The sequence below is a fragment of the Pogona vitticeps genome, chromosome 1, assembly GCF_051106095.1.
Source record: "Pogona vitticeps strain Pit_001003342236 chromosome 1, PviZW2.1, whole genome shotgun sequence".
NCBI classification, from domain to species: Eukaryota; Metazoa; Chordata; class Lepidosauria; order Squamata; family Agamidae; genus Pogona; species Pogona vitticeps.
The window spans coordinates 276,585,582-276,701,652 of record NC_135783.1 but is presented as its reverse complement, the minus strand read 5'-3'; the positions used below and the strand labels follow the sequence as shown (position 1 = coordinate 276,701,652).

At 41.2% G+C, this 116,071-nt stretch overlaps 1 protein-coding gene across 1 annotated transcript; it reads left to right on the top strand.

Moving 5' to 3' along the window:
* The first annotated feature begins 23,737 nt into the window (after nucleotides 1-23,737).
* Nucleotides 23,738-96,773, top strand: SLC17A6 (solute carrier family 17 member 6). The gene is made up of 12 exons (XM_020805580.3): nucleotides 23,738-24,907; nucleotides 28,213-28,465; nucleotides 30,751-30,869; nucleotides 73,388-73,502; nucleotides 75,988-76,075; nucleotides 77,326-77,412; nucleotides 82,931-83,073; nucleotides 83,657-83,806; nucleotides 86,604-86,736; nucleotides 92,611-92,721; nucleotides 92,849-92,976; nucleotides 94,426-96,773. Exons 1-12 carry the CDS (start codon nucleotides 24,822-24,824, stop codon nucleotides 94,759-94,761), a joined length of 1,749 nt encoding a protein of 582 aa, XP_020661239.1. The 5' UTR covers nucleotides 23,738-24,821; the 3' UTR covers nucleotides 94,762-96,773.
* The last annotated feature ends 19,298 nt before the right edge of the window (nucleotides 96,774-116,071 follow it).

The following is a 116,071-nucleotide window of genomic DNA, read 5'->3' as shown; positions in this document are numbered from 1 at the left end:
TGTTTATTCCTCCATGGCATTTGAATGGCTTTACTAACAAAGGGGAGATGGAGAGGGAAAGATAGTCTGATAAAGCATTTTTACTGGACCTGTTTCACCCTTCTAGTTGCAACTCTCAGGAAGCAGCGGTAACCTCTCAGGCTTCAAGCTGTTCTATGTGCCTGTACGTGTGAAATAGAGATGGAGGTGAGCAAGGGGACAGGATGGGATGAAAAGAAAGACTGAGTAAAACACACACACACACAGCTAAGTAAGGTCTTAAATTTATTTATTTATTGTTGCAACTTGATCTTGGCACACTGAATAAAATTCCAGGAAACAATACCCTACTCTGTCTACATATATTTTCAATGTCATAGCATACTTCCTGTCTTTTAAAAAACAACCATTACTTATGCTGAATACAATGTACAGCTGGTTACATTTACAAGTGATGCTCATTCTCCTTGCTTTAAGGCATCTTCCAGTAACTGGCTTAAGTTCTTCTGAAGATGTACCTAAGGAATTTTATAAGTGCCTAAGGGAAAGGAGTTGTATCCAGTCGTGGTCCTCCTCTTGGAAGAGTGTAACCCAGTATAAGTAGCTGACCTCAGTCCATTCCTGTGGGGGGCCCCTCCCCAAGGTTGCTAAGCTATTTTCTGTTCTTCAGTGTAGAGCACACTCTCCTGCATATGACGCAGCTGCTTCTGAGGGGAGGAGTGGCTACCCATTCTTCCTCTCTCTCATAGAGATAGAGCGCTAACTTCAAAGCCTTTCTTTGGCCAATCCTAATTGGCATTATATAACTGTGCCCTATCAGTATACTATCAACAATCTGTAAGGTTAATAAAAGGGAGTCCTCCTGGGGGCATTGCCCTAGAGGTGTATGGAGAGGTGTGTGTGGAGGACTCTGTTGGCAGACATCTCTGTGTGTGACTGACTTCTTTGCTCTCTGCTTTCTGTATTGGGTGATCACCTAAACTATCAGCCTTCTCATTCCGTGATCACTACAACTTCCCCAATTACAGCCTTTCTCCAAGCATCCCAACAGCCCACCTTTTCTCAGTAGCCTGAGAAAGAGGCATGAGATGAGATGAGAAACAGAGAGGTTTGAATGCTATTCAAGTGACCACCCAACTGAGTTACCAGGTCTCAGGGCACTGGTGGATTTTATGGAGGGGGCGTTGTATGCTGCTCAAGATCTCCATGTGGAGAAACAAATCTTCCATAACCCCCACTGGCAGTGTATGGCTGTGGGAATGTGGCTGACCAGGGTAGCAGAACAATGGCAGAATGGCAGCAGCAGCTATAGGTGCTGGACACATTTTTCCACTTGCCCAGCTGCTCAAAAAAATAGGTTTTGTGCCCTGGCTCTGGGTTGCCATATTAGTTGCTTAGCTGTGTTTTATTTGGATTCTGGATCCATTTCCTCAGGTTTCCTTTGTGTCTGTTTCCACAATCACTTGGCTCAGAAACAGTTACGTTCTCCCTCCTAACACATGCCTTGCCCACCAATGTAAGATCACAAGGGACTGCCTTTTACTGTCAACTTTCTGAAGTCTCATCGAATAGAATGTGGCTGACCAGGGTAGCAGAACAATGGAAAGCATGCAAATATAACACATCTAATACTGCAAAATCAAGTTTATTGCTTAAAAGTGACTGACATGTAGTCTGTTAATGTCTTTGGGCTCCTTCAGTTGGAAATTTCTCTTAGAAGAGGTTCAAGTGAGCTTGGTTCATGACCAGGATAGGGAGGTGTCCACACCTGAAATTTTGGGGTGAGGCACACCTTATTCATGAACCACTCCGGTCTCCAATCTGACATACTGGCACCTATACTGATTGGTCAGGAGTAAATTAGGCTGGATACACTTCTAACAAAAAATAAAATAAAATCTGAAGATAGCTTTCTTCAAGTTCCTAAAGAATGTATTTTGAGACACACTGCTGACCTGGTAACCCTACTATGCAACATTCCTGGCTGTTTCATTCATATTGTAAAGTTCGACACCATCACAGCCTGTCCTAATTCAGAGGTGTGGGGACAAAAAGAGGTGAGTGAATATGCACTGTCTTGAGTACCATCTGTAACGAATCTAAGCTGTCTCACATATGTACTAGTTAGGCAAGGTTAGTAAAGAGAATGCAGCATGCAAAAGGGCTCCATCCAACATCCTGATGTGTATATTCTGGAATTCACTGCATATAGTCTTCATGCCAACATATGATTTTTCTGAAGTTTACAAATTTCAGCAGCATGCAGTGCATTTGTGTGCATGCAGCTGTGTGGTGGTGAATTTGAAAGTGCAGGTGCTCATCATGACAATCTCCATAGTCAACCTCCTAATCATAAAGATAATCCCCAAACACAGAATACTGGATTGATCCATATCGATCAACGAGCAGCAAGCTTTTGTAAAGTGAATAGTTCTTATTTGTCTGTTCAAGACTAAGCCACAGTCAACTATCTTGTATTGCAAGGATAGGACCTTAAAAACCCCATAAGCCAAGCCTGATCCCCTGTGGCTGTGCTGGGGAGGCCATAACACAGTGAATCCACGGGGGAAACCCCACTACCTCTGCTTTCTTTTCCCAAGTGTGTTGGGAGGTTTACTTTCCTGACGCAAGTGCTACACCCACAGAGCTATATCCACTGTGATTGCAAAAAGGTACATTTTGAGAGAATTTGCCACTTGTAATACTAGTTGTGCAATTTATGCCATCAGATGCCCCTGCATCTGATGGCATAACATACATATAGGGGAGCATGTCAGCAACATTAGGAAAAAAAGATCAGGAACCCTCTGTTCAGTCATTTTGTGGAACACATCTGTTTTTTAGATGCTGTCCACAGAAGGCTATAAGAAAGAGGGGAAATTACTGAACGTTGAGACTGGGGACACTGGCTCTTTGGAGGTCTGAATGAGGAAATAAGAGTGTCCCTCTTCTTTAGCAATGGTGCTCCTTGCATACCCTCCATGCAAGACCATCAGTTTGTGGACTAAGGAGAGCAACCATGCACAACAGCTGCAGCAGGATAATATCCATAAATACGGGGATCTTCTTTCCATTATATTATCAGGGGTTTAGCGTAGTTGTGAAAAAAACTGAGAAGGATATTTGCAAAGTATCACAAATTAGTGATATGTATCAAATAAGATGGCTTCATTTGTTAATTAGGTGTGATCAGTAGTAGTAGTAGTAGTAGTAGTAGTAGTAGTAGTAGTAGTAGTAGTAGTAGTGTGTCATCAAGTCAATTCTGACTTATGTCATCCATTTTCAGGGTTTTGTAGAGCGAGAATATTCAGAAATTGTTTACCATCCCCTTCTGCTGGGGGCATCCTGGGACTGTGCAGCTTGCCTGAGGTTTCACAGTCTGGCTGTTTCCTCAGGAGACATAGTGAGGAATTCAAATGCCGACCTTGGCTCCACAGCCAGATACCTAAACCACTGAGCTACCCAGCCGGCATAGTGATCAATAATATGCTTTATTTATGAATGCTCTCATTGTGAACAATGTACATTAAAGTTTTAGATGGTTGAATGTAATGTAATGGAAAAATGGAAAAAAAAATAAGTTAGAGGAGTTGAATGTGATCATCATAATGCCCACTTAGTATGTTGTCCCTCTTTGTTGTCTTTATATAACACCTGAAGAAGGACACGAATTGTTCTGCCATCATTCTTTGAGGTAGATTTTAAAGTGAAATAAATCTACATTTTTATACATCTTGAGATTTTAGTCTTCCTTTGTTTCAGTCAAGCAGCAGCTGATGAAATCTGGGAGAAATGCCAGCCTAATTATTACTTTTGGGAAACCAAAATAGAGTCACATGTGCACCTGGCCTAATCAGACACTCTTCCTTCTTCTCTCCTACATACTCCTAACAGGCACAAGGACATCAGAGTAGCGGCATTACTCACACATCTGTCATTTCAGGAAGTTGGCCAGTCATTCTGGTAAATGAGTAATTAGCACTATAAAGAGCTTTACTGGATCAGCACATCACATGTAAGGGAAATAGAACATACATCTGGCCAGGTAGGAACATTGGAGTAGGGGTATGCTTTTGCCAGATTATTAAAAGCTAATTTTGACATTTGCACTTGATAAAATAATAGTTTTGACCTTAAAATTCTGTAATATAGCTATACTTGAATGTAACTTCTAGCCCAGAAGATGTTGTTAGTGAAAAGAAATTGATGTCCTTTGACTATAATCCTATAGCCACTTATCTGGCAACAAGCCCTGATGAACTTGATGTGACTTACATCTGAGTAATCCTGTACAAGGTTGTCCTGTTTGTCATTTTCAGTCATTTCTTCCTTGCTATGGATTTGTCTTCTTCTTTTTTTTAAAAAAAATCTTATTTTAAAAAATCTTACAATTCTTTACCAAGTTCTATTGACTATATTTAGGGGTAGTTGAATCACACATGCAGGTGCATAATTTGTTCTTAAAGTCTCTGGTGCCTGTTGGTTGAATGTGTGAACCTGCTTCCTAGAGAAAGTATTTTGAAGTTTCCTTGTTGAATAATTTGAAAGTTTGATATGCAAACTTTCATTCACAGAAGAATGAACATCCACAGTGAATGAACATGAATGTGTTAAATGGCATTCCATGATAGGGAACTAAATCCAAAATCGGTGTGTTAAGATCAAAGCCAGTCTTTCTTACAGGTCCAGAGGGGCAGGGATTCTTTTGAACCCCATTATTTCCATTCCTATCTTGGCTAGACCTCTGTGGAAGTCCCGTTATTCTCCTTGACATCATCCAGAAGACTCTAATCCCTGGGACTTTTCTCTTCATCCTGGTGCCAAATGTTTCCACCATCTGGAGCCTTATTTTCCAGATGAAGTGCTGGAACTGGACCACTGTTCTATCCCACAACCCGGTGTTTGTCAATTGCATGTGGATCTCTGCCTTTCCCTTCCTGTTCTTTTGTCACCTTGGCCACTTTTGGAAACTGATCTGGACTGCCTATTCTCTGTCCTATTACTGCAGCATGTACTTGGTCATTTGTCTGAGCATGGGCTGCTGCTTGACCATTGTCCGTGCTCTGAGGTCCATCTGGATATTAAACAGGAAACTGCCTAGTAATTTCTTGTGCTGTTTCAACAGTGACTGGGTTGTTTAGCCTACCTATCATTTATATTGCTGGCATCCAGGCGTGCCTAAAAAAACAAAACCATTAACTCCCTCTATGTGTTTCTCAACTTATCTTACATAACCTCTCTCTCGGTTAGCTGTTCAGTTACAGGCTACTTGCTGCCTTCCAGTGCCATTTCTTATTGCAATTGTAGCAGCGTCAGCAAACTCCAAGACGCTGGCCTCCAACACTTCCAGAATAAAGAGGCATTCGCCAAGCTCATTTACTTAGCACTAGTCATTAGAGATGAGGGTATTTGTATATGAATATGAATACCCCCACACAGGTGGTGATAATGAGGATCTGGCCATGCACTCACAATTCCACGGCTGCCATGAACTCCGGAATCCTTTCTATCATTTTGCTGCTTGCAATCGGCCCACCACTCCTGGGAGGAGGTGGGATGACAAGCTCTCTGTCAAGTCAAAGAGTGGCTCACAGATTGCAAGTTCCGGAGTGATGGGAAAGATCCCAGAGCTTGCGGCAGTGGCAGAATTGTGAGTGGGGCGTCTGGCCCCATGGGACTGGACCCTTGTTATCACCATTTGTGTGGGGGTATCTGTATTCATATACAAACATCCCTATCTCTACTAGTCACTTTTGCTTTGCTGTACAGTGGTGCCTTGAGTTATAAACTTAACCCATTCCAGAAGATGGTCATAACTCAGATTGGTTGTAACTCAAAGCACCATTTCCCATAGGAATACACTGAAAAGAGATTAATCCATTTCGGACGACCCCGCCCCAACTAAAACACGCACTAAAAAACACACAGCAAGAGCCATCAAAGCACAGAAACATACCCCCCCCCCCCAATCAAACAAACCCATTCCAGCAGGGACTAAAAAACACACTGCAAGAACCATCAAAAGTGCGATTAATCTGTGCCAGCCAACCCCCCCACTAAAAACACACTAAAAACACACTACAAGACCCATCACAGCATAGAAACATAACCCCACCACCCAGCCCAAACCCACACTGCAGAACCCACCCAGAACAGGCAGTTTTTAAAAAGCAAAAACCAATACTTTACCAGCCAGTCTGAAGCCTCCTCCGAACACACACTCTCTAACCACTATGATGAAAGAGCTACAAAGAAGCAGCCTTTTTGCCAAATTTCCCTGCCTTTTTACTTGTCATAACTCAAAGCTGAAGTAAGCATTCTGCAATTGACATGGGTTTTATAGGCCTCTGGGAACCAAAGCCCTCCTGTACTGAAGGAATCATAGAACTTGGAAATGTTTCTTTTTGTTTGAAAAATACATGGCCATATTTGGTTGGGAGAATCTGAGAAATGTTGTCTAAAAAAAAGGAACCAAACTCTGGAATATCATACAACTCAGTGTGTGGATTGCAGCTAATAATAAAAATGGAAGGGGGAAAAAAAAGGAAAATGTTGTTCTGTCTGTATAAGCCTCCAGCCCCAAATGGAGAACACACAATGTTCTTTCAAAGTCCAATCAGTTGCAAAATGGATTTGTTCTTCTGTATCAATGACTGGAGAACATTTAGTCTTCTACATGTTATAGATTAATTTTCATAACAACTACATATCATCAAGTCATTTCCACCCAAAGTTGTAGCTGAAACCTTGTAGTGGAGGAGGGGAAAGTGATTCTCAGTCCCAGAAGACTGTGGGTGAGTACGTCTTAAATGTGAAATCTAGGTAGTCCTTTGTTCATGATGGGTTGTGAATTCAGTTCAGCATTTGGGATTTGTTCGAATATGATGCACAGTCCTATTGAAAAAAAAACCTATTCATGTGGACATTCCATATTTGTCACTGACTTTACTGAACTCTCAATCTTAGTGTATAATATAGCATTCTTTTCATTGTATTATCTTGTAAACTGCTATATTGTGCTTTGTGAGGAACAGTGTTCTATCCATAATATTAATCACCATAATTAAAAAATGGTAATACAGCCTTCCCCAACCTGGCATAATCGAGGTATGTAGGACTATAACTCTCATGTCGTTTGGAGTGGCAGGCATATAATTCACCATGCCTGGAGGACAACAGGTTGGAGAAATGTCTGTGGTTTATCTTCCTCCAATAAAATTACTGTATTTTTCTGTGTATAAGATGATACTATTGTCCAAAATCTTTGGACTAAAAATTCTTACACAGAAGTAAGCTGAGGAGAGAACAAAACAGGCCATACCTTGTCTCTGCAAACAAACTGCATCCAATCACAAGACTTAGCTTCCTACAGTCAGGAGACTTAGCTTCTTCCAATCATGAGCCTTATGTAACTGATGTCAGCTGATGCTGTATAAACAAATTGGAACACACCTCATTGGAGGTGAAGCCTGTAGGCAGTGCTCAGATTCAAAGGGGACTCGTAATGTCCAAGCGTTCTGAGCCCAGAGGCTGAATACTCAAAGCTATGTTTTCTTAATTTTGGGTTAGAAAAGTGGAGGGGCATCTTATACATGGAGGCGTTTTATAGACAGAAAAATATGGTAATGTGAGATTACACACTGAAAATGCATTCTGATGTGAGCATATCACATATGATTATCTATTTCCCTCCCCTGCCTCCCAAATGTCTTGTGCTGCTCTTCAGCCTGCCTTTTCTTTTCTCATATGCAACTGTTGGACACAGTTTGCATTTAGTAAACAGAGCTGATGAGTTCTCCCCCACTACAAGACAAAAGCCTATCTCACAGCCATAAATACTGCACTCCCAAGCCAACTACACCAGAGTACAGGTTGCTGTCCTCTGAAGATGCCGGCCACAGAGACTGGCGAAACGTCAGGAAGAACAACCTTCAGAACATGGCCAAAGAGCCCGAAAAACCCAGAACAACCATTTCAAACCTTTTTTTAATGAGCCTTGGGCTATAATCTTGTGTATCTTTACCTTAGTGTTATTCAAGAAATTCACAGGATTGGACTGTCAGATCTTGGTACATCTCCAACTGAGTTGTGACATCATTCCCAGACATGACATCCTTCTCGCTCTCAGGTTCCTTGTGAATTCCTTTTGCTTTGTCCGCAGGGAGAGGGGGAAGCTACTAAATTAGGAGTAGCATTACAAATACTGAGCACTTCCAATCTTGAGCAAGGATCAGTAAGATCTGGATAAAGACTATAGACCAGGAAATGGACATCTAAATCTTCCCCATAGTTTTCTCCTCTGACTCACTAATGGTTCTCAGATTATTGAATGCCAACACTCTGCAGCACACTCCTCCAGCATCCTGGAAGGTCTTCCATTTTGCATGAAATACATGAAAAAGCCCTGCTTGTAAACAAATGCACATATTTGTTTTCTCCATAGAAAAATCCTATGTGTTCTTATGGTTATGGATTAGGGATGGAGGTGGACTTGTCTGCATTTCAAACCTTTGTCAAATTTCCCATAAAGTTTCATATTAAAATCAGGGGTGTTGTAAGGTGAGCTCCAATATATTATGACATGAGAATGACTCTTCTGACATACCTTTTGGAATTGGGTAATCCATCTTGTACTACCTCCTTATATTAAGCAGAAGGAGCAACAGCATGCCAATGGATGAATATAATTAGAAGCTGTCCAGTCTCACTGCTCAACATGTGCTATGGATTTGAATCAGCGGTGTATTGCCTTTCCTGAACTCAGTGGAAATCCATTGTGAAATAATAATCAGGGATGGATGTTTGCCAGTCTCTGTTCTTTTAGTTCTTAAAATGCAAGAATTTGTTTCCTTCCTTTCAGTCGTCTATCTGGCAGTGCTGCAGGATTAGTTTAGGAAAGCTTATCCGACTGGCAGGAGGAGAGGAAGTAACATTTCATGTCAGTTGGGATGCCATTGCAGATTTCAGCATGAGGAGGCAAAGATATTTCTATAGTAGGAGAAAGGTAGAGACAGAACAAAATTCTTGGCAAGAAATGAGGTTTGCTCTTGCACTAGATTTATGACAAGGTGGACTATTTTTCAGTGGGCTGGGAAAACTTACTTCTTGGACTACAAGTCTCAGAATCAATGTCCCCTAGTGGATCCTGGGATTTAGAGTCCTTGTTATATCCCATAGTATAACCTAGAATGTAACACACAGAAATCATGCAGCCACATCCTCCCCTCTGTCATGCACCTGGAAAGATGTTATTCCTCTCACCAGTGAGTTACACACATCCTAGGTAGTGGTGGGCACTTCTTTACCTTCATCCTCAAACTAACCATGTCTTTCTTAATGTTAGTAGTCTAGGCATTAGCTCCAAGACAACTAGCCAAAACTTTTCCAGAGTATTTGGGGTTGCCCCCTCAGCTATGCCACACAGCTAGTGCCTCCTTGTCCCAGCCACAATCTATATTATAGTTGAAGTGCAGTAGTAAGTTGCAAGTAGAGTACACCCCTTGAATGAATGGAATTCACAGAGATGTTGACTGATCAACAGCCCATGGATTAAATGAGCCTACCCTAATTGTGACTTACTACTGGATTTCAGCCAATCTGTGTAAATTCTTGGGTGAAAACTCCGTCTTCTTCCTCTTCTAGTTCTGCATAGCCTGAGTAAATGTGGCCATTATAGTCCCCTTTTCATAACTGATAAATATCCTAAAAGTTACCCTAAGTGAGTTTTAGTCTTGAGCCAAGAGATACAGCCTCAATTCCCTAACAAAAAATGCTTCTACATCCTGAAAAATAAAAAATGAGAAGCTTTTTCTTGCTTTCTCTTCCCCAAGAACAAACAAAACTGAGTTTATTTGAGTTATACAGATTCCTTGAAGGAAGGGAAAGAAATTTCTTAAATATTGAAGATGGACAATTATAATATGTATAAAATATATTGTATATTCTTCTACAGTTTTAACACACACTTCCCCATAAACATAAGCCTTGTGGTGCTGTGGTAAAACTGCAATACTGCAACCAAGACTCTGCTCATGATCTAAGTTTAATCCCCATGGGCTCAGGTAGCTGGTTCAAGGTTGACTCAGCCTCCCATCCTTCTGATGTCAGCAAAATGAGCACCCAGCTGACTGCAGGAGCAATGTGTAGCTTGAATAGTTGAACTGTAAACTGTCCAAAGATTGTTTTAAGTGTTATGGGGTGGTATATAAGCAGCACTCTTTGCTTTTTTGCTTTGTTATCCTATGTTCAAAACAGAACATCAGCTGTTTCCACAGATTCCATACACTACACTCTCTGCAAGACTATGTTTTCCTTTCCGCCCCAAGAAAGACTCATTCTCTGCCTAACTTTAACTTTGTATAACACCCCTTCACCTCCCAAGTACACTGTTCAATCAGTATTCAGGCCTGCATCCAACATTCCATCACCCTTAGCTAATCATTCTAACACCCAGCTTTTATATGAAAGATTGCTTTTATGTTTTTATATGAGAGTGTTAGATTGAGAGCAAAACTTGCAAAACAAAGCATCTTGTTGTTTTGTAAGCTTTACTGTCAGTCTCTATCTATCTATCCATCTATCCATCCATCCAGCCAGCCAGCCAGCCAGCCAGCCAGCCAGCCAGCCAGCCAGCCAGCCAACCCACCCCAGCCAGCCAGCCAGCCAGCCAGCCAGCCAGCCAGCCAGCCTTTCTGCTCAAAAAGGATCCAAAGTGGCTTACATCATTAAGATATTAAAAAATATTTAAAAGCTAAAACAGTAAGCATATTCATATGTAAAGGTTTAAGAATGAATATTATATTAAAAACAGTAAGTAAAATCAGTATTAAAACTCATTTAAACCAACAGAGGAAAACAGTTCATTTAAAAACCTCTCTCAGACTACCAGTCAATAAGAAAAAGCCTGCCTGCAAAGAAAGGTCTTTGCCTGCTTGCAGAAGGACAATGAAGATGGAGCCAGTCTAGCTTCCTGGGCAGGGACGGGGGATTTCCAGAGTCTGGGAGCAGCAAGAGAGAAAGCCCTCTCCTGTGGGGACACAGGAGAGGGCCTGTGAGGGTGGTGAGATTGAGAGAAAAGCCTGTCCTAGTGATCTTAAAGCTTGGGAAGGCTCATAGAGGAAGATGCGGTCTTTTGGATGGCTTGGACCCAGGCCATTTAGGACTTCATAGGTTAAAACCAGCACTTTGAATTGTGCCTGGAAATGGATTGGCAGCAAGTGGAACTGCTGTGACAGGGTAGTTATATGTTCGATGCAACCAGCCCCAGTCAGCAATGTGGCTGTGGCATTTTGGACCCTCTAAAGGTTCTGAACAATCTCTCAGTGGAAGATGAGTAGGAATGATTGTAGGTGATCTCAGTCATGAGGCAGGGGATATGTTCTCATCTCCATTCCCATGAGATACCTCTACATTCTGTGACTTAGTGAAGTCAGGTAACAGCCAGGTAACAGAAAGCAAGGGGAATTGGGAGACGTTTTTCTACTATATATAGCTAGCATTTGACATTTAGGGCAGTGAGCTTCTTTACAATGCCACCCTCCTTAAGGGACAGGGACCTCTCTGTTGACTCACCTGGTTGCCAAACAAGCAACAGGAGATGAGAAAGGAAGGCTTCAAGAATTTCTGACAAACCTTTATTTCTTAACTAGTGAAAAGAAGCATCCAGGGGTGTTTCTTTCAAGGAGCTGGAAATAAAATCCTCCTCAAATCGTTCCTTGACCCTTTCCTCCTTGCCTGCAAAGAAGAAAGGACTTGTTCTTTTTAGGTTCCCCCTTCCTGAAATAAAAACTATGATCTCTTTGTTCCACAATGTGAGAGAGGACGTCCTTAAATTATTTTTAGCGGTCTCCCTCCCTCCCTTCTTCCCCTCTTATTTTCATCGTCTCTCATTTTTCATTTAATGTTTTTAATGCATTTTGCATTTATAAATAATATACAATATGCTCTTATTTTGTCTTTGTAAATATTCAGTTCTTTCAAAAACATCAGTTTTATGAATGTGCTTCTGTATCTGTTTTTCAATAAGTTTTGAGTACTGGATACAGAGGTACAATATTCCACATTAATAAACCAGGGGGGTTGGAGTGGGGGGATGATTTTCAATGGATTTTTTCAATGGAAGTTAAAGTATACATAAATTTCACACACATTCCAACAGCAGTAGAATTACCCAGTGGTAGAGGATCCCAGAAGATGATCACTTGAGCTGTATATGGTCACTGGGATGTGGCTGTACTCCCTCTGTGGCAAAATATTTTGAAAGCTATTTTGGACTCAATGAAATGATGAAGCAAATTTGTGAGTAGGTACAATACATACAATGGAGGAACGTACACACTCTTTAGCCCCTCGGTTAAATTATTATCACCATGCCTACTCTGCAGAATGCAGACTAAAAACTATCTTCCAATCTCCAAAACCCTTGATCTACAAACATGTTGCCCACATATTTTCCAAAAGATGTCTGCTTGTCTTTTGAAAAAACAAAAAGGGAGGTTAGGAGTTAGCAAAGACTGTCACTGGGAACCAAGGTCAACACTACTTGTATTATGTAAAAGACAGTGAAGAAAGACTTCAAAATCGTAGCCCCAATGCCCCTTGCCAAGCTTCCCCACATTTGGCACAGAGCAAGAGCAGACTATCTGCTATGCCTGGGCCAAATTTGATGCTGCTCAGAAGTTCAGTTTCAGAGTTATAATTTTTTTGTTTCGGCTGTTTCCATTTTTAGAATTGCCTTGTAGAATGTTGATTTGCTCTGCTGCCCAATAACACAGTTGCACTTTCATGCAGCTATAATAAATAGTATGCTATTCCTGTTACCTTAATAAATGTGATCATTTCTTTCTTTCTTTGCATTTAATTGCAGTTCTACAAAGTCTCTTGCTAGAACTCCTGTGATGTAATGCTCCATCAAGTTGATTCTAACTTATAGTGACCTAGTAAGATTTCTGACATTTATGGGGTGGTTTTACCACTGCCTACTCCCCCAATCAGTTCCTATGGTTGACCAGCTCCCTTGAGTTTCTCCAACCACCACACCACACTGGCAATAAGAACGACTGTACCAAAGGACAAAGTATACATATATAAATAAATTTAGATCACTGACACCTATAATAGGTGATGGCAGCTGAAGAACAATGGATTTCCTTCTACAACACTCAAATCAGTTTGTGACACTGAAGGTTGCCCTTTTTGTAGTGAAAGGGGCTACTTTCAAGGAAATGGAAAGAAACAAAGGCTGATTAAATGAGCCATACAATAGTTCTTTTTCCCAGCCAGGTTTTATTGGACTTACAGAAGTTTATTTGATTAAAATTAATTGATTGATTAACTAAAACAGGGTAATTTACAAGTCTTAATTGTATCTGAAGCAATCTGAAGACTTATTCAATAAAGTATTTAAACTGGGGCAGATTTGACGCAACCATTCCTTAGCCAGCATTTCCTTTAAAAACATAGTGAGATGTGTACTACTAGGAGGAAAGCCATGGTTCCATGTTGGGATGAGGCAACAAACATATAGCAGCTTATTTCTTTATAGCCACAACAAAGATGGGCCCTTACCCTCTTGAAACAATTTGTTTTTCAAATAAATCTTGGTAAAATGCTATCCAGAAAATGAGTTGACATGGCTGTTGATTCTCTGAATGCTAAAGACTTAAAAGAAGCCCAGCCCTGTTGGGTAGCTATTTGTGAGATACTAGGATCAGATGAAGATGGGGGGGGGTGTTATAGATTGGGAGGCAAAGAAGACCTCCACTGGTAAGGGTAAGATGGCTACATGCACCCCAAAAGTCTCTGTGGTGCCCAGAGAAAGCTCCATCAGAGTAAACTTACTACATTCCTGAAAGCAGAAGGCAGCAAATAAACTCAGAAGGGAAATCCCAGGATTAGATGGATTGATTTTGAATTGAGTCCAAAGCCCATCCATTAATCCTCCCCCACAACCTCGAAACTGAAACTCAACTGAAACGCTTGCCTACATCTTGCTCAGGCTAGTTTTGATACTTTACATTAAAATGGCTGAAGCAATGCACACAGTGAAAATATTTTAAACGTTACCCTCCATGTGTTCCAGAATGGCAGTAAAAGGTTTTCCCATAACTTCCATAATGGGAAAGTAAAATATCAACTGGCTGTCATCTTTCAGGATAGGTGAAAAATATGACTCTGCAACAGGAGAGAAGGAAGTGACCTTGGACAGTAAATGAGTGATTTATAAGAAAGAGATGGGCCCGCTGAGCAAAAATGTCAGAGCCAGAAAAGGTGAGTAATAGCATTGGACTCCCTGGGACATAAGGTTTGACAGCTGATGTGAAGGTAACTATGTATAATTTATTATATGCGTTGGCGGTGGGACCAGAAAAGTACAGACAACAATTAGTATTGTTGTCACAAATACTACACAATGTAAACCAGACCACGTTGCTGAGCAAATCTGCATATCGAAGAATAACAAGCAAGTGGAAGGAAATTGGAACTATGTTCCATAAATATCAACTGCCTTTCTTCCCGCTTTTTGTATGAAAGGTCAAGAGACAGAGAGTTCAATTCAATGACCATATTAGTGGAGATTCTACATCCCACACCCCTTTATACCATTCTAACATCTGCACTGGAGTGTTTCCAAGTGTCTTGGAGCTGTAGGAGGAAAAGGAATGGCCCTTTCCTGGCTCTGTTGATGGAAACAGTTGTATTAGTGGAATGACAACACTGGATGCCATTTAATGGGGGAAGGGGATAATCGCCTATTCCCCTCACCCCTATGACTTTTCCCTTTTATGATATTCTGATAATTGTTATATTATTCTCTCTTTATAAATCCACTGAAATAACACTGAAACTAGTACTTAGGTGGCATCTAAACCCAGTAAAAATGTGCAGGAGATTCATTCATCATATGTGGCTAGAATGCCATGAGGCTAAAAAATACTGGGAAGATATACTTTATGTGATAAAAGGTATCCCAGGCCAAACACTGTGCAGACACTGATCTTGTATTATTTTATTTAGTCATTGGTACAAATGAACATCTGTTACATAAACATGTAATCTCATTCATGTTCGCATTAGCTAGAGAATGGATACAACTCAAGACTGGACAGTACTGAAGAATTCAAAACAGATGTGGATAAAGAGACTATAGGAGGTAGGGATTTCATATACAGTATGTCTCATATAAGTCATCACTACATGAAGAATGTTGAAATATTTCTTTTCTTGGTTAATTTCTTGAAATCCCTACCTCCTATAGTCTCTTTATCCAAATCTGTTTTGATTTCTTCTATGAGACATATACTGTATATGTGTGTATATATGTCTCATAGAAGAATATATATATAAAAATCATATTAACACACAGTTTTGCCTAACAAAATCCTCCAAGGCAGGCTTCAGCAGTATGTGGGCCAAGAACTCCCAGAAGTACAAGCTGGTTTTCGAAGGGGCAGAGGAACTAGAGACCAAATTGCTAACATGCACTGGATTATGGACAAAGCCAGAGAGTTCCAAAAAAAAAAAAAAAATCTACTTCTGCTTCATTGACTATGCAAAAGCCTTTGACTGTGTGGACCACAAAAAAACTATGGCAAGTTCTTAAAGAAAAGGGAGTGCCCGACCACCTTATCCATCTCCTGAGAAACCTACTATACATGGGACAGGAAACAACAGTTAGAACTGGATATGAAACAACTGATTGGTTCAAAATTGGGAAAGGAGTACAACAAGCCTGTATATTGTCTCCCTGCTTATTTAACTTATATGCAGAATACTGTACATCATGCAAAAGGCTGAACTGGAGGAATCCCAAGCTAGAATTAAGATGGCTGATAGAAATATAAACAACCTCAGATATGCAGATGATACCACTCTGATGGCAGAAAGTGAGGAGGAATTTAAAAACCTCTTAATGAGAGTGGAAGAGGAGAGTGCCAAAAATGGTCTGAAGCTCAACATCAAAAAAACAAAAACAAAAAAACCCTAAGATCATGGCCACTGGTCCCATCACCTCCTGGCAAATACAAGGGGAAGATATGGAGGCAGTGACAGATTTTACCTTCTTGGGCTCCATGATCACTGCATATGGTGACAGCAGCCCCAAAATTAAAAGACGCCTGCTTCTTGGGAGGAAAGCGATGAGAAACCTAGACAGTGTCTTAAAAAGCAGAGACATCAGCTTGCCGACAAAGGTCCACATAGTCAAAGCTATGGCTTTTCCAGTAACAATGTATGGAAGTGAGAGCTGGACCATAAAGAAGGCTGACCGCTGAAGAATTGTGGTGCTGGAGGAGACTCTTGAGAGTCTCCTGGACTGCAAGGAGAACAAACCTATCCATTTTGCAGGAATTCAACCCTGAGTGCTCACTGGAAGGACAGATCCTGAAGCTGAGGCTCCAATACTTTGGCCATCTCATGAGAAGCAAAGACTCTGTAGAAAAGGCCCTGATGTTAGGAAAGTGTGAAGGCAAGAGGAGAAGGGGATGACAGAGGATGAGATGGTTTGACAGGGTCATTGAAGCTACCAACATGAATTTGACCCAACTGCGGGAGGCAGTGGAAGACAGGAAGGCCTGGCGTGCTCTGGTCCATGGGGTAACGAAGAGTCAGACATGACTAAACAACTAAACAACAGCAAAGGCAGTGTTGGATAAAGGCTGTGATGTCGTCTGGAAGGATCTGCTGGATGAGTGTCAAGAGTGTCATTTATCAATACTTTCGTGAACAGGGAGACTACGTCAAAGCTGATCCGACTGTCCCTGGAGTTGAGTTTTAGGGTACTGATCTTGTTTATGAAATGTCCTGAGTCTTTGATGTAGGATGAGGTTTGCCCAATGTGGGTTTGTAGGAGGGTGGCTAGGTATTTTGTTATTTCATATGTCAAGGAGCCAATGGCACTTACAATGGGCCTGAGTGGGATTGAGTCTTTGTGGATTTTTGGGAGTCTGTATAGAATACAATCTTATATGTATTTACTCAGAAATAAATCCCATTGAGTTCAGTGGGCTTCCTTCTCTCCTGAAATGTGTGTACCAGATTTCACCCTAAAACAAAGAGAAAGACTAGGAACAAGAAGTACTTTTTTGGATGCTGACTACTACTGCTTCCTTCTAATAGAACCCTGCTCCCCACCCCAATATAAATTTTAGAATCCAGAACTATTTCAAGTTTGGATGCCTTTAATGGTTCAGTAAAGTTTTGCAAATTGGAAATGAAAAGGTGGAATAATCGCGTATGTAATAAAATCTTGCATCAGACTGTATGCAACACCAAATAGTTTTATTTCCCTAAAATTCCTGTCTGATTTTGAACTACAATATGCAGAAATTGGAAGGCTTTGGGTAGTAACATATCTATGTTTTACAGTATTCTGTTCTTTAGTTATTATGATGTGTTGTTATATCTGTGATTATGATAATCATTAATTTGAACAACCTAGCTCAAACAACATATCTGAAGTTCACAAGTAAGGATCTGATTATTGGTGGCATATAGTAAGGCTAGGCAAACTTTGGCCAGATTATGGTACCCCAGAGTAATTCCCAGTCTATTGAAGAATGAGCAAGCAATGAGTACTTGCCTACTTCATTCTCCCATTTCTACATGTGGAGAACAAGAGCTAATTCATATGTATGGCACTTGATGCTTTTAGATAACTTTCTATTCCACCTGAACTTGCAGACAGTGTCCAATAAAGTGCAAAGAGATGCAGAAAGAAAAGCTTTCTCCACCTTTATATTTTATCTTCAGTGCCAGTAGGAGAAACCTACGCTGCTTTATTTCTGTATGGTGGCCTCTTATATTTCAGAGATGGTGTTGTAGCAAGGCACTTCCAACTTACAAGAAATTATTGACCTCCAATGGTGAATTAATGATCTCTTTAAAATGCTATCTTTAACAGTGCTGCTCAGGCCTTGCTAATTAAAAGCTGTGCCTTCCTTTATTGAATCAATACATCTGAAGTCTTCTTGGGCTCTTCAGCTTTTCCTAGCTACAAATTTTAGGAATAGAGTCAGCTTAAATCACCAGATCTGGAAAGTCAACAGCATTTCTCATTGATCTGAGGTAGAAGTGCGTGAAAGTTTTCCAACCTATTTTGTTCCTAAATAAATAAGGGCTTAGATATTAGAACCAACCTGCCTTGTAAACACTTCATTCTCATGGCTATGATATGATATATATGTTTCAGGCTCTTAATTAAAAACAATAACAGAACCATTCCTGTGAATGAAGAGAAACACATATAGCTGTGATGCAGGACTAATTCATTAAAAGCCCATGCAACAGTCATAGAAACATAGAATCATAGAAAAGTAAAGTTGGAAGGGGCCTACAAGACCATCAAGTCCAACCCCCTGCTCATGCAGGAATACAATCAAAGCTTATCTGCCAGGTGATTAAGTTTTTCTTGAATGCCTCCAGTGCTGGAGTTTTTCCTGATATTCAATCTTCAGTCCATTGTTGCATGTCCTGCACACATTCACCCACAATCACATACATCCTCAATCTTAACTGTTTAGCAATATTTCACAAAGTCTACTATACTAAGGAGAGCTGGGAAACAAAGAAAAAGAAGTATGTTCCAGAATGCAAAACAAACTATCTAAACAGCAACACAGATATTTTACTTTGCCCTACAAGCTATGTGCTCCCAAAGGCATCTGGTGGGGCCACTGTGAGATACAGGAAGCTGGACTAGATTGGATCTTGGCCTGATCCAGCAGGGCTCTTCTTATGTTCTGTGAAATGGATGACAAAATGTCTGCAAGAGGATATGAATCTCAAAGGCTGTAGTCCCTGTTAGCTTCTGTGCCCAGTTCAAGGTGACCTACAAAGCCCTTAATGGTTTATGACCTTGATATATGTCAGAATGTCTTCAAAACAGCTCCCCATTTTCAGGCTCCTCCCAAACCACAGTGTTAACGGTGGCCACTCTGAGAGAAGCCAAAAAAGACAGCAATGAGAAATTGGCCTTCTCAGTGGTGGCCACTACTCTGTGGAATAGTTGTCCATCTGAGCTGCACCAGGCTCTGTCCCTTCTGACTTTTAGGAAACTACTAAAGACAGAACTTTATAGAGTAACCTTCAAAAACATATCCCTGCTTTTGCAGACTTTTACTTTTTTAATTTAGGGATTTTTTTAAAAAAAAACTGAATTGGTACTCATCATATTGTTTGGGTTTGTATGTGGGTGGTGTTTGGAGAGGTTGGGGGGTTCACTGTTCTATTTTGTAAACTATCCAGAGTAGTGGCTGTCACTAAGTGGGGATGGTACACAAGACTGACTGACAGTCTTCTTCTAGGGAAATCTTGGATTTTATTGTCTCCCAGTTTCTCCTCTGGTACCATCTATCCTGTCATTTTAGATTTCCTCTTCTCTGAATTTCAATTTTTTGCACTTTTTAAACCCTTCAAATGATTAGTGGAATACAAAAGATCCATTTCAGCATTGCTCCCCCTCAGAGATGAACAGTAGCCCCTTGCTCCTCCCAACTATCATCACAGAATCACAAAAACACCCCTGATGTTGTATGTTGCTCCACATTTGTCCAAAGAAAGTACACATCCTCAGTATCAAGTTTGCTAGGTTACAATGTGACAGAGTAGCGGTAGTACAGGTACACACCAGGATGTGATAACCAAAAAAATCTTTCCTGAGATGATGGATGCACCAAGACCAGAGTAGTGTTGATAGCAGAGATTGTATTATTTACAGAATATACAGGTATATTTACAGCTAGGTCTTTGTTCTCAGTCCCAAAGTAATTCACAATAGTTTCCACAGAGTTTAGTGCATATATCAGTTTCAATGTCCAGTGAATAAGTTCAGTAGTCGTATACCATACGTTCCATCCAGGTAGCCAGAGTTCCTCTTCAATTCCAAGCTCATAGACACGGCTTCCTCCAGGATTCTCCAGCACAGGAACAAAACAACTCTTCTCCACGAATACACCAACCAGCATCACCACCAACAACCCACAGATTGTGTGTGCTTGCTCTGCTAGTTTTATCCTAGTATTGACCAATTCTAGGATTACATTCACAGCTGTTCCCATTACCTCAACTGTGTATATTCAAGCTTTGCTTCACTTTTACAATACTGTTCCTGACAATACTTATTGTCATGTACAAAACTTGATTTAGCAATTCTATCAGGTTTAGCCCAAACCTGTCACAGTGCTACCAAGGCGTGAAGGTTGTTGTTGTTTTTTAACATATGAATCTCAGGTCATGTACATGAATTTGAAAAGTATTCATGTTAAATTTGGGGTGCTAGGAATAAATGTTTCTCCTTAGAAAAATACAGTAGCAAAGACCACAAATACGTTGTCTTAAAACCTCAAGTCCCAACTGAGTTTATGGCAAATCATATACATTGGTAGAATGTAGCTTTTTGGACTGTGACCACACCCAGGGACAGGAACCATAAGCACTGATAACCATGTTGGCAGATAGTCCCCACAAGTCCTCCATAAAGGCCCTGTCATTTCACAGTCTGTGTCCTACTTCACAGTGTTGTGGCCTTTTTTTTAACAGCTCTTATTTTTTAAAAGAGTAACTTAGAAATAATTAGCAGGGAAACGTTGTCACCTCTATCCCTGCAGAGGTAAAATCAGATGTCAGGTTTCTGCAAGTTGAAATGCTATTATAAGAACCAGATCAGGAATTGTGGGAATTCTAAATGATGATTACTAGCTAGACTAATTGTGATTTCCAGTTCTTGGATAGAGTGACAGACTAGGACTCTAGAGAACAAGGTCTGAATCCCCACTCAGATGTGGAAACTCTCTGGGGGAGTAGAACTGGTAAAACCACTCCTTAAATATCTCACTTGCCTTGGAAGCCCTATTTAGGGTTGCTATAAGTTGGTTCCAACTTGACAGCACATAATACATGCAGAGAGAGAGAGAGAGAGAGAGAGAGATTAACCAAGGGAAAGATCCCTTCCCAGCCCTTGAAGAGCTAGTCATTTAGTCTCTGTGGGGTGATCCTAGACATGTCTACTCAGAAGTAAGGTTTACTGATTTCAATGGGAACTTATTCCAAGGAATGTGTGCATTTTCTGTGTTTATTCTTAAATTGGTAGAAATTCCTTTGATGTGAAAACACAAATGCAATGAGCCATATAATCAGAAGAATATATCAGAACACTTCCTGAATCTCATAGCAAAATAAATCTATATTCTTGCTAAGAATTGCAATTTTGCCTCATTCTGTCTGCTGTCAGAATTAGGGGTGAACTTGCAGCTTGTTCTGCTGAAAAGTGACACCATGAATAGGATGGACTGCAGCATTTTTCAGCATGATGATTGTCCCTCCGTTACCCAATCATTCAGCAGTAACTCAGAGATTTCCCTGGAAACTGCATTCCTGTTGGTTGCTTTTCAAGCAGCCATGACTCCTGAAAACTGGGGAAGAGAGATCGTACTTACCAGTCATTATCTTCTGTCCTGATCCAAAGCTGTTATTGCAGCAGAGACCCCCCCCCTGTTCTTCTCCCCCTCAGCAGTAATTTTGGGGAAAGATACTGTAATATGAAAAAAAATACAACCATTCTATTAAGAGGCATGGAATGTTTCAATCCTGTTTCTGTTACTGGTGAAATTCGGTGTTGAGATGGTAAAAGATTAACCTACCAATAACTGAAACAGGACTGAGGCTCCCAACTGTGTTTAACTGAGTGACAGCCTCCCCATCAGCACCATTGGCATGGCCACTTTTCCAAACTGTGTATAATTTCTGTAGGTTAGACAACTGCTGAATCAAGCACAGAAATATGCCTGGTGACATCACCTACAATCACACATTTTTGGAGCATCCTATTATTTTTTTAATTACTAGAAATCAAAGGTATATAATGATATTCTTCCTCATTCTCTAATATCTTCTTCTTGGCTTTTAATAAACATTTTAATATGAGCAGCCTACCTTTGTTATTCTGAAAAAAGAATATATAGTCTGCAGGTGTAATTCTATGCATCTCTCTCTCTCTCTCTCTCTCTCTCTCAACAGTTATTGCACCAACAGCAATGACAAGTTTGTATGCAAGATATCTCTTAGGATATTTCTTAATCAGTTACAATTATTTGACTACTTGAAAGAAAGTTCACAGTTACCTTGCAGCCAATAAAGAAGTCATCAAACATTATAGAAAAACATTTGAAGCTTGAGACTCAAAAGGGGTTGCATCTTACATATTGTTGACTACTGTAAAGTGTTTTTCGCACAGTGTTATCTAATAAAAAATCCATCCTTTTTAAATAGAATAAATGCCCTAGTAACAGGCAAATGTATGTAGACTAATAGTTAAAACCATTCAACGATTAACAAACATTGTGTTACAAGTTAATTCCACATTGAGGCTATCCTCTCAGGGTTTTCAAAATATAAAAGTACTCAGAAGTGGTGTACTTGTCTTTTCTCCTAGTGGTGTTCTGGGACTGTGCAGCTTGTCCAGGGATATACAGGTGGCAGGACGTGTAACCCCCAACAGTAACACACACTCCAGGTAATCTTGGATGTTCCTTGTCCCAGGAGACCTGAATTCCCAGGCCTCGCTCCACATTCTAAATGTGCTTAACTGGGTGACAGCCTTAAAATGTTGAGTGAAACAGAATTATTTATTTCCATATTCTGGTTTCCCCCCTAAATGCTATATTCACAAGTGAGATTTCAGAAATCAAATGAAGGTATAATGCCTGCAGATGAATAAGGCTAACATAATTATCAGCTTAAAGTGATCATAAAGCACTATAGTTTTATTTGCTACACTCTTTTTGTTAGATACATATTTTGTATTTACATTTTAATGGCACTGTGTCATTTGACATAGAAAAAATATCATGAGTGGTCAATAAGATTCTAAATTAATGGAAATATTATCAAATGTCATTGTCCTTCCACCAGAGGGCATTGTTAGTGAAATCTTCTAATCATATGAAACACAATGTATTTAGAACATAGCAACAGGGATACAGTACATTCTTCCTGAGTAAGTATGTCTGCTGGTTTTGCTGTGAATAAAATCCTTGTATTTGTGATATTCATAAAGAGCAAGGACATGTCTACAAAGGTTATAGAAAGAGTTATCAAAATACATTAGGGAAGAACATTTTATATATGTATATAATATAAAGAAGGTGCTTTGAAGGTACTCTGCTTCCAGCATCCTTCAGATTTTTTGACTCTACCTTTCATCTGACCAAATGACAAACCATCTCAGCTTTGCTGCTGTAAATAATATTGCTCAACTGTATTCTGAGCTTCAGAAGCCATAGTCATTTGAGAATAGATTAATGTATAAGGTATTAATCAGCTCTATGTGTTCAAGAAACAATGATGCACCAAAGACTGGTGTATAATTATGCCATATAAACCTTGTGAGGTACAGTATATCCAATTTGATCTGCAAGCACTTCTACCATACAGTGACACTGCCTGTCTTCCATCTACCCACAACTGTGTTAGAGGGTCTACAACCAACACAGTGAGTGGAAATCATTTCCACTAACAGTATTCTTATTTGAAAGACACCCAATACTGTATATTCTTGGATGATGCCCAGTAGAGTATATTATTCTGTCCATATGGTAAATGTTCATTTCTACTTTAGGTTAGAGAAATAAATACAAATTACATGATAAAAGTTAAAGGACCAATCATCTCTGTATCACAGGTTGTTAACTATTGGATGATTGGCTGTACTTTTCCCTGGTTGGAAGTATTTAATTAATACTTCTCTACTGCAGCAACGGTTGCTGAAATGCACTGTGGAGACTGCACTGTGCAACTGGGTCAGCCTATGCGTCAGGAAACGGAGTCAGACGTGGGAATCCAAAAGTTAATTGCCATCAGTTTGTAAACCCCCATTTTCTTAGAGAACGACACTGCTTTCTGGAAAACCTGGAGCTGGAGAGACCTTGACTCGGCTCCTCTTTGGTTTCCATGGCACCCACTTTTCATTGACTTCATCGTAATGAGTCCGCCCAATTCCCCAAGAACGTTGCGGGTGGAAAACGCTTCCTCTTGCACTCTCCATAGTGCTGAAAACAATCCGGCTCGCATGTTGTTCCTGGGGAGCTGTCTGTGGTGCTGAAGTCTCCCCGAAGGCGAGGGAGAGAAGACGTAGACAGAAACTGCTAAATCGCGCTCCGTGTGACACCCCACCCCACTTTCCTTTGAATTATTCTGTCCAGCACTGGAGCAGGTGTCTGGTACAATGCACACAAATTTTGAAAAAACAGCATTGTTATTCCTGAGTTCGTAGTACAAGTCTCAGGGAACTGGTATGAGCCGGACACTGGGAAGGTTTGTATGCATCCTGTTTTGAAACCTGCTGCATTTGGCGTCTCTCTACTTCTACATATACCAAAACGCAAGGAGATAATCAACAGCTCGCCAGGATTTTATTAATGCTTTGGACATTCAATCGAGATTGTTCTCTTTGCCACTGGTAGCTCTTTCTCCACTTTTCGCTAGCGGACCCCTGCCTCCAAGAAGACCTTCTAGTTGGGCCTCACAACTTCTGAGCAGTTAAGAAATCCGTGGGCTGCAGGTAGACACTCAGACGTCTCCTTTTTCTGCCTTGAGCTCTTCCTCCTCCACTCCTACAGTCACACACATATACACGTACACAGAGTCCACTGCTTTCCTCACCACTCTCGCACACACTCCCTCTTTCTTTCTTCCTCTCTCTCACACACGCACGCGCACCTTCTAGATGCACACCACCTAAAGCCATTTTATGGGGGGAAAGTTAGACATGGAACCAATATGAGCCATCACCAGCGTTTGTAAGGGTGCCCTCGTCAACGGAGTGAACGCCTCTTAAATCCTTTGCAAGAATGGAGTCGGTGAAACAAAAGGTTCTGACCCCGGGCAAGGAGGGGCTGAAAAATCTCGCAGGGAAATCGCTTGGTCAACTCTACAGGTAAGAAATGGCGGTCTACCAAAGACATTTTAAAAAAGGAATAGCACGAAGTTTTGTAAACGGAGACTCCTGACTGTTACTTCTATTAAGAGGATCATTTCATATGCAGATTTAGCTAAAGAGCTGATTCTTTGGTTTTTTGCTAACCAGGGCTGTAACTTTAATAGAATGATATAAAATTATTTGGCTCTCCTGTATTTTCATCATCTGCAAAATACCTTTATAAAAGAGTGCTGTTCCTTTCAGTAGTATTTGCATCCCTGTGAAAATTAAGCCCTCTGTAATTTTTATTCGTGTCTTTGCGCGGGTGCCTGCATGTGCTTAGAGCTACAAATCGAGAACACTACAAACAATGATCTTGTGTTGCAAAAAGAGAGTCTTTTGGTTGCATTTCCCCCCCCCCTTTATCATGAATGTGTAGGAAAGTTTCCTCTCTTAAAAAACCAACAGGCACAGTTTTTCGGAGCCCGAGTCCCCGGTTCCCCAGCGCGCTCGCCCTTCAGATGAAGAAAAACATGGAGATGCATAAATAATTGATCATCTAATGTCTTCTCTCTGGCTCTTTGGAAGACACGCAGAGGGGGGAGGCTAAAGGCAAGAAACTTGAAGTTCAGGGTTTGTTCTCTGGAAGAGGTCGTTGTGTCCGAATGCAACACTACAGAGCTAAGCGTAAGGTCTGGGAAATGCTCCTGGAAACACTTGAATTCCATTCTAGAGAATCCCAACGGAATGCGAAAACCGTGGAACCTTTCCTGTGACTTAAACTAGGCTCAAAATCAAAAGCCGCCGTCAGTGCAAATAATGGCATCTTAAAAAGAAAAGAAAAAACTAATATTATATCGACATTATTTCAACCTGGCTTCTTAATTATTATTTTTTAAATAATCCTAATTTCTATCTCCCCCTGAGCTCAGTCGGACTTCCAAGGTCACCTTTCGCTTTAAATGAGGAAAGCTACCTTTGCAGCACTCCAGTTCTTTACTACAATATTTGAAAAGACTACATTCTCCGTCTTTGCACAGCAACCAGGAAATCGGGGTTCCAATGAAGTATAAATCCCAAAGCCATGCGGCCATGTCTGTTACAAGGATTGGATCTAACTTGCCACCTCCCGGCCCGCCAAATCCCTCCCATCCTGCGCATCCTCCTAAATGTTGCTTTCAGTCGACAGGAGTGGGTGGCGGATGTGTGTGTGTGTGGGGGGGGAGAGAACGAAATTTGACGAAAGTGCACTGTTAATTTGTTTTACAAATGAAGGCCCCTGTTTCCTTCCTGAAGAAAAATGTACACGTGTCGACCAAACTATGGTAGGATCTCTGCACTTCCGTGCTTTTTAAAAACCAAAAATTGCATTCGCGTGTCAGGTCAATTCGGAGAATGTTTAAATTCCCGTGAAACTTGGAAAGAGGTCTTCGACGGAGGAGAGGACTCGTCATAACGTCTCCTTAACTTTACATTACAAAAAAGGAGGGGGGGGGTTATTCAATCCTTCTTTAACGGGTTTCGTGGGCAAGGAGAACTGAGCCTTAGAACAGCTGTGTCACTGAAAAAGAGCCACGTAACTATAAAATATTGTGAATTATTTCTGATATTGCCTGGGTGAGATTGGCACTGGGTGGGTCACCCGACGTTTTGTTCTGTCATCGAAGTTAAGAACTGAATTGTTCGCCCTGAGATTTCTGGTGTGGCTTCCAAAGGAAAACTGACATCTCCAAGTTAGTTAGTAAAGGAATTTATGAGTCGGGCGGCTGCTGTTAATCCTGAAATGCCTATCGAATTCCCGCGACGGAGAGAACAGCATTAAACGAGCATTTGCAGACCGTCCTCATCGAGACGGTCCTTCTTTATCTTTGCTCACCTGTTCAAAACTGCAGAAAGGAGGGAGGGGTTCCAAGGAAGGAGAGTTCCGCTATGCAGACCCTGGGTGGAGAAGGAGGGGAAAAGCCTTAGTCAAATGTCCAGGTCTACCTTGCAGAAGAGGGAAAGGCGAGAATAAATTTAGGTCACACAGATGAAGGGCATCCCAGGAACAGAGAAACAGAGGCGCATTTGGATCAATAAGACTTCAATCCACGATGTTAATATAACGCAGCAGCCATTGAGTATAAACCCATCCATATTGTGTTAAGGATTGGTTATAGACAGAATGAGAGAGAGAGGAAGGGTTTTCTCTGCCCTCAGTGCCTGTCTCTTTGCCCACGCCCTCGTTCACGGAGATGAGTGAAGCCTTGATATGGGTGGCAGTGAGCAACACAGAGAGAAAAGGAAAGCCATTAAGGCTTCAGTCCTATACACGCGTAAGCTGGGGAGAAGTCTCCTTTTGTGTGTGTGTGGGGGGGGGACGAGGGACTTACTTCCGAGTAGTGATCTTCCGAACCTTTGAAAAGCTCAGCACATTTTAAACCGGAAAACATTCTCCTGACAATAAGACGCCGCTGAAACGCAAGACTCGTTTGGTGGCCCGAAGAAGACAGCCATTTTGAGCCTTGAAACAGAACCAGATGATGCCTGTTGGTCTTGGAAAATGCACGATTCTTCTCTTCCATCGCGCCGTATTGCGAGGCATGGGGCCGGAACACTTCTCTCTGGTCTATGTCATGAAACCGTCAAAGCCGACCTCAACCTCAAGTCACCCCGTCTGCTGCTGATTGTGTGTCTCCCGGCATCTCTCCTCCTTGCGGTTAGCAGCCAACATGGCGACTCTGCAGTCCTAGAAGGACTTGGTGTGCCTCATACGCATTTAAGCACACATGGAAGGAAGGAAGGAAGGAAGGAAGGAAGGAAGGAAGGAAGGAAGGAAGGAAGGAAGGCGTCTGGGCGGCAGCTCCTTGAATCCGTTCGGGAAACCCAACTCTCCTACAGCGGTGTAATTTTAAGAGAGAGAGAAAAAAAGGGGGAATGGAAGTTCTCTGGCGTGCCTATACCACACCTTATCTATCTCGTGAGTGTGGGCCTTGACAGTGGTTATCAGTGGAGAGGCAGAGGCATTTTATACATGTCCTTTATTCGTTCCCATGTTCCAGAGGCTTAGCTGGAATCCTTGATTCAGATTCAGCCCTATGTTCACCGGCCATGTCTTTAAAACCCCCACCCACGCATCCATTCCTGCTAGCGAATTACGATCACTGTAATTACAGTATGACAGGATAGGGCGAGTGTTCTTCGTGTGTGTGTGTGTGTGTGTGTGTGTGTGTGTGTGTGTGTGTGTGTGTGTGTGTGTTTGTGTGTGTGTGTGTGTGTGTGTGTGTGTGTGTGTGTGTCCCCTTGGGAGTCCTTTGACCGCGATTTCCGCTTTGTTTGGGCAGAGTCCTCGAGAAGAGGCAGAAGACCGGGGACAACATCGAGCTGACGGAAGATGGGAAACCCTTGGAAGTGCCGGCGAAGAAAGGGCCCCTGTGCGACTGCACCTGCTTCGGGCTGCCCCGGAGGTACATCATTGCCATCATGAGTGGACTGGGCTTCTGCATTTCCTTCGGCATCCGGTGTAACCTGGGAGTCGCCATCGTGGACATGGTCAATAACAGCACAATCCACCGGGGAGGGAAAGTCATCAAAGAGGTGAGGCAGGGCTGGCGAGGACCCTCCTCCCCTCCCCTCCCCTCCCTTCATGTCCTTCTCAGTGCACAACCACAGCGAGAATGACTTCCAAATGCCCTTCAGGTTTCAAAATATTCATTTTGTAAAAGAAGCAGAGTCTAAATATGGCCAGTATGTTAGCCTCTGGTTTCCATATCTCACGAAAGAGGGTCATGATCGGGATAGAAAAGAAGCGATCACAAGGGCGTCACAATAGTGACAAACACCACCACCACAACGATGTAGGCTCGACTTCCTTCCCCATCCGGGCCTTCCTGTTTCCTTTACTCGCATTAGGAGAATCTTAACTTCTTTCTGGACATTTCCTCCCTATTTTTACTTTTTACTCTTTCCACGCAGTAGTGTCCTGTTTTCGCCCGCCCCCCCCCCCCCCGTTTCCAGCTTCTTCTTTCTTCCAAAGAGTTTCAGCCAGCCGGCCCATTTCTCCTTCCCTCGTATTAGTTTCGTAACAACCCTGGAAAGTACGTAGGTTAGGTCAAGCGCCAGTGAAAGGGCCTAAAGTGGGGAAAAAGGGATTTGAATCGAGGTCCCCTCAATCCGAAGTCAAACACAGACAGATCGCACACTCATACAGATAACATCTCAAGCACAGCAGTTAAGTCACCCCGGTTGTATTTCAGAAGGCAACAGCTCCCCTCCCCCGAGAAATGAATGGGACTTAAATCCCACCCTCAAATAGCGGACTTTGAAGCAAATTCCATTGATCTGATCTGGACGTAGACTCCAGTAACGTGTGTTCAGCAGGACAGCAAACTCGATCGATGGGAATCCAGGCGATCCCACTGTGTGTGACGCTGAGAGCAACCCCAAAGACGCCCCTATTAGGAACTCCGTGCACCAAAGCAAGAAGCTGCTTATTAAAGTGGCAATGTCTGAAAACCCGGCCCTTCCTAAAATCGATCAGTCACAAATATTCCCTCGCTATTTGAGGCCTCCATTGCTTATCAATAAATGGTGATTATTGCACCCAGGAGCAAAACCCCGAAAAGGACGGAGAAGGTTTTCTTTAGCTCTTTGGTTGGGCGAATTAACGAGACGCTGCTGAGGTTTCCAGATCAGGAGTGCCGCTTTAGGCCAGCAACACCGTCAATAAAATAAAATAAAACAAAACAAACCGTGATGATGGTGCAGAATATCGCAATGACCAGACAGGCGGGGTATAAATGAAATAAATAAATTTTTAAAAATTAAGAATAGAAGGCAAATGAGGTAAATGTCGATCAAGAAACCCCAAAGCTGATGAGTGAGGATGAAGGGGAATAAATGGGCATACTGTAGTTTCTTTTCTTTGCTATCTGCCGAGCCTAATGAATGAGCCATCTCCAAAATGTCCTGTCCTCAGTTGCCCTGCTCAACTCTTGTAGACTCAAGCTTGTGGCTTCCTTTAGGCAGTGAATCCATCTGCACATAGTACATTTCTAGAAATAGTTTTGTATAGTGTTTTTTCCAAAAAGATATTTATGCCCGACGAAATACCCAAAGACGTGGAAGGGTTTATAAATAAACCCCACGCTTCCAACAAACAATCCAAGCAAACAACCCGACAACCATTCATTTCGAGAACTACATTTGAATTCAGAACCAAATCTTAGAAGCCATCGGTGAAGTCTTTTCTTCTTTCCACAGGGAAAGCAATTTGGGTTCTGATGGGTTCTACACGAATCCGGAGAATTTTCTTTAAGATATATTTTTGGCCTAAGCCAAGAGATACCCTAGGAATCTGGCTGGTTCTTTTGTCGTCCTTTTCTAGACGAAAGATGATAGAAGAATGGTTATCGCTGCTATTAAAATCCTGGATTATCGTAACCTTCAGACTGTAATAACCACAATCGTAGTATATTATTATATTTTTTAAATATGGTAACACACTCACACCCCTCAAACATCCTGGCCCTAAATGTACTCCCATTTCTGCTACAACCTGTCCTTTAAAATGATGATGAAGATGATGATGTAGGATAATCGCTAGACTCAGCGAGCTAAATTGAAAACCACATTCAATTTGAATTTCTGTGCAGGGCGTGAATGATAATGCGGGAAAGCTCACCCTGAAAGGAATCTAAATGTCTTCAAGGTGCCCCAAGACCCCTGGTTCGGTTCTGTTTTGTTTTTATACCTACTCACCCCGGCCAAGCTTTTTCAGCACCATCTTTTCTGAATTGCTTTCATCCAACCTATATTTACAAGAAGCTTTTCTTTCCTTTCCCCCACCCTCCTTTTCTTCCTCTGCCTGGTGGTTTCGGAAGAAAGCGAAGTTCAGCTGGGATCCGGAAACCGTCGGCATGATCCACGGCTCATTTTTCTGGGGTTATATAATCACACAGATCCCCGGGGGCTACATTTCGTCCCGGCTGGCCGCCAACAGGTAAGGACCCCCCCTAGCCTCTCCTCTCCTTGGGCGCCGTAGAAGGGAACCGAGAGCAAGAGGTCCGCTCTCCCGCCATCTGACAGGGTCTGGGGTACATCTGGGATTTCTAAACTGGCCGCAGGAAAGGAGCCAGCCTTGATTCTTCGGAAAACATGGGGGTTCATAGCACCGGGGCCGGCTCTACCGTTAGATCTTGGGCTCGGGACACTTGTGTTCGGAGCACAGGGCTCTGTGACCCTCAAAGCTAACCTGCAGCCTTGGTGGAAGAAGCTTTGCCACTATCAGTGTTGCAGAAAATACTGCAGCCAGATTTTGCCTGTAGAATTAGGGGCGGAGGGTACTGTTTTCCTGGCCTCAGGCAGCAACGGGTCTTGGGACGGCCTCGGGCCTCCCTGCATAACCCACAGAAATCCTGTTCCCTAGCAGACCAAGTCTGCACGAAGGGGGAAGGGCTAACCCGTCTTCGGAGTACGAGGGCTGTCCGTTGCGGTGGACAGACCATAATACTCGGGCATTGGGAGCCAATACTTGCAGGTGGCGCGACAGAAGGTTTGCTTGGGATTAACGTAGAAAGGGAATTCTTTCGTTGGAAGACATCGCCCGCATCCCAGACAACCTCCGCTTCGCGTTCTTCACGTTTCTCTCCCGCTCCGCCTCCCTCGCGGGCGTTGGCTTCTTGTTTCCCCTGCGTAACTGACGCGCATTCAGGTGGCCAGATGCAACAGCGGGCAAGGCTTCTGCGCCATGGATCAGACTGGCAGAGGAGGGCATCTCCGCTACAGCTGCCGAAATTCTTCTCCCCGCATGAGCGGAGGAGACCCCTAGTCTCTGGCCAGATGAAATTAACTGTGGGCTGGAATAAAACCTTTTTTCTCAAGTGACTCCTCGAAAGCAGATCCCATGGAAATTTATGCAGATCTCAGTTCCATGTACTCCAATAAATTTTCCAAATCGGAGTGACTAGGACTCCAGCCTCAGTACTTGACTTGGGACGTCAGCGTCATTTGAGATCATTAGTCTTAATTTCAGTCACCGTTTAATTTATTGTATGGTATTTTAGCTTTGATCTTGTCCTTTTTTCACATAATAGGCAAGGCTCATCACAACGAAGATAGTCAAACTGGTTTTAAATGCCACAGAATTCCTTTTAGGGGGAGTATTTTGATCGCTGAAATAACGCGGGTGCATACGGACACACACACACACACACACACACACACACACACACACACACACACACACACACACACACACACACACACACACACACACAGATACGGCTTTGAAAAAATGTTTGGGTTTAAGGAAGCTGAACATGTATTGTCAAAAATTCTGACTGCTGCTAATTAACGTAGTAATAGAAATGAGCATTTTATTGTTTTGTTGCTTAATAATAATAATAATAATAATAATAATAATAATAATAATAATAATAATAATAACTAGTAGTCTATATGTCTGTAGGGTCACACACATGGCAGAGCTAACAAAATAGAAGAATCTTTTCTGACGTGCTTATGCCGACAACTGCTTTGATTTCCAAATAAGGTCTCTCTCTCTCTCTCTCTCTCTCTCTCTCTCTCTCTCACACACACACACACACACACACACACACACACACACACACACACACACACACACACACACACACACAGAGAGAGATGAAAACCCCTCTCTAAATTTTGCGTCCCACTTGAGTGTGCGTGTGAATCAATACTGGTGCTGAGCTCGGGTGTATTTCGGTGTTCCTTTGCTAGTTTGCTTGCTGACCGTTCGAACCCACTCCGTCTGGTTTGTTGGATGCCTTGTTCGTTCATAGCGGGAAAGGTCCTTTCCCGTTTTTGCAGAGGTTCTCTCAGGAGGGGTTTTTGAAAATTCCCGACGCAGGACCGAGTATTTCTTATTAATTAGTATTCCCGCTTTTAAACCAACAACAAAGAGAGTTTCTCCATCTCTCCGAGTGAAAGCGGTTGTGTTGTTATTAATGGACTCCCGGATGGAGTGTGAAAGAGGCGCCTTCTGCGTGGAACAGGAGGGAAAGGAAAGTGGCTTCCGAGAGCTTTGCACAATGCGAGGGGTGCAGATGGCGCCGGGTCTTAAGGCTCCGTTTCTATGGTGTCTGGCAAGGAGGGTCCAGGCACCCGGGGGGGCGACTGTACCTGTTAATTAGATCCTCGAAGTGGTGCCGGCCGCGGGAGGCACTTGGAGAGGCTCTCCTTGGCGTGCTGCTGACACCGCCCCCCCTCCCCGTCATCGTTAAGGAGGAGAGGGGAAAAGGTCCTGGAGCCGAGCGGAACGCAGCTCTCCCTCCCTTCCTCCCCCCGCTCTCTGTTTCTCTCTCTGTTTCTCTCTCTCTTTTCTCTGCCAAAAGAAGCGTGAGGCTGCCATCAGGAAAGCGGGAAACGCCATGAGAACTGTGCTTAGAGGGGTTGGGTCGGGGCTGGCTGCTGTAAAGCGCAGCGTCTCTCTGCCGAGGCCTGCCCAGGCTCTCTGGAGAGCCGAGAGAGCTCCATTAGAGAGGGAAATAATCGATCAGCAAAGGCAGCCACGACGCCGAAGGTCCGCAGATTCACACAACTCTGTGCCTCTTGTCCCGCTCTCTTTCTCTAATTGGCGCCCCTCGGGAGCTCTGCTTGTTTTGTTTCCCCTTAATTTAGAAGACGCTGAGGACTCCTGTTTCGCAGCTGCCGTGAAACCATTTTTTCAGTCGGCTCTTTGCAGGCGCTATCCAAGGTGCTGAAGGACTCGCCCCATCTGGGTTCAGCACCTTAGGTGAAACTCCTGCAACAGCCGCCTAGAGTGGTCCTGAGTTGACTAGATAGGCGGGATATAAAACAAACAAACAAACAAACAAACAAACAAACAAACAAACAAACATGTCAACTAAAACTCGGCCTGGATCCACAGCAGTTGGGGAACGGGTGGTCCCCTTCGCCTATCAGGCTCTGGATCCGGACTGTCTGTGCACTAAACAACCACCTACACCAAACCAAGGCACGGAAAAACAGTCCTCATATAGGCAGGAAGAAAGATGTGAACGAATGCACACAAATCTCAAGCGCTTACCCAGAGGCTTAATTTTACACTAGCCTACCGTCTTTCTTGGCGAAAGGGTGGGTGCGTGGAATAAACCTGGCAATCATTTCTTCAATTGGCTGAGCAAAACTCTTGCATTCGGTCTTTGACTTGAAACGAAGGAGAGAGGGACTTTGTTTCCCTGATTCCTTCCTGATTTCTCCTCGCGGAAACTGCAGCTCAAAAAAAAAAAAAAAGGGTGGGGGTGGGGAGGGAAGACGTGTCAAGGGGAAGGAGAAGAAAATGGACTTGGAGATTAAGAACTGCGGTAGAGGCAGGCGGTTAGTTTTCAGGACACAGCCTTAATACCAACGTCGGTCTTCGCAGCTTAACCCGAATCCTACTCAAATTAAAAAAAAATGTCTATCTCCACCTGCACATCGGGATGTGAGTCCACCTATTCTCAGACAAACCTACTTCTGCGTAGATCTGTATCGGGCTAGGTCTTCTGACATCAATCAACGAAGACAAGTGAGGCACCCCAGCAATTGTAGTATGCACTACCTACAGAGCAAAATGTTGCAAAGTCAAGGCTGCTGCTCAGCATATAGAGCAGATGGGAGCAATAACCCATTGCATTCAGGAACAGACGTGTATAGGAACTTGTAGCTCGTCTGGATTCACAGAGTTACAGCGGAATACATCGATCTCGCAACGCAAAAGGTAGCGCAGGATAGTTTTCAGTCTTCCTTGCCGTACCATGTGGAGTGCCGCCTCGTCTGTCCTGCAGCTAGTTAAAAGGATAACACTTCAGCCCCATAGTTTCAGTTTAGGTGGATAGAATTCCAGTCATAGTGCTGGAAACACGTAATTGTCAGTGGGGGAAGTAACAACATAAATAATCTGGAAAAGGAAAGGACGGATGCTAGAAAGATGGAAAGGGGGAGCTTTACGGTCCCAACAGAAAGATTTCCTGAGCGAAGAGGTTAAGATTAGATTTTGCAGCTCTTAAATATGAGAGGTCTCTGGCTAGGGTTGGGAGGGAATAGGCTGCCCTATTCTCAGCCTCAGTCAACAACAAAAACTTACTGGTAGACTTACTGCTGCCGACCTGATTAGTGCTAACAGCTTCCATCATCCCCGATCCTTGGCCATGCTGGCTTGTGGTGACATGGATTAAAGTCCATCAACATCTGGGTGGCCAGAGATCTGGCCCCTGAAAAAACAAATAGGGAATCTACAAGTCTGAATTTCATATGTGCTAAGAGAAAGAAGGGGTTGATATTTTGATTATCGGCACATTGGGCGCGTAGGCTTTCAAACAGTTCTGTCCAATGCCTCTTTTATATTCGAGAATACTATACATGGGGTTGATGAATGGGGAATCGAGTTCCGAAAGCCGGAGGTGGGGGTGGGGAACAGGGTTTAGGGGGCCTTTCTGATCCATTAAGGTCCACCCACCGCATGCTGTCACTCCCCTACTAAGAAACGCTTCACCTTCGCATTGGCTCGCCACATCATCATAACAGGTTACAGAGGATGCCCGGGGCACCTGAAAGGCTAACGCATTTAAAACGGTAGGGATTTTCCAGGAGAAGGTCGAACGGGTTAAATGACATAGTGTCGAAACTACATTTATATCCCGCTTGATCTCACTCCTTCCGTTTTTATATTCACAACAGTCCTGTGAGGTAGAGAAGCCGAGAGGTGACTCCTTCGCCAAGGTTATCGAGTGACCTTTATAGCGGAGGTGGGACTTAGATTCCGAGCTCTCCCGTCCCGGTACAGCGACTGCTACATTTGGGCTGGCTTTTCTGTTTCTTGGCACTCATAGGGAGGGAACCACACCTCCTGATACAACTCAGCACCGGCTGAGCATATGCTTCCTAGGCAACAGAGCCAGGTTCGATACTCTCTTTCTCCAATCCAAAGGACCCGGTGGCAGCTGCAGAGACCCAGAGAGGAGACCCCACTGCCTTGGACAGACGAGTGGACTTGACCTGGCATGACCTAGTGAGCAGTCTCTCTCCCTGTTTATCAACGCTGATGAATTAAAGAATGCAGGAATCGGTGGGACCCTACTGTCTCTGACAACCAGGCAACCTCCGTATTTGTTTTAACTACAACTGCCACCCTCTCCAAACCTTTCGAGGACACTCGCTTAAGAAAGGCAATATATTCCTACACCCTAATCTTGAGGGAACGTGGGGAAGGATCTGAAGGACATGGGAGTGGTTCCGTTTCCTCCTTATGCTCCCCCTCCCGTTCTTTTCAGAGCCATACCATTGAACGCCTATTTTATTCTCTTGTGCAAAGGGAGGATGTGGGGCCGGAAAGAGGGCACAAGGGGCCGCTCGTGTCCCCAAAATTCCCGTCCAGAAGGTGAAACATACCAGGGGCACAAAAGGGGCCCCTCAGCCGCGCAAGTCAGGCAGCCTCCTGGGCTTGCCAGTCCTCCTTCTCGCCCTGAAACGTGCGGGTCAATCGGGGCTCCAGCGGAATAACCGGAAGGCAAAGCGGAGGTGGGGAGAGGCGCTCGTCTCCCCCCATCCCATCCCCGGTAGCTCCGCAATGCTCCTCCGGAGTGGCGGAGAACGCGTGGCTGACGCCCGGGGCGCAGGGGCGCGAAGGACTTGTTGATCGTGGGAAGACTGCATCGCCTCGCCGGCCCAACCCAGGCATCGGCCGCCTGATCGCAGCCATTTTCCTCGCATGCATGGCCCTCCCCACACAACCGGGAGAGAGGGCGGATGAGAGGCGCCGGGTCACCCGCGTCCTCAGGCACCCGTCGGAGAGCACGGCTCTCACGGCCGCTCAGTCGCGAGTTCAACGGAAAACAGTGAACCCACATCTGGTTAGGCTGGACGTGACGTGGTGGGTGGGTTGCTTTTCCGCCGCCCCTCCTTGGCTGCCATCATGTTTTCTGTCGGGCGAGAGCCAGCGGCACCATTTGCTGCTCGCTTCCTCTCTTCTGTCTGGTGGAAAGCCGGGCAAAATAGCACCGTTTTGTTCCCCTTCATAAAGCAGTAGTATTTGGATGGGATCGCTTTGCAAATGATAGACCGGGGACAGCGTTCGTAACCAGTGTTCTCTTCTCAGATCTCTCTAAACCTGGTTAGGAACGCCATCGGTCAATCAAGCCATTCACTCATTATTGATTCATTGTCCTGTTTGTTTTTTAAACAACTGAATTGATCGACTGATGGAAGTGGATACTATCATAACACGGTTGATATTAGGATTTTGAAATAACGTCTATAACTTCATAATATCCTCATGTTCAATTGAATTAAAAACTGAGAAAATATCCAGCAGTATGAAGATTTCCAATCAAAAGATTTCTAATCTAAGGCTGAAATCCTGTTGCTTAGTGTAGTAAAGAGCAACTAGAATAAACCCATTGAATTGTCTGTAAATCCCACTAATTCAGTGGGTCTACTCTAAGTGTGACCTACTACACTAAGCAACAGGATCTCAGTCCATATGTTTCAAAAGTGAAAAGACAAGTGAAAAAAAATCAAACTATGCATATATAAATTATTTGTCCCTCTATTGTAAAAATGAACAGTTAATCGCAAGGGGCAGCTGCAATTAAAGCCTGATTAAAAATTCAAATGTTACTTTATGATTAATTAATAAATCAATCACACCAAATTAAATCAATTATGTCATTAATGAAATGTTGTCATGCACACAATAATGGTCTTATGACTCAGATTTAGTGAAAGGGCACGTACCGTCATGCAGAGGAAAACCTATGATATTCATGTCTATGGATTTGTCAGATTTGGTACTGAGACTTCTCTATCAAAAAATAGACCACCCTTGTATTGCTGATTATTCTTTTATCATGGCTGAAATAAAACATGTGAATGTAGCAATGATTATAAACACAGAATGGATCATGATTTTAACTATTGACAACAGTATAGTAATGTTTATATTCCACATTAAATTATACATTAAATCTATCATTCTCACCCTCTCTTAAATACAATACTTGAAATAAGTGATGCTGATGATGTCATTGACCTTCATCTTACCAATGTCGTGCATCCATAGAGTTACCACTCATGTGTATGTTCCCATTTAATTGAAAAGAGAAAATCAGCTTGCCTGCATGGATGGATGTGTGCCGAAATCTGTTACCACATAATGAAATATGTGGACAAACTATCATGGGAAGGACAGCATGGAAGCACTGCAGTAAGCCACTGCATTGGTTATGTGACTAAACTGCTCCTGAAAATCCTATTAAAAAGGGATGGGAGACTTATTGAACATCCACATGTTCTTGGGCTCCAACTTCCACCATCCCTCATCCTTGGTCTAAGGCTGCCTAAGGCTGATGGGCATGTAGACCAAAAATAACTGGAGAACCACTGATACTCCAGTTCTTCCTTGGGATATATCTTCCATGAATGTTTCTGTGAAAGAGAAAATAACAGTATCAAAGGGAACTGCACTGTCATCCATAAATGTGTTGGATTCACATACAATAGAAAGTGAAAATGGTTGTTGTGGGTTTTTCGGGCTTCTTGGCCGTGTTCTGAAGGTTGTACTTCCTAACGTTTCACCAGTCTCTGTGGCCGGCATCTTCAGAGGACAGCACTCTGTGCTCTGTGAAAACTTTGCTGAAACATCCGTTAGGGAAATAATGGTCCCAAACTCAGTTAAAACTGGAGTATTCTTGTTTGCTGTCACAGGTAAAAACAAAACTTCATAGAAGATTTCACTATGATTGGTATGAAAATGTAGAATTGTTGGACTGAATACTTGCAGGAGTTCCTATGGGGGGGGATTTATTTCTTCATGTGTTGCATTTATATTGTGTCTTTTTTCCATCAAAATATACATGGTTTTTTGGGGGGCTGTCTCCTATCTAAGCACTAAGCCTACTTAGGCTTGGCATGTATTTTTAGATTTACCCTGGATTAACCTATAAAAATCCTAACATCGCTGGACTGCAGGCTGAAAATGACATTATTTTTCCCCTTCTGGTTCAGGTTCTTGTTCCTGCATGATCAGTAGCTTCTGAATTATAGGAATAGTGTAACTGCCAAAAACTGTGATATGCTTTGCATTTCTTATACTTTGGGAAAAGTTTGTGTACCTAAATTCAAAATATACATTGCCTCTGATTTGAGTTCATGTTTCTGTTGGATTCTGAGCTGAATAGATTGTGGAATTTATTTATGTAATATTTATTTATTTTTTTAAAAAATTATCCTGCCTTTCTCCTTAAAAAGGACCCAAGGTGGCTGTTATGGAAGACCATAACAGTGTATGAAAGGGCTCCCAAATCTGTGGGGTCTTGCTAGATTGTTTTTTTTTTTTTAATGTACAAGATGGTGGTTTTGATGCACTAGGGCAGTGGTTCTTAACCTTTGTTACTCGGATGCTTTTGAACTGCAACTCCCAGAAACCCCAGTCAGGACAGCTGGTGGTGAAGGCTTCTGGGAGTTGCAGTCCAAAACTCCTGAGTAACCCAAGGTTAAGAACCAGTGCACTAGGGTAGCACAAGGGCTGGTTCTACTGTCAGACAAGGTGAGGCACCTGCCTCAGGCAGCAAGTACAGGGAGGAGGGGATGGAATGCTATCCTGTCTATTGCCTTGGACAGAAAAATGTCTTCAGCCCAGTCATATAGGTAGTACATCCTGAAGTACAATGCTCAGTCATGAGAGTCTCTTTAGCTGGTGCTACCCAACAGGAGAGTCCAAAACTTGCAGATTCATATCTGCAAACCAACCGTAGCAGTTTTCATCTAGTCCAGGAGGTTTTTATAAACCTATTGGGTCTGAACTACCCACTCAAAACCAAACCAACCCTAAATACTTTGCCTTACAACTGGGGTAGTTAACAACAACATGTTTTTCTGTAAATATCCATTTTCCTTCCTGCTTCTTTGAGGACTGCAACTGTGCTCAGAGATTATGGGTATGCCCGATGCTATTTTTCCTATTGTTTAAAAAGAAAACCACTTCCAAGAATGCTTGATTCCAATAATACCACTGACTGGACCAACCCTAATTCTTAAATTATTATTAAGTAGTTCCACGAATAACACTATTTGATTGCATGTCACATACACAAAAATATACCAAGACCAGGTATTTGCCTATTTGTTATGCATGGCGCTTTGTGAGCTTCTCTCATCTTTTTGGATGAGCCCAGCATAGGAATATGGAAGGTTACTGATTTTCATTGGGTATGTTTTGAGATACAATATTTAGAATGCAACCTTCTTGTTTTAAATAAAGCACTTGGAAACCTAAATAATGACCATGAATTAATCTTATTTCCAAACATGGTTCCCTTTTCTGGGAAATAAGAAGTGTAGGCTTAGTCAATGTATTATTCTTAAATGTGTTTATTTATGTCAACATTTTTGTTTAACCTTTCTCCTACTTATATACAAAATAAACAGGACGGTTTGGTCAAGGGTTTGCAGATAGAAATGGAAAGATCAGGGCACAATTATTGATGCAGAAGATAGGGTTTTTGTATAGCACAAAGCTTAAGCAAAACAACATCTCCCTATATAGTGTCTAAAAATGGAGCAGTTTCCTGTGTTTGCATATTCTCATCTCCCATAAGGTGCATAAAGAAATGAGATTGGATTAGTATCTTGGTAACATTACTGTGAATACACAAAGGGGAGAAAATAGGGACAATTCTTGTTCTCTATGCAGTTGCAAGAGTAAAATTTAGTAGGTTCCACCCTTTCCTTTCAGAGAAATTCTCAGTGAGAAACCCAAATCCATTTCCCAGTAATCAAACATTAAGAAACCCACAGCAGATTGCTATAGGGTTTTGTTTGGGGGGGGCGGGGGTTAGTTATTTGACCTAGAAAAAATTGAGTCCTTTACTCTCAAGCAAGAAGTTTCCAAAAATTTGATGATCTAGTTAATTATGTCCCCCTAGTTAAACTAAATTTGGGAGGACCCAATGGCTTCTCTGCAATGGTCTGACAAAGAAATGCTAGACCTGAAACATAACAATATGGAAGATGCTGTATGTTATATGTGTATCAACAGCCAAGAAAACATGTCTGTGAACATCCCAGCAACTTGCCCAGCAAATTCCTTCAAATATTTGTGCACTTTGGATAACATGCACAATACCATAAGAAACTATTTGTTGTAATTTGTTTTTTACAATTTCCATCACAATAATCAATATAACAATGGATTTTCAAGGCTATCTATTTGATCCAGAGGAAGGCAAAATTACAGATCATAATTACATACTGTCAATTCTTACTTTATGGTGATATTTGCCATGGTCCCGTCTTCTGATGGCTACCTAGGACTTTAGGACTGTGGAGCTTGCCCAAGGCTACATGGGCTGGCTGTTCTCAGAAGAGACATAGTGAGGAATTGAATCCCTGACCCTTGACTCCACAGCAAGGTATTCCAATGCACAGAGTTATCCAAAGGCAAATAAGTAAGGTAGAATAATGATTGTGTGCTGTCAAGTCAATTCTAACTTATGGCAAATATTTTCAGGGTTACCTTTCCTTTATTCATAATATTCATATCCCACACTTGTCTGAAGATGCTAGGACAGTATACATGGGGCTGTTCTCCCAACAAGCCCACAAAATCTGGTAGACTGAAACAATGTTCTTTTTCCAAGAGCGTAGCAAATGAATAGAGGTTTCTATAGTCCAAGTAATTTGAACAATTTGATCATATACCAAGTTGGATTGTACTTCCAGTCAACTCTGGGGGCTTAACATTCCCCAACTACCCAATGGGTGAGGAATTTGAGCAGAATGTAGATCATTACATTTGTAGCTTTCTGCTGCCCTTAAATTTATTTGGATAGAGGCCTGTGTCTTTGAGAGTGTTATGATGGAAATAATTGTATTACGAATCAGAGAATTTCACTGTTTTCCTCCTTTGCTCCCCTCCCCTTTCCACACTTTTCTGGAGGTGCTGTAGAGCAACTTTGTGTGGGGAGTATCCTATGAACCAAGTTCAAGAATAGGAAAACTGGATTTATTTATTTATTTACATTTATGTCCAGATCAACTTGTAGCTAGTTGAGGGGCACATCTGTAAGGTTCTGAATTCATCATGACATAAACCTTATCTGTCTGATTTTAAAGTGAAGGTTTGAATGTTATTGCTGTAGTTGTTCTTGCTGGTGTGGTTAATGTTAAAGGAGCCTGAGGCTTTGTAATTCCTTATACCCGGGGTCTCCAAACTTTTCAGTGTGAGGGCCACATCATATATGTTCCACATTTTTGAGGGCTGAAGGAAGAAGACACATGTGTGTATGTGCCCATGCCCACACTCCAGTCCACACTCCCACACACACATGTGCATGCACATGCACACACACGTGCATGCACACACACACACAGACACACTCTTACCCATCCACCTGCCTGTCTGCCTGCTGGGCTGGATAAAAAGAAAGGTGGGCCAGATGTGGCCCACAGGCCATAGTTTGGAGACTCCTGCCTTATACAAATGAATTATGTTCTATCCATTTCCGACATTAGATTTAGACTTCATTTTTATATCTAATCCAATTATAGTAAGTTAGTATGGGATACTAACTCACTGTGTTTTGAAGGCAATCTATTTCATTTAATGTTGTGCTGTTAGACATTTATTTGAGAAGCACACTTTGTGATTTATTTTAAAAAGGGACACAGTGTTCTTTTTTTTTTTAAAACATTTTATTAGTTTTCCGGTCTATCTACATTGTTTTTTGCTTATCAGACATCGTGTTACATATTTTGCTTACAATTATTTGTTTTTTACATCTCAGTGTTTTCCTGGTTGTCCCCCCCAATTCCAAACATCTTTCAAGCATTCAAACCATTCACATACAGATTTTAGTACACAATATGACCACTATCATAATATTACTCTCATATTATATAAAATTCTTCTAATAATTCTTCTATTAACAGTCTTCTAGTAACATTTTTATTAAAGGTGGTTCCAGATCCATAACGCAGCTTTATATCTAATTTAGTTTACCTAAAATAAAAAATCACCACATTACATCTTTACTCTAATTAGGCCTCCCTTATTTCAATTTAATTCTCCTTTTTAATATACAGAATATACCCTTTTACAAATCCAAATGGTGAATATAAACCTGTTTTCAATATTAAGAGGCCCTTCCTTGTTTTCCCTTTTTTCATCTTTCTAGGTAATTCCCTCTCTTATTTCTTTCTCATTTAATATTACTGTGTTTTCAAGTTTTCTGTCATCCCTCATGTCCTCTGAAGCCATTTTATAGGTCTGATCTATGCCCACCAACTCTCTATGCACCCAGTCCATCCTCAGTGAGTCCTCCAGGCATCTTCTGGTTAATTTTGCTGTCTTTTTCCCCTTGTCCCTCCCTGGCACTCCTCCCTGATCCAAGACCGGTGCCTCTCTTGGAACAATTTCCTCAAGCTGCTGTTTTAATTGGGATGCCTCATCTGAGATATTCCCATCTCCTTCCTTGCCGCTCCCTGCTGCCTGCAGACCACAATCCATCTGATGTTGATTAGCTAATTTTACTCCTTCATAGTGAGATTTCACGGTGTCCAATATTCTTTCAAGTGCAAGTTTTATTCCATTCCAGAATTCTCCTTGTTGTGCCATTGCAATATTGTATCCACGGCTGATGGCCTTAAAAGTCCACTTTAGGGTTAATTTCCCAGCCAAGCTCAGAGGAAGTCAAAAGGGAATAACAGCCAAGTAGTCAAGGTCACAGCTCCTGGGCTCCACACCAAGAGGTTCCAAATAGTCAAAATAAAATCAGATTATCAAGTATAGGTTGCAGGAAAATTTCTCAAGCTTCACAGCATCAAACTGTAATATTTTCAAAGTATATTTTAAAGTTATTTCCTTTCCATCAGCTATCCCTCTCACCAGATCTTCTGCCGCTTTTTAGTTTCTGAGGGACAGCATTTCTTTTTCCATATACTGTATAGGAATTTTTAAGGGGTATAAGCAATTAGTTATAAAAGTCTCACCCGATGGTAAACAGCGATGTCAAAAGGCTGGTTCTTGCTTCTTTGGCCGGCTGCCAGCGACTTGCAAGCAAGCCGAAGCTGCTTGTTTCTGCCCGTTCGTTGATTGGGGAGTTTCCTGGATCGAACGGGGTGGCCGCCGCCCCCCGTGATCAACAGGCTTTCTCCCCCAGTTCACCACCCCTCCAGGGTGGTTCCGACACCCTACGGTGTCCCGAACAAGGTCAGGATTCAGCCCAGGGGACAGAGCTCTGTCCTCCTGCTGCTGTCTCATCGCAACGTCAAGCCGGAAGTCCAGGGACACAGTGTTCTGTATTAGAGCAAATAATTCAGACCAAATCAAGGTGGATGGGATTTGCATGCTCCTAGTAGAACCGTGATCCAACACTTGCTTCTAGCTTGAAGGAAAGTGGCAGTGTAGTGATCTTTGGCAATTCCTTCTTGCCTCTGCAGCCTCTAGTGCCAATTCCTACACAGGTCTGGAAGAGTTCCTCCCCCCCAAAAGAAATTTTAGATGTTGTGAAACGGTGTATTTCTTCCATGGAGGAGGGGACCACAAAGCACATCTCTGTGTTGTCCATTCTGTCCAAGAAAGGTTGGAAGCAGCTTGCAAGACAAGAAAGAAACATCTTTCATACAAAACTGTATACATTTTGTTGCAAGGGTTTCTCCATTTTAGCTGTGGTCTTTGTCTCATCTTACTGGTTGCAACAAGGAAAAGAAGGCAATGTTCTCACATTCAGGTCCTTAAAGGAGCAATGGAAGGAAACCCACCAGTACTAATGTCCAACACAGTTTAAAAGGAGGGCTTGTGCAGAACCTACTCTCTCTAATGTTTTTGTCCTCTGCCAGGTGTAACAGGCAGCCCTGACCTCACCTGTCCATCACAGCTGGGCAGTGAATCATCAGCCAATGGGGTGACGGAGGGTGGGGCTGAAGAAGGAGGAGCTGGAAGAAAAAGGGGCGTGAAGAGAGTGTGAGAGATCAGATCTGGAGTGTGAGAGAGAAAGAGCTTGTTTAGAGGCCTGTGTGCCTACGTATTCAGTGAGGGAAAGTCTGTGATTGATTAAATAAGAACCAGTCATTGACATCGTGATTAGCTACTTGTGATTTACATATTTTATTTTGTTATTTCAATAAACCTGTTTTGTTTTGAAGGAAACCTTTGTCCTTCTTAAATAGTCCTTACAATTGGTGGCAGCGAGTATGAAGTGGTGTGGTGGGCATTCTGAGAGACCTGAGTTGGCAGTGACATCAGAGTGGCCTGCCACATCACACCAGGTCTTCAAGGTGAGAGTAGGGCAATTTGTTTTTAAGACAGTCTTTCCTCAGATACTGACAAGAACGTGAAAAATGAGACAATAGGCTCCATCTCTTGCCATTCTGCCACATCTATCAGGCTCTTCTTGTCATTGCTGTCCTTTGTTGCCTACCTCTGCTCCTTTCGATCCTGGGCTTCTTGCCTTTACTCCTTTTATACCCCTTTTCTGGGTGAGGAAACCTCTCTGTGGGCTTTTCCCCACTGTTCCCCATTTCTCCCACTTCCTCTGAAGAGTTTAAATGCAATTCTGGGTGTGGGCCAAAGCCTACCTGTTCAGAGAAGGAGTTGGAGTTGTGGGTGGGATCTGTGAAAATCAATTTTGCCCACAGTGTAACCCAATTAGCAGACTTCTGCTTCCACCAATTCTGGATCCATGTTGTTATATTACAAAATTTGAACCAGAATTTTTGGAGCCACTCACTTGACATTCCCACCAGAGAAAAGTGAATGTCCTTCCCTTACAGCCTACTGGGTCCCTTGAAAGCTGGTCTAGAAGGCTGAGGAATTCTACAAATTGTATACAAGAGGAATCTGACAGTTGATGAAAGGAAGGAAAGTCTGAGAGAAAGACCTTTCCTGATGATCTTGACATCTAGGTAAGCTCATAAAGGGACATACAGTGTTTTAGACAGCTTGGACCCAAACTGCTTAGGGCTTTATGACATCATTAGCAGAGCCCACTAAACTGATGCTTCATCTTTTCCCTCTCTCTTGCTGAGACTTGGGGTCAGGTTGTTCCATGTTTCCTTATAGCATTGGTCTCACTGTCATTGTAGGGACTCTTAGATTTTAAAAATGAAGTAGACATGTAGCAAGAGAACACTGGAAATGGCAAATGCAAAGCAAAAAAGCAAAACATGCTACTTATATACCGCCCCATAGTGCTTCAAGCACTCTCTGGGCGGTTTACAAGTTAATTATGCAGGCTACACATTGCCGCCGCCCCCCCCCCCCCCAGCGAGCTGGGTACTCATTTTACCGACCTTGGAAGGATAGAAGGCTGAGTCAACCTTGAGCCGGCTACCTGGGATTGAACCCGGGGTCGTGAGCACAGTTTTAGCTGTAGTACAGCAATTTAACCACTGCGCCACAAGGCTCAGTGCATGAAGATTGCTGAATCTTTCCACAAACAAAACCATGTCTCTACAAAGACCCACTGTCTTTGTAAAGACATCTGCTTAAAACAAAAAAAGACAAGACTTCCAGAATAAATTTATTATGAGAATGTTTCCTGTCCATCATCTTTCCTGGAATAAAGTGAGGGATTCCATCATGCTTTTGTAGCTGATTTGATTAATTTCCACATTCTAGTGTTTCATGCCTGAACAAGCTGTATGTGAAAACATCAAAATTGTCTTTTTCTTTCCAAAAAGGATGTAGCATTGTGCTTCACACATATTTGTCTACTAAGACAGAAAGTATAGCTAGAATTTTGTTAAGAAGTTGCAAGTCATTCGGATTTTAACTGAGAAAAGTTAATATATTCTGTGTTAATTAGTTCTACTACATATTTTCAACCTTGTGAGCATTGCAGCAATCTCATACTATTGTGTAATTTCATGTGCCTGTTGTGATGTTGACACTTATTAAAAATAAGTTTTTCCCCCAAAATACACTCAGACTTATATAACAAAATATAATAACCTGCTCCTGATTTTGCATTCAGTATTCTCTTTAACCTCAAGAATGAAAATCTTGGAACTGAAAAATTGTCACAAATTCCATATTTCGTTGTGGTTAACTTTAATATCCTAAGTAACTGAAATAGGAGACTAACCATCAACTATCTCATAGGGAAAATTTTCACACTGAAGCTAAAATAAAGGTTTCTTTTCTGTTTATCATCCATGGTTTGGAGTTCCCATGAGCAGAATTCTGATCATAGAAATATGTGGTAGAAGTAGGTAGAGCATTTTTGCTGATTCCTTTTCCTACCAAAGTTTGCTTTACGCAATATTGCAAGTGGCATAAGGAGGTGCAAAGCAAAGAGGCAAAAAAAATAAAAAAATGTTCCACTAGGGACCTTCACTGGCCCTTTCATTGGATAAAGTGAGACAGCCATCTCAGTCAAGGGCAGCAGAAAACTGCAAACATACTGATTTCCACTCTACCTGCTGGGTAGGTAGGGAATGTCAAGCATCTGGAGAGTTGTCAAAACATTACCATCACATACTAGCTCTAACATATAGTAAAATCACCTGCTACTGCATACCAGTAATCAAATGTCTGTTTCCAAACACCAGATTTTGAAGTCATTTATTTCCATGAGTCAGATACTGATAGGCAAATATTTTTGATGACTGTCTGACAAGTGTTTGAACATTCTGGGAATATCTAGAGAGATGCTCGATTTCAATGGGAAATTTTGGAGACCAAACTATTATGAGTGAAAAATCAAGGCGTAAGGGGAAATGCAAGGGTGGGTATAGGACAGGGTAAGAAAACCAAGTAGCTGTTATATATCCCCTCATATGTTAAACACAGCAACTGGATAAGAATAATTATGGCTGGAAAAAAAATCTCATTTGATACCGATCTATAAAAGAAAACAGAACATTATGCATAGAAATCTATTTTAACAATGAACCTGGATCCTACTCTTGCACTTATACATAGACTTAACACTTGGTTTTGAAAATGAAGCTGAAGACCTATGAGCTTGATTCAGACGTAATCATACTTTGTATAAAATCATACTAAAGTCGATAATGATTTCAGTAACTGTCATGTAAAGTAAAGGTAAAGGTTCCTCTTAATATTTAGTCCAATCGTGTCCGACTCTAGGGCGCAGTGTTCACCCCATCTCCAAGCCGTAGAGGCAGTGTTTATCCATATACAGTTTCCGTGGTGACATGGCCAGCACAACTAGACCCAGAACACCGTTATCTTCCCACCATGGTGGTACCTATTTATCCACTCGCATTTTGCATGCTTTCGTACCGCTAGGTTGGCGGGAGCTGGGACAAGTGACGGGTGCTCACTCCATTGTGTGGATTCGATCTTACGACTGCTGGTCTTCTGACCTTGCAGCACAAAGGCTTCTGCGGTTTAACCCGCAGCGCCACCACATCCCCCACAACTGTCATGTACATGTGACTAAAAGGGAGGATGGAACAGGAAGTGCTATAAGTGTAGAGGTTTCTGACACTCCAAAATGGTACTAACATGTTACTCACAGGACAAAAGTGTCAGTGGAGCCAATTATCAGCTCTGCTGGCCCTCAGTTGGATTTGTTTTCATGGTTGGAACCCAATGGGAAGGAAAATAGTAATATTTGCCCTGCAGCATGTAAATTTCTCTGCCTGTCAGGAGGGAATAACTGAGAGCTAAGGGTTGGATCAGACAATACACTGTAACATTTTTTAGAATCTGTGCTTCTTCAAGTGCTGAAATATGTCTATATATATTTGGACATCATATTTATTTATTTATTTATTTAATTTATATCCTGCCTATCTAGTCAATATATTTCCCCTCTCCCAGCTGTGTCCGCCTGGGTACTCAGTCCAGCACCAATGTCGCTCGGAGGGTCGGGGAGGGGGAGTTGCTATAGTCTATAGGAGTTCTATCTCCTTGACCAGGCTTCCTGTCCCTTTGAGAGGAGGTCTTGAGGGCCTGTATTGTGTGTTGGGCTTGCGAGACAGATTAGGGATTCTGTTGGTGTACCGCCACCCTGCAGTGTACCAACAGTCTCCCTGCCTGAGCTGAAGGAGGTAGTCTCGGACCTGGTGTTGAGGACTCCCAGGCTGTTGGTGCTGGGAGACCTCAACATCCATGCCGAAGCTGCCTTGACTGGGGCGGCTCAGGACTTCATGGCCACCATGACAACCATGGGGCTGTCTCAATGTGTCATCAACCCGATGCATGAGAATGGCCATACCTTGGACTTGGTTTTCTCAACGGGACTGGAAGATGGTGGTTTGGATGTGGAGGGGCTGATTGTGACCCCATTGTCATGGTCAGACCACTTCCTGGTCAAGTTTATTAGCTTCTTCTCCCCTCTGCAAGGGTGGGGGATCTATTAAGATGATCCACCCTCGGAGACTAATGGATCCAGATGGATTCCTGAATGCTCTGAGGGATTAGCTGTCTGATATGGTCGGCGCTCCTGTCGAAGCTCAGGTCACCCTCTGGAATAGGGAGATGACCTGGGCAGTTGACAAGATTGAGCCTAAGCGCCCTCTCCCTGCTCACCGAGCCCAGACAGCTCCTTGGTATACTTCTGAACTGCGGGCAATAAAGTAAGAGGGGAGACGGCTGGAGCGCAGGTGGAGGAAATCCCACTGGGAGTCTGATCGAACACGACTTAGAGCCTATTATCGGGCCTATTTCGTGGCAATATGGCTGGCAAAACGGCAATATTTCTCCAGCCGTATTGCTTCCTCAGAATGTCGTCCAGCAGAGCTGTTTCAGGTGGTCTTCTTCAACCGGGAAATCCGGTGGAGGTCCTGGACTGCTCATCAGCTCGCTGTGATGAGTTTGCCATCCATTTTGAGGGAAAAATCACTCAGATTCGCAGTGGGTTGGACTCCACAGTTACTGCAGAATCAGAGGATGTGTCCAGTGCGCCGTGCTTAGGTCAAGTATTAATGGATGAGTTTCAACTGTTGAGACCTGAGGATGTGGACAGGGTGATTGGATCTGTCTGTTCTACCACCACTCCGCTCGACCCTTGCCCATCCTGGCTAATTGGAAGATCAGCCAGGGGGGTTCGCACCTGGGTCCAGGAGGCCATGAACACCTCTTTGAGAGAGGGAGTGGTCCCTACTGCCTTGAAAGAGGCAGTAATTCGACCACTCCTTAAAAAGCCTGACCTGGACCCAAGACTGGTGGTCAACTACCGACCAGTGGCGAACCTGCCTTATTTGGGCAAAGTGTTGGAGCGGGTTGTGGCCGGGCAACTCCAGGCGCTGCTGGATGAAACGGATTTTCTGGATCCTGGTTTCAGGATCAATTGGGTTTCAGGCCGGGTTTTGGCACGGAGACTGCCTTGGTCGCCCTGTACGATGACCTTTGCTGGGAGAGAGACAGGGGGAGTGTGACCCTGTTGATATTCCTGGACCTCTCAGCGGTTTTCGACACCATCGACCATGGTGTCCTTCTGGATAGGCTGGCTGGGTTGGGAGTTGGGGGCACCGCTTTACGGTGGTTCCGCTTCTTCCTGGCTGACTGTGTCCAGAGGGTGGTGCTGGGGGACAGTTGCGCAGGGCTTGATACTGTCCCCCATGCTGTTCAACATCTACATGAAACCGCTGGGAGAGGTCATCAGGAGGTTTGGGCTGAGGAGTCAGCAATATGCTGATGATACTCAGCTCTACCTCTCATTTTCCACCAATACAGGTGAGCCAGTTTCTGTGCTGAACTCGTGTCTGGACCTGATAATGAGGGTTAATAAACTGAAACTCAGTCCTGACAAGACGGAAGTGCTGTTGGTGGGTGCTTCACCGGACAGGCTGGAGGGCCATTTCCCTGGCCTGAATGGGGTTACACTCCTCCCAAGGGACAGGGTCTGCAGATTGGGGGTGCTCCTGGACCCCAGTCTAACACTGGAAGCCCAGGTGGACTCGGTGGCCAGGGGCGCCTTCCTTCAGCTGCAGAAATTATACCAGCTACGGCCCTACCTGGACGAGCGGAGTCTCATGACAGTCACACATGCACTCGTAACATCCCGCATAGATTACTGCAATGCGCTTTACGTGGGGCTGCCTTTGAAGACGGTTCGGCGACTGCAACTGGTCTAGAATCGAGCTGCGCGGCTGGTGAGTGGTGCAGCCACCAGGGAACATATCAAGCCGATTCTGTTTAATTTACATTGGTTACCAGTTGCTGCCCGGGCCCAATTCAAAGTGCTTGTGTTGACATATAAAGTCCTAAATGGCTTGGGCCCTGGATACCTGAAGGACCGCCTCTTTCCATATGAACCTACCCAGCTGTTAAGATCTAGCCAGGGGGCCCTTTTGAAAGAGCTGTCCCTTAAGGAGGTAAGAGGTACGGCTTGTAGACAAAGGGCCTTTTCGGCAGCTGCCCCCAGACTATGGAATGCCCTCCCGACTGAGATTCGTCTGGCACCGACGCTGATGACATTTCTGCACCAGGTCAAAACCTTCCTGTTCCAGAAGGCTTTTAATTGAAATAATATTAGCTGTGGGTCTGATGGCAATTTTTATATATATTTTAATTGTATTTTAATTGTTCTAAATTGTATTATATTTTAATTGTTGTAAGCCACCCAGAGACCTTTGGGTAGTGTGGGCGGCATATAAATAAATAAATAAATAAATAAATAAATAAATAAATAAATAAATAAATAAATAAATAAATAAATAAATATTTCCTCACCTCCATACCTTGTATTTAACATTTGATTTGTGATTGGTCATTAGAAGGTAAACAAGAGCTTAAACTTAAACTTAAACAGGCCTTCCCTCCAGTTAATATCTGACTTTTCTCTCCTTATGTATTTTGTATTCTATTGTTGTATTCTGTTTATTACAATATGATTTATGTAAGTGTGTGTGTTTTTTATATTATGTCATTGTTTTTACTATATTGGAAGCCACCTAGAGTGGTCTTTTAGACCAGATGGGCGGGGTATAAATCAAATAAATAAATAAATAAATAAATAAATAAATAAATAAATAAATAAATAAATAAATAAATAAATAAAAATAAGCATGAGTTTTTGCAAGTTGTATTGCTGAGGCATCTGTGTCTTGAGAAATCTCTTTGTTAAAAGGACAATAGGTTATTAAGAAACATGCATTCTGACTAATACTTAGTTTTATAGTGAGAAGCCTTTGGATTGAGTGGATTCAGTTCTTCTCCCTAGCTCATTGGCCCACTTAGCAGATCCTAATGAGCAAAAAAATCCTTTTTTGTCCCTTTCTGATATCGTAGTTCCAACCTGCAGTGGAAGATCCACTATGGAATCCACTAGGCCCACCTGAGTGGAGCAAATGTTGAGTCACAGAAAGGTTATCATTATGTTGCCCATAATATTATCATACAATATTAACTGTCTGATCCTCTGCAAATCATGCCAATTAGATTATTCTTGTCCCTACCCCAACAAAGTGCAGAATCAGGGAAATCAGGGGAATATTATCTTCACCACAGTTGGGAAAATTTGAGAGGTATTGGTCTTTATAGGTTTAGAATACAGTTAAAATATATGTGTGACAGTATTAGCCCTGTCTCCTCTGCTGCAGCCTGAAGAGAAGAGTCTGTTCACATGATGAGGAACCTTGATTCTTCTTAACTAAGGAAACACACTTTGTATGTATTCAGAAGTGTGGGATGAGGCTTCATCATTTGTTCACCCTGTCTACAGAAGAATATATGATTGGGACTTGGTGATACAAACCTAAATTCTTCTCAATCTCTGTCAGCAGCAATCCACTAGTTCTTCCAGGGTGGAAGAATCAGCTGACAGGATGTTGTCATTGCTCAGGGGACACTTGAATGTGTTCACAGTCTTCATGAGTAACAGTGTACTTTTCACAAAATGAAAAATTTGGACAAGCAACAAGCAGTCCAGAAGATAAAAAAGAAATGGTACACAAGTGAATTCCTGTCTTCACAGAATTCTTACAGGTCCTCTTAGAACTCAAGATATGGATCTCTAATAAGAACTCCAATGCTACAGCTGCAAAAAAAGCTCTACACACAGGTAAGTGTTCCTTCACCAGTGGAGGAAAAAAAGCACACCTTGCACTTTTTTTACCCTACGGCCCTGTTTTGAACAAGAGATGGGCATACAGAGTATCCACATACTCATGTCCACAAAGTATCCCCCTTTCCCTCTGAAATCAGAAGGTACACACATGACAACCTTCTTCAGGAAGTATTGGCAGTTGTGGGTAGGATATGTCAGTCAATGTATCTCAGGGAAACAAAAGGAGACTCAGACTCTTACTTTTTATGGGTGGCTATATAGCTATAGCATCACCCCTAGTCAAAGCTCATTTTCCTTGCATAATTACAAACAGAAGCTATAGATAAGATTCTTGCACAGAGCTCTACTTCACATGGCTAAGTTTTGCCATTGTGATGATGTAATCTCTCCAGAACAGTTGACACCACAAGAAGAAAATCAGTGGCGGGGAGGGGGAGGGTAAGAGAAGACTGAGAAGATTCTACTCTTTCTTACTTACTCACTCAATAGTTCCCAATGACCAATCCCACTAATTATTGCTTAGTATCTACTACATACCCATGACACTAATATTTCTGTTGTCTCTTCACAGGCACAAAGCAGCCTTTTCAGAGATGAAGATGTTTCTAGTTCATTGTGAGGTGGGCCATGTGTGACACCCAGAACAGCAACAGTGACTGGGAAAAGACAGCTGTTCCTCTAGTGGGCTGCTTCCTTTTTCTTCAGCCAGCTTACCAGAATGCATTACAGCTGGCAGTATCACAGCTGCAATGTTGTCCAGCATGTTGTGACAGAAGACAGCTGCTCTTCACACTCTGTTGCCTCATTCAACTTTAAGAAGGACCTGGCCTGCACAAACTAAGCAGTTCATGTGTTTAGTCGTTTAATCGTGTCCGACTCTTCGTGACCCCATGGACCAGAGCACGCCAGGCCCTCCTGTCTTCTACTGCCTCCCGGAGTTGTGTCAGGTTCATGTTGGTTGCTTCGCAGACACTGTCCAGCCATCTCAATCTCGGTCGTCCCCTTCTCCTCTTGCCATCACACTTTCCCAACATCAGGGTCTTTTCCAGGGAGTCTTTTCTTCTCATTAGATGGCCAAAGTACTGGAGCCTCAGCTTCAGGATCTGTCCTTCCAGTGAGCACTCAGGGTTGATTTCCTTTAGAACTGATAGGTTTGTTCTCCTTGCAGTCCAGGGGATTCTCAAGAGCCTCCTCCAGCACCACAATTCAAAGGCATCAATTCTTCGGCGGTCTGCTTTCTTTATGGTCCAGCTCTCACTTCCATACATCACGACAGGAAAAACCATAGCTTTGACTATTCGGACTTTTGTTGGCAAGGTGATGTCTCTGCTTTTCAAGATGCTGTCCAGATTTGTCATCGCTTTCCTCCCAAGAAGAAGGCGCCTTTTAATTTCAGGGCTGCTGTCTCCATCTGCAGTGATCATGGAGCCCAGGAAGATAAAATTTGACACTGCCTCCATATCTTCCCCTTCTATTTCCCAGGAGGTGATGGGACCAGTGGCCATGATCTTAGTTTTTTTGATGTTGAGTTTCAGACCGTTTTTTGCACTCTCCTCTTTCACTCTCATTACAAGGTTCTTTAATTCCTCCTCACTTTCTGCCATCAGAGTGGTATCATCTGCATATCGGAGGTTGTTGATATTTCTTCCGGCAATCTTAATTCCGGCTTGGGTTTCTTCCAGTCCAGCCTTCCGCATGATGTATTCTGCATATAAGTTAAATAAGCTGGGGGACAATATACAGCCTTGCCGTACTCCTTTCCCAATTTTGAACCACTCAGTTGTTCCATGACCAGTTCTAACTGTTGCTTCCTGTCCCACATATAGGTTTCTCAGGAGACAGATAAAGTGGTCAGGCACTCCCATTTCTTTAAGAACTTGCCATAGTTTGCTGTGGTCCACACAGTCAAAGGCTTTCGCATAGTCAATGAAGCAGAAGTAGATATTTTTCTGGAACTCTCTGGCTTTCTCCATAATCCAGCGCAAGTTAGCAATTTGGTCTCGAGTTCCTCTGCCTCTTCGGAATCCAGCTTGTACTTCTGGGAGTTCTCGGTCCACATACTGCTGAAGCCTACCTTGGAGGATTTTGAGCATAACCTTGCTAGCGTGCGAAATGAGTGCAATTGTACGGTAGTTGGAGCATTCTTTGGCACTGCCTTTCTTTGGGATTGGGATGTAGACTGATCTTTTCCAATCCTCTGGCCACTGTTGAGTTTTCCAAACTTGCTGGCATATTGAATGTAGCACCTTAACAGCATCATCTTTCAAGATTTTAAATAGTTCAACTGGAATGCCATCACCTCCACTGGCCTTGTTGTTAGCCAGGCTTTCTAAGGCCCACTTGACTTCGCTCTCCAGGATGTCTGGCTCAAGGTCAGCAACTACATTGTCTGGGTTGTCCGGGATATCCACATCTTTCTGATATAATTCCTCTGTGTATTCTTGCCACCTCTTCTTGACGTCTTCTGCTTCTGTGAGGTCCCTCCCATTTTTGTCTTTTATCATGTTCATCTTTGCGCAAAATGTTCCTCTAATATGTCCAATTTTCCTGAACAGATCTCTGGTCTTTCCTTTTCTGTTATCTTCCTCTATTTCTTTGCATTGTTCATTTAAGAAGGCCCTCTTGTCTCTCCTTGCTATTCTTTGGAAGTCTGAATTCAAGTTTCTGTAACTTTCCCTATCTCCCTTGCATTTTGCTTCCCTTCTCCTCTCTGCTATTTCTAAGGCCTCGTTGGACAGCCACTTTGCTTTCTTGCATTTCCTTTTCTTTGGGATGGTTTTCGTTGCTGCCTCCTGGACAATGTTACGAGCCTCTATCCAAAGTTCTTCAGGCACTCTGTCCACCAAATCTAGTTCCTTAAATCTGTTCTTTACTTCCACTGTGTATTCATAAGGGATTTGGTTTAGATTATACCTGAGTGGCCCAGTGGTTTTTCCTAATCTCTTCAGTCTAAGCTTGAATTTTGCTATGAGAAGCTGATGATCAGAACCGCAGTCAGCTCCAGGTCTTGTTTTTGCTGACTGTATAGAGCTTCTCCATCTTTGGCTGCAGAGAATATAATCAATCTGATTTCGATATTGCCCATCTGGTGATTTCCATGTATAGAGTCGCCTCTTGTGTTGTTGGAAAAGGGTGTTTGTGATGACCAGCTTATTCTCTTGACAAAACTCTATTAGCCTTTGTCCTGCTTCGTTCTGAACTCCAAGGCCAAACTTCCCTGTTGTTCCTTTTATCTCTTGGCTCCCTACTTTAGCATTCCAGTCCCCTAGAATGAGAAGAACATCTTTCTTTGGTGTCAGTTCTAGAAGGTGTTGTAAATCTTCATAGAATTGTTCAATTTCAGTCTCCTCAGCAATGCTGGTTGGTGCATAAACTTGGATTATTGTGATGTTGAATGGTCTGCCTTGGATTCGTATTGACATCATTCTATCATTTTTGAGAATGTATCCCATTACAGCTTTTCCCACTCTTTTGTTGACTATGAGGGCTACTCCATTCCTTCTACGGGATTCTTGTCCACAGTAGTAGATATGATAATCATCTGAGCTGAATTCGCCCATTCCTGTCCATTTTAGTTCACTGATGCCCAGGATGTCGATGTTTATTCTTGCCATCTCCTGTTTGACCACCTCCAGCTTCCCAATGTTCATAGATCTTACATTCCAGGTTCCTATGCAGTATTTTTCTTTGCAGCATTGGATTTTCCTTTCACTTCCAGGCACGTCCACAGCTGAGCGTCCTTTCGGCTTTGGCCCAACCACTTCATTAGCTCTGGAGCTACTTGTACTTGTCCTCCGCTCTTCCTCAGTAGCATGTTGGACACCTTCCGACCTGAGGGGCCCATCTTCCAGCGTCATATCTTTTAGCCTTTTGTTTCTGATCATGGGGCGTTCTTGGCAAAGATACTGGAGTGGCTTGCCATTTCCTACTCCAGGTGGATTGCGTTTAGTCGGAACTCTCCACTATGTCCTGTCCGTCTTGGGTGTCCCTGCACGGCATAGCCCATAGTTTCTCTGAGTTACTCAAGCCCCTTCGCCACGACAAGGCAGCAATCCATGAAGAAGAAGCAGTTCATAACCCTGAAGAAGAAGCAGTTCATAACCCTGAAGAAGAAGCAGTTCATAACCCTGAAGAAGAAGCAGTTCATAACCATGAAGAAGAAGCAGTTCATAACCCTGCTTCTTTGTGATGTTATCAAGACTTACAACTGTTTTTGTTCAATAAAGCTGGTATAAGTGTCATTTGTGTCTTTGTCCTTGTGAGGATACTACCACCACCCTGTTTTAGTCAGCTCATGATGGAGCATACATATGCGGATTAAGGGGCATGTCCATTCCAACACACCATCAGGACTAAAGACATCATCTTTGCAACATGTCATTGGGACCCCAAGAAAAATACAAAGGGAAAAAGAGATGTCCCAATAGTTAATTGTGTTCTTGACACCACATCTCAGTTATTGGTGCTTTAATTACCAATTCAGCAGTTATTTTCATGAAACAGAAGAAGGAGGAAAACTATATAATATGGTGTGGGTCCCTGGGTCCTCCATGGGCGGGGGGACATCAAAGGACCCTTGGGGGAGTGGCAAAGAAGCAATGCTTTCACGGTGGCCTTGACAGGTGAAAGACAGAATGTCATTAGGTGGATAGGTCCTTGAAGAGGGAGTCTATTATTATAATTCTTTAAAAGATGTGCAATTGGGATATTACTCTCTGGAGCAAGACCAGCCAAGACATCTTGCCACAAAAGGCAAAAGATAAGATGATTTCTGTCATAATCATCAATGGATTCAATAGTGCCATTATGCAGCATTTAAAACAAAAAAGTATTGGTCTTTTATAGGTAAAGGTAAAGGTTCCCCTTGACATTTAGTCAGTCATGTCCGACTCTAGGGGGTGATACTCATCCCCGTTTCCAAGCTGTAGAGTGAGCATTTGTCTAAAGACAGTTTCCGTGGTCACGTGGCCAGCACGACTTAGGCATGGAATGCTGTTACCTTCCCACTGAGGTGGCACCTATTTATCTACTCACATTTGCATGCTTTCGAACTGCTAGGTTAGCAGGAGCTGGGACAAGCAACGGGAGCTCACTCATTGCGTGGATTCGATCTTACAACTGCTGGTCTTCTGACTCTGCAGCACAGAGGCTTTCACGGTTTAACACACAGCGCCACCACGTTCCCATGTCTTTTATCTTATAGGTTGGCCCAATGCTAGGAAAGGGTTCTGATGATGAGTATATCCTGCCAGTGGGGCTGATGCTGATGACTTACAGTTATTAGTCAACCAAGCTCATCCAAGGATTCTTAACCTTCCAACCCAAGAAGTGCAACCAGAGTGGCCTGGTTGTCAGATGGTGCAGGGTATAAATAAATAAATAAATAAACAAACAAACAAACAAACATTCTGGGTCTAGAGGCAAGTGGATCCTGAGAGAGCTGGGTCCTCACTGCAGCTATGACCAAAAAGAAACAAAGACATCTTCATGACTGTGAATAACTAGGCAGACATGAGAGGGAATGCTTGTGCTTGCATGTGTTTTTTTTTTTTTTGTTTAAGCTGTTCCCAAGGTATGAGTCCTGTGCTGTTATGTGCTTTGTTGTTGTTATGGGCCATTAAGTGACTTGCGACTTATGGTGAGCTTATGAATCACTGACTTCCAAAAGATTATGTCATTAGCAGCCCTGCTCAGAATTTGCAAATTCAAGGCCACAGCATCTTTGATTGATTTAATCAATTGCTTATTTAGTCTTTTTTTTTCTCCATTGCCTCCAGCTTTTCCTAGCATTTTTTTCTAATGAATCATGTTTTCTTACAATATGGTCAAAGTACAGTAGCCTCAGATTAGTCATTTTAATTTTTGCTTCTAGGGAAAGTTCAGGCTTGCCTTGACCTAGCACCCACTTGTTTGCATTTCTAGCAGGCTATGGTATCTATGCAATGTTACTATGCAAGCGAATCATTTTTCCCTGCTGGCTTTCTTCATTCTTTAGATTTCACAGCCATATACACTAATCAGGAATATTATGGTACAGATGATTTCAGCCTTAGACTTCCATGATATATCTTTATGCCTGAGGCTCTTTTCTAGTTCTTTCATAGCTACTTTTCTGAGTGTCAGTCTTTTCTTGATTTCTTGGCTGCAGTTTTCATTTGGATTGATAACTGAACTGAAATATACAACATTTTCAACAGTTTCGATTTCTTCATTGTCAGTATTAAAGTTATGTGATTATTTTGTAGACATCACTTTCGTTTTTTAATATTTGACTGAAATCCTGCTTTTGCACTTTCCTCTTTCACCTTCATTGGGAGTAATTTCAAATCATTGCTGCTTTCTGCCATTAATATGGTGTTACCTGCATACCTTAGATTATTGATATTTCTTCCATTAGTTTTTATTCCTCGTTCATCTGAATCTCATCTAAATTTCTGTATTGCATATTCTATCCACAAATTGAACAGACAGAGAGATAAAATGCATCGTTTTCCGGCATCTTTGCCTATGGGAAGCCATTTTGTTTCTCCATATTCTATCCTAGCTTCTTGTTCAATGTATAGGTTATAAATGCAGACAGTCAAATGTTGAGACATGCCTAATTCTTTTAAAATGATCCATAGACTTTATGATCCATATAGTCATTGGCTTTGCTGTTACCTAGAGAGTACTGGTTGATTGTCTTCTGAAATTCTTGGGTATGCTCCAGACGCCAACATATATTGTAATATGAACTCTAGTGCCTCTTTTGTTTTCCATATTTGTTGGTACATTCTTGTTAGGATTTTGATAGATTCAGTCTCTGTAATTTAACATAGCTCTTGAGCCACTTACTTCTGACAATTTATTTATTTCAAGTGCTTTGAGTGGTTAGGTTCATTTATTCCAAGTGTTTTGGATTTTTCCTCTTAAGTTGTTATCTTCTATATTTTTACTAATTATTGTAATACTTCATTGTCTCTATGTGGCAATTGATGAAAACTTTCATTTAGGATTCTGATCCTACTTCTGCCACCTTTGACTTTTGCTTCTCATCTATAATTTACATTTTTAACAGTTTCAGCAGTCATCTGTCTAGTTCCCCCCCCCTTTGGATTCTAGGAATTATCTTTTTGCATGCTTCATTGACAATATAACTGAACAGTTGACAAATATTTTGGGTCATGATCAGCGGGCTAGTAACGCAAGTCTGTTCTTTATATGAACTTTAAATTAACCAGAAATGTTATTTAAATTACATTATGGCACTCTTTTTCTTTTGGAATTATCATTTGGCTTTACTCTAGTTTTTAATATTAACAATTCAGAAACAGTACTACAACCTGTTCCTGGTCTTGTTTTGGCAGAAAGAGTTCAGCTTCTTCATCTACTCCTTCCAGTTATGTAGTTTATTTAGTTTTTGTGTTGGCCGTCTGTTGATATTCATGTACTGGATATATTTGTTTGTTTAGTAGCCTGAAGAATGCATTTCCAATAGACAGGTTCTATGAATCATTCTCCTGTTTCGTTTCTGATTCTTAGGATAAATTCTTCAAAAATGTTTCATTCTGCTTTGTTTTCTACTTTTGCATTCCAGTCATCTATGCTCTTGTTTTGAGGTGTGATCAATTTCCTCCTTGACATTTGCACAAAAGCTTTCAATTTCATCTTCTTCTGTGGAGTATGGACTTGAATGATGACTATATCAATACGTTTTCCAAGTTGTTTGATAGATATTATTGAGTTATACTTTGCATTATAACCCCTAATTGATTGTGCTATGTTTGCTGCAGTATAAGTCACACAGTCATTTCTCATTCTTTTATTTTCAGAGAAAAACACACTCCAGTTGCTTGACGGAAAATATCTTTCCCCAATTTACTTTAGCTCACTCACATCAAGTAGTGCAATGTTTGAATGTTCCACTTCTTACTTTGAAGTTGCAGGTTTATCTTGATTCATATGCCTCATGTGCAATGTTTCAATTATATGTGTTGCACAGCATCAGAGTTTCCTTTTGCCTCTGTGCACATTGGTTAGTACACAGCCTTTTGGTTTAATCTTATTACTTAATTAGTGACAGTGCTATATGGAAATATTCTATCCTGTTGCAAATTGCTTGATAGCATTGCTCACACGAAGGAATGGCATCTTTCCTTGGGAAGCCTTTGTCTTCTCCATATAGATGTACTCTCCATAGTATCATTGAAGGAAAGGTGATTTCATCTCTTGGGTTGGTTTTTTGTTTATTTCTATCTGGCTGTGGATGAAGAGAGTATTAGAGATGCCTCTGTGTATGCATAAATTGGGGGCATCATTGAGTACAACTACAGATCAGTGGATGGTGGTAGGTGATTGTTGCTTCAGCATTCAGTACATCACTGGGCCATCAAAATATAACCGAAAATGCTTCCAGCTACTTCAGAGCTGTTCATTTGACTGGGCTTTAGAAAACTCGAGGTGTGTGGAGAAGCAGAAGAATTTTTTTAAAAAAATCCTCATCATATGTTATTTAGCTTCCTAAACAGAGCCAGCAGGCTTGAAGTATCAGTGTCTAAAATGATGTTAACTCAAGAGATAGCTTGCAATCAATTTCAAATCTATTTCTGATTTTATAGGAAAAAGACTTGCAGCTACTCAGCAAACTCTCTGTTGCCTTTTAGTTGAAGCCCATGGCTCTAGGGCTGACATGGATGAGAAGCACCAAGAAACATGACAATGCTTGTATCAGCCTCAGGGGTGGGGGTAAATATAGATGGTGTAATTCTGTTCCAAGCTCTGAATTAGCTGCTTTACCGGAAGTGATTTATGAGCTGTTGACTCAGTCTTGTTGAGTGTACAGAGGATGACAACGGTGTCAGCCCTAGTACCAATGCCTTTCTTCGATCCTTGGCTAGATTTCACATCTCAATTGTAGCATGAAATACTTGATTGTCTTGCTGTGGTAAAATTTTATTTTATGAGTCAGCACAGAGTTTGCATATATGTGTTTCAAAGGCATATTAGACTGTTTCACTATCTAAGGCTGCAGTCTTCTGCACACAGCCTGGGAATAAATTGCATTGAATTCACTGACCAAAATCCTTTTGATATTTGAGAAAGGACTGCATAAACTGCTATGACTGATTGACAGGGTGATGAGTATGTGTCACTTGTGGTCATGCATCCACTCATGCACCCTGCTCTCACCCTGAGACCCATCAGTTAGTCAAAAGTAGCTGTGGTAATTGACTCAGCTCCTTCACAAACACCTGTAGGTTTTTTTTTGGCTACTGGAGCTTTCTTTTGAGGTTCAAAACTATTCATGCATTCAGATCTGACACATGAGAGGAAATTTTTATATAGCAGATATTGTTTCCTTTTCAAATACGGTCTGACTAAATTCTTAATGTAACCTAGCACATCATCCTCATTTATTTCTTGAGTAGAACTATTTCCAGTAAATGGATTGCTATCTCAAACACAAATGCTAGTCCATTTCCTTTGCCTAATCTTATTACTATATCTTTTTCTAAAAATTGGTCAATATCCTCTTATTGGTGTCTGTATCGAAATTGTGTAACTCACTGTGGAAAATTGCTACCAGCTAATGAGATCCTGATTGCATTACAGTGTACAAAGTATGTGTTTCATAACATGACTAGTGCCTCATTAGTTAATGGTAATTTGCTGTATTGAGTTATATGAAACATGGACACACACTCACACACAAAGTATGGACAGTACTGTTCGGCACATAACTATGATTCTAAATAATCTTATTTTCCATCTTTTTAAAAAGACTGTGTAGCCCTTGTAATTATGAATCTGAAAGTCTGTGACTAAAGCCTAGAACCAATCTACGGTATATTAAATTGGAGGGAACAAAATATTGGTGCTCTGTACAGCTGATTAACTTTCCCAATTATTAGTAGAACCCACCTCCGCATGCAGAATAATTCCTTAAGTAATGTAGATTTAAGAATACAACTTCTCTGAGCAGAATTGAGTCTGGCATCATATTTAGATTGCTATACCACACTGTTTTATTAACAGATCAGAAAACCTGCTTTAAATGGCTCTCACCTCTCTTTACCTAATCCATGTCACCTTCTGATGGTCAAATGTCTCTCTTCAACGTAGCACTGATTTTGGTCAAATATCACGTGTTCTCACCTTCATTCAATGTTATTTCATGCCTGTTATATGCATCTATTTTCCTTACCTATCCATTGCTAAAGTGATAGCTGCATTTGAGTATGGCTGAGTCAAAAGCCATTTGGGTAAGAATACTGTTTGGTTCATTAGGTAAAGGTAAATGTTCCCCTTGACATTTAGTCCAGTCGTGTCTCACTCTAGGGTGCAGTGCTCATCCCCATCTCCAAGCCATAGAGCCAGCGTTTCTCCGAAGACAGTTTCCGTGATCACATGGCCAGCGCGACTAGACACGGAACACCATTACCTTCCCACTGGGGTGGTACCTATTTATCTACTCGCATTTACATGCTTTAGAACTGCTAGGTTAGCAGGAGCTGGGACAAGCGATGGGAGCTCACTCCATTGTGTGGATTCGATCTTACGACTGCTTGGTCTTCTGACCTTGCAGCACAGAGGCTTCTGCGGTTTAACCCACAGCACCACTATGTTCCTTGTTTGGTTTATTGCCATATAGGAATGTTCCAAATATCTTTTCATAGATTCAGAACAAAGGCCTTGAGGGTCGTGGGTTTGTTTTGTTTTGTTTCATTTTAATTGTGTGTAGGAGGAAGCAAACAAACAGATTCTGCTATCCAGGCAGAGACCTCTTGGTGTAGCTGTGGGCCCTTTTAAACCGAGGAAATGGGGAAAGGGACATTTCACCAGGATGAAACAACATTCTCCAGACGTTTTTCAGAAACAGGGCAAAGCATTAATCACCAGCTCTAGCGCAACTTCTTTGTTGTTGTTTCTGTGCCACCCCTATGAAGGCATCCTATCAGTTTATATCTCCCCAAATGCCTTACACTTAGTGCTGTTCTGTGGATGTCACAAGAGGGAACAGCAGACAAGCACCATTAAAACAAGTATGAATAGTCTGGAAAAAAATTCTGTGAAATGGCATTCTATTATTATGGAGTATGGAAAGGAAAATCTCAGAACGATTAATATAAAAATGTCTTGTGAGAAATTCTGGCTGAGCTCTATTTTAGTGTACATGCCCTTCCTCAAATTCTCCTACATGTGATGTTTCTAGCAGCAGCTGCCTGTAACACAGATGCTTGCTTGTCCCTCCTGACAAAACACTTGTAGCAGGCATGAAGGAAATGTGGAATGGGAGGATGATTTAGAATTATGTATGATTCAAGAGGAGAGGTGTAGCTACCAGAACCTACAGTTTTCTGAAAATTTGCTTCCCCCATCAAAACGGCGTCCATTTTCCTGACTCATTCTCAGGGTAGTTTAGAATTTCCTCTGAACTTATTTAAGTTATCAAGTGAAATATCATCATCATTTTGAGGTGGCCAGGGTTGTCTTTATCTTTCCTGATTGCTATTACATTCCTCCTTATCACTCTGCAGCCTCCTTGGTGGCTTACACTTCCTAATCTGAAGTGCTCCCTCATGACACATTTTCTTGGTGTTAGCAGAGTGTGGGCAGCCAGGGAGGCTGCAGGATGCTTTAGCTATGACTGTACAAAGAAAGACATTAATACTCTTCCCTCTTCCCTAGCCACCTCAGAACTGAGTTAAGAAGAAGAACCCAAATTCCACCCATGAATTAAAGTGTTTTATGTTTTTGAATGTTTTGTTCTTTTGTTCACATTTTTTAGAGTTTGTTTTCTATCACATTGTACGAGAATGGTAGAGCTATATAGAATGTTTTGTAAGCACCCAGCTGTAAGTGCTTAGCTGTTCAAGGTCTGGGTTTGAATTGCTCCGTAATCAGCCACATTTGTGATGCAGAATGTTTGTTGCCATCTCTAGTTTGTGACAAGCTCCTCATCAGTAACAGGGGCATGGCAAGTAGGTACAACATTTCCATGCTGGAGATAGCTTCATCTATCAAGTTAGGCAGATAAGTGTTTGACTGGCTTTGATAAGAACTTGAATAGGTCAATGTATTTCTTTATAAGACCAAGAGCATTTGGCTTTTTGTTTTTTACCGGAGCAGGGGGGTGGAAATGAAATGGACAGATTCATCCATCTTTAAGTTATGACACCCTTACTACTGAGTGAACAATACTTTCTCCACTCTGCAGCATATTGCAACACACTGTGATTTAGAAAAAAACAAATGAACAAAACAAAAGTCATTTGTGCTTGCAGACACAAATTACAGTCCAAAATGAAAGATGTGTGGGTTCTAGAACACTGGTTCTTAACCTTGGGTTACTCAGGAGTTTTGGACTCCAACTCCCAGAAGCCTTCACCAGCAACTGTGCTGGCTGGGGTTTCTGGGAGTTGCAGTTCAAAAACATCCGAGTAACAAAGGTTAAGAACCACTGTTCTAGAAGATCAAGATTAGGACACCAGACTCTTCTGCCAGGAGATATGGCCTTCTGGCATTAGAATCGTCTTCTGAAAGCTGATCTCAGAGACTTGCCAATTGAGAAATTTGCTGACAGAACTGATCTGCTAGTGAAGATCTGTTGGCAGACAAGAAAAATAGAGGGGTCAGGAAAACAAGAGGGATGAGGAGGAGGGACGGAATGAATTTGAAGCAAGGCCAACATCTCACTGCTTAGGGAAAAAGCCACAGGGCCCCCACAAAGTTAAGCCATGTTGAGGGTAGTCCTAAACAAGTGACAGTAGGGAGAGTTGGATTCAGCACAGCTTCAACTGCCCTCATGTTAGCCCAGTTAGCCCTTGAACATATTCACCAGTTAGGATTGCTCTCATAGTGTCCTGGAACTAGAGCCTAGTTTGGTTTGAAAGCACAGCTGAAACAGTGAAAAATAACAGAAGTTCTTTGTTCTATCATGCCTGTATATCAGTCTTCCTGAGCCTGGTGCCTTGCAGATGTTCTGGTTGCAAATGAGAGTTATAGCCTAACCGAGATAATTGTTGGTTAGTCTAAGTGTTCAGAAATGTTCCTTGCAATTTTCCCTCATGCTTTGGTGATCTTGCCATATTTATTCTTGACTAGTTTCTAAATTTTTTAAAAATTGATATGTGAATAGAAACATCCAAGAAATTCAATCATGCAGAAGACTGTTTCTTTTGGTTGTTGTGGGTTTTTCGGGCTCTTTGGCCATGTTCTGAAGGTTGTTCTTCCTAACGTTTCACCAGCCTCTGTGGCCTGTATCTTCAGAGGACAGCACTCTGTGCTCTGTGCTCTAGAACCTTCAGAACACGGCCAAAGAGCCCGAGAAACCCACAACAACCATTAGATCCCGGCCGTGAAAGCCTTTGCGAATACACAGTTTCTTTTGCTATCGCCATTGCTACCACCATTCATGAAATATATGTTTTCTTGGTCTTGGATGTGATGTGGAGTTGAACCAAGATATATTGCTACTTGAAATAAAGAACATGATTTTACCCCCTCCATTCTTGACCAGAATCCGATTAGATAGGCAAGCTTCTTATCTTGAAGCTTACTCCAAAGAGGAAGTTGGGTAGCAGGAGAGTTTAGTAGGAATGAAACAGGCTGTGTGACACATACCACTCGGTTCTCAAAGCAAACAATGGCCAGGAGAATCAGAGGGAGCAGCTGTGGAAGTTTTCACTGCTGCCATTCATCATCTGCTACCTTAAGTAGTTGCCTCATTCTGTCTAACATTAGAGCTAGACTTGTGTAATTACAGATTAAGAACAACATTTAGAAAGGCCCGACACAGTTGTACCATCATGCATCCCTGTGCCTGAATTTGGAGGAGATGTTGCATATTAGCCTGGTATCTTGTTGAAGTCAAAACCTAGACAATTTATTTCAGATATGATTCCAGAAAGTAGCATCTTTGTTTTCTAAGCAAACCCACCAACACTACAGAAACCAGATCAAATGTTTTGGCTCTCTCTTGTGGTTCCTGCACAGAAGTGCCTAATGAAACACGAAGCGAGCTCCTTCTGCCATATGGCTTGAGGGTCTTCTATTTCTCTGTCATAGGTGATAAAGCCTTTTTCACAACTTAATGATGCACTAAGGGACTGAGGGGGAGAAGAGGGAGGGAGGGATTTGTTTCACAAAAGTGGGCCTCAGATGTGCAGCAAAAATTAATAATGTATTCAGACCTTTATTAAATTAGAGGTGGTGGCAGAGAATCGGTTTATCCATATTAATCCTTCACAAAAGATTTAAAATAGGATTTAGCTGGAGAAACAAACATATGCTTCCACCCCCGTGACATGCAGAAAGGAAGAGATATTTTTAAAATGAATGGAAATTCACAGGTTTAACATGACAAGGAAAACTGCTAATCCATTGCATCTGCCATGATATTCAGTTCATTATTGAACAGGCTTGTCCATAAGTCCACCAATATATGTAGCACCTACAAGCTATCACTGTCAAGACAAGAATGTGTATTGGTAGAGCAGGGCCCCAAAATGGAATGGAAGGTTTGGAAATAGTATTTCATGGGACAGATCCTGGATCTATTTAGAGCAGATGAACATTTGGAAATATTTAGCTTTGTGAAATTAATTTCTTTTCCCAATACTGCCAGCATACCTATGTTGCTTTATTGTTACAGTTTCATGAGGGATCATTCCCTTGTGATATGACTGTGATTTCTTAGTAATTTCAGAGCTACAGGACGATAGGCTGCCTATATTTCAAGTGCTGGCATGTACTGTGTCTCATACTAATGAATGAAAAACATTCTTATGTTTTAAAAATAATAACTTTAAGTTTAGTCATTTACTTAAGTTACTTTTGAGAAACAGAAAAGAGTCTTTTAAACATACCTTACTATTTGAGGGGGTCATTGAAACTATAATTGTAACTAATTTCTTTTAAAAGGACACTTGACATTTTGGATCAGACCCTTGGCCTCTATCCAAGACATGTATGATCAGTTCCAGGAGATTTTTTTTCCTGTAATTTCCTAGACTCAATAAAGGTGAATGGCAATAGGTGTGTGTGTGTGTGTGTGTGTGTGTGTGTGTGTGTGTGTGTGTGTGTGTGTGTGAGAGAGAGAGAGAGAGAGAGAGAGAGAGAGAGAGAGAGAGAGAGAGAGAGAGAGAGAGAGAGAGAGAGAGAGAGGTGATCCAAAGACTGAAGAGCATACATGATTGTCAGAAGTCTTACAAAAATGTTTCCCATGGTCCCTGTATGGTTTTCATGAGAATGCATATGCAGGAACAGATTTCACAAGAAATACATATTCCATGGTTCCTTAGAGTATTGCATTTTTCTGATTCCTGGTGTTCCTAGAAGAGGTTTAAGGGGAAAGTTTTCAGGTTTTCAGAGGCACTGTACTAGGATCAACACTGGATCTAGCTTGGATCCAGGCATAAGTTACCAAGTACATGAAGAGTGTTGAACAACATAATCTGATTTCCCTCAGATTTTCTTTCTGGTGCAGGTAGTTATGGGGGCTGGAACACACCCATAGCTAATTTTAGTACTCCCCACTGAGCAACGTGGTCAACCAAATGTTAAAAGAAGATTGAACAAAAATACAAGTACAACTCAGCATAAATTCACATACTGAAACACAAAATGAAGCAGAGGACAAGAAATAAAAATGTAATGACAACAATTCAATTGAATATTTATACCAGCAGCAATGAACTGTCACTTACTGAGAAGTCTGCATGTGTTCTTATTGCATAAGAGGTCATATTACTGGCGTGTAAATAGAACTATAACCACTCACTTCTTAACTTGTGACAATTTGCCACTGAGTTTTAGACCACTTGACTTACACCTGTGGAAGTAAAGTAATAGAACTGTGACCATTAAAAAGACATGTCACAGTCCTCTATCTTGTTTGCTTTCATGACAGTCTTGTCCAGGGACGTGCACTATGTAAAGCAACAGAGGACATTTTGAGCTAAAATGTGTCTTGGGCACAGACAAATGTAATAGAAGATGGAACTGGTCTCTAGCAATCCTGATTTTCTCCCATCTTCTTCCCTAATTTTAGTAATCACATTTAAGCTCATAAAGGTATTACTCAATGAAATCTCATTTTATTCCAGCATACCTCTTTACTTTGTTCCCATCCACCTCTCCTTTCCTCCCATCCCCAGATAGGCACGCCATGTCCAGGTAGAGTTCACAGCTGATCTGCTTTGCTCTAGTCAGCAGAGGGATTTCCATTGGTGAGTAGCCTTGCAGAGCCTCACCTTTCCCTAATTCTGAATGGTCAGAGGTGTGCAGAAGCAATCTTGGGTTATGATATCAGACAGCCCTGCCCAATAGAAAACCATCTCCTGTGTATCTCTGATCAACTAGAATGCAGAGAGCAAAGGAAATAAAATAATATAGCTGTACCTGAGGTGGAAGCAGCTGCAGACTGGGGAAACCCAAGTGGACAAGTTGCTTATATCTGTGATTGTGGATGTAGATTTCTGTATTACAGGTAGAAATGCAAGATGGAATTTTAACTAGTCAATAAATAAGTCCTATTGTTTTCAATGATCAGGATCCTATTGCATGTTTCTGCTTCATAACTCCTCTAGTATAACTCTCAGCAGTGGATTGCCAGAGTTGGTGTAGGCATCCCCTATTCTACAGTGAGTCATGTGACTAATACACAATAGGAAATTTCTGTGATGGCTTCTTAATTTGCAGCAGTTCATGACTGAAAGTCGGGTAGGCATAACTAAGAGGATTCTGGCCAATGAGTATACTCTAGCCGGGACTAAAATGAGATTAATTAAAAGAACGAATCTCACAGTGACTTCTTAGAGGAATCTGGAGAAAGCTGGTGAGAGTAGGTGGGGAGAAATACAAAATATGGCTAACAGTTAAGTGCTTATCCAAAATTCAAAGAATCCTAAAGATTTTTGCTGCCTAGTGATTTGGGAATCTATTCATCTATTGAGGAGGGCTTAGCAGATAAATGTCAAGATTCCTAATCCAATGGGTAAAAAAAACAACATAAGGGAATCAGGACACAAGAAGCGCTTTTCCAATTACAGAAACACGTACCTCCTCACTTAACAAAGGGTGATATCTTTGTCTAGAACTGTCCTAGTTCTAGTTCTGAGATGTCATGAATGCCTGCCTTCATGACTAAAAATAATGAGAATTTGCCGTCCAGAGTTGGAAATTCCATTTATATTTAACCTACCTCAGTTTAAAATATGATTTATTTGGCATAAGGAACTGTTCTTCTCATAGTAGCATTTAGTGAAGCAATTGCTCCATCTGCTGTCAGATTATCAGAGAATATTTTTAAATTTCCCTAATGATGCCACTCTATTTCTTGGATGCATTTTGAATGCCACAGAGCTTCTCCTGTTCTGAGGATTCACATTTCATACTTCCATCAAGATTTCAGTCGTATCCAGGTTTTCCTGGAGGAAAATACTGCTGATGTAGTCGAGCTTATTTCTGAGGAAATATATTCTGGAATGCACACTTGAAATTTCAGATTAAAGTAGGCCTTCTCATTAAATATGCTTGGAAAGAGTGAAGATCGAGGACTCACAAATGTTGTAGGATAAAAAACTATTTGGGCCTGCCTTTCAAAACTGGTTAGAAACATCTGCTTGTCCAAAATGTTGCAGGCCCACTGTTTGTCTCTGGCTGCTGAGCGAACAAGTTCATCTGTTGCCCTCTACCTTCTGTTAATGCCCTCTCTTTCATTTTCTCATACAACAATGTGTACGCTATTCAATATTTTGAAAAACTGGATTGGGTGATGATACATTGTGATGCAAACTATGTATTCTGAAAACTCGGTTCTTTTCACTGTAATAATTAGATGGATGCAGTTGTGAGATTGGTATCCTCATATATCTAGGTAGGGTGCTACATTTCCTCATGAGCAGAAGTGAGCAGTGAAGTGAGTACTGGGCTGAGAAAGTCCTGGGATGGAGGACAGAAGAGGTCCAGCAAGAAAAAGAAGCTGGATCAGGGGAAGAAGAGAAAGAGAGCAATGAAGTGATATAGTGTGGAATTGAAGGGCTTCTAACCCAGACAATGCCAGATATATCCACTAGTAAATAAATACACATGTAAAGACAGATGTTCCTATGAGGTTAAAGGTACAGACGGAAATTGATTAAGAACAAAATGCTAGGAAATGAGCCATTCATATTTTTGCTGTCATTCATCATCCAGAAAATGCAAGCTGAATGTTAAAATAAACATTGAATTCAGGCCAAAACAGTTAATCTAGGAAGAAAAAAAAGCTGCAGGAAACTTGTGAAAGAAAGCTGTCAAACATAGGTGTATGCACTTTATCACACAATCAGCCTCTCTCTCTCTCTCTCTCTCTCTCTCTCTCTCTCTCTCTCTCTGTCTCTCTCTCTCTCTCTCTCTCGCAACTGAGGAGAAGGGGGGGAGGGAGGGAAGTTAAGGGAGAGACATTGTTTATACAGAGCCAGCTTGAAGGGATGTATTAATAATGGGAGAGTGAAATGGAGGCCCTTCTCAGTGGAGCATCCTCCATGGACCAAGTGACCTTTTCCTGCACAGCTGCCTTAAGTCATTTGTCTGTCTTTTCAAACAAAATCAATCCTGTTTCCAGCTCCAGAAGTTGTGTCTCCTTTCGTGTATAAATAGATGCATGGAAAGCATATACTGGAAGCATGCTCCATACTTAGTACTATCTCCTGTTTCCTGATCTTAATGAGTGGAAAACAAAACAAAACACAATTTCATCTCAAGATAAGAGTGACTGTTTGTTGAAGACCACCACCCTACTGCAATTTCTTGATAAAGGCAACACATTTTCTTTCTATATTCTTCAGGCATCTGGGCAGTGTAGACTCTCTGCTTTAAAGGCATTTTCAGCATTTCTTCAGTTCTTGATAGAAATTTGATTTCGGACATATGTCTTTCTGATTCAGAATCAATGCCTGCAAAGCCAACTTTTGCTGGAGTACCTTAAGTCAATTTTGATATGGCTGCACTCTATCTACCGGTATTTCTTGAAGGATATGCTCCTACATACAATTTTACTATGCAATACATACATTATCAAGTGAACATGTATGTATTGCATACATCTGCATGTCTCAATCAGATATCAGAAGATCAAGCACCTTTGACAGATTTTCCTGTCACTTAACATTACATCGAACCCAATGCATTTGAGCTGGAACCTCAGTTTCAGCTATAAATTCTCAAGTAATGAATCATATGGCGTGATTACAGGAATGATTAATCCCAATGGGACTGCTGAATGGACATCAGTTGTGAAACTCTTGCCTTTGTATAGTTCAGGATAGGTGGATGGTACTTCATCAGTTGGATTGTATGGTTAATAGATATTTTCCAGGATAAGCTATTTACAGAAGTCTGAGATGAGTCCCGTGTTTCAAGGGGTGCTTATATAAGAAACAAAAATGGTCCACTTTGAGTTTTGGAGACAGCTATTAAGATAGTTAATAGGGATGTGGTGGTGCTGCAGGCTAAACCGCAGAAGCCTGTGCTGCAGGGTCAGTAGACCAGCAGTCGTAAGATCGAATCCATGCGACGGAGTGAGCGCCCGTCACTTGTCCCAGCTCCCGCCAGCCTAGCGGTTCGAAAGCATGCAAATGCAAGTAGATTAAAAGGGACCACTTCGGTGGGAAGGTAAAAGCGTTCCGTGTCTAAGTCGCACTGGCCATGTGACCACGGAAGATTGTCTTTGGACAAAACACTGGCTCTATTGCTTGGAAACGGGGATGAGCACCGCCCTCTAGAGTAGAATACGACTGGACAAAAATTGTTAAGGGGAACCTTTACCTTATTAAGATAGTTGAGTGTAAAGGCTAGTTGATGAGAATCACCCTGTTTTAGGAATATGCTGTGTCTCTATGTCCTAAACACATTTCTAGTGGGTAAGTCTTCATTTGACTTATCCACTCAATAGATAGGTATCAAACTGTAAGTAAAGTAATGCACTAGTGTGGTTACTTCAAAAGGAAGTTAAACTGTTTATCTGAGGACTTGTTTCTCCCCACTCCGCCACACAAGAAATATGCAACGCTTTTAAAGAAAATTCTTATTAGTAAATTTTTAGTGACCCAGTAAAGCTATTGCCCAGTCCACAATTTTGTTTCTCCTCATGGTTCACACAGCACCTTTTGATCTTTGGTTCATTTCAGTTGAGATTGGAGCAATACTATTTTTGGAGGGGCTACAGGCTTCTTCTTCTTGGAACTGTTGTCCAAATAATCAGTTTTATAAGCTCTGCAGAGAGTAACTGGAGAGATGGGGTTTGTGTGCATTTGGGGTAAATCTAAAATAATATTCTGTGATCCTATATGAAATCATAGTCCTCACCTGTCTTAAAGCAGGCTCTCTTTTTTTGTGGGGGGAACAGTTGTTGTCTTTTTTTGAGGAGAGGAACAAATCTGATTAGTTTCTCTGTTTCACAGAGAACAGAAATATAAAAAGACAGATCAATAATCGTTATAATGTAAGGACAGTTTTAAACAGGACCACATCCCATTACTTTTCTTTTTTCTTCCAGGGTGTTTGGTGCAGCTATCCTACTGACGTCCACTCTCAATATGTTAATTCCATCTGCAGCTCGAGTGCATTATGGATGTGTCATCTTCGTCAGAATCTTGCAAGGTCTTGTTGAGGTATGGGAAAGAGCTCCCCAGTGCACTGGAACAGGAGGAAGGGCTTGTTCCACATTATGTCCCTCAACATAACATTTTTTCTCTGTTTCAGCCTCTACATAAGGGCTGCCCTTGAGGGCCTGCTCGGGCAAGTATGCACTATAGGAGCTGCATATGAATGTATTGGTGGGAAGTCATTCGGAAGATATATAAAAGCTGGTAAAAAGATATGAGAACTCCAGTAAAGAACGAAGGGAGAAAAAAAAAAGCTTCTGTCTTCTTGAATAGGCACAAGGAGTATGGGGATGGACCAGGGTGAACAAATGTACTGTGAACAAGACTGGCTGGCTTCTTGAGAGCCACCTCCCAAGATAGTCAAAGTGGAATGGGGCATGACCAAAATAGTTGATTTTTTTAAAGGAGAAGACTATTGTACATCAGCCCTTGATAAATAAAAGATTTTTTAAAATGTAAAAGTTTTTAAAATAAAAAGTGTTACTCATTCTGAGAAAATCAAATATATTCCTTCAGAGGAGTTCATTAAATAAAAATTCATTGAATATAATTAATTCACTTTTTTCCTTTCTTGATATAGACATTTATCTATGTTTATTTTAATATAGTAGCAACAGCATGAAAGAATGAAGGCTCTGTGTTCCTCTGATAGTCAGCAGTTTCCCAGACTTAAGCCTCTTAATTAGCAACCAACAATTAAATTATTAAATGACAAAAGGTTTAATGCTCTACAAACTATTTTCTCTCTAGAATATTTAGGAAAATTACAATCAACTGTTGAAAGATGTTCCTAGTATGAGGCCAGAAGTATAGAGCCCATATAACAACCGTATTCATATTTATATTTATGAATATGATATGTTTTTCTTATATTGGCAGGGGTTTGAACTATAAATATTTTATTTTATGTTATTTTTCATTTCCCACCTTGTCTGGTGCAGAACCCAAGGCACTCCACAACAGGAATTTTAACAATATATACAACTGAATTGAAAACATACACAGCTAAAACACAGTAAATGATAATACTGCAGTCAAATTAAATAATTTGTCATGTTAGAAATATAGCACAAAACTAAAACACTTTAAAAACAATTTAAAAATACAACAGATAAAAAAAACTTTATAGAACAACCAGTCAGTCATCATAGACTCCTAAATAAACCAGTTCTTCCCTGTCAGAAGAGGAACCCCAGGGAGACAAGCCAGTCTGGTCTCCCCTTTGAGGAGTTCTATAGCCAAAGAAGGCCATCTTTTTATATCTTCACTGAATGCATCTGGAGGGACAGATGGAAAATTTTCTCACAAAGATCTGAAAAGGGGATATACAGTCTTTCAAATAGCCTGAATCCAAGCCGTGTAGAGTTTTATAGAGGACTCTTGGGGTCTGTTCTAGTTCTACAGTTCTAATGATTTGTGATTTTTATTTATTTATTTATTTATTTTGATGGGGTCTGATGGCACAATCAGGTCGAAGCTAAGCAGACTTGGTTCTTGTCAGTGCCTGGGTAGGAGACCATCTGGGAATGTTAATCTTGAGTACTATGAATGGCCAAGGCAGGATAGAACGGGAGTGAAATGAGTCACATAAATCCACACAATCACGAGAAAGAAAACTTGGCAACCATCTCTATACAAGAGATATCCACTTGTGCCCTCGGACAACTGTCAGGAATCAGGAAAAGTCTGATGATCCTAGAATTGCCTAACAGAAACTTTAGTCAACAATTAATCTATTCCTGGTCCAGCTAACACTCTCATGCTGCCTTATCTGAAAGCCATGTTAAAGGTAGCAGATGAAATTACCCCTGGTTGGATTCATTGCTGAGGCTTGCAAAGAAAGGAGAGGAAACACCTTTTCATTCCCCAATGTTTTCATTCCCCAATTGAAGGGAATCTCTACCTTTGACAAATTCTGCCACTGCCACACTCTAGGGGTCCAAAATGTGTCTTATATTACATGCCAAAATTTTGCTGATTTTCATGCATTCAGAATCTTGTGGAAAACCTCCATACGCAGAGGTTCTTCCCTCCAGAATATTATTTTCCATGTAACATTCATGTGCAGGTGAGGCCGTTCCTCACATGTTTCCCTGAATGCATGTAATCTTACAAATGTCTCCAAATTTCATGCAGCTGTGAGCTGGGGCACATATTAACACAACCATAGATTTCCTCCTCCTACATTATTACCTTTCCAGGCATGCAAATCTTTCAGTACTATATGTCTAAGAAATCAGAGAATCAAACAAAGTCATGCTATCTCCCAACTGACCAGTTATGAAAGAAAAGCAAGCTACTGTAGTTGCCTAATTAATGTCAATTGTGGTAAGCCTGTATTAGAATAACAGAGAGTCTTAAGAGTGTACTGCTTCTAGATCTGGAGTCAGCATCTCACCTACTGAAGACTATTCCTTATTATTCCTGATACTAATCTGTTTTGTGCTAGTTGCAGCAGGTACAGTATTTAACAAAACAACCTACTTCACAGGGTGTCACTTATCCAGCCTGCCATGGAATATGGAGCAAATGGGCACCTCCTTTAGAGAGAAGTAGACTGGCAACTACTTCCTTCTGTGGTAAGTGCGTTGTTCAATGTTTTATTTTCTCTTTTCTCTAACAGTCTTTGACATAAATCGCACACTTCTCCTCCACTTCATCATCAGGTTTCACACCTATTGATTGCAGTGGGATTAGTTTCCAGAAATCAAGGAGTTCAGAATAGCAGGTTCACACTTTTGTAACCTGTGAACAAAAATGGGAAATTTGAGTAATTATTCCTAAACTCTGACACTCTGATTTATGGAAATATGCTTGGATTCATTCATCAATCAGAACTAAATTCTAAGGTGGCAAACCAATAATGTTAAATGTTTGCTTATTACCACATACCAATTTACGATTTTCCTGGCATTTAATCTGTGGGTGCTAAAACAGGTATTAGGAAAAGTCAAGAATGTAGATGCACATTTTAATATAGTTAATGCTTTCTGAGCTAATAAAGGAGCCAGATGGATCTCAAATGAGACCCCTACATATTTTTGAAAGTTAAAGATTGTTTTATTTAGCAATACAATAAGATCCATTGGGTCTAACCAACAATCCAGCTAATTCAGCATTTTGTTCAAACAGAGGCCTGTTGGAAAGGCACAAGAGTAACTGCAACTCATTCCATATTCCCTAACAACTAATAATGCTGCCAGGGATACTGAAAATGATATATACCCACCAAGAAGGCCCAAACCTTCATGTATTTATAGGTAAAAGTAAAGGTTCCCCTTGACACTTAGTCCAGTTGTGTCCGACTCTAGGGCATGGTGCTCTTCCCCATTTCCAAGCTGTAGAGCCAGCGTTTTGTCCATAGACAGTTTCAGTGGTCACGTGGTCAACACGACTAGACACGGAATGCCGTTATTTATACATTCTCCATATAAAAATATCCAAGATACCATTAACAGAGAATTTTACAATTTTACTTTGTGCTTTGTGAAAAAGCATTCCCCCCACTCTGTTTTGAATCTCCCACTAAACGATTTCAGTGGTCAGGCACAAAGTAAATCATGGTCTTCCACACATCCCTAGCAAAAACAATACATCAAAGTTTAAACACAATTTAAATAATAATAAAACAAGCCATCAATAATGCTTAAACAGAAAAGAGAGAACAATTTTCTTCAGAAATGTCAAATGTTTTCTTCATTATTGCCTTCCTTCATCTTTTGACCTGATAGGCTTCGAATATAAGACTAAAACAAATGTAATTTGAATTTCACTGCTGATGCTACCTTAGTAAGCATTTCCAGTGATGAATGTTTATCTTCTTTTACAGGTTCCTATGCAGGTGCTGTCATTGCAATGCCACTGGCTGGGATCTTAGTGCAATATACTGGCTGGCCTTCTGTTTTCTATGTGTATGGTATGATATTCACTTATAACCTTGCATCATGACTTTATAACCATAGCTTTATTAGACATTTAAATTTTTATTTCAACAACTGTTTAATTGTTATTCATCAGAGTTATTATGACGATGAATAGATAGTCAAGAAAATAGGTATAAAATATTTAAAACACAGCATGGGAAAACTCAAGATAGAATATTGGATTTATGCTGGGGAAACATGGATTCATGTCCCCTGTGATGCTCTCTGGCAGGTGTTATGTGATTCACTATCCATCCATCTTACTTACATCACAATATTTTTGTAAGGGTAAATGGGGGCGGGGGGGGGGAGGCAGAAACCATACCTTCAGTGTAGTGTTCCCTGGAGGAAACAAAGAATAAGTATGTACAGTACTTCACTTTAGCTATTAAAATGAGGAAACCATTTTCATGATCATCCAGCATCATGTTCCACATGATACATATCAGTATTCTGAAATCCAATGGAGTGCATCTACAATACACAATTATAGTAATTTCATACAATTTAACAGCCTTGGTTCTGCATTCTGGGTTTTGTAGTTCACTGAAGTACTTGGAATTCCCAGCTAGAGGACTTTCATTCAGTCCCCCAAACTACAGCACTGGAGTTTTCTAGCAGAGAATTTTCTGTACCTCACCAAACTACAAATTCCAGAATTCTGGAGGATGGAGCTGTGGCAGTTCTTATGATGGTATCAACTGTACAGCTTGTAGCCTTAAGAAACCATATTAAAGGACCCTAGTTATGTCACCAAATCTAAGAGGACAATCGGTTTCTCTAACTGATGTGCCTTTTGAATATGCTACATTACCAATACATAGAGGGGGCATTATAGTTCACATTATAGTTCACTGGAAGTTCGAAGACTGTGGGTGACAGGTGTCAGATCCCAGATAAATCAATAGTCACTAGATTTAATGGAACTGATAGAATGCCTTTCCTTATATTTTGCTCCTAACGGTTCTCAGTTTGGGCGAACAAGAGGCATTAGCCCAGTGGATATGAATTATTTTTGCATATGGAAGAGAGAGCTTTTGGACTGAGAATATGATTCAGAATATGGTCCTCGTAACTTTCCATCTCATATTGCATGCTGTTGCAAGTAGGATGAGAAAAAGCTCTGAAGGGATTTTGAAGGGAATATGACTCAAAATGGTTTTCAAGCATAGGAAAAATAGGTCACATGAAGATGCATTATAATTTTCCCAAAAGCAAAAATATTCAGACCTTCAGATTATGTATAATGAGGACCATGACTCAGTCATGTTGCACTTATATCTCTGCAGAATATGATAAACTGCACCTAAACTAGATTCTTAACTAGAATACATCTTTATTAAAATTAATTCAGTTACAGTTGACAGTGTAGAAAAGTTTTGATATGTGGCTGTGTGGAAAGGAGGAAGGCAAAAAGCATTTCATGTATATAAAGAGGATTTTTTTAAATTTAGCAATAAAAACTCACAATTATTAGATAGAATGTGCAAAAATAGAAGATTAAAAACATGATTGGGGTAATTAAAGATAGAACAGGCAAGAGGTGTAATATCATGAAAGATACATTGAAGATTTTTCAAGAGTTTTATCAGAAATCATATAAAGAAACAATGCACTGAAAGAGGATATAGAAAATTATATAAATGAGTATTTAAAAACTAAATTATTGGAATGTGATAAAAGAATATTAGAAGACGAGATTAAAGAAGAAGAAATTGCTGAAGTCATTAATTAACTGAAAAATTGTAAAACACCAGGCCCTGATGGATTGGATCCAGAATATTATAAAAATCTTAGTTCCATTTTGATACCTAAGCTAAAAATGTTTATAATAAAATATTGGAAGGAGAGACAATGCCACCTTCTTTGAAACACTCATTAATGATTCTTATTCCAAAACCCAACAAGGATCTAACAGATCCGGGATCTTATAGACCTATATCTCTAATAAATAAAGATGCTAAGATTTTACTGCTATATTAGCAAATAAATTAAATAGATTTATAACAAATTATATTAAAGAGGATCAATGTGGCTTTATAAAGGAAAGACAAATGGATAATTTAATTAGGCAAGTTTTGAACATTATATATGAGGTAGAAAAAGAAAAAAAACAAAGGCAGATTATAGTTAAACTTCAAACTAATAAACTATCATGGTATAATTATATCCATTTAGATAGTTGGACAAATGAATGGTTACAGACTAATGCTAAATGTAAAGAATGTACTAAGTATGAACAATTTCTATCATCACATGAAGACATGCAGGAAGATGCTTTGAGGAAGGGAATAGTAAGTAGAATTTATAACCTAGTTTTGGAACAAGAGAAAAAAGAGACTGAAATAGAAGGTTTCAAATCAATTTGGGAACATGATTTAAAGACAGAAATTAGGACAGAGGATTGGACAAAAATTTGGAAGATGAGAGTTTTAAGATTAATATCGGTAAGAATAAAGGAATATTTTAAAAAAATAGTTTAAGGTGGTACATGACTCAGGTGAAATTGAACATAATAAATTCAAACTATTCTAAGGCCTGTTGGAAATGTGATGAAGAAATTGACAAGAAAAGGAAAGGGGAACACCTTTTAGCAATAATCAATACAATTTTGGAAAGGAGGTTCGTAATAAAAGTATTGCTCCCAAGGGTCCTGTAGGTATGGGGGTGCACTGTGTTTTAGATTGTATTAGTATTTTGTATTCTTATATTTATTTTGGAAATTTAAGAAATATATAAATTGGTATGTTTAAAAATATTTTAAAAAGGAAAGGCAGAAGGGATCTTTTCAATAGATAAGCTTCTATTCCCCCCCCCCCCCACCCGCATGCCTCCTGTAGCTTTAGCTACAGAATTGTAACAGTTTGATTCCACATGAACTGCCACAACTCTTACCTGCAGATTCCTGAGATCTGTAATTTGGTGGAGTACTTAGAATTCTCTGCTGTGTTCAGGGAAGTACCACAGAGTTTTCTGGCAGAGAATTTTGAATTTATCACCAGACTTCCATAGGATGTAATAAAGGAACTGGTGACACATTCTAGCCACACATTCCTGTGGATAGTAAGAAGAGGAGAGTCAGGAGTATCTTCCTCCCATCAGTTATCTCTTTTCTTGCACTGCCTGAAGTGTAAGAAAAGGAGCCTTGTGGTAAGGTGGTTAAATTGCTGTACTGCAGACAAAACTCTGTTCACTACCTGCGATCAATCCCAGTTAGTTGGTTCAAGAACACAGCCTTCCATTCTTTCAGGGTCTGTCAACTGAGTACTTAGCTTGCAGGGAGGGCAACATGAAGCTTACACAATTAACTTATAAACTGCCCAGAGAGTGCTTTAACTCTTCACCTCACTCATAAGGGTACAGTCATAAGAAGTGGGGGAAAACCTGCAAAAAAAAGAGCCTTTCCAATGTCCTTTCCACCTTATTAGACATCTATGGAGCATATTCCTCACTTTTGTGAGGGGAGCCATCAGGCTGGGTTGGAAGGAGCTCTCAGCTGTCTTATGCAGTGTGTTCAGCTTGCCAAGTGCTGCTACCCCCCCCCCCATGAAAAAAGAGTGTGCTGCCTGGAGTCCTCTGTCTAGCTTTGCACAGGACAATAGCCCTAGGACTAACTACACTGGAAGCATGAGGGCAATATGGAATGTAAGAGCACTGCAGGATCAGGCCAAAGACCTGTCTAGTTTAGCATCCTGTTTCCTTCCATGGACAGTTAGATGCCTTTGAAAGCCCACAAGCAGGATGTGGATGCAACCTCTCTCTCTCTGCTGTTTCCCAACATATGGCATCCAGAATGACAGTACTTCTGATTCTCAAGCTAGAATATAGCAACAGTGTCTGCTGTTGTTGTTTTATAGTTCTGATTTTCAGCAGCCCCAACAGAGTTTTTGAGGTATATGAGATGTTCAAGGAGTGGTTTAACCTGCCATCCTCCAGTGAGCTTCCATAGCTGCAGGATTTGAACCCAAGTCTCTCAAATCCTTGTCTGACACACTATCAACACCAGGGGTTCCCAAAGTGTGTGTCATAGTGCACTGCAACCTCTGTGGTGCCTCAGGGTGCTGCCAAACCCAGCTAGCAGTACAACTGAATCTTCTCTCGCTGATCTGGTGCTCCTGCTGTGACTCTTCTGGGTCCATTTCTGGCTCCTTCATGATTGTTTCCCTCTTGCTCCATTCCGCACCCCTTATTGCTCCTCCTGCTCCTCCACCCTTGTTGCAGTTCAAGGGAGCTATGAGCTGGAAACACTACTCTGGCTGTAAACCAAGATGACCTGCCATGGATGAATCATATCCTTCATGGATTTGTCTCATCCTCCTTTGATGACAGGGGTGCTTCTTATATAGAGAGAGGGTCAGCCCTACCATTAGGCAGAGTAAATCAGCCACATCAGACTACAGATGCCAGGAGACACAGAGGAGTAGCAGAGCTATATGTGATGCAGTTAGTAGTCTTATGCACCGTAGGCCTGCCTGTGGCCCTCAATGCAGTGGAGGGTGATGACATCCAGTCTGTTTGACTTCTCCATGTGAAGTACAAAGGGACTTCATGTCATTTAATGGGAGTGGTACATATTGCCATGAAGATGTGTCCCAAGGCATTATGTTACTGGCTTTTTTCTTTTCAGTTCATTGCCTCACATGTGGATTTCCAGCAACCCATGCTACAGTAGTGCAGCCCTTCTAACATGGTTGGCTGCCCCACACAAATTGGAGAAGTGATGACATGCCACCTCATGTAACCTGCTCCTTCTATCCACCTCTTCTTTCCCTTCTTTATAAACCTGAAGCCCATGGAGGAAAAGAGTTCAATGAGGATGGATGTTGGAAGCATCTGTGAGCTGAGCTAGGCCAGAAGTTGCCAAAATCCAAGGCAAATAAATATGAGCAGGATAGGAAATGATGAAAGCTAGAATCTTTACATTTCCTTTATATCACTTCCCACTGCCCAAGAAGCAAGCCAATTTAGATACAGCAGTAGCAGGCACTTGTGTCTTTGGGTGAAGATGCTACTGCCAAGAAATCTTTAGAAGACCCCTCAGGTGCACATGCTCATGAACGATTTCTTGGTTACAGTCGTTGTGGAACTGCAGTACCAGCCCTTGTGGTTAATATGCATTACATTTTGAACATTTCTCCCAGTATACATTCTGCTTGTTACAAAACCAATACAATTTGCTGAGTCAACGTGAAATGTTGCATGGATTTGCTGAAGTGCATAAGCTTTCCAAGTTTAATGCAAATTCTGTAAAAATGGCCAAATTATTGCAAACTCATATCCATTTCTTCAGGACTCAGTGGAACATAGCTTCAGAGGAGCTAAGTGAGGGATTGCCGAAAACACTGAACTCAGTGGACCTCATTGCTGAGTATGAATGTCATCAATTCCAGTGTTAGCCAAAGCTAAAAAAAATAAGATATAATGGCAAGAATCTAATGATCATTTGCTTCTTGTGTGATCTTTTTAAGAGTGTTTCAATTTAAAACCTTCTTTCCTTTACACATTCTGCAGGAAGTTTTGGTATTGTCTGGTATATGTTTTGGCTTTTGGTATCATATGAGAGTCCTGCAAAGCATCCCACAATTTCAGATGAAGAACGCAGATACATAGAAGAGAGTATTGGAGAGAGTGCTAATCTTCTTGGAGCAATGGAAGTAAGGACTCTTCCACAGTGTTTACTTTTCTGTGTTTATCTCCAGAGAGAATGAAGTTACAGGATGGCTGGGAGATGGACTGAAAATGGTCATTATTTCCATATATACAAACTAGGGTTGGGCCATGTGCATCTAAAACTATCTTGATCTTGAAAGGAGGGACACTCATAATAACAATTGTGACTCCCAATCAGTTCAGTAAACAATAGGAATCTCAGCACAATAGTGTCCAACAGAGAAATTTAGTTCCAGGCCTTTTAAAAGGGTGAGTGCAGTTTTAGGATAGCAGCTTGTGCGATTAAAGTAGGGAAAATACTAGGGATTTTTGAAAATATTTTTAGTACATGGCGTAAGGACATGCATTGCTTTATGTTCCTGCCAGCTCTAGTGTTCCAAATATACATGCATTAGTTTTTACCTTTGCAAATGTAGCAACAGATGTGAGCAAGCATGCATGGTGAAATCTGCTGATTGAAAATATGGTTTGCATGATTATGAGACGGTTTGCATGATAAATAATAAAAAGGGGAAAACATCAATTTAAAACTGCCTTTTTGTTTTGTATTTTCTTGCTTTGTTTCAGAAATACAAGACTCCATGGAGAAAATTTTTTACTTCTATGCCTGTCTATGCAATAATTGTTGCAAACTTCTGTCGAAGTTGGACTTTCTATCTGCTGCTTATTAGTCAGCCAGCTTACTTTGAAGAAGTGTTTGGATTTGAAATAAGCAAGGTACTTATACTGATTTAAAGTGAATAAAATTGGCTGCCTATTTAATTTTATAACTGAGTGTTTCCAGCAAGCAACTGCATAATGAATGTGGATGTTACCTGAAGGAATACCAGAAAAATACTTTTCACACAGCTCAGATAGACTAAATCCAAATGTTGTTTCCAACTAGAGTTAGAGCCATTGAATAAACAGGATTTACCTATTCACTCACTTAGTCAAGATTCTTTGTTTCAATGGGCCTATTCTAGTTGGACTAAGACATACACAACACTTTCTAAAATGTCCCCAGGACATAAGACCACAGATCTCCTTGAAGGTCATACAGCCTCAAAAGGGGGAATAGTCTCTTTCTCATTTTTCTAGAACATGTTGTTTTTCATTTTGAAGATTTTCAGTCTCTTTAAGAAAGTGGCCAGCAATGTTTATTCCGTTGTTTGATGCTCCTCCCATATGCCCTGCCTGCTGAAACAGTTTATCAAAGCCTACCTTCCTCCATTCACAACTTCCCCCCACTTCTTATCTTTTATCTCTTGGCTGCAACACCAGTATATGTTATACATTCCATGCAACGTATTTCCACTGCTAATTTGATTGGAATTGCACTGATATGTCAAAAATTGTCAGAACGCTTTCCTAGGTAAAGGTTCCCCTTGACATTTAGTCCAGTTGTGTCCAACTCTAGGGCATGGTGCTCATCCCCGTCTCCAAGCCGTAGAGCCAGAGTTTGTCCATAGACAGTTTATGTGGTCATGTGGCCAGTGCGACTAGACACGGAACACCATTTCTTTCCCACCATGTTGGTACCTATTTATCTACTTGCATTTTTTAACATGCTTTCGAACTGCTAGGTTAGCAGGAGCTGGGACAAGTAACGGGAGCTCACTCCATTGCGTGGATTCAATCTTACGACTGCTTGGTCTTCTGACCTTGCAGCACAAAGGCTTTTGCGGTTTAACCCGCAGCGTCACCACGTCCTCGAACATTTTCCTACTCTTGAACAAATCATGGTTTACCAATGTCTGCAGAAGTTGATAGCACAACCTAAGGTCCCATTCAAACTCTAACAGGCACACAGATCATATGTAGCTGATTGAATCACAAGGCCTCCATATTGCGGGGACTACTTGGTTGCAGTGGCTGCTCTGAGCAACACTAGGCAGCTATGTCTGGTCACCCTTTGAAATTTTCAGAATGCCCCAAAGCAGAAAAGATCTTGAAGGATCTTTTCCTGCAGCTGGCTGGCTAGCTCAGTGGTTTAGGTATCAGGCTGCAGAGCCAGATGTTGGGAGTTCAACTCCCTTCTATGGATTCTGCAAGTAGAGACAGGCTATGTGGTCCTGGGCAAGTTGAAAGATGCCTCCAAAAGAACAGAACTATAAACCACTTCTGAATAGAGATGAGCAGTAACTAGTTCAGAAGTTCATGCTAGTTTGGATGATAGTCCAAGAAGTGTTCCATGGTTTGGCACCCCATCCATTATTTCAGCAGGCACCGACTCAGAGGCAGCACCTGGAGGAGATGGGGCAGGGAAGCCAGGGCACTATCTTTGAATGGGTGCCCGCAAGAAGGGGCAAGGTGCTGAACACCTGTTGGGCCATCATCCAATGGTTCATGTTCATCTCTACTTCTAAGTATTCTGTATCTTGAAAACTCTGAAAATGGTTGCAATAAATCAGAATTGATGTGATGGGACATTATTATTTATATTTCCCCTGAAGTGATTTTAGATATTTCTATCAGAACATTCAGTATCATGGATATATTTGTAAGTGTGTGTGTGTGTGTGTGTGTGTGTGTGTGTGTTTAAACTACCATAACACCTGTATAAAGGCCAGAGTTGGGATATCTACTTTAAGAAAAAAAATGGTTGTGCTGTGATTCTAATATCCAATAGTAGTTAGTTACTATTATAGTTTAAATTTTTAAAGTAGCTACACTTCAAAAATTTACTTAAAAGTTTCTTTTAGGTACCTCAAAACGTATGACTATTACTTACTAGCTGTTGTTCACACTCTCTCTCCATTCACCTAGCTGCCTTCTCAAGACCCACAATAGACTGCAAGGCATGCCCTAACTGAAAAGTTACCTGCTGTTAGAAAAGCTATGACTTGTGTTTTTTGTTTTTTTAAAGGAACTGAAGTTGTGCTTGTCTATGCAATGATATATCCTTTGCACATTGAAATCTTTTTGCCAGGTTTCTTACATTTATCAGCTACATGCCAAGCAAGTTCAGAAGGGTTCTCTCCATAGCAAGCTGTGGTATGAGAGGTGAACAGAGATCTTGTCAGAAGTGAATAATATAAGCCTGGGGGGGGGGTATCTAGATCCAAAATGGATGGTTCTTAAATGTAACAAGGTATCTCAAAACTGTGCTTGCCCAAGGCATTTTACCACCTGAGGAAAGGACATGATATCACCTCTTCCCATTCCATGTGTGGAAAATGATCAACATGGCTGTTAAATTTTACAGGGGCACAGATGATGGGTGACCTTCTTCCACTGCAGCTGAGAATAGTAGGCATAATTATAATTAGAAGATGCAAAATAGGCCATGCCATTCACACAAGTCTGCCTTCCAAAATCTGCCTGCTTGTCCCCACACATTATAGAGATGGAAATGAGTGGTTTGTTGTTGTGAACTGGTAGCATGTTTCTACCTAAGAATTAAAAGAAGCCAGATTTCTCTTCTTTCTGCAATGGTGACATTATTTGATTAGAAATTATTGAAATTTTCTTCTCCCTCGTTATTCTTTCAGTCAACATATTTGATTAAAAATGTTTCTTATTTTGAACTTAGGTAGGCATGCTATCTGCTGTGCCACATTTAGTGATGACTATTATTGTGCCTATTGGGGGACAAATTGCAGACTTTCTGAGAAGCAGGCAAATTCTTTCAACCACTGTCGTCAGAAAGATAATGAATTGTGGAGGTAAGCCTTTGAATATTATTAAACAGGTTTTAAGCATCCTTTTGACCTCTGTATAGTACTGTATATAACATTCAGATAACAGATGTTTCACGCCATATCCTAACCATTGCTTTTGTTTACAGTTACTGTCATAAAGATGTTGGAGAAGAGGGGCAAGATGTATTTGTTTGTTTGGTCATCTCCTTCTTCCTTTCGCCCTGGGCATTCTTTCTTAATCTTGAAACACATCCAAGGAGTAATCCTTCTGATGAATGAATATTTGTAGCCTGTCGTCCAAAAGTTCAGAACATGCTTGTTTCTCAACTCAGGCCATTAAAATATATAAAATGATGTGCCACATAGCTCTGTAGGCAACACAAAATAATTCATATCCACAAGGGCACTCATAATGTTTTTTTTTTTTTTTGGTGTACACTATATAGCCTGTACATTAAACAAAACTACCCCAAAGATAACCTTCCACATTTGGTGAAAATCGGACAAGCTGTTTAGAAGAAATTAGATCTGCTTCACTGTTTAGGGGAAACTAGTTGGGCTGCCCTGAACATCTAGTTGATTTTTGTATATGCAAAATATTCTGTCTTTTAAATCACAGCACCCCCAACACAGTCTACAGATTTGATGAGAAATCCATCCAGATGCTCAAGACTAATTTTTTGAGGAATCCCTGGTGATTCCTGCATATACCACATAGTCTTTAAAAATAAACAAACAAACCAGACCATTCCATATCTGTTTTCCCAGTTAGTTAAAAATTTATCTAGCTCTTTTTGCTTGGTATGTTAAGAGGTCAACAAATACAGAGAAATGCACATTCATTCATTCATTCATTCATTCATTCATTCATTCATACTACCCAATAGTGTGATATGCATTATCTATTCATTAAGAAACAACATAAATAATTCAAAAAAATAGAACATAAGCATCAACAGAAATAAACAATAAACCATGAAGGAACCACATGACTCACTGAAACTTAAATCAATTGAACAAATCTAAAGCACAATTAGACATTGTGTAATACTCATTAATTAAAGGCAACTTTGAACAATTTTGTTTTTAATAACTCTTTGGACAAGCTTCAGAGTCCCTGAGGGCCTACAGAGGAATAGAATAATAAATACTTTAGAATATTCTCTACCAGGAAAACCCGGAAAAGGGTTGGCATAAGTCGGAATTGACTTCACAGCACATGATTGTTATATTTTTAAAAAACTGAAAGGGAGGGCCCTGGTGAACTTCTGCTGGGAATTTCTTTCATACATATGGGGACACAACTAGAGATGGGCATGAATCAGAAAAAAATGTAATTTGTTTTTATTCGTGATTTATCAAGGTTGATGAGTCACAAACAAGAATTTGTCATTTTTTTCTGACAAATCAATGAATCGATTAAATTCATTTTTGCCTTTTAAACCCTGTAAAACAGTGGTTCTTAACCTTTGTTACTCGGATGTTTTTGAACTGCAACTCCCAGAAACCCCAGCCAGCACAGTTGGTGGTGAAGGCTTCTGGGAGTTGCAGTCCAAAATTCCTGAGTAACCCAAGGTTAAGAACCAGTGCTGTAAAATACCCCCACACCTAGAAACACCAAAATCACACCGAAGCTTTCTTTGATTTTCCTCTACAAGCCTTGTTTGATGAAGTTTGGGTTTCAGACATCTGAGTTATATATCCACAAAAATGGCCCTCAGGAAAGCACCCCCCCCTGACACCTAGAGACATCAAAATCACAGAGATGCTTTCCCTGACTTTCCTCTAAAATCCTTCCATGTTTGATGAAGATTAGGTTTCAGACATCCAAGATGGTGTTCCCCCAGGAAAGTGCCTTTTACAGCTGGCTTGGAAAAACCCAATCTTCACCAGCTTGGGAGATATTGTAGAGTCATGGAAAGTTTCTCTATGGTTTTGTTGTCTCTAGGTGCCTGTGGGAACCTTCTTGTGGGGGCCCTATTTATGGATGTATAACTTGAACAACTGAAACCCAATCTTCACCAATTGTGGAGTAACTGTAGAGGAGAGTTGGAGGAAGCCTCTCTGTAATTTTGGTGTCTCTAACTGCCTGGGGACCCATTTTATAGCCCAATGAATTGGCAAATCAAAAATCACTAAAATTCATTGATTTGTATTTTTCAGGGGGCATTGATTAGTATGAATATGGATTGATGAATTAATGATTTTGATGAATTTTGCAATTCATTTTTCAATTCATGCCCATCTCTAACCATAACCAAATGTGTAGTTTCTGGTGATAACCTTTTTTGCCTCCTTAGGTATTAATGCATTTATTTATTATTTATTTATTCAAAATATTTTTATCCCTCCTTTCTCCTTAAAAAGGACCCAGGGCAGCTTACATAATTAAAAGACAACATTTAAAGCTAAAAATAAGAAGTAGACAAAGATTGCTTACACAATTAAAAACCAATATTTAAAGCTAAAAACAATAAGTATAGAAACACTAAAATGGATCAAACAAATACCATTCTAAGAAATGGTAAACGAAAAGCACTACCAAAAACACATTCAAAGCGGTAAGGCAGAACACTCCATTTAAAAACCCAACTCAGGCAGTCAGTCTGAGAGAAAGCTTTCCTGCAGACAAAGGTCCCCCTGCTTGCAGAAGGACAAGCAATAATAATAGCAAGTGTGAGGAAAGGGTTTGGATGGGCACCTGTTTTGTAGGAAAGATGTTCCACCAGGTATCAGGGTTCTTAACCATTTAGAGCTTTATAGGTAATAACCAGCACCTTAAATTAAGTATGGAAACAAACAGGGAGAGTGGAGATGAACCATATCTGTGGGTACCTATAATTAGTCTGGCTGCTGTATTTCTGGGCCTCTTGTAGCTTCTGTTCTAGCTTCAAGGGCAGCCCTCTGTAGAGAGGGTTAGAACAGTCCATTTTGGAAACTATTATACTTATACAGACAAGCACTGTGAACTGCAGCTCACTTGATCAGCTAAACAGAGTGCATGATGTCAGGCTGCTGAACACTCAGACATTATATCCTGCAGGGAATGAGAAGGAATGGAAATATTAAATGAGCCAAGAAGTGATGCTCTTAGTCAGGGCTGGGCAAAAGGCTGTCTTGGGGCTGCATGTGATCCTCTAAGGGGCCTACGGCAGACCCCCCAAGCCTCCTCAGAGCTTCCAAAAATCCTGAAAACATTTTATAACCAAATGAAAACTGCATCCCTCAGAAGCATGGAAAGGGGCTAACTACTTAATCTACTGCTTCCCTTCCCTAGGGTAGTAATACATCATAAACGGCCTGTTTTGAAAACTGGAAGTGTCTGCCTACTCAGTTCCTGTTCTGTTCTTTAAAAAAAGCCCTTTCGTTAGCTTTGAAAGACCAGATAAATTGAAATTGGGTGCAAGGTGCTGCTCACTCTCCCAGGAGCATATGGGAGCAAGTGCCAGGTCCCAAACATCTTTGAGGTTACTCTGAGGGAGTGAGAGGTTCATGCAGCCCTTCAAGATTCCCTAGAAGGCAAAAATGTCTGGACCCTTAGAATGTGCCCATCAGGGTTGTTGGCAGGTCTTGGGGTCCAAATCCCAAGTCCAAGTCTTTGGTACTCAGACTGAAGTTCGAGGCCAAGTCTTTGGTACCAAGTCCTGAGTCGCGAGCCTCAAGTTCAAGTCACACATTGAGTCCAACTCACTGAAACAAACAAACAAACAGAGTCAAATCTGAGTCAAGTCACCAGTGCAAATTAAGTCTGACATGATTGTGAGTCTCAAGACTTGAGGCCCCATCCCTGGTGCCCACCCTTGCTCTTACTGAATTTCAGTGACTGAAAGGTGATGAGGACATTCTAGCACAGATAAAGAGATAAACACATATACAGTGATTAAGAGTCTTTGTCCAAACCAAGTATAACAAAGTTTAGCTTCTCAGCAAGGCCAGAGAGAAAAGAAATTTAAAGCTTACAGACAACATCACAGAGGAAATAGAAATGCAAACACTACCTAAACAGGTTTCATAAAAATAGGTGTTCGGCAATGGCAATATGAACAAGCTTGCATAGATTAAGTAGTTAGCCTCTATAATGAGATAAGAAGTCCTTATTCCTGTTTAAACTGCAGTATGAATAGTTGAACATATCTGTGTATTCTTGTCCAGTTATTTCCTTTTACTGAAAATTTTCCGTTCAAAAATCTGTTGTTGAAGTTCTCCTTTTCAAGGATGGCAACTTTGAGGTCAGAGACAGAGTGCCCAGGAAGTGAACTGGAAATGAACTATATACCCATAGGCTGTTGAAAATTGACATTTCAGATATCACTACAGTTTGTCCTTCAGAAAATACAGTAGGACATTTCTGCCAGCTATATACTATGTTGCATTCTGAAGTTTGAAGAGGGTATGGACCCTTGATATGGGTGGTAGTATCAAGTAACAGTGCTTCCACACTAGACACAGGGAAATGATTAGCATCTTGGTTTACCTACATGTATGTGTCTCTATCTTTTATGCAATCTTTTGTTCTTGGCCAGCATCCTTTTCAAACTGGGCAGCTAGCTCTAAGTAAATATAGGCTGCCACCCATGGTTTGTGGAAGAGAAATATCACTACTGGAAATGAGCTTAGGTCACCAGTGATTTTTTTTATAATGGTTTTGTGACAACAAGTAGTGTTCTGTTGTGATCAGAAGATGTAGCTACATTACCAAGAGGCTACCTTGCTCACTTCCCTGACTATCAGCCCCGGTTGTGTGGCAGAGCACATGTCACTTTTTTAACTACACACCTAAGATAATTCTGACACAATTTTCAAATGCACAGTGAGGAGAAAGGCTGCACAAATCTGGCCTGTGTACACATGGTAGTGCATGGAGTCTTCATGTCAGACAGTCTTACTGTGTGGTAGATAGAACACATGTATCTACTCCTGATATCAAAGATGATACCCTACATTGACTGTGTGTATGATTTAACTTTGAGCCAGGTAGTCCTTCAGATTTACATGCAAGGTCCTCGTGCTTCCATGTATCCTTGATTAATATTTGGAAATGGCATGCCCACTGCTAAGGAGCCTCGCAAACTGCTGTACTGAAGCCAAAACTGTGCTCATGACCTGCACTTTTTTGTGCAGCACGGGCAGATATAGCGTGAACATCCAGGAAAGACACCTTGACTTGGCTACTATCTAAAACTGGAGAAGACCATTCCCATCCAAAATTCAACCTGCTATCTGTAACCTTTAAAACCCTACACTATCTTGAGTCATTGAACCTTGAGCAGCATTCACGTCCATGTAAATCTTCCTGCTTATTCAGAACATAAGTTAAAGCACTACCCCAAAATATCATATCTGTGGCTTGGCTGATCATTATACAAGTCCATCTCTCTATTCTGTGGAACATCCTCCAGAAGAAGACTGTTTTCACCGTGTCAAGAGCAGGCTAGCATGGAGTTCCTCCATGGTTGGACTCAATGGCCCATGTGGTCTCTTCCAACTCTGTGATTCTATGAGTCCTATCTTGTGAGTTCATGGGTTTCTAAAGTATAATTCAGGTGCTATGGGAAGAAGCCATGCTACTATGATAAATGTATTTTGTTGTGTGTTTTTCTTTATTTCAAAAATCTTATATTTGTTGCTTTTCTATTCCTTGACTATATAAATTGCCCTAACAATTAATGAAAAGCAGGACACAGTTATCCAAACTACTAAACAATGTGTTGGTGCCATGCCACTGTATATGTTACCAGTTAAGAGGACTGGGATCTTTGCAAATATTCAATATACAGAAAATCCTAAAATAAAGCAACTGTAAATTTACATCTCTTGGTTGATGACAAGGCTGATTATTAAAATGAGAATCAGTCTACAACAATTAGGAATGTTAACACTTTCTTTAAATTTTCCAAGGTTTTGGAATGGAAGCAACTCTTCTCTTGGTGGTTGGATATTCTCACAGTAGAGGTGTGGCCATTTCCTTCTTAGTGCTTGCAGTAGGTTTCAGTGGATTTGCTATATCTGGTAAGTTAACTTTTCACATTCCATCAATGTCAGCTTTCTGGCAGTAGTCATTAAAATAAAATAAAACCCTTAGCTGATGCAGTGTCTTTTTTTCTGGCCAGTTTATAAGTCTACTTTTCTGTTCCAGGATTCAATGTTAATCACTTAGATATTGCCCCAAGATATGCCAGCATCCTAATGGGAATTTCAAATGGAGTTGGTACATTGTCTGGAATGGTGTGTCCCATCATCGTTGGAGCAATGACAAAGAACAAGGTGAGTTTCATTACGATGTATTTCCAAAAGAGTTAGAAATAACCCAGTCTCAACAAACAATATTGCCATTCTGTTGTGCAAGGATGGAGAACAAGCGTGTATACTGCATTGTTGGAATGCCAAAAGTCAACTCAGAGTAGTTTTTACACCTCACAAGGTTAATGTGAGTTGATCATAGGAAAAGAGGGAGAATACTGAGCTCAAGTTACAGGAAGCCAGGTTTTGGTTGCATATCAGAAAAAGAACTGCTAACTTTTAGAACAGTTTGACAATGGAACTAGTTACCTTGGGAGGTGGTGAGGGCTTCAATGATGAAAATCTTCAAGAGAGAGTTAGACAGCTATCTGTCAGATATACTTCAATTTGGAATTCTGCATTGAGCAAGGGCACAGACTTGATGCTTCTATAAGGGAAGGGAATGGTACACCACTTCTTTGCTCTACCTTGAAAACCTGAAAAGGGTAATCATAGGTCAGAATTGACTTGATGGCACATGGGATAGCTCAGTAGTTTATGCATCTGGCTATGGAGGTGCTGGAGGAGACTCTTGAGAGTCCCCTGGACTGCAAAGAGAACAAATCTATCCATTTTGAAAGAAATCAACCCTGAGTGCTCACTGGAAGGACAGATTCTGAAGCTGAGGCTCCAATCCTTTGGTCATCTCATGAGAAGAAAAGACTCCCTGGAAAAGACCCTGATGTTGGGAAAGTGTGAAGGCAAGAGGAGAAGGGGACGACAGAGGACGAGATGGTTGGACAGTGTCACCGAAGCAACCAACATGAATTTGACCCAACTGCGTGGGAGGCAGTGGAAGACAGGAGGGCCTGACGTGCTCTGGTCCATGGGGTCACGAAGAATCGGACACAACTTAATAACTAAACAAACAAACATGGAGCCAGAGGTTGTGAGCTAAATTCGACACTGTGCATCCCTGACAGGGGATGGACTCAATGATCCATAGGGTCCCTTCCAGCTTTGCAGTTCAATGATGATGATATAATGCTTAACCTGCGTTTTCTTCCAAATACCTTGACTTCAATATCCTTCTTCAGAAGTTCCAGCATGGAAAACAACATTTTGGTGGGACTCTGAGATTGCATTTCTACCGCTGAAGGAGAATTCATGATGGGTGAAAGTGTGAATATCCACATGTTGTTGCCATAAACAACAGTCAGCTTTAATCGTCTTTTAGGTAACAATTAAAAGGAAAAAAAAAAGCTTTAAAGTAAGAGTGTGCAGGAGGAGGTTTTTAGATGTTGTTGGACTACAGCTTTCATGCACTGTAGCCAAGACAGCTAATAGTAATAGTTGATGGGAACAGCACTCCAGCGATATCTGATGGGCCACATGTAACCCTTAATGTAAAGGAGTCTAGAGAAGTTGCTCTCTGATATTTCAATCTTCTTTCTCATAGACACTATTCTGATATTTTGATCTTCTTTCTCATAGACACGGGAGGAGTGGCAGTATGTCTTCCTTATAGCTGCTTTGGTACATTATGGTGGAGTCATCTTCTATGGCATATTTGCTTCAGGAGAAAAACAGCCATGGGCAGACCCAGAGCAGACAAGTGAAGAAAAATGTGGCTTCATTCACGAAGATGAACTTGCTGAAGAAACCGGGGACATTACTCAGAATTATGTAAATTACGGTACCACTAAATCTTATGGTGCTATGACCCAGGTCAATGGTGGCTGGCCAAACGGCTGGGAGAAAAGGGAAGAATTTGTACAAGAAGAAGCACAAGACTCATATAGCTACAAGGAAGGAGAAGATTATTCATAACAGTCCTATGCTGGATAGATTTTGTAGTGTTTGTGATTTATTCATTGTGGTTGTTTGCACACATACACACACACACACAAATGTGGAAATATGTAAACACATATCAGATAAGAAGGTCTTACTGTAAAAATGAAAAAAAAGCATTCAAGTGCAATCTGTATCAGTTTGTGACATCTTATCACCTCCATTTGGGTGTCTCCATACTGTAGAGTTTTAAGAGTTAATCTGGTCAAAATTACACAGGAAACCAGGTACTTGCAGTATAAATGAGCTGAAAGCTCATAATTAAGGATTAAAGCACAACTACCAACATAGTTGGGGTGCCAGCAATTCTGTTTAGAAAGCCAAAATGACTTGATTGTTTAAAAATGCACTTACATATTTGTTACACTCTGTTAAAGGAAATCATAAAATTGATTGTGTGAAGTTATCCACTTGTTTACTTGGTACAATGTAAAAGAAAAAAAAGTATGGCTGGTTGATGACAAGAATAAGGTTTCTGTTTTACATTATGGCAAAGACCTGATCCAGTTCCCTTTGTGTGAGATGAATCAGAACAGTACAGAACAGTCTATGATAGCAATGTGCATTTATTGTGATTATATGCTGCAGGCTACTCTGTCACAAAGGAATTAATTGGCTGTTTTTACTGATTTTTTAGGCACAATTATTATATTTCTGTTATTCCAAGACTCATACAATTATTGTATGTGTCATGTTCTTCCTGACATGTATGTACCGGTCAGTATAAAATCACCTTTAGTCTGACACAGAATGTTGAATAATGTAACCAGGACAAAAGAGTATTGGTAAAGTAAATTATTGGAGAGAAGTCCCATTAGAAAGAAAGCATTGCCCAAACCAATCCAAAGAAAAATATACAAACAAGAAACCCTCGAACAAACTGGATGTATTTGTTTTGAAGTAAATGCAAGAAAGGGAAAATAAATTAGCTATTTGTTAATCTTGGGTAGGTTTTTTTTTCCCTTTTGATATTTTCAGATACTGTGCCACAATTATATAAATAAAATAATAGTTTATTGAAGATGCTGTATAATTATAGAAAATAGTACTATTTTACAGATGTCTGAATTTTAAAAATGTATTTGTCTTTCAAAATAGATAGAATTATAATGGACACTGAATATGAGCAATGATCTTCTTAGAGAGCCCAAAGTGGCATATAACTGGGGTTGGGTTTAGGAAGAAGGTCGTTTCTATTTTTAAAATGCATACGTGCATTTCTGATCCATCACAATCCATGGAAGGTTTATCATTGGCTTCAGAGGGTGGTAGACTGTAGCTTCTCCCCCTCCACCTGACTGAGAACCACCACACTGAGCATGTGCAGGCTGTCATTTGCTACAGCCAAGAAGCAATGTGGAACGTGCAAATTAAAGGTATGGACGAAGTCTGAGAAAGTGTTTCATGGCCTTGTGTTTTTAAAGCATTATTGAACAAGAATTATAATGTTAGTGTGTACCAAGCAATAAGTGCCATGCGCGACTATGTGCATGCTCTTTTAATCTCTTTGTAACCTATCACCACTGAACTTGTTGTAGATCTTTGGGACTGTTGGGAAAATAAATTTTAAAAAGCAAAACTGACCAGACCAATCAACAACAAACTTCCTTATAATACCAGACCACTTAATGCTCTAACAAGTATCCATTTCCCAACTCCAATGAGACAACTATCATTATATGTTGAAAAGCCATTCTGGGTTTTTTGATCTGCTCCTTGTATTGTGCTAGTATTTAAAAGCCCTGCTATTGCAATATACAACTTGAGAATGGTTTTACGTTTCTTCTTCTTTATTTATGAAACAACAAGATAATTAAGTGAATCCTACCTTGACCTGGAGAAAGAAATCAATTCTATATTTTGCTTTGTGCCTCAAAGTGATGTAAAATGTGGCCATAGCTTTTGCTGTGAAGAGATGTGGACTGTGTCACTTCTGTTGCTGCAAAAAAAGTGTTAATAAATGCTCTATTTATCATTTTCTATAAAAAGGTATTTTTGTGATTTCTTTTTCCATTGTGCTTTTTACTACTTTGCCATAATAATACCACAATGGCCCAGAGGTTGAAGACCACCTGTAATCTTCTTGGGCCACACCAGTAGAGATCTTAATTAAAGCTGGGGAAGTTTTCAAGGGCTCTCTGCATTCTGAGAGCTGATTTAGTCCAGCAGTAAAAAATTAGCAGGATTTGCATGGAGACAGGAGCTGCCAAATGAAGCAATGTCCCCTCTTTAAATAGCCATATCTTCTTCCATTTAAAGAAACTTGAAATTAGAAGCAGTACTACTGTTTTGCAGTAAGGTAACTGCCTCAGGCAGTGAATGACGAGGAATGGCAATCGCGCCCTCCCACTCCTCCTCCTGTAATGTTCTTCATGGAGGACAGTTGTGTTCTGAGCAGCTGATCTTCCACTGTCTAAATGTCCTTGCTGCCCACAGGGTCACCAGTGCTGAAAGTTCAACTACCAGGCTAGTCAACTGCCGTACAAGGAGTGGAGGGGGGGGCATGGTCTCATCTTTTGTCTCAGATTGGCCTTCCCTATAGGCACTCCTGCATAGGTAGTGATCTACCAAGAAAAATGTCATATCTGACTGACACAACCATTTAGCAGCCTCTCTGGTGTCTAACAATTCCAGGCACGTTGTCTGTACATGGCTGATAGGCTGCATCTGAATTTCTGGGCTGAAGAAAAAATCCTGTTGAAAAGCTATCAGACCACACGTAAAAGGAAACCTGCAAATTCTGTATTGTACCTCCAGCCCAACTGTCCTGCCATGTGCTGTTGATAATACTTGTGATACCCCTTCTGTTTTATAAAGGTCTCACAAGTATTATGACAAGCACTTAGCAGAACAATTGTGGCAGAGTGTGGTCATTGTAAACAGGACTTAAAGCATAAAATGACTATGGCTTCAGTTCAATAGTGTGTGAACCCAGCAGTTGGGACCACATTTTCATAGACCTTCACACACTGCAGGAATCATCACAGCTAATATACCCAAATGATGAAATGAGTCATCTATAGCTACTGAGTAGCATTCATTCATTCATTCATTCATTCATTCATTCATTCATCCAATCAATCAATCAATCAATCAATCAATCAATCAATCAATCAATCAATCAATCAATCAATCAATCAATCAATCAATCAATCAATCAATTTAATATATCATTCTCACTAGTGCCATAGCACTACTTTGGGTGGTACACAGTAAAAAACATAATCCAATAAAACCATAAACCATCTAATCACATAGAAACAGAATGTACCAGAGCATAAATAAAGCTACATAAAACAAAAAATGAAACCAAAATACAGCTATCAAATTACTGTACAGAGATGTAAGAATGCTTCGTTCAACAGCTCAGTGGTTTAGGTCTTTGGCTGCGGAGCCAGAGGTTGGAGGTTCAGTTCCCGACTGTGCTTTCTTGACAAGAGCTAGACTCAATGATCCATAGGGTCCCTTCCAGCTTTGCAGTTCTAACTAGGGTCAGAATTGAAGGCCTCCTGAAAGAGCGATGTCTTCAATTACTTTGTAAACAACACCTTGGAGGAGGCCATGTGAAGCTTCTTTGGTAGCTGATTCCACAAAGTTGGGGCCACCACGGAGAAGACCCTACGTCTAGTAGAAGATTTATGAGCCTTCCTCTGGGTGGCTACCCAGAGGAGCTTCATTTGAGATGACTTGGTTGGCTGAGCAGTTGACATTGGAAAAAGATGCTCTGATAAGTAATGTGGGCCCAAACCATGGAGGGCTTTATACATGAGAGTCAAAATCATGAGCCTGTTCTGAGACTCCACAGGTAGCCAGTGGAGGCAAGCCAGAACTGGGGTGATGTGATAATATCTGCTTGCACCAATCACCAGTCTGGCCACTGCATTCTGGACCCACTGAAGTATCTGAATCAGTCTGAAGGGAAACCCCATGTAGGGAGCATTGCAGTAGTCAATCTGGGAGACGACCAATGCCTGCACCAATATCCTGAGGGAGACATTGTCCAGGTAGAGGCAATTAGCTTAAGCTGGTAAAAGGCTGATCTGGACATGGCTGAGATCTGAGCATCCCAAGAAAGACATGCGTCCAGAAACATGCCCAAATTCTGAGCTTGGTCCCTAAATGGGAGGGCAACACCATCCAGCCTAGGGACACACCCACACTTTTTGACAGACCTTCCCAGGAACACAACCTCTGTTTTGTCAGTTAGAGCCTATTTGTCTTGGTGCATTCCAGTACTGATGCCAGACAATACTTGAGCATCTGGATGGCATCCACTACAGGAGTGGTAAAGAAGACAGAGTTCGGTGTAAGCATGTATGTGTCAATCTTTTATTAGGTTCTAGTCACAGTGATTATATGGCAGCCTACGGGCTTGAGATGGCAATGTGCTTCTACTTACTGGTTGCTGGGAGACAAAGTCTGCCTAAACATCCAGGTTTTCAATTGGTTTTTAAAGATGCCCAGCGAAGGGGCCGCATGGATCTCCAGAGGAAGATTATTCCAGAGGCAAGGAGCTACCACCAAGAAGGCTCAGTTTCTTGTTTTTTTCCCTCCAGACCTCCTTCGGCGTCAGGTTCCTCAGACTTCCTCAGCCTCACCTCCTGACTCGATCGGGTGATAGAGGTAGATTTTGGTGGGAGTGGGCGTTCTGGCACTAAACAAGCAGTACTGCATGCTAAAGAAAGCATCTACCAGACCAGGTGAAACCATTTATTTGGCTTTAAGTTGGCTTAAATTTACTGTTCCTGGTAGTTTAACTAAATTTCCCATCCCTACTCTGTTAGAGGCAGGTCATGTCTGAGTTTCAAAAAGGCAGACTGGGAGAAGGGGGAGGGCTAATTGCCTGTGACTGTCTTCTTTTTAAAGAGATGGGCCATCAATTCCAATCTGCTAGCTCAGGAGGAGCTTGAATTCAACATGCATGCTGCAGCTATTTCAATCTGAGACGCTAACCTGGCCTCTACACTGCCATGTGAATTTGGGACATTCATAACAGCATTAACCACAAGAACGTGATGCACAGCTTTGAAGAAGATGATTTATCAGCTTGCTTTTTTGTTTTTTTGTTTGTTTTATATTCTTAACGGTTGATTAAAGGTATAATCTGTTTCTTTATTTGCATTCACTAACCTTTGCAATTGATAAGTTATTTTATGCATCAGTCTTTGATAAGATCCAGCAGGATTCTTCTTATGACCATCACAATGATAGAGCTGAAGATAGATGGTCCTTGTTTTATTTCAGTGGGGAAAATATTTTCTTATCTGATCTTCTGTACTATAGTTCCCCAATCTCTTACCACTGGCCACACTAGCTGGGACTGTTTTAAGTGATAGGACTACACACAGGGAATAGGGATGGGGCTCAAGATCGCCCACCTGGGCATAGATTTTGCAGATACAATAATTCTCCTAAAACCCACTATAAAAATGTGACTTCTGCTGTTTGTCTTTGCATTTTCAAGCCTTTGGAGTACTGAATTGTAAATATTTAATAAATTCCAGAGGCAATACCTTTGCAAGGGAGGGGAAGAGAGATCTGCTCAAAGGTAACGTTCAAATAAAAGCCACAAAAGAATATCTATGCTTCAGAATGAAATGCTCTTTCAGTGACAAATAAAGAAAGAGAACGAACGTTGGATGTGGAAGAAATGTCAGAGATAAAAGCTGCAGTATTTGAAAGATCAAATCATGATTCCGAGTCACTGACAGAGAGAGATAAAAAAGGGCTAGCTCTCTATATTTGTTACTGCTGGAGAGGTGTGTGTGTGTGTGTGTGTGTGTGTGTGTGTGTGTGTGTTTTCTTACTGTTAACCACTTCATAACCAAGGTCCCGGCATTGTACCTTAGATTTGTTTACTTCATCTAAGGTTATAAAAAGTTACAATTACATATTGCAGCTGCATCAATAGATGTTTTATAATTGGAAAAATGCTTGGTCCCCCCCCCCATCAAGTATTTCAAAACCCCACCGAACATGCTATCTCTGACTAGAGTCACAGTTTTGAGTTTTCTGCTCCTTTTGCTATGATGTCCCTGTGTCATCTGCCAGGCCAGATGAACATCTCTTCTATGTCCCTCCATTTCCCTTGCTGAACTTTGGCCGGCTGAGCCTCTGCTTCTCCTTAGGACCAAGCCCTCCCTGCTTCCAGCTTTTATAGCAGCTGCTTTGCTCTCCTCCTCCTTCATTCCTCTGACTTTTTCTTTCCATGACTTTATTTGTTTTGGGGTGGAGCACTTTTGTTTTGAGAGGGGAGGATACAAAAAAGGGCACTTATTTAATGTGTTCTGTACTTGCCTGACTTCATTTTCTGTTTTGGGGGTCTTTGTCTGTCAAGAAAGGGTGTGTTTTCAAAGGAGGGGCAATGTTGCAAGGGAGTGGCCATTGCCCTCCCAACCACAGAATGAAGATGCGAGACAATAATTATGGATTAATCATGGGCCACACTTTATTAAACATAATCAATGTTGCCATCCTTTGCCAGAGGGGGGTCCTGCCGTAGTGCGGAATCAGGTTTAAGCACAGAGGTCTCAAAGGACCCCCTAATCAACAAAATGGGCGAGTCCCTGTCCCCAAGTTCCCATGGTCTTAAAGACTGCGAGAACCTGGCTGGCCCCAATATGACCACCCATGGGCCTCAAGCCAGCTTTTCCTTCTTGACTGTTGGTCCGGGTGTAGCCCCAGTGCATCTTTCCCCCCAAGCACTGTAATCGCATGATCTGCAGCACTGGGACTCAGCAACAAAACCTGTTATATCTGCACTACCTGCCACAGCATAGAGAATAGCCAAGATAAGTCCCATGCCCGCCATTGAGCTCACCAACCTCAAAACAGCAGGCCCCCCTTGATGTCTTCAAAGAATGTCAGCTTTCTTAGCAGAAATCACAGTTTTAGCAGAGTAATTTGTGGTTCAGGCAGGCCAGGAATAACTCACACACAGTCCAGCAGCATTTCCTTCAGCAACGTGTATTTACAGCAGTATTTACATCAGTCTGGCAGCATAATGTGTAGATGTGATCTTCATGCAGGAGAAGATACAACTGACTGTACACTCACACTTATATACATATATATATAACCAATCAGGTTACACATTACATCATCCCTGAGTTGCATCATCCCTGGATTGTATCAGCTCTGCTGAGTCATCCTGACTCAGCTTCAGCACACCTGATCTATATGGCTTCTTATTAATACACTCCATACTGCTCAGGCCTGTAATTTTCCTTGACAAAGAAGACATCCAAACTTTGTTTGGACGGATGTACACCATCATTCCGAAAAAAACCAGGCCTATCCATGCAGATCCTCTGGATCTTAGTACCGTTAAAAAAATAGCTCAAGCAGATGAATTAAATAAAACAAATTATTTCTGATAAATTAAATCTAATCCAGATCTAAAAGAGGAACAGCCAGGCAAATTGTGGGGGGAAGCTGATGCTACCCCCGTTTCCCCAAGCGCTGATCCGGGTAGGCCTCACTATCCCACTTCGCAGTTGAAAAGGAGTCCCGCAGCTAAACTCCATCCTTGGCTGATGCTAGCAAAGGAAGAGGAAGAGGAGAGGGAGGAACAGCTCTTAAATAACCTAATGTTCCCCCCTCCTCTTATGCTAATCTTGTGATACCAGAAATCTCATGCTATCTGGGGAGGGAGGCAAAGGCGAGCCGCTCTGCTGAAGTTCAGCTCAGCAGCGACTCGAGCACTACAATTGCAGGGGGCAGGAGAAGATGGTGGCTTGGAGGCAACAATGTCATTGGAAGATGGTAGAAAATAGGGAACTAATTGCTGCCATCAAATGGTCCCTCTAATCAAATAGCCTGAATAGCCCTGAAGGCAAAACTCCCTGGGTTGAAGGTGCTGTTACTAAATGGTTAGTTTTCACTGTAAGGCAGCTAACACGCAGGATTTGATCCTGGATAAATATGCAGACCTTGGCTTGCTTTACAGAGACCTGGCTGATTGAAGCTGGGGAAGTTAGTCTTTCTCCTCTTTGTTACCTCCTCTGGGCTCTCTGTGCAGTATCAGGTCCCATCTGGGGGCAGGAAGGAGAAGTTGCAATGGTCTACTAATATTCAACCACCCTTATTGGGTGACCTGTCTCACAGATGGCTGATATTGAGTGTATGTACCTGAGAGTGGGTTCCTGGGGCAGAATAGTAATTATATTACTGTATTGCCCATCACCATGACCTTGACCAAACTCCGGGAGGCAGTGGAAGACAGGAGGGCCTGGCATGCTCTGGTCCATGGGGTCACGAGGAGTCGGACACGACTTAATGACTAAACAACAACAACTGCCTATCCCAGTACATAACAGTCCTCCTGCCAGAGCTGGCTGATCTGGTCTTGGGTGTGGTGTTCCAAACACCTTGGCTTGTTGTACTGTGGAACTTCAAAATCCATGAAAAGATCAGTTTGTCAGGAGTAGCTTAGAATTTGATATCTACCACGACGATCATGGGGCTGTTCCAAGTGATATCTGGCCCCACTCATGTTGCAGGGCACACTCTTGAAAGCATATTTGAACCTTCATTGAAGTAATGAGTGAACCCGGGGGACCCTTCAAATCAGCTGAGGATCTTCACAGGCATCAACAGCACTCTCCATCAGTTAGCACCCAGTTATCTGGCATATATAGCTCGTGACTGGAGTAGAGGGGTGGCCCCTGAAATTTGGGCTGTGGTAGTGCCTCACCCTCAGTCCACAAGCCACCCCAAGTAGCCAGACAGAACATTTGATCAAGCACTGTGACATCTCAACCAAAAAGTAATTGTTCAAAATGTAAAGGACAATGAGGTCAAAAATATGTGGGTTTATCTAATCAGCAGCTGTCCTGTTTGGGGGTCTGCAATGAGTCTGACATAATCTGACATTAAATCAATTCTGAAAATTGCCATAGCCAAGGCATAACCTACATGAACTCAGTGTCGTAGTCTTCAGGATAACAGCATTTTCTGTCTTCATCATATTAATGTCTACCCAGAAGCCCTTGTGATGTTCAGATAGGACTTTTGACCATGTAACACAACACTACACACAAGCCTTGTTCATTCATTCCTTAAAGTGTGAATTGAGGGGAAAACACAAGACCTGCTCCTCTCTGTTATCTCTTGAATAATGGAGAAGTAACTGTCTGAAGATAGTAGCTGGGCAAACTTTTTCCATGAGATAACCCCCACTTGTAACTCTACTATTGGGTATAAGTTCCTTGTGTACATTTCCATCATTGAAGTAATAGTGGAAGGGGCTAGATGAACACTCTCTTCTCAATATGTGAGATCCACCTGCTTTAAAGCAGGGCTGAAGAGGGCTGCAGTGTCTTCAACTTATTAAGACCTCCCGGATCACAGAGTAACAGATAATTTTAAGGAGCATAATTGCAGGATTGGCCTGACCTCTCAAAACGTGATGCCGGCTGAACTGCTCCCACTAGGTTCTATCCCAAACATAATGCTTTTGACTCAGCCAATCTGTAAAGAGGACATTTCTCAGCAGTTCTCTTTGGTACACTAGAGGCAGCCACAGCTCTGTGTCTTAACTATGTCCTTATATTTATTTAGCAGAATAAAAACTGCATTGAACAATGACAGGTTTATTCCAATACTAAGAGTGTGTATTTCTTATCTGAATCCATAATGTGAAATTGTCACGATTTCTTAGGCAGTTTCCAGTTTAAATCTGGGAAACATAGGCCTAGCCCTCCTCACATTTCCAGATCCAATCCAATTCTCAGAGTAAAGCTGAGCACTTAAAAATTATAGATTCTTCCTGTTTACAACCTCAAGCAATACTGGTAAGCTTCAGAGCTGACCTAGTAATCAGTCAATAACTGTACATGTCCTACTGAGTAATCAGTTTTCTGTGAGTGATCGTAACCCACAGAGAAGGAAATTAAATCTTAAAAAGAAGAGTTACTACTGTTCAATCAATTCTTACAACACATCCATTTGTGTTCTGTTGTTTTTAATTTTCAATATTCTATCTTTTACAGAAGTGAGAAAAAAGGAAGCCAAATATAACAGCTAAAGATCTATTTTTCTAGGCAGTAAGTTTGCTCATACAAATGTTAAATATAGTGCTCATCTGCCAGTCAGTTTCTTTTCTTCCACCTAATATAATTAGTCCATTCTTTATTTAGAATGAAATCCTTTGAGCATAATATGAGTCATTTATTCTTCAAAGAACACCGAAGAAATGAGAAACAAAGCTGCAGAAGACTATTAACAGTTTTAAAAAGAAAATAACTGAATCAGCAATCAAAATGCAAAATATGCGTAACACGATACATATTGATACGCAAGTCCAGAGTATATTTCATAGAATCATAGAATACTGGATTTCAAAGAGGCCTATAAAGCCATTGAGTCCAATGCAAGAATCGAAATCAAAGTATATCTTACAGATGAATGTCTAATTTTCTCTTGAATGCCTCCAGTACTGATCACCTCCGAAGACAATTGGATCCATTGTCATACTGCTCTAAGAGTTAGGAAGTTTTTCCTGACATCCAAATGAAATCTGACTTCCTGTAACTTGAACCCATAATCAGTCTTGCACTCTTGAATGATTGAGAACAGTTCTACCCCTCCTCTGTATGACAATCTTTCTAGTATTTGATAAGTGCTATCGCATTTCTCTCTTTCACAAGGCCAAACATGCTCAGTTTGTCCAGTCTTTCCTCATAGGACTTGTTTCTAGTCCCCTGGTCATCCTTGTCACTCTCCTTTGAATTTGTTCCTTCTTAAAGTCAGTTCCTTCAATATTTTGGATGCAGTTCATCCAGCCCTGAAAATCTGAATTCATTCAAATTAATAAAGTATTCTTTAATTATTATCAGTTTCAAGCTACAATTCTGTCACCTCCACTTGTACTTCACATTTGTCTGGAGGGTCTTTTTTGGGAAAAGATAAAGCTAAAGTGGGAATTGAAGACTTCTGCCTTTTCTTCGTCATCTGTTATCAATTTCCCTCTCCAATTAGTATCTGAGTCACTGGTTTTTTTCTCTGTCTTAAGCTACACATTTACCTGAAAAATGATTTTTGGTTGCTTTTAGTGTCTCTTGTTAACCTCAGCTCATACTCAGCTTTTGCTTACCAATGACATCCCTGCAATTCTTTGTTACTTGTTTGTACTCTTCCTTTGTAGCCTGGATTTGCTTCCTCTTCCTATATGTGTCCTTCCCCCTCCCCCTTATCTTCTCAGCTTTTTGTGAAGTCTCATTGGTCTCTTTTTGCTGCTTTCTAACTTTTTTTTTTCTTGTTGGAGTTGTTTGTAATTATGCCTTTAGAATTTCCTTCTTTTAAAGAAACTCCCCTCTTGGACTCCTTTTCCTGTTCAAATCTCACACAATGGGATATTTCTTGTCTCCCATACATGTTTGCCACAAGACTAGTACAGTAAAATCCACAGTCCAACATGACCATTCAGATGTTAATGGACTGTAACATCACCATCTCTCACCATTAGTTGTTCTGGCTAGATCTTACGGAAGTTACATTCCAAGAACATCTGGAGGGCCCCCATGTTTAAGAGAAAATCTAAATATCAGATAATCATAGCATAATGGTAGCAGAGAAAAAGCTCTGCATGCAGAATGGCCACAGGTTCAAATCCTGGCATCTCCATGAAGGGGTGGAGAAGACCTGTTGCTATTCATTATGATTTTAAAATGAGTAGACTTAAATCTTGCAGAATTTACTTTACTTTTGAAAAGAAATTAGAATGGACCCATTTACAGAAGACAGTCCTCTATTTGAAGGGGTGCCAGGACGTGTCTTCCATTTGAAGGGCTGTCTGCTCCAAAGATAAGGTGGGAGAGATGGGACCTTGAAGTGGCTTTTCTGTAATTGCCACCTGGACTGCAGATTCATACACACTGTGTAGGCGTCCTTCAGTCTCGAGAGACTATGGTAATGTGCTCTGTATGGAGGACTTGGAACAATGTCTAGTGTGGCTGAGAAGGCCAATTCGAGAGTGACAAATGCTTCCACACTGAAGACAAATATAATCTGTCCCCTGTCCAGCTCCCTGATTTTGCTGCTTCCGGGACTGCCTCTTTGCCTCAGCCTGCTGGACAAGGGTCTCTTCAAATTGGGAGAGGCCATGATGTACCGCCTGCCTCCAGGCTGAATGCTCAGATGTCAAGATTTCCCATCTGTTGAAGTCCATTCCTAAGGCCTTCAGATTTTGTTTGCAGATATCCTTGTATCACAGCTGTGGTCTTCCTCTGGGGTGATTTCCCTGCACTAATTCTCCATACAGGAAATCTTTTGGAATCCAACCATCAGTCATTCTCACAACATGCCCAAGCCAATGTAGACGTCACTGTTTCAGTAATGTATACATGCTAAAGATTCCAGCTCACTCTAGGACTACTCTGTTTGGAACTTTGTCCTGTGTGTGTCCTTCAGACACACACAGGACATATAATCACAGTCTTTCCCATTTGATTGACATCCTGTTTAAAGAAAAAGAATTAATAATAATTTACCTTCAGTAATAGAAATTGGTACATTCAATGATATGCAAACTGGGTCATCTTTTCTCTGTACTTTTGTTGATGTCTTACTGACCTTTGTGCTAGGGAGCCTTGGGGTCAGTCAAAAGGAGCCAGGTTCAGGCAGCTGACCATAGTCTAAGATTTAAGGAACACATGGTTAGCTGAGGAAGTTGTCATAGCCAGATCCCAGACCTGAGGTTATAAGTCTTTTGTCACAAAATTCTAGACCTGGTTCATTGTCCTCTCCCATGCCATGTGTTCTTATTTTAGTAACCTAAATGAAAGCTGGTGTGGGGATCCTTTTCATTTTTGCAAGGGCTGGACAAGCACAAGTCTAAAGCCCTTGGTGATCACTTGGAGATCTTTCAGCTGACCTCTAGCTTAGCCAGTACTGAGATAGGTAGACTGCTGAATAAGAAAATTTTGTATTTGAGTGCTGTAGACTCATAAGAGCATTCGTTGGTTCTCTTGCCAGTGCTATGGACAAATTTGTTTCTGTTCTGTGACTAGCAGCATAGGCACCATGGGAACCTTATGTCATTTTGCAAAGCAATGCAGCCATTCTCCTGGGGGACTATAGTGGAGTCATTATGTCACGTGAATGCAGCCATTAATTTAGCCAAGGGTTGCCAGCAAAGTGCAAGAAGATGCAGACAGATGAATTATTGATTGGAATACATTTGCAACTCATTTTAAAGACAAGTTCCACCACCACCCAGCCCTTTATAGCTTAAGAAAACACAACAACTCCCATAACAATAATACCAGTTTTTAAGGGTACCACAAGACTTTGTTTCGCCTGCAACAGACTAACAAAACCACCCATTTTGGAAAGCATTTTTGTTACTTTTATTTTATTGAAGGATTTTTATAGACATTCTTCATTTATATATTCTTCATTCTGGAAGTGGTAATTACTCTCAGAAGAAGCAACAAACAGCAACTATAATAATTTGTTTATAAATAAGCTTGCTGGCTTTTTCAGATTGTCTTTCCCTCATTCACATACAGAAGAAATAGTACATCTGATGAGAGAGAGAAAGAGGGAGGGAGGGACCAGAGGTTATTACAGCAGAGGTAGTAAATGAAATTTTAATGTAGCAGTTATGAGGCAATATACGACATAAAGCTTCCAGTACTTTTAGTTCACTATGATAACATATTAATTATAATACATGTTTATCTTCCTCTTGATCTATGGATGCTATGTTCCTTGGTTATAACTACAACATCCAGATCTGTCTTTGAGGCTGTGCTGTTGTTAGTTACCCCTTAGGGATGCCAGAGTGTGCTTTTTCTTTCATCCTGTTGCTCAAGAGACAGTTGGTTTCAAAGAGCAACCTTTAGAGCCAGTACACTAAAATAAAGCCATCTGTGCTTCAGTTCTTAATTGTAGATCCAACTCCAGTGTTAGGATCTAAACAAATAATGTAATGCTGTTGTACATATGAAATTTGTCACTCTGCAATGTTAGTTCCAAGGGTGCAAAGCCCTTACAGGGAACAGAAATCCTGGGAATAGCACTTAACCTTTTCTTAGGAGAAAATGAGTCCATCTTGCATGAACCCTAATAGGCCATCTTCTAGTACCTGCAAGACAGCATTGCATTCTAAAGTAGGCAGATAGCACTGCAGGAAAAATTGACCACCAAACTGGATATAGCTAAAGGGATTAAACATCTGGATTCTTTCACAGTACGTTGGCACCCTTCTATGGTTTATATTAATGGAATAGTTAATATGGGATTTCCAAAGCATTCAGGATTTTTTTGGTCTTTACAACATACTTGCTAGCTCACTGGATAGCTCAGTGGTTTAGGTAGAGAATGCAAGTGTGATTCCCTGTTCTGCCTCCTGTGAGTAGAGCCAGCCTATGTGGCCCTGGAAAAGCTGGCCACTCCCAGATTGCCTCCAGAAGAAGGGAATGGTAAACTAAACCTTGAAAAGAGTTGCCATGTGTCAGAATTGACTTGATGGCACCACCACCACCACCACCACCACATCATCATCATCATCATCATCATCATCATCATCATCATCATCATCATCATCATCATCATCATCATCATCACCACATACTTTGAATATTACAATAATTTCCCTAGGAAAGCCTTATAAGATTTTAGATACAACTCTACTGTAAAGGTGAAAGGTAAAGGTTCCCCTTGACATTTTTAGTCCAGTCATGTCCGACTCTAGGGGGGTGGTGCTCATCCCGTTTTAAAGCCGTAGAGCCAGCGCTTGTCCGAAGACAGTTTCCGTTGCCACGTGGCCAGCGTGACTAGGGAACACCGTTTTACCTTCCCACTGAGGTGGTATATATTTACCTACTTGGTTTTGCATGCTTTCGAACTGCTAGGTTGGTGAGGAGCTAGGTTGGCGAGTGATGGGAGCTCACTCCATTGCATGGATTAAATCTTACGAGTGCTGGTCTTCTGATGCTGCAGCACAGGCTTCTGTGGTTTAGCCCACAATGCCACTGTAAGGAATAGGAAAGGGAGAGTAGGAGGGAAGAAAGATACAGAATACAGAAATATATGGATGCATGTATCGATCAATATTGTTACTTTTTTAAAAAAAAGGAATAGAAATCATGTCAAAACTAATGTAATAAAAGAAAAATGGTGTGGAATTTCATGTACTAATGCTAATTGCTTCATATTCTCCACATATGATTCAAATGGGCCTACTCTAACTGCAACTTACTTAAGTGTATTAGGTTGTAGTTAGAGTAGGCCCATTCAAATTAATAGAACTTACAAAGGAGATGACTCACCAAATCACCATTGATTTAATAGGCCTACTCTAGTTTGACTTACTGCACTAAGCAACAGGATTTTGGCTAATAAAATGTAGTTTAATAGTACTAACAACAAAACATATTCATAAGCTACTTAGATTCAGTCACATTTTAAAACAGTAACTTCTTGGACTATGATCTGGAGTCTAACCACTTTCCCCCCCATCTTCAGCTGATAGTTGGTCAAGTGGCAATTTTTCTTGTCTTCCTTGCTTCTCAGTGTGAATTCTGGATCAGAAGAAATTTGAGTACTTAGATGTGGCTATTTGTATCTGTAGCTTTTGAAATATTTTCTTTCATTGGGAAAATAAAGTTTAAGAGAAGATTGGGCAATTTTTTTAAAAAATTAAAAGGCTATATTTGTCATTACATCGAAATGGACACTTCTGGATTTTATGAGGAGGTCATTTGGGTTACTGCTGGCCAGATAACTTAGTACGTTGGAGCACCTGGTTGCAGAGTCAAGAGTCAGGGGTTCAATTCCCCACTCTGCCTCCTGGGACAAGAGAAAAATTTTGGTAGGCTTCAAAGGATGCTCAGTTGCAGAGCATCCTTTGAAGAAGGGAATGGCAAATCAAATCTGAGTACTATGAAATAAGAAACCCTGGAAAGGGTTATCATAAGCCAACACTAACATGATGGAATGCAATTTGCATCCTCCTCCTCCTCCTCCTCCTCCTCCTCCTCATTATTATTATTATTATTATTATTATTATTATTATTATTATTATTATTATTATTATTATTATTATTATTATTATTATTAAACACCAGGCACAGTCAAAATTATAAAAACGTTGACTGGCATTATACAACAGATACAAGTTTTAACCAAAAACCTAAGTATCTGTTCAGTATCGGTCCAGTATGTCCGTTGTTCCTACTATTGCCATTTTTTGTAGCTCTGAAGGTGTGATTTCAGAGATCTGCAGCTACTTATAGTACTCTGTGAAATTTCTTGATATTGTTCCCAAAGCTCCAATGACCATGGAGACCACTGAAGTGTGTTTCTTCCAGAGGTGAGATGTTTTGATTGCCAGGTCTCTGTACTTTGTTAGTTTTTCCAATTCTTTATTTTCAACTCACACATCCCCTGGAATTGCAATGTCAATGATCTCGACATTTCTTCATTCTACTACTACTACGTCTGGTGTGTTAGGCACTATTCCCAGGGGAGAACCCCAAAGATTGGGAACTGGTGGGTCCCTAAAGCGGGCCTAAGACCCTTCCTTCCACCACCTCTTTCCTTATCTTTGTCCTCACTATATCTTCCATCCCCTGAATTGACCTCACATTTTTAGAAAACTTAGGAACTCTATTTCCCATAACTGGAATATGGAAACCCTGAGTAAACCCCTCTTAACAGATAACAAGCCATCTCCCTATCTGGATAAGCTTTCGAGTTCATTGGACTGGGTCCCTTTTGAAAGATTGTTGGACCCAAGGGGAATCAAGATATTGGAAGAAGGAAAAAGCTCTTCTGGATTGTGCCCAAACAATTCTCCCTGTGTAGATCAGGAACCCAGGCAACCAATTTGCCCAAGAGCCACCCGACTTGCATTTTCTAATTTTCTCACTTTCCCTCTTCTCTGCTTTGTCTAACTCTTTTTTCTCTACTTCTCTATACAATAGTTCGAATACATCCACAAACCTACCCATTCAAATCTTTTTGATTGTTTCAGGTAAGAGATGGTCTCCTAACGGTAGAGAATCACCACCACAAGGGAGAGCCTTCATCGACACATAATTGTGCCCAATTATATACCAAATGTCCTGAACCCTAGGAGGCACCTTATTGACCCGCTTAACATCAAGCCCTGACACCTTTGTGGCCTTTGTGGTGATGCTCCATGCTTAACTGGCTGCTTGCCCTTCCTATCACCACTGCCCTTTTTTAGCCCCATGGTGCACATTGACACAAGGTCCTATGTGCTTGCTTCAACCTGACCAAACCCTGAAGTATTTCCTCACCAAATCAACTCTCTTCTCTCTTTTAAATTTTTTCCCAATGTCTAAGATCTAATCACCTCAATTAAAATAATTAGCCACAACAATATCCCCGTCCTTCTATTATTTGTTTATTTACAGCTGCCAAAGGAGCCTTTCCGAGAGTATCTAATGCAAATAATTTGGTTTGGGATTGTGCTTATGAATCCCTCAATTACAGCCAGAAAGGTTCAGTGGTTGCTTCTCAACAGTAGCAGGAGGTAACTAGGTGTTGTCTGTGTATCAATTTCTCAAGCCACGCATCCCTGCACTTTGGGTCTTTTACTAACTTGGGTTGGTTCTCACTTGAAAGTTGTAGTCCTTTATTTTCTACCATCACCTTCCTTCCTTCTTTCGAAGTGCTCTGGGGTGGCTCCCCACCCCGCAAAAAAATTCCATGGGCAGATGCATCATGTCCCTTACTATTAATGAGCATGTCAGACTGTTTGAAACTGATGCAGGAAACAAGTATCAGTAAGAGATATCTTAGCTCTCATTACCAGCTCACTGAGATATACAGTACTGGGGAAAGAAGACTTGTTACATTTATGACACCAAAGGTTGAGGCAAGTCCTAATTAAAAAGACTGCTATAGGTGTATGATCAATACAGAGAGTGCCAGTATTGCCACTGATTTGCTACTGGCACTCCCCCCCCCCCAGCAGTAAATTGAAACCTTACGTAATTATTGACGCCAGTGTCTGTATGTGAGCTGAAAGCTAATATAGCCTTGTGGATTAGTCAGAGGGGTAGCAAACAATCTTCAATGCTGATCCTGAGGGGGGGAAATTAGATGTTTTCTCATCCTTACATTGGGACATTGTATGTCTCATTCCCTCCACGAAATCCCTTGAAATTGGGTGATGCCACTCTATTTTTTTTCAAAAATGAATTTTAAAGAAGGATGAATCATGCATTTAGCCTGCATTACTTAGCAGTCATTGCATCAAGGTATATTTAGTTACTGAGCTTGCAAGATACTGATGCTGTTCTCTGCATATTTATAGATTTAGAAACTACTAAACTGTGTCTTAAAATGTTTTTTGGAAACAAAATTCTATAATGAAAAGGGGATTTCCATCTCTTCATCTCTGTTAAACTCTTTTGTTACCCCCAAAGTCACTTCTGGGTGTTGGGAGACCTTCCATACATGTCAGCAACCAATGAAGCATTGCAGGAGACTGAGTGAACTGGGCAAAGTAAGGGTCTCCTCTGAATTCTGTATGAGCAAAAATAGCTTCTGTTAATGTCTTGAAATTAGTCATCTGAATTCAAATATATAACAGTGCATCCTATGTATAACTGTCACATTGGGGCACAGCAGAAGTACAGTACTGCAATTTGATTCAGCTTTAACTGCCATAACGTCATCCTATGGTATGGTGATATTTGTAGTTTTTAATGACCATTATGTGCAATCAAGTCAATTCTGACTTATGGTGACCCTTTCTAAGGTTTCCTATGTATAGAGCCCCCAGAAGTGGTTTTCCGTTCCCTTCTATGCAGCTTTCCCATGGATACAGAGGTTGGATCATCTTCTAGGAGGCACAGTGAGGATTCAAACTTGCAAACTACAGACCAACACCTAACTCACTGAGCTATTTAGCCAGCATTGAAAGCTTGCCTGAAAGCTAGTTTGTAGACTTATAATTTTCTGCCAGAGAGCTCTTACGCTTTCACTCATCTATCACAGAAAATTCTAAGTATCCCCCAATACTACAGAGCCTAGCATTCCACTAGATGGAGTCATGGCAAGTAAAGTGGGACCAAGCGCTATAACTGTCTAGTGTAGATACATTCCAGGGCAAGGATGTATAACGTGTAGTAGTCCTGGGGCTACATGTACCCCAGAAAGCTGTTTTTGTAGCTTCTGGATATCCAAGACCTCCTCAGGCCCTTTCACCTCCTAATAGTTAAATCAATGAGAACAGTCAAGCCTGGAACTCACCAAGAGGAATGTTTCAATCTTTAAATAAATCCCATGTACTGTTTAAAAAGAAAAATCAAATCAAAAGGAAGAACCTCTTTCTTTTCCAAACATGGAAGTGGACTTCTAGCCACTTACAGTTTTATAATCCTTGAGGCCTCTAGAATGTTCTAGGGCAGAAAAGTGATCCCCAAAGCCACAGAAGTTGTTCTCCCTTGTGTTTTGGTGAAAAGTTGTGATGACTTCCTTTGACTTTAGCCCGACTTTGGGAGGTGGGTGGGCTAGATCAGTATGCTCATTAACCAAAATCCTGTTGTTTAGCATAGTAAATCACTTGAGTTTGTTGACTGATTCAATGGGGATTTGGTGAGCCAACTCCTCTAAAGGTTGCATTGATTCAAATAGGCGAACTCTAACCGTGACTTCTTTAGCATAGCTTTAGAAGAGGTGGCTGTGTTAATCTGTTAGATCTTTAGCACAGTAAGTTGCAATTAGAGTAGGCCTCTTTGAATCAATGGAACTTACAGAGCAATGCACTCAAAAAATCCCCACTAATTCTGTATTTATTACATTAAGCAACAAATTTTTGGCCATTTAATGAACAAGATTTACATGAACATTTAAAGGAATCTGATCAATTTAATGGGTTTATTCTAACTGGAATTAATAGTCAGATTTGGTTCCTCTTTTTAAGTTTTAAGTGTAAGACGTCCATCTAGATATTTATAGATAGATATAAGCTGTAGGTGCAAGTTTTAGAGAATATACCAGATTCAATATTTTCAGGAGTAGGAGTGATTTGCCTGAAGATATCCCTCCATCTGGTAACTTTGTTCACACGTTGACAAGATGTTTTTCCTTGCCTGAAAGCTGTAAAATAATGTAGCCATGAGGCTTAATTAGAAGGTGTCTCTGTCTCCGCAAGATATTTTATTCAGTAGCAAATATCAAAGGACATTAGGTAGCTGTGGATAGTTCCAAAATACTGTTGTTCCATCAATCACAATGGACATCAGCTGACACTGACAGAATAGGCTTTGTGGAATCCTGAACTTGAAAACTGCATGTTATGAACAGTAGTGCAATATTAAATTTAAAAGCAAAGGTATTCATTATGACACTCCCTGTAACCAGACCACCAACCCATCCCAGTTAAAACATACAAGGTTCTACACTGATACATATACAGAAGTTTGAAGAGACAGTGGAGTTAAATATGATGACTTGGGAAAAGCCTGGGACACATGAACAGGTAAGATCTGCACTCTTTCTGTACACATGTGTGCCTTTGTAAACAAGATTTTCAGTGTTAGAATCATCATGTTGGCAAGTTAGAAAAGCAGTGTGATGGCAAAGGAAAGTTTAGACTTCAGGATCCTGTCTAGAATTGGGCACAAACTGGTGGTTCGCTAGAGTTCATTTCCCAGCTAAACAAGTGATCTGTAGTTCAGCTCCCTGTCCCTCCAGTGGGTGTCCACTGTTTCTTTTCTCTCTCTAGAGAGAGAATAATGCTTTTTTGTTACTTTTAGCATCTCTTGCTAACTTCAGCTCATTATCAGCTTTTATCTTCCTAATGCCACCCCTGTGATTCTTTGCTACTTGTCTGAACTCTTCCTTTAAGGTCTGGACATCCTTCCATTTCCCACATGTGTCCTTTTGTTGTTGTTTTCAGGTCCTCTCTGAGGTTTTTTTGTGAAGCCACACTGATCTTTTTTGCTGCCTCCCACCTTTTTTTTCCTTGTTGACTTAGCCTTCCATCCTTCCGAGGTCGGTAAAATGAGTACCCAGCTTGCTGGGGGGGCAATGTGTAGCCTGTATAATTAAAATTGTAAACCGCCCGGAGAGTGCTTGTAGCGCTATGGGGCGATATATAAGTCCAATAAATAAATAAATAAATAAATAAATTGTTGGAATTGTTTGTAGTTGTGCTTTTAGGATTTCCCTTTTGAGAAACTCCCACCCATCTTGGATGCCTTCTCCTGTAGGATCTCCTGCCATGGGACCTTACCTATCATTATTCTGAGTTTATTAAAATAGGCTTTCCTAAAGTTGAGCATATACACACAGTTATACT

What these genes read in the sequence shown, in the direction of transcription:
- SLC17A6 (XM_020805580.3), top strand. Translation starts at nt 24,822, where the DNA reads ATGGAGTCGGTGAAACAAAAGGTTCTGACCCCGGGCAAGGAGGGGCTG. An exon ending in TCCCGGCTGGCCGCCAACAG is followed by an intron (nt 30,870 to 73,387) that starts GTAAGGACCCCC and finishes TTTTTCTTCCAG; the next exon opens with GGTGTTTGGTGCAGCTATCC. An exon ending in GAGCAATGACAAAGAACAAG is followed by an intron (nt 92,977 to 94,425) that starts GTGAGTTTCATT and finishes TCTTTCTCATAG; the next exon opens with ACACGGGAGGAGTGGCAGTA.